Source organism: Pelophylax lessonae (assembly GCF_965119305.1).
Source record: "Pelophylax lessonae genome assembly, chromosome: 4".
Taxonomy (NCBI): domain Eukaryota; kingdom Metazoa; phylum Chordata; class Amphibia; order Anura; family Ranidae; genus Pelophylax; species Pelophylax lessonae.
The window spans coordinates 155,396,671-155,518,566 of NC_138771.1; the positions used below are offsets into that span (position 1 = coordinate 155,396,671).

The 121,896-nt window shown below is 44.7% G+C and overlaps 1 protein-coding gene across 1 annotated transcript; it reads right to left on the reverse strand.

Annotated features, from left to right (window-relative positions):
- Nucleotides 1–38,654: 38,654 nt before the first annotated feature.
- ZC3HC1 (zinc finger C3HC-type containing 1) lies at nucleotides 38,655–115,456 on the reverse strand. The gene is made up of 10 exons (XM_082256828.1): nucleotides 115,315–115,456; nucleotides 103,653–103,764; nucleotides 99,048–99,201; nucleotides 80,859–80,942; nucleotides 76,712–76,839; nucleotides 51,649–51,806; nucleotides 49,891–50,110; nucleotides 48,164–48,352; nucleotides 47,822–48,031; nucleotides 38,655–39,326 (listed from the first exon to the last, which is right to left on the reverse strand). The coding sequence occupies exons 1-10, from the start codon at nucleotides 115,434–115,436 to the stop codon at nucleotides 39,258–39,260; spliced, it is 1,446 nt and encodes a 481-aa protein (XP_082112954.1). The 5' UTR covers nucleotides 115,437–115,456; the 3' UTR covers nucleotides 38,655–39,257.
- Between the last annotated feature and the right edge of the window lie 6,440 nt (nucleotides 115,457–121,896).

The window sequence follows — 121,896 nt, forward strand, 5'->3', positions numbered from 1 at the left end:
GGGAACAGAGGAGAAGGTCACATTCCTTTTGTAGGACATACCTCCAACCATACATTAGAACACAAATACACCCATTTCTTCAGAGAACTCCTGAAGGAATGTGATGGAGTCTATTATTCAGCAAATATCTGTAAAATCCCATCCATTCAATAAGTACATTTCTCCAATGACTCCCTCCATGACCCTGTTCATCCTCCCACTCAAAGGAATATCAAGAGATTCACGGTCACTGTGGGCAACTTTAATAAAATTGGAAATGCAGTACATGTACATCCTAAAAGCTACCGTGAAATAGAACTGTGATTTTCATAGTCACATATGAGACATCTAACAGAAAGGTTAAAATCACAGCTGGCAGGGTTAGGAAACAAAACATGCACACAGAAGTAAATGGCTACACTAGACACATTATACTTAGGAATGTTAGATACATACTTGTAAGTGGAGGAATGCAGAACTGCTTCCTGTACCACTAATAGTGGGTAGGGTGGACTGAGTCACTTATAATCTCACATTGAAGTCATAATTAGGTGAATACATTAGCACCACAACACGATCAGGGCCAGCTGTAGTTGAAGTTTTTTCCTCTCCTGGATAGTAAAACTTGTATTTACATTGGATGTCGTCTTGTATTTCACTGGGGGGTAGTTTTGTGGAATTCATTAAAGTTCTTACACAAGGTGAATGCATCTGTGCACTAGATAATAAGAAAAAATGACTAAAGAATGCCCAGCTTGCCTGACATGTTGTTCACCTACACCAGGGTCTGAAATTTCTACCCTTCGATGCAGAGGCGTAACTAGAACCTTCAGGGCCCCGGTGCAAGAAACCATGAAGTTCCCCACAGACCCCTTGCCGGGGCCCTTACCTTCAAGCCTGGGGCTCTTCTCACTGATCCTGTGGCCCTTTACTACGGTTCTGCAGTGGGCCCCCTTCCTGCCTTCTTGGGGCCTCCACATGGTGGTGGAATGCCAGGGCACGGTTGCAAGTGTGACCTTTGCGATCCTTGAAGTTCACCCACTGGTGTCATTTTTTTTTTTTTTTTTTTGTATTTTAATTGTATTATTTTTTATAATTTTATTTTATTTCTTTTCAATGTCACTATGACTATGACTAAATTACATATTTACCGATCGTTCCTGGTTCTCTATTGTGACACATCCCCTGCAGCAGCCAGCAGGAGAGGGGAGGGAGCACGGGGGGGGGGGCAGCACAGTGGGGGGGGGGGCAGGGGAGCGCACAGGGGCCCAGAGACAGCAGCACCCAAGTGAACTGGATAGGAGGAGTGGCGAGGGTAGCATAGAGATGAACCAATCTCCTCCATTTTCCTCCTGCAGCTACAGGAGGAAAAGGGAGCAAAGTGATTTCTCTACATGCTGCCACTGCCCCTCCTATCCAGGTGTACAGGGGAGCTGCATAGGCCCCCTGAAGCATGGGGCTCGGTTGCAATTGCAACCCCTGTAGTTACGCCCCTGCTTCAATGTTGCCTATACAACTAAAGCCAGCACCCTGCCATTCAGAAATCTTGATCCAACATAACCACTCAGGGGAATTGTTCCCACCAAATAGTACACAGTAGAGCTGCAGGATTCTGGATAAAATGAGAATCATGATTTTTTTTTTTGCTTAATATAAAGATCGCGATTCTCAGCGTAACATCTTTCACAATATACAAAAAAACTGGGCTAACTTTACTGTTCAGTTTTTTTTTTTTTATTGAATTGTATTTTTTCCCCAAAAATTGTGTTTGAAAGACCGCTGCACAAACACAGTGCGACATAACCCATTTTATTCTCTAGGGTCTCTGCTAAAAAAAAAAAACATATATGTATATATAATATTTGGGGGTTCTAAGTAATTTTATAGCGAAAAATAATGACTTTACCTTGTAAGCAACAAGTGTTTAAGAAAAGGGATTAGTCTTTAACCGTTTGCCGACTGCCGCACGACTATTTACTGGGGCCGTCAGCCCCTCACAGGCAAAGCGATGTAGTACTAGGTCGCTAGCCTGTGAGGGTCTAGGGAGCGAGCGCACGCCGCCGGAGGCACGGTCACGGACCCCCCCGCACGTGTGACCGGCGGACCCGATGTCCGCCGGTCACTCGTGATCGTCCGTTAGAGCAGGAGAAAGGCAGGCGGCTAATGTAAACAAGCCGCCTGTCATTCTCCCCTGTGTAGGAATAGGAATAGTGATCATACGGTTCTACTATGTAGGACCGTTGATCTCTGTTCCTACACCTCAAGCCACAGCCAATCACAGTTAGAATCACGCCCCTAGGGACACATTTAACCCCTACATCTCTAATAAAGTTAACCCCTTCCCTGCCAATGTCCTTTTTACAGTAACAGTGCATATGTATAGCACTGATTACTGTAGTAATGTCACTGGTACCCCCAAAAGTGTCAAAAATGTCAGTCAAGGGTGCGATCTGTCCGCCGCAATGTCGCAGTACCGAAAAAAAAATCGCAGATCGCCGCCATTACACGTTAAAAAAAAAAAAAACAACAAAAATGACAAAAATCTTTCCCTTTGTTAGTAAACGCGATAACTTTTGCGCAAACCAATCAAAATACGCTTTTTGCGATTTTTTTTACCAAACATATGTAGCATAAAACAAATTGGCCGAAAATGTTAAAAAATTTAGATTTTTACATTTTTTTGGGGGGAATTTCATATAAAAAATGTGAAAAATATTTTTACAAAATTGACGCTCTTTTTTTGTTTATAGAGCATGATCAAAAAATCGCACAAGTGATCAAATACCACCAAAAGAAAGCTCTGTTTGTGGGAAAAAAAGGACGTCAAATTCGTTTAGGTACAGCGTCGCACGACCGTGCAATTGTCCGTTAAAATCACGCAGTGCCGAATCGCAAAATAGGCCTTGGTCAGGAAGGGGGTAAATTCTTCCGGGGCTTAAGTGGTTAAGCAGTAAAACTGACCTAATTTACAGCCCGAAGTTCATCCTTTTGATCTAACAGAATGAAATGATACAATGTTTCTCTTCATCTCTGAGCAGTTTTGGGATAAACTTTGCCGCCTGTTTTCTTTCTCCTTTGACAGCTGTGAGCAGAGAACGGCTCTGCTTTGTTACATGAATCGTTGATATGCCCCATTAAGATCGCAAGGGGGATTGAACCGAGATTTATTTAAAAAAAAAATTTCTATTAACCCTTTAGCGTTGACAGAACGCAAATATGCGGCCTTGGGTTTAGGCGGTTGTACCAGGGTGATGCCTGCAGCTAGAGGCATCTCCCCACTACCGTTATTTATAGCAGACTGTCGGCTTTCTTGTAATGACAACTGATGCGGCTGAGCAGCCGCTCGGCTGTCATTACAAGGAGCGGAAGGGGACCCCCTCCCGCGGCTCGCCCGGGTCTCCCGTCCCACCGGGAGACCTGAGCAACCAGCCGACACGTCCACCTGCTGCCCGAAGCCCCGAACAAAGCCGAATTTGGCTCTGATTGGGTCTCTGATGTAAAAACTTGTAAGCAATGTCATGCTAAAAAAAAAAATATATATATATATATATATATATATATATATATATATATATATATATATATATAAAACGTTTGGGGGTTGTAAGTAATTTTCTAGCAAAAAATACAGATTTTTAACTTGAAAACAACATATGTCAGAAAAAGGCTGAAGCTCCAAGGGGTTAATGATTAATCGTGCAGCTCTAGTACACAGCACCAGCCCTGAAGAAGGGGGGGTCTATTCCCCCGAAATGCATTGGCTTTATGTACATACTGCTAATTTTTAAAAAGCGTCCACAGACCATATTTTAGAAGTCATATTTCTCTGGAGAGCGGGCGCTTCTTTCTTTCTTTTTACCTAAGTCTACAGGCTGATACGACCTAAAGGTCACACAGAAAAGACAGCAGCCCAATCCTCGAGAGGGCCCATCGCCACCATCCATCCCTGAGCACTATCCACTGAAAGGCATTTCTTCCTTTTTGCTCACACGAATACCCACTCAGGACCAGCGACCAATCCAGTCAGTCCAGCGCAGTCTGCAACACAAGCTGAAATCTTAACCCAGTATTAAATTTGCTGCACCCATTTATCAAATGGCATTGGTATTGTATGCCAGTCATCTTAATCTGGGTGCTACTAGTACAGAACTTCCAACAACGCCCAGGGAAGTTTTAGGACTGTCTGCAGGAAGCAAAAGGGATCATTCTGAGTACGGCAGGAAACAACTTCCTAAATGCATTTTACCCCTCACTCCCGAGGTCATTTAAAAAGGCTTTCCAGTCAAAATTGAAAAGTGACAGCAGAAAAAAGATTGCATGGTCCATCTGGTCTACCTGCCCAGTGCTTCAGCTTTTCATTCAAGCAGTGGGTGAGGCCACTATACAGTGCCTTGCGAAAGTATTCGGCCCCCTTGAACTTTGCGACCTTTTGCCACATTTCAGGCTTCAAACATAAAGATATAAAACTGTAATTTTTTGTGAAGAATCAACAACAAGTGGGACACAATCATGAAGTGGAACTAAATTTATAGGATATTTCAAACTTTGTTAACAAATAAAAAACTGAAAAATTGGGCATGCAAAATTATTCAGCCCCTTTACTTTCAGTGCAGCAAACTTTCTCCAGAATTTCAATGAGGATCTCTGAATGATCCAATGTTGACCTAAATGACTAATGATGATAAATAGAATCCACCTGTGTATAATCAAGTCTCCGTATAAATGCACCTGCACTATGATAGTCTCAGAGGTCCGTTTAAAGCGCAGAGAGCATCATGAAGAACAAGGAACACACCAGGCAGGTCCGAGATACTGTTGCGGAGAAGTTTAAAGCTGTATTTGGATACAAAAAGATTTCCCAAGCTTTAAACATCCCAAGGAGCACTGTGCAAGAGATAATATTGAAATGGGAGTATCAGACCACTGCAAATCTACGAAGACCTGGCTGTCCCTGATCAGAGATGCAGCCAAGAGGTCCATGATCACTCTGGATGAACTGCAGAGATCTACAGCTGAGGTGGGAGACTCTGTCCATAGGACAACAATCAGTCGTATACTGCACAAATCTGGCCTTTATGGAAGAGTGGCAAGAAGAAAGCCATTTCTTAAAGATATCCATAAAAAGTGTTGTTTAATGTTTGCCACAAGCCACCTGGGAGACACACCAAACATGTGGAAGAAGGTGCTCTGGTCAGATGAAACCAAAATCAAACTTTTTGGCAACAATGCAAAACGTTATGTTTGGCATAAAAGCAACACAGCTCATCACCCTGAACACACCATACCCACTGTCAAACATGGTGGTGGCAGCATCATGGTTTGGGCCTGCTTTTCTTCAGCAGGGACAGGGAAGATGGTTAAAATTGATGGGAAGATGGATGGAGCCAAATACAGGACCATTCTGAAAGAAAACCTGATGGAGTCTGCAAAAGACCTGAGACTGGGACGGAGATTTGTCTTCCAACAAGACAATGATCCAAAACATAAAGCAAAATCTACAATGCAATGGTTCACAAATAAACATATCCAGGTGTTAGAATGGCCAAGTCAAAGTCCAGATCTGAATCCAATCTAGAATCTGTGGAAAGAACTGAAAACTGCTGTTCACAAACGCTCTCCATCCAACCTCACTGAGCTTGAGTGTTTTGCAAGGAGGAATGGGCAAACATTTTAGTCTCTCGATGTGCAAAACTGATAGAGACATACCCCAAGCGACTTACAGCTGTAATCGCAGCAAAAGGTGGCGCTACAAAGTAGTAACTTAAGGGGGCTGAATAATTTCGCTCGCCCAATTTTTCAGTTTTTTATTTGTTAAAAAAGTTTGAAATATCCAATAAATTTCGTTCCACTTCATGATTGTGTCCCACTTGTTGTTGATTCTTCACAAAAAATTACAGTTTTATATCTTTATGTTTGAAGCCTGAAATGTGGCAAAAGGTCGCAAAGTTCAAGGGGGCCGAATACTTTCGCAAGGCACTGTACTTCTAAACATCTTGCTGGCAGTTATTTGGTGTTTTGGGAAAGCCATGATGCGGTTAGTTGCAGGGTTTGAGTGTACAGTATAATGGTTTTCATACTCCACACTGTTCTGTCTTCTTTGGTTGGCAATGTACAGTGCATCAGGAAAGTATTTACAGCACTTTACTTTTTCCACATCTCTCCAGAGATGTTCAAACGGGTTCAAGTTTGGGCTCTGGCTGGGCCACTCAAAGACATTCACAGAGTTGTCCCGTAGCCACTCCTTTGTTATCTTGGCTGCGTGCTTAGGGTCCTTGTCCTGTTGGAAGATGAACCTTCACCCTAGTCTGAGGTTCAGAGCGCTCTGGAGCAGGTTTAAATCAGATGTGTCTGTACATTGCTGCATTCAGCTTTCTCTTGATCCTTATTAGTCTCCCAGTTCGTGCCACTGAAAAACATCCCCACAGCATGATGCTGCCACCACCTCGCTTCACTGTAGAGATGGTATTGGCCAGGTGATGAGTGGTGCCTGGTTTTCTCCAGACATAACGCTTGCCATTCAGGCCAAAAAGTTCAATCTTTGTTTCATCAGACCAGAGGATTTTGTTTCTCAGTCCTTCAGGTGCCTTTTGGCAAACTCCAGATGGGCTGTCATGTGCCTTTTACTGAGGAGTGGCTTCCGTCTGGCCACTCTACCATACAGGCTTGATTGGCGGAGTGCTGCAAGGATGGCTGTTCTTCTGGAAGGTTCTCCGCTCTCCACAGAGAAACACTGAAGCTCTGTCAGAGTGACCATCGGGTTCTTGGTCACCTCGCTGACTAAGGCCTTTCTCCTCCAAGCTCTCAGTTTTGCCGGGCGGCCAGCTCTAGGAAGAGTCTGTGTGATTCCAAACATCTTCCATTTATGGATGATGGAGGCCACTGTGGTCATTCAATGCTGCAGACATTTTTCTGTACCCTTCTACAGATCTATGCCATGATACAATCCTGTCTCAGAGGTCTACAGACAATTCCTTGGACTTCATGGCTTGCTTTGTCATGCACTGTTAACTGTGGGACCTTATATAGACAGGTGTGTGCCTTTCCAAATTATGTCCAATCAACTGAATTTATCACAGGTGGACTCCAATCAATTTGTAGAAACATCTCAAGGATAATCAGCGGAAACAGGATGCACTGGAGCTCAACTTTGATTGTCATGGCAAAGGCTGTGAATACATATGTACATGTGACTTTTTCGTTTTCCATTTTTAATAAAATTGCAAAGATTTCAAACAAACTTCCTTTACGTTGTCATTGTGGGGTATTTATTGTAGAATTTTGAGGAAAAAAATAGAATTAATTTAATCCATTTTGGAATAAGGCTGTAACATAACAAAATGTGGATAAAGTGAAGCGCTGTGAATACTTTCCGGATACACTGTATATATAACCACCAAGATGGGATTTCTGAATAGACAATATAGGTCATGTCCTAAGGAGGTAGGGCCATAAAGGTTAGAACACAGAAACGCTAGTTTAATAATAGTAATAATGTTTCCAGGCTTCCACCCTGCCTATCAATGCAAAATTTTAGTTAGTAGAATCTGTACATTTAGTACATCCATTCTGGGTTTGCAAACTATGAAATGAACTGCTAGCACAGTGGGATAATGGTTTCTCCTATTCTTTTAGTCTCTTTCTTTCTTTCTAGGAGTGCTGACAACACAGATTAAGAAAACGTTTTCAGTCTTTCCAAAGCCCCCCTACTTGGCATGTGTGGTTATGACATCTGATCTTGCGAATGTGATATTAAGATTTGTCAGTCAACTGGAGTATGAAAGAAACATCACAAAGTCATGCCATGAGAAGGCAGGGAGTATAAATGGGACTCGTCATTTAACCTATGCACCAATAATGAAGAATGTCCCATCTTCTTTCACTTTATTAGGGAAATAGGCCCTTAATAAATTGGTGGAAGTGGTTGTATAATATCAGGATCATTAAAAATTGTCCTAGGCGCATTCATTTCAAATGTAGTGAAGCACAATACCAAACTGATTTCTTCATATACTGAACCATTTATCTTCTATACTTAAAGCCTATTTTAACTTTCAGTTTATATTTGATAAATATATTCCAGGCACACCAAAACAAAAGGTGTTCAATATCTATCCTTCTAAAACCAGCTACAGCTTTAGTAGAGAAGCTTGTCCACTTGCAGAGTGGGACCATTGCTTTGTGTAAAAGCAGTGGTCTGTCTGCACATATCAGACAGGGCCCCAGGGCTAATTAAGACCTATATAGCTTTGCAATAAACCACACAGTTCTCTGCAGAGAGACCACTGCTTCCACACAGATAGCCATATCTCCTTTTAAAACCTTCTCAGTGTAATGTTCCGGTACCTTTGGTACCCTAAATTACACTTTCCACAAGTGTATGCGCCCCACCATTTACTTTTGGAAAGGTGCACATACACCTTTAAGACTGGAGCTGTCATCACCCAGCGCCGGACTAGATGGCTATTTAAAGCGCCGGTTCTCACTCACATGTGTTCGTTCAAACACCCTTACCTGGATGCTAACCTTGCTTGAAGCTTCCATGCTTGCAAGCTTACTTCGCTGACGGAACCTCGCTGCGCTGATCCCTGTATCCCGCTACTGGATCATCCGCCTCTCCTGAACCACCCTTCGGCTGTATCGCTAATAGTGCTAAGTACCCCGCAGGGGAATTCTCTATAAACTTATACTAAGCTTACACTATCTAGCTCTGCATAGTAAAGACTGTTTATCACATCTGCATAACTAGATTGCTAGCTCTTGAGACTACTGCTACTTTTCTGCACTGGGTTGATCTCTTTTGTATGTCCACCTGCTATTCTATCATCTGCTATCATACAACATTGCTAAACCTTCCTGCATCCATCTGCTACTGTCTCACCTTCAAGTGTCTATCACCTACCACCTCCACTCAACCTATCCCTCAACCTTCATCATTGTGTTACCACATACATAAAGTCACTCTAGGAACCAGCTTGCTAATTGTGTGTATTTACTGGCTGAAATAAGACCTTCCACACATGATGAGTCATTGAGGTTGGGAATGGTATCTCAGCATATCTCTTACATGACTACTGACGTGGAACTATTTCTGCAGCTGAAAATCCACACCATATAAGAAACGCAGAAGCGTTACAGATTGAACGAACCAAAAAATGGATTCAGCAGAAATAACCACTCAGGTGACACAATTAAAACAGCAAGTATCTGCGTTAATACACGCACTTGCTGAATTAAAAGAAGATAATCAGGCTCTGTCGCAGCAGGTAATTAGACTGACACAACTTACCTCTGCTCAGTCCCCTGAACCCAAGATAAATCCCCCTTTGGTATTTACAGGCGATCGCAAAAAATTTCGCGAATTTAAAAACGCATGTGAGTTACTTTTTTTGCCAAAACCTCGTACCTACCTTACTGATCACATTAAGGTTTGTACTATTATTTCTTACCTATCAAACGATCCTCGAGCCTGGGCAGATTCTCTTTTTGAGAAAGACGACCAGCTTCTCAACTCCTATGCCTTGTTCCTGGCAGAGCTCACTAGCCTATATGATGACCCCAATAGGCAGAGTACTGCTGATCTTCAGTTAAGATCCTTGAAACAAGGAAGGAGGCCTGTAGAAGACTTTGTCGCAGAGTTCAAGAGATGGACCCTTGATTCAGAATGGAATGATGCATCTCTGAAAACCCAATTTAGGCTTGGCCTATCAGAAGCCGTTAAGGACGAGCTCGCCCGAGCGGATCTGCCAAAAACCCTGGATGCACTAATACAACTCAGTATTACCATAGATAGAAGACTACGAGAAAGAAAGGCTGAAAAGATGGGAATGCCATTATCCGTTTCCTCTCGGAGTCTGGCCGTTGACCCCGTTCCTATGGAGATAGGAACCATACCCCCACCGCTATCAACTATGGAAAAAGCCAAAAGATGAAATGAAAATCTCTGCTTGTACTGTGCATCCCCGGATCACAAGATAAACGTCTGTCCCCTAGTCAACAAAAAGAAGGGTGAGTGTTCACATGTCTCCCTAGGAGGATTGACAACTTCATTCACTAACCCCTACATTTCTGTTTTTTTGACATTACAGTGGGACCAGAACAGGATTACTACTAAGGCCATGATTGACACAGGATCTTGTGGAAATTATATGGATATATGTTTTGCTGCTTTAAATAAAATTCCTATTATTTCTAAACTCAAACCTGTCTCAGTAAGTCTTATTACCGGTGTTCCGTTATCCTCTGGTCCGATCACCAATCAGACACAAGCACTTCTAGTCACTATTAACGAGTCTCATAGGGAGACTTCTACCTTCGATTTAATACCATCACCCCACTTTCCCATTGTGTTGGGACTTCCCTGGTTGCACACACACCAACCAACCATAGATTGAAAGAAACGGTCCTTGACCTTCCCTTCTTGTTATTGCGAGGAAACGTGTAACCTCCCGTTTTCCGGGAAGATTCTGTCTGTGGTGACAGATGAGATTGCACCACTATGTTATCAGGATCTTTCTGAGGTTTTTCTTGAGAAAAATGCTCAAGCATTACCTCCTCATCGAGACTATGATTGTAGCATTGATCTACTCCCAAATAGCAAATTGCCGTTCGGTCATGTTTATCCTCTTTCACAGGATGAACTTGCCCATCTCAAAACCTATTTGGATGAGAACTTGGAAAAAGGTTTTATTAGACCTTCCACTTCTTCCACAGCAGCAGGACTCTTTTTTGTTCGCAATAAAGATTCAAGTCTCAGACCTATCATCGACTACAGGAAATTGAATGCCATCACAATAAAAGATCGCTATCCTCTACCGCTTATCCCTGAGCTCATTGAGCAGGTGCGTGGAGCTACCTATTTTTTAAAATTAGACCTGAAAGGAGCATACAATCTCATTCGAATCCGTGATGGACACGAGTGGAAGACTGCATTCAGAACTAGATACGGATTGTTCGAATATCTTGTGATGCCATTCGGCCTATGCAATGCCCCTGCAGTTTTCCAACGATTTATAAACGATATTTTTAAAGACTTACTAGATGTCTGTGTTGTGGTATATCTGGACGATATACTTATATATTCACGGACCCTGTCTGAACACATAAGACATGTAAGACTTGTATTATCGAGATTGCTTGCACATAATCTTTATGTGAAGCTGAAGAAATGCTTGTTCCATAAAGATGAGGTACTCTTTCTAGGCTACATCATATCCAAAACAGGAATCGAGATGGACATGAGTAAAATATCCTGCATTCAGGATTGGCCTACACCAACTACACGCAAGGCGCTACAGCGATTCCTGGGATTTTCAAATTTCTACAGGAAGTTCATAGAAAACTTTTCTGCTATTGTGAGACCCCTCACACAGCTCACTAGCATAAAAATACCATTTAAATGGTCAGAAGAAGCAAATAAGGCTTTCCACTTGTTAAAGACAAGGTTTACTTCCGCTCCCATATTACGCCATCCAGACCCATCCCTCCAATACATTCTGGAGGTAGATGCGTCAAACATGGCAGTAGGAGCAATACTCTCCCAACGACCTACCCACACTTCACCACTTCATCCAGTCGCTTTTTTTTCTAAATCCCTGAGCAGTCCCGAGATAAATTACCCCGTGGGTGAAAAGGAACTGCTTGCTATAAAATTGGCTCTGGAGAATTGGCGACATTTACTCGAAGGCACCCAATTACCAATAATTATATACACGGACCATAAAAACCTCCAATATCTTCAGACTAGCAAAACTCTCTCGCATCGACAGGTACGATGGTCACTATTCTTTCTAAGGTTTAACTTCCTAGTGACCTACACACCTGCAGATAAGAACAAAAAGGCAGATGCACTATCACGACTAACTGAAGAAAACTACTTTGAAATCCCTTCCGTTCCTATAATACCTCACAAACGCATTATTGGAGTTGTCCGTTCCTTAAAGGAAGAGGTTCTGCATGGTATAAGTTTGGATTCACCCCCACCACAACTAAATACTGATGCAGAAGGCTTCCTCTACTACAACGACAAACTTTACATACCACCTACCCTACGCACCAAGATCTTGGAATTATCGCATGATGTGCCTATGGCAGGACATATGGGTATGACAAAGACTTTCAATTTGATTTCTCGACAATTCTGGTGGCCTGACATGAAAACATCTATACAAAAATTCGTCTCTTCATGCAATGTCTGTGCCAGGTCCAAAATTGACACTACGAGACCATCCGGTCTACTATGCAGTCTACCAATACCCCAAACTCCATGGGAGGTTTTGTCATTGGACTTCATCGTAGAATTGCCTCCTTCCAAAGGATTTAATACCATCTTGGTGTCAGTGGACCATCTGACAAAGATGGCACATTTCATAGCTATTCGCAGACTACCTTCGTCCAAACAAATGGCAGAACTCCTGATGAAACATGTCTTCAGATTACATGGTATCCCAAAAACTCTTCTGTCTGACTGTGGATCCCAATTTATTTCTAAATTCTGGCAAGAACTATGTCACATACTACGGATTGAGCGGAAGCTCACTTCTCCTTACCATCCGCAGACCAATGGACAGACTGAAAGAGTCAACCAATGCATCGAGCAGTATTTACGTTGTTACACTTCTTACCAACAGGATGATTGGTTGGATCTTCTCCCCCTGGCAGAATTTGCCTACAACAACGCAACTCACAGTACAACCAAGCAGAGTCCGTTCTACTTGAACTATGGGTTCCATCCCTCTATTCTCCCTCCACGCATCCTTCCTTCAAATAACCCAGTAGCCTCAGACTATCTTACCCAAATAAAGGATTCTCTGGGTTTATTAAATACTACCATTGCACACGCTCACAGTCAACAAAAGAAGTACTATGATCTTCGTAGAAGACCTTCTCCACAGTATACTATCGGGGACCTCGTTTGGCTCTCAACAAAAAACTTGAGACTGAAGATCCCTAGCAAAAAGCTTGGACCTCTGTTCTTGGGACCTTTCCCAATCAAGAAACTTATTGGAAAAGCTGCAGTGCAGCTTACATTGCCAATGGACCTAAAAATCCATCCCATTTTCCATGTGTCGCTACTAAAACCCCATGTTCCGGACCAAGGAATAAGGCCTAATATTCCACCTCCCCCTCCTGTACAAGTTGAAGGTGGAGAAGAATACGAGATAAAAGAGATTCTGGATTCTCGTATCTACAGAAGAAGACTTCAGTACTTGGTTAGATGGAAGAACTATGGGCCCCAAGACGACACCTGGCTAAACACCTCTGACATACATGCCCCTAGATTAATCCGCAATTTTCATGCGAGATACCCAGACAAACCAGCTCCAGAGGCCTTCAGGAGCAGGCCTTAAGGGGGGGTATTGTAATGTTCCGGTACCTTTGGTACCCTAAATTACACTTTCCACAAGTGTATGCGCCCCACCATTTACTTTTGGAAAGGTGCGCATACACCTTTAAGACTGGAGCTGTCATCACCCAGCGCCGGACTAGATGGCTATTTAAAGCGCCGGTTCTCACTCACATGTGTTCGTTCAAACACCCTTACCTGGATGCTAACCTTGCTTGAAGCTTCCATGCTTGCAAGCTTACTTCGCTGACGGAACCTCGCTGCGCTGATCCCTGTATCCCGCTACTGGATCATCCGCCTCTCCTGAACCACCCTTCGGCTGTATCGCTAATAGTGCTAAGTACCCCGCAGGGGAATTCTCTATAAACTTATACTAAGCTTACACTATCTAGCTCTGCATAGTAAAGACTGTTTATCACATCTGCATAACTAGATTGCTAGCTCTTGAGACTACTGCTACTTTTCTGCACTGGGTTGATCTCTTTTGTATGTCCACCTGCTATTCTATCATCTGCTATCATACAACATTGCTAAACCTTCCTGCATCCATCTGCTACTGTCTCACCTTCAAGTGTCTATCACCTACCACCTCCACTAAACCTATCCCTCAACCTTCATCATTGTGTTACCACATACATAAAGTCACTCTAGGAACCAGCTTGCTAATTGTGTGTATTTACTGGCTGAAATAAGACCTTCCACACATGATGAGTCATTGAGGTTGGGAATGGTATCTCAGCATATGTCTTACATGACTACTGACGTGGAACTATTTCTGCAGCTGAAAATCCACACCATATAAGAAACGCAGAAGCGTTACACTCAGCCCCTTTTAGTGCAAGCAGGCACAGCCTACATGAGAGTGACAACATTGTTCTGCATTTAGGAGCATTGCAGCAGCATTGTTATCATACCATATCACACTGCATTGGGTGGGCTTCATTGGCAAGATCATGAGGCACTTGTGAGAAATTGCTCAGTCTATGGCTGGCTTTAGGGATGTCAGCCAGCAACAGTCAAGGTTCTGTTACTGGCAAGAGCTCCAGGTAAGAAAACTTGCAAGACATTCACAAACAACTATTTGCTTAATAAAACTGTATACAAAGAGAATGGTGCTAAACATAATAGTTTAAAAATAGGTTCATGGCTTAAATAGTGCTAAACATAATAGTTTAAAAATAGGTTTATGGCTTAAATACACTAAGTGCTGCACCAACATTTTCTTTAAGTGGGAGGCCATTGTTCTACTTTAAAGAAGATTTCCATGTAGAAGAAACCCTCTTTTTGGGTCAACTTTTGAAAACATACATGCCTTAAATCTAGCAGTCATTAGGCTGGTTCCATGATGTATCTGAGTCCTCTTCCTCTTGTTCTTCTCCAGTGGCATTTAGTTCTCAATGTATGCAGTGAAGTGAGAAGAAACTATGTAGATGTCAGTAAAACCAGAAAAGGCTTTGAAAGGCAGAACTGAAAAGGCCCAGTAATACTTTGCAACATTTTTTTTTCTTATGGAGGAGGGAGTTAAGGTCAGGTTAAATTAAGGCTGAATACCAAGCAGGTATTAATTCTTTACATTAAAATAAATATATTTATAAATGTAGCTAGTGTTTACTCAGTCTCATGTTATCCCCTATTCAGCAGGATTCAGACTAAATAAGAGCCACCAACCAGGTTGTGCTGACAGGGAAAATAATAAAAAGAAGGGAGTACAGATAGCAAAGTGATGGCGTGTTAAGGAACATGGTGTGCTGCTGCTGTTGCAGTGTAGCTCCACAACCTGACTATGCTATCAAGCAGGAATGTCGAGATTAAAGGGACTGAACATAATGAAAGATCCTTTGTCAGATAAAGCAGCTCACATGTTACTATTTCAATTGCGTGCTTTGCTTTTTGCCTGGAGGCTTTACAAAGCATCTTTATTGCAAGTCGTATTCTGAAAAATTATCAACAAGCTAGGTTAATGGCATATGGAAACTAATTTATAGACACAACATTGGATTACTGTAGTGTGTTTATGTTGGGAAAAATACACGATGAAAGCCAATACACCTGAATTATAGCACTAAGTAGGAGCATGATAAAAGGAAAAAAAAATAGTAAAAGGCTTTGTGTCCCCACACAAGTCATATTATAAAGACAGTAGGGTGAGTGAAAGAGAGTGAGAGAGAAGATATCTTGTAAACCTGCTTACAGGGATAAGGAAGAAAGAGAAATTAAAAAAATCATGCTAAAATGGGATTTTTGACTTATCGTAAAATCCATTTCTTTGATGTTCATTGATAGATACAGCTCCTGTCATTCTTGACCATTGGGGTTATGCTGCCCCCTACAGGAGTAGGACACTAGGCAGAAAAAACTTCTGGCTACACCCATGGGCAGTGTCAGGGGGTATTCTCCTTCTCCCTGCTATAGTCACTCAGTTTTGTTACAAGCAGTGTCAGAAGAATTACAACTCCACAAAGGGGTGGGTGCTGTGTCCGTCAATGAACATCAGAGAAATAGATTTTACAGTAAGTCAAAAATCCCATTTTCTCTTTTGTTTATTGACGGTCACAGCTCCTGTCATTCTTGACCATTGGGATGCCCCAAAGCAGTGTTAAAAGATGAAGGGTGGGAAACAGCAAAAAAATCCCAAGGCTAAACAGTAGCCAACCAGACAACAGGGACTCAAACAAACAACTGGAGCCCCCCTTAAAAAAAAAAACACCCTCAAAGAGGATCAGGTCCTCTTAAAACAGCAGCCTGCAAAACCTTGCGGCCAAAGAAGTATCTGCAGATGCCAACACATCCACTTTATAAAAAACTTTGTAAAAAGTGTGCACCGACGACCAGGTGGCCGCCTTGCAAACCTGCGTCACTGATGCTTAATGACAGAAGGCTCAGGAGGCACTAAGCGCCCTAGTAGAGTGTGCCTTGATTAGGAAAGGAGGAACCTGACCCCTGATGGAATAGGCCCGAACCACCATCTGTCTGATCCATCTGGAAATGGTCGCAGAGGAAGCGGACAACCCTTTATGAGGCCCATCTGTGAGCAAAACTAGTGAGTCTGACTTCCAGAAAGACTCGGCATCTGCCAGGTACACCTTAATTGCCCGAACGACATCCAAGGCATGCAAGGCAATTTCCTTTGGATGTTTAGGCCTTGGACACAAGGAAGGCAACACAATGTCTTCATTCAAATGAAAGTCAGAGGCCACCTTAGGAAGGAATGACGGACAGTGACGAAGCACCACCTTAATCTTGTGAATCACCAGATAAGGTGAATGACAGGATAACGCCACCAGTTCAGACACCCTGCACGCAAAGGCCACCTTCTGGGACAGCATAAGCAGGGGAATCTCCTGAATATTTTTAAAGGGAGGCTTTTGTAGAGCTGAAAGCACCAAATTAAGATTCCAAGGCAGCAACGGAGCTCGCACTGGAGGAACCAAATGTCGGGACACCCTGAAGAAAAGTACACACCAGGGAGTGTGTGGCCAAAGGTCTTTGGAAAAAGACCACCAAGGCTGATACCTGGCCCTTGATGGTACTCGAGGCCAATTTCTGTTCAACCCCCCGTTGAAAGAAGGTTAAGATCCGAGCAACCGAGAAGGAGCGAGGATTCACCCCAAAAAGACTCACACCATGCAATGTACGTCTTCCACATACGATGGCAGATCTTCCTCAAAGTAGATTTCCTATCTTTTAACATCATAGGAATCACTGAATCAGACAAACCTCTATCCTTTAGCACCTGGCATTCAACAGCCAAGCCTTCAAAGCCAGCGACTGTAAAGCAGGATGGAAGATTGGTCCTTGGGACAGCAGATCCTCCCTGAGAGGAAGCTTCCAAGGAACATCAGCGACCAGCCATACCAGATCAGTGTACAAAGCCCGGCGAAGGCCAGTCCGGAGCCACTAAGATGACCGGAATCCATTCTGCCTTGATCCTGCGTAGAAGTCTGGGCAGAAGCGTGAGAGAAGGGAAGGCGTAAATCAGACAATACTGACCTCAAGGCGCCACCAGCGGGTCTGCGACATCTGCCAGTGACTCCCTTGACCAAGTCACAAATCTCTGCACCTTGCCAACAGATCCATGCTGGGAGTGCTCCACTGGAGACACAGCTGATGAAACACCCCCAGATGAAGGGATCACTCCCGTGGTCCAACGCCTGCCGACAGAGGTAGTCCCTCCTGCCAATTTTCCATCGTGGGAATGTGTACAGCGGAGAGGGCTGGAACGAACCGTTCTGCCCATCTTAGAATGCTGGCTACCTTCAGAGCCGCCAGGGCACATTTTGTGCGCCCTCTGGGGAATTGACATAAGTCACAGCCGTGGCATTGTTCGATAGAATGCACACAGGGAATCCCTGAAGACGATCCCTCCAATGATCTAGGCACAGCATGATCGCTCGGAGTTCCAGGACATTGATGGTAGTCTGGACTCTTCCAGCATCCAAATCCCCTGAGCAGAATGCTTGCCGAGGACGCCTCCCCAGCCGGTCAGGCTGGCATCCGTGGTGACCACTGTCCAAAACAAGGGGAGGGAGGATTTTCCCAGCCGAAACGCAAAGCCACCATTTAAGGGACTCCTTTTTTCCCCGACTTAGCTGGATCTGATTGTCCAGAGACTGCAGAGTCTAGTCCCTTTTGGTCAGAATCTCCCTTTGCAGGGACCTCGTATGGAACTGCGCAAATGCAACTGCCTCAATGGTACATACCATAAGGCCCAGCACCCACATGCAAATCCAGAGGGATGACCATTTGTTGGACATCAGGATGCAAATTGTAGCCTGCAATTTCTGAAGTTTTTCCAGAGAAAGGAGCACTCTGGCCAGAGTCAGGCCCACATAGTCCAGCTTTGTGGTCAAAACCAGGGCAGACTTCTGAAAATTCAGAATCCAGCCGAACTCCCTCAGAGTTCGTATTGTGATCTCCAGGTTCTCCACCAGAGCAGATGGAGACTCTGCTTGCAGAAGATGATTGGCCAAGTAGCCCCGTACCGTGATCCCCCGTTGACGTAGCAAAGCTAGCACCGGAGCCAACACTTTTGTGAAGACCTGAGGAGCAGAGGCGAGACCAAAGGATAATGCCACAAACTGATAATGCTCCTCTCCCACAGCAAAGCAGAGAAAACACTGGTGACTGGCATATATTGGAATGTGAAGGTAAGCATCGATAGAGGTAAGAAAAAAGAAAATCCCCCTGACGTAGGGATGCCACTACTGTTCGAATGGACTCCATTCTGAACTTCTGTACCCACACAAAGCAGTTTAGCGCCTTGATGTCCAGGATTGGACCCACTTTGCCTTCCTTCCTGGGGACTGTGAACAAGTTTGGATAAAAACCCTGAAAACGTTCCGAAGTTGGAACCGGGACTATCACCCCTTGAAGGAACAGATCTTGTACCTCCCCCAAACAGACCCTGTAATGGATCTGCAGGCAGGCGCAGATTGGAAGGAAAAAAAACTTGCCCAGGGACAAGAGCGAAACTTGATCTCGTTACCGGACCAAATAACTTTGTGGACCCACTTGTCTTGCACCAGGGGTCCACGGGTCCGGAAACCAGTGGAGACGTCCTCCCACACCTGATAGGGGTGAGGGCGCACCTTCGTGTTGAAGGAGCCTTGTCTGTGGGTCTGGAGAAAACCGCTCTCAGCTTGCCAAACCAAGTTCATTTGGAGCCACCAGAGGAGGCACTGAAAGGCTTTGAGCCCTTGTCAGTCGAGCCTGAGGAATGAAAAAAAACTTCTTATGAGCCGAGAAGGAAGGTTCATGTCTACAACGAGGTTCCTTACCCTTAGTAGCCTGTGGAAGAAAGGTACTTTCCTCCCCTGTGAGACCTTTAATGATGTCATTCAGGGTAGCTCCAAACAGACAGACAATCTCCTTGAAAGAGAAGATCAGTCAAGGACTTCTTAGAAGTCCGGTCCGCAGACCAGCATTTAAGCCAAAAGACATGCCAAATGACCACCGCCAAAACAGAGGGACGAGCTTTCAGGGGGGTGGCATCCAAGGAGGTATCACAGATAAACTGCAACCCCTGGACAAGCTGGTCCGCCAGCTCAGCAAAGGCAGGAGGAAGTTGTTTACCCTCCAGGTCACAGCATAGGAGCCTATCCCACTCGGTCAGAGTTTAAGACACTAGGGCACTGGTAAATACCGGCCTCATTGCCGAACTTGCTAATGGGTACATAATGCGAGCCACAGCCTCTGCCTTCCCGTTAGCCGGATCCTTAACCACTTAAGCCCCGGAGGATTTGGCTGCTCAAAGACCAGAGCCTATTTTGCGATTTGGCACTGCGTAACTTTAACGGACAATTGCGCGGTCGTGCGACGCTGTATCCAAATGAAATTGACGTCCTTTTTCCCCCCACAAACAGAGCTTTCTTTTGGTGCTATTTGATCACCTGTGCAATTTTAACAATATTTTTCACATTTTTTATATGAAATTCCCCCCCAAAAAATTTAAAAATCAAAGTTTTTTTAACATTTTAGGCCAATTTGTTTTCTGCTACATATTTTTGGTAAAAAAAAAAAAAAAAATCGCAATAGGCGTATTTTGATTGGTTTGCGCAAAAGTTATTGCGTTTACTAACTAAGGGAAAGATTTATGTCATTTTTATTTATTTTTATTTTTTTTTAACGAGTAATGGCGGCGATCTGCGTTTTTTTTTTGCGGGACTGCGACATTGCGGCGGACAGATCGGACCCTTGACCCTACTACGTCACTTTGCCCAGGAGGGGCTGACCGCCGCAGTAAATGTACTTGCGGCGGTCGGTAAGTGGTTAAAGGCCAGGAACTCTTCAACCGGAATCATGGTTGCCTTGTTTAATCCAGAAACTGGAGGGTCCACCCCCAGTGGCACAGTCCACTTCCTAAGACGGGAATCCTCATAAGGGTAATGCCTAGTAAAATGCTTTGGAACCCCATAGGGACGCTTTGGTCGTCCCCACTCTTTAGCGACAATTCTGTCAAAATAGGCAGGGAAAGTAAACGCCTTTGCTGCTCTGGAATGGTTCGTAAGTGCCAAAGGGTACCTATGCCATTGTCGCAGCTTCAGCTGCATCCTCCATCTTCAGGGTCTCACACACACATACAATCAAGTGCATCTACTAGCACCTTTTGGTGCATGGTCGCAGACGTGGAAGAATCATCCTCACTATCAGAGGAATACAGGCATGTAGTCGCAGACCCAGTAGGGTGACCCGTGTCGGCGGCGGCCGAATCAGATTCAGGATCTGATGAGACAGATGAGGCAAGGGTGCTTTTTGCTAGCCACCGCCACCCAGGACACAAGGGACTCCAGGATCACCATCCATGCATGGATGGATGGTTGGGACCCGGAGGGCCCCACAGCCTCACAGAGGGGATCAGGTGGGGAAACGTGCTTCAAGGACTCCATGAGTCACCAGGGGGACCCCACAAAAAGTATAACACACTGCTAAGGAACAACCCCCACCATGCTGGCAGCACCACCCGGTCGCCAAGCACAAGCCACAGAGCGATACTCAACAGAGAGGGGGAGGACCCCACCAGACTCACCACCCGCCGACAGAGGCACCTGCAAGCACCCAGAAATTCTGTACTACACCTGCAGCAATCAGCAAGCTAAAGGATCCAAGAGTCCGCACCAGGGGATAAGAAGAGCTCCCACCGCCGAAATCGCCACCCACAGGGCTTCACTGTCATGGCAGCCGCTATTTGCAATGGTAAACCACAAGGAAATGGATGCCGGACTACACAAACATGGCCACCATGTATAGGAATACACAGGTTACAACAAAATGGCAGCACCATGAGGCATACAGTGACCCAGAATAGGGGGACCAGGCCTCAGGACAGATCCAGACAGGATGGGGGGCCCTGGCAGGAGCCCCTACCAGGCACAACCCCCCCTGCACAATCGATCTTCCGGCGGCACACCCCCCCAGCCTCCATTGCTAGCATAGCGCCCTGCGCCCGCCCCAGGAGGTGGACTAGATCACTCAAACAGCCCCAACATATGTGGAAGGGGTTAGGATGGGGGAGAGATGAAAAAGTGAGGTTCCTGATGGAAAGGAGGGAAACCCGGGGATCCGACCCTCCGAAAGAGAGGCCCACGCCCACCCCCAAAACCCTCCAGGTAACGCGTTTCGAGACCGTGCCTCTTCCTCAAAGCCTAGAGGCTTTGAGGAAGAGGCACGGCCTTGAAACGCATTAGCCCTCCGTCTACATGAGACATTGGACTTTTCCATTTGATGCTGCTTTTTGGAATTGATATGCTGATTTACCACACATGTTTGTGAGTAGTTGATTTTAACTTCTGTTATTAAAAAGCCCACTGAGGATAATGCGCTAGGCTGGTGCACCTTTCTTTGTGTTTGTTTTTACAGTGTTTTTCAACCACCCCGGTCGTAGAGAGCAGCAAGGCTTAGCCATTTGGGATGCCAAGTGTGGGTTCCAAGATTGAGACAGCCTGAGGACCTGGTTCTGAGCGCAGGAGTAGGGTGCTCAGCATCACTCTTTTTTTCTGGATTACTAGGTCCTTACTCCTGACTAAGCAGAAAAAAAACTGAGTGACTATAGCAGGGAGAGGGATTATACACCCTGGGACTGCCCATGGGTGTAGCCAGAGGTTTTTTCTGCCTAGTGTCAGCATAACCCCAATGGTCAAGAATGACAGGAGCTGTGTCCGTCAATGAACTAAATTAATTAATTTTCCTAAATCTTTGCCAGTGCACCCGAAAGATTCAAGGGATATAATACTAAGAGAGGGAAACCTAAAAGCAAGCTGCTTACTGTGGGGGCACTCAACAGGAAGGAGGGGCCGGAAGAACAGAAGAGGGAACCGAGAAGAGGAGTATCCGGGCCTCTCTGTGCAAAACCAATTGCACAGAGCAGGTACGTATAACATGTTTGTTATTTTAAAAAAAAAAAACTGACTTTACAATCAATTTAAGAATCAATTACTCAAGAACCAGTAACTGTTCCTCTGTAAACTGTCTCAGATCATAATACTGCAATTTATAAACCTACTACAGCCAATACATAACCCACATATGTCAAACACAAGCCATACTATTGACATTAAAGGAAACTTTGTATGGTACAGCTAGAAAATAGGTGCAAAGAAAAGCCACCAACAAAAGTAACCTCAATTAGCTCCACTAGGAATAGAAAAAAAAGTCAAATCATCTGTCACTGATAAAAGCCTGATTTTACCATCTACATACTAGATTTTAAAGCAGCAAAAATTATACTTTATCAGCCAAGACTATGTATATAAAGAATCAATAAGGTAACTAACCCATACATTAAAATGGGCAGAATAGATAATGTAGAATAATTGAAACTAGTAGAGACTTAACCATTACAAATATTAAACATATATAATAAAACATTTTATCTTTTTATAAACCATAGTAATAGCTGGCGTAATGACCTAGACCAGCTGCGCATTTACCAGGCCAGGGATAGTACTACTGTATTCATACAAGGTATTATAACTTGGTTTAAATCCTCTTAGGCTTACATGGCTAACTGAGGATACACAGATCTCAATAGAGCTTTTAGCGTTTCCAAGAAATATGGAGGGAGAAAAAACGACCATCCTCAGTATGACCAGCAAACCGAGCTCCATCACATTGCATTTTTCTGTGGGACACTAAATTAGATAAAAATGGCTAAGAGCTTGGTAAGGTGTAGCTTCCTGCTGTCTATCTTATGCTACAGAATAAACATAGACACCTACACTATTCTTTCACTTGTATGTCACCATCAACAGCAGCTAACCATGAAAAAGACTGCACTGCTTATAGCTACCATCCTTGAAGGAAGTGTCTATTCTAGCTACCAATACCACTTCACTTCAGCAATTTGCCAATTATGTATCTTGCAAATAATAATAAAAAAACAAACATATCTTCAGAACCTCTAGAAGTGCTTTGGTGGCAATGCCCATTTGATTCCAACTTTTGGACTCAAGTCTTCAAGCTTTATGAATTGCTTTTTCGTAAAGTGTTTCCCAGCGACTGGGCAGGGGCACACCTCAATAAAAAAAACCTGACGCCATTACCCAATACACATTCAAAGGATAAGTAAAAAAATGTGCATGTACTATTTTTTTCTTATAAGCCCTTAAATTATTGCACCAAAGATAAGCAGATTGTTGGTGCAAAGTCAGGCTCTTGCAGACTGTCAGGGTAACGGTCTGTCCGGAGCTCATTGAGAACTACAAGCCATCAGCCTCAAAGGCAGACGAGATTTGTATGCATTAATTCACAGAATTAACTGAAGATCTTTTGAAATTCGGACAGCAGATGTGGGGAGAAGATCCCTGGCCCACTGTCATTTGGGGGGATTAGGTGGGGAGGCTGCAGAAGCATAAAAAAAGTAACATGTTCCCAAAGGTGAACTTATCCTTTACGCTTCAGATATTTGTACTCGCAGCTGCAAAGCAAGTCATTAGAAATGTATTGTAAATTTCACATCCAAAAATTTATTTTCATGGCATTAAATGTCACTGTACTTGGTTTATGGTCAAAGACAAAAAAACGCGCAACTGAACTGTACCCTGGTCAAAATGTGACAATAAATAGGCTACTTGGGTGAATTGTTTTTTTGCTGCCCAACGTTAAACACTGGTTTATGCAGATATGACTGTTGCTTTCTGAGGGCTTACCATGTCCTGGCCTTCCCCCTTCCCATTTTTCCCCTCACCTATTTCTTCCTTACTTTGCTTTTCTTCTTTTTCTGTACTCTCAATCTACCACTCCAAGATTACCCCAGAAGGGATGGAAAGTGCCAAAACACCTTACCTTTCAACTACAACATGTAGGCAAATAGATTTTCAATTTTTGTGCGTTTGTATGAAGAAAAGAATCTATATATATTTTTGTTTGCATGCTGTGATTTCAGCCTTAAAAAGGTCATGGAGTGATCTTTGGCAAATAAGAAGGTCAAGTTTGGCCTAGTAAGTCTGAATTCTAGGTTGTTTAGCAGCAATCCCTGCAACAAATGCCTTCACTAAAGCCCCGTACACACGTACCGATCGTCGGCCGAACGATCGGCCGTCTTTTGTCCAGGGCTGTCGTGTCTGTTGAAAAGTGCAAAAGACTGTACACGAATTTTGTCGGCCAACAACAGGCGACTGCAGAAGTGATGTCATGTGATGGTTAACTTTCCGTGTCTTTTTTCTTTTCTGAGCATGCCCAGTCTTGCTAATCGGCTGTCTGTCGGCCGAAATCTGTACTGACTGGCGAACAATCGGCCGTTCTGGTGTTGCCAACAAAAATTTTAATGCCTGCATGACAGATTCTGTTCGGCCGAAAATGCACTGTCGGTTGTCGGAAGCATCATACTAACAAGCCGAATATTTACGTCCGACAATCGGTACGTGTGTACGGGGCTTAACTCAACTGGTAATCTTCCAGACAGGTATGTAGAAGCATCAATAGTAAGCTGAACACCACGTACTAGGGGGAAAAAAGCCCTTCCTTACAATGCAGACCTGAAGGAACTTCAGTAAGTGCTGTGTTTTAAAAATGAATCCAAAAACAAACATGTAATAAATTGCAGCCTATCAATCCCTAGATGTGGTGGCTGCACTAGGTTTTCCTTTTCAGGCTTTTTTTTCTCTCCTTTATTTCCCCTGCTGATCTGGCCAGTAAACACACTTCCTGTCTAAAGTGGGGTACACACTAGTAGAAAATCTGCCGAAAATTCCTGTCCGAGGTAAATTCATACGATTTTCGGCTAGTGCGTACACAACTTTCAGCAGCCGATGCCAATATTTTCAACGAAAAAAACGGAGGGACAAACAAAATTTTTATCGTCCATCCCCAGACGACCAATTTTCGTTTAATGTGTATGCAAGTACATCCGTGAAAAATCGGATACGAAAGACCGCGCATGATCTGAAGTTGCTGAAGACCCTGAAGTCTAGGAACAAATGTCCCTAAAATCGGACGAGAAATTTTGTGAACATTTATGCACTGTCAACTAAAAACGGTTATGACTGCTGAGCAAGAGAGAGAATATTTCGTCTGATTTCCATCAAGTGTGTACGGGCCTTAAGGCCAGTATTGCACGGGCTTCAGCTTGTACAGTAAAAAAGCAGTGTAATCGGTAATCTAGGGCTGCAACTAACTATTATTTTCATAATCGATTAGTTGGCAGATTATTGTTTTGATTAATCAGCTAATAACCTTAAAAACGTGTGGTGTATAATTTAGTTAATATGTAAAGTTGTAAAAAAAACGTCTTCCTTCAATCCTTCAAAAAAAATTTCGTTTTAACCTTCCTAGCAGTATTCCAGAGTGTGGCTCGATATTACTTATTCAGTGCCAAAAGCAGTAACCCCGAGCCACACTTGGGATTACCGCAGAATGATACTCCACTTCCCCTGCGATCCCCCGCCGTCCTCCCCAGCCTTCCTGCAGCTATCCTCCCGCTGTGTGCTCGGCCGATGCCGGCACCTTCTTCCGGTTTCCTTCCCTGCGAGTGCCGCGTCGCGCGCGCGCGGGGGGGGGGGGGGATTGCAGGGTGGAACCGGCGGGGGAGATTACAAAAAAAAAAAGACATGATACAGTGTAATCTGTTAGAATTACAACTTTGTATCATGCCATTTCACCTAGAGGCTTTTCCAGTACCCTGCCTGCACTTTTTGCGTTTCTTTGTGCCTGGAAAATTGATAACGTCCATGGCGTACATAAAGCATCGTTAGGTACTAAAAGTGACAACAGCGACAATTCTGCGACTGAGCTCAGCTAAGTGCGGACTTAGTGCTCTATTGACTGCGATACGGATCAGGCAGCGCCCCCGAGGACAGATTCTCCCTCATAATGAAATATCTCCACTTCGAAAACAATGAAAAATTTGATGAAATGTATTATTATTACATTATAATTTATGATTTCGTGTTTCAAACTTTATCATACCAGGGATGTCTACTAGACTCTTGTTTGGACAGATTTAAGTGAGTTATTCCTAAAAATTACAGGCCTAAAATCTAAAACAACAGATTCCCATGCAAAACAATGTACCGCTTTTAGCACAAAAATTCGGACATAATCAGACCGCCAGAGAGGTTAAGAACATTCGTTCGATTTTCTAATCATTAGTGGGGGGTCAAATCAATGTTCGTTTTCGACCACAGTGACAGGAAAATTTGAAGGCGCAGAATAGAAAACTTCTTAGTCAAAGGAATTTTCATACAGTGTATGTGGTTTTAGTTCAGAAATAACTTTAACCACTTAAGCCCCGGAGGATTTGGCTGCTAAAAGACCAGGGGGTATTTTGCGATTCGGCACTGCATGAATTTAACTGACAATTGCGCGGTCGTGCGACGCTGTACCTAAACGAATTTGACGTCCTTTTTTTCCCACAAACAGAGCTTTCTTTTGGCGGTATTTGATCACCTGTGCGATTTTTTGATCACGCGCTATAAACAAAAAAAGAGCGTCAATTTTGCAAAAATAACATTTTTCACATTTTTTTTATATGAAATTCCCCCCAAAAAAAAAGTAAAAATCAAAATTTTTTAAAATTTTCGGCCAATTTGTTTTATGCTACATATGTTTGGTAAAAAAAAAAAAAAAAAAAATCGCAAAAAGCGTATTTTGATTGGTTTGCGCAAAAGTTTACTAACAAAGGGAAAGATTTTTGTCATTTTTTAACGCGTAATGGCGGCGATCTGCAAATTTTTTGCGGTACTGCGACATTGGGGCGGACAGATCGGACTCTTGACTGACATTTTTGACACTTTTGGGGTTACCAGTGACATTTCTACAGTAATCAGTGCTATATATATGCACTGTTACTGTAAAATTACACTGGCAGTGAAGGGGTTAACTTTATTTGAGAGGGAGGGGCTGTGTGTGTCCCTAGGGGCGTGATTCTAACTATGATTGGCTGTGGCTCGAGCTGTAGGAACACTGATCAATGGTCCTACATAGTAGAACCGTATGATCAGTGTTTCTACACAGGGGAGAATGACAGGCAGCTTGTTTACACAAGCTGCCTGCCTTTCTCCCTCTCCCCCGACGATCGCAGAGTGAGCGGCGGACATCGGGTCCGCCGGTCACACGCGCGGGGGGGGGGGGGTATTCGTGACCGGCGGCGGCGCGCGCTCGCTCCCCAGAGCCTCACAGGCTAGTGACGTATATATACGTCACTTTGCCTGTGAGGGGCTGACCGCCGCAGTATATCTACTTACGGCGGTCGGCATGCGGTTAAGGCCTCATGCACATTGGACGTTTTTACAGCTGCTGTTTTTGGCGTCAGACGTTTTTTTTCTGCAGCCAGTAAACTTCCCAGCATGTTCTATGTGTCCATGCACACATAGGCGGTTCTCAGCAGTTTTTGGCAGAGGCGTTTTCTGGCTGGAAAAAACCCCCAGAACTAGTGGGTTTTAAGAGGAGTTTTTCAGCTGTAAAAATGTTTGAAATCTGATAAAAACTTAAAAACGCTTAAAAACACACCTATTCTGCATTTATTTACGTTTTTGAGCCATAAGCTTTTGTTGGTGTATAGTTTTGCTAAAAAAAAGCTAAAAAAATGCTACAGCTTTATAAGCTAAAAAAACGCTACTGCAAAACAGCTGTAAAACTCCTTCTACAGCTACAGCTTTCTACTGGCTTTTTGATAACGTTGTGTGTGCATGAGGCCCTAAACTGAATGTTAAAAGCAAGTTACATTTTCTAAACAACATTCTTTCATTCAGTGAATTTACATATGAAAATTCTCATCCGAAAATCGATACGTATTATAGGGCTTGGTTTACACCTATGCAGTTTGCTTTTGATCCATTTCTGTAGTGCTTTTTGCTATGCAATTTTGCATGTGCGATTTAGCTGCGATTTGCATTTGTTATGCTTTTTTTGGCCAACTTGTTGTTGGGCAGATTAAAAAAACGCAAATCGCTGCAAAAATGCACTACATGCTTTTCTGCAGCTTCTCCATTGACGTCTATTGAACCGAAAAAGCAAAAAAAAAAAGAACCGTTTTGCGTTTAAAAAAAGACCTTAACCCTTTCCAAATACGCAGCAGCCGAAAAATATGAACGTGTCCCATAGGAAACCATGCTAAATGAACTGTAGTGTGCTTCTACAAAAAGCACCAAAAATGCATAGGTGTGAACCAGGCCAATGAAGTTTAGTAGCATATGATTAGACAGAGCAGGAGCCAGACCGCGGGAGGAACGGCGGTGATCGCTGTCGGCCTCCCGCAATCATCACAGAAACTGACAGAAGACCCGCTTGCTTATGTAAACAAAGCAGGCGAGTCTTCTGTCACACAGGCAGAAAGAGATCATGAGTTTCAGCTAAGCTGAAACCCTAATCTCTCTGTGCCTGTCACAGAGCCCCCCCCCCCCCCCCCATAGTCAGTAAGCACAAACAGGCATACATTTTACCCTTTGATCACCCCCCAGTGTTAACCCCTTCTCTGCCAGTGTCATTTATACAGTAACAGTGCATATTATTTAGCACTTATTACTGTATTGTCACTGGTCCCCAAAAAGTGTCAAAAATGTATGTTAGGGGTCCGATCTGTCCGCCGCAATGTTGCAGTCTGGCTACAAATCGCTGATCAACGCCATTACGAATAAAAACAAAAAAATATATAAAAAGTCCAAAAAACTATCCTGTAGTTTGTAAACGCTATAACTTTTGGGCAAACCAATTAAAATACCCTTTAGGATTTTTTTTTAACCAAAAATATGTAGCAGAATACAAATTGGTCTAAACTGATAAAAAATTAGATTTTTTACATTTTTTTTACTGGGAATGTTTTATATGGCAGAAAGTAAAAAATAGTGTTTTTTTTTTCAAAATGTTCGCTCTTTTTTTGTATATAGCGCAAAAGTGATCAAATACCACCAAAAGAAAGCTCTATTTGTGGTGAAAAAAGGACATCAATTGTATTTGTGTACAGCGTTGCACGACGGGGCAATTTTTCGTTAAGGTAGTGCCGAATCACAAAAAATGGCCTGGTCATTAAGAGGGTAAAACCTTCCGGAGCTGAAGTGGTTAATACACCCAGAAGTAGGCTATACGGGCATTTTAATTAGGAGTCAGACAGTAAGCTATATGAAGGGTGGAAGGGAGATAATAATCTATTATATTAAAGTAGTACTAAAAGCAGAGACTTTTTTTTTCCATGGATATAATCATTTTAAATATAATGCGCACTACTGGTAAAAGTTTGCTTTAAATGTAATTGTAATGCATTTTTTTACCTCCAGTCTATCAGCCTCCACCTTCTCTGAGAGATGCTGATCTTCCCTGCACAGAGCCTTTAAAGTGATTTTTTTTTTTAACAAACATATTATGCTTACCTGCTCTGTGTAATGGTTTTGTACAGAGCAGCGCCAATTCTCCTCTTCTGGGGTCCCCCCATCGACGCTTCTGGCTCCTACTGCCTTCAGAGTTCCCCAATAGCAAGCAGCAAAGTACATTGAGTGCCCCTATAGCAGTGGTTCTCAACTCCCATCCTCGGGACCCACTAACAGGCCAGATTTTAAGTATTACCTTGGGGAGATGCAGACTAGAATACTGCAGTCACTGAGCAGCAAATGAGATCACCTGTGATGAAATTTAGTTATCTTGCAAAAAGATAAAGATAAAGATAAAGAAAAACTTTTGCCCTTAGAACCACTCACTTCCTGCCCAGGACTACATGTCCCATGAGGCATTACTCCTCACACATTCACAAGTTTTCAGGCACTTACTGACATGTATGGACGGTGTACTGAGCCATATGTGTGCTGCACGGTTTTCTGACATGTATGGATGGTGTACTGAGCTGTATGTGTGTTGCACTGTGTCTTCTTACATGTATAGATGGTGTACTGAGCTGTATGTGTGCTGCACTGTGTCTTCTGACATGTATGGATGGTGTACTGAGCTGTATGTGTGCTGCACTGTGTCTTCTGACATGTATGGACGGTGTACTGAGCTGTATGTGTGCTGCACTGTGTCTTCTGACATGTATGGACGGTGTACTGAGCTGTATGTGTGCTGCACTGTGTCTTCTGACATGTATAGATGGTGTACTGAGCTGTATGTGTGCTGCACTATGTTTTCTGACATGTATGGACGCTGTACTGAGCTGTATGTGTGCTGCACTATGTCATCTGACATGTATGGATGGAGTACTGAGCTGTATGTGTGCTGCACTGTGTCATCTGACATGTATGGATGGAGTACTGAGCTGTATGTGTGCTGCACGGTGTCTTCTTACATGTATGGACGGTGTACTGAGCCGTTTGTGTGCTGCACTGTGTCTTCTGACATGTATGGACGGTGTACTGAGCTGTATGTGTGCTGCACTGTGTCTTCTGACATGTATGGACGGTGTACTGAGCTGTATGTGTGCTGCACGGTGTCTTCTGACATGTATGGACGGTGTACTGAGCTGTATGTGTGCTGCACTGTGTCTTCTGACATGTATGGACGGTGTGCTGCACTGTTTCTGATATGTAAACAAATAATGCATTCTGTATGCAGGCCAACAAATTGGCTGACCAACGAATCGATTATGTAAATAGTTCACAACTATTTTCATAATCGATTACTTCTACAGGTATCCTTTCTGAAACTTTCAGCAAGCTTTTGCAAAACGTTCAGCAAGTTTCTCTAAGCCTTTAAAGCTCCCTTCAGCAGCTGTTTGGAAATGTTATAAACCAGGGGTAGTCAACCTTTTGAAAATCACAGGCCACTTAAGCGTTTGGGTATACGGTCAAGGACTACAATGAAATGAAATGGTTCACTATGTCAAATTTTGTATTTTGAATAGCATAATGAAGATTTTAAACAACAATCAAGATCATCATTTTATGTGGGGCCAATCCCAGTTGGATGTTTACTCACGGTTTAATCACAGTCACAAAAATATATTTTTTGATGCATGATAAACATTGTCCTAGGTCTGCTCTTAACATTGCCTGTAGAAGAAGAGAATCCTTTGTGTGTTTGAGGTTGTTATTGTTCGCAAACAATCATTTACATTTTGGTCTCTTTTGGATCTGCATTTATTTCAGAGATTTGATCTTGTATGTGTTCCTGGATCAAAAGAAAACAGCACAGATTGAACATATTGGTGTTTTTTTCTTACATTGCACCTAGTAGATATCGCAATAAAGTGATTTATTTATTGGATGTTTTGTAGCAGTAGAGTACAAGTTTTATTTGTACTACAGGGATCTCTATCTCTGCAATTGTATACTCTTCTATCACTAATCTAGTAAATTAAAAAAAAAGAAGCAGCTCAGGATTTCTGACTTCACTTGCTTGTTATAAGTCAATAGCACAGAAAGAATGAACCTGCAAACCAAGCTACTAGCATTTTTACAAGGAGTTTGACACTTCAATTACCTATAAATTTGCTTTGGTTAATAAAATGTTGTTGTCTTAATGAGATGATAGATTGTGCAAATTCTGTGTCTTTTGGATAGAATAATAGTATTCTTAAAAGCACCCATGAAGTGGAATATACTTCTCTAATCCAGCTGTCCTAGCTGACAAACTCAGATCCGGTTTCAGTTTAACTACCTTTATTGCTTTCATATGCAGATTTTATTGGTCAGATGTATAGGGTTCCTAAACCTGCCACCTTCCACCTCCTTCACTTTTGGCCCATTATAATAATGGACAGACTGACTGGTCAGTATAGAGGCGTAGGAGGCAAGCGGGGTGAGCTTAGGCTCCTAATTGACTAAAAGTAGCTAAGGCTGCTTTCACAGTGATCCGTTTTTCTTTTGCTTTTTAAAAAAAACTGAAGAAAAAACGCAAGGCCCTGAAAGCCTATGGAACTTTTCACACTGATCAGTTGCGGGTTCGCTGCTTTTTGTAAAATCCTGCTTGCTGCATGTTTGGTGAAGTAAAAAAAAAAAAAAAAAAAAAAGCACACCAAAAACACACCTTCCCAATGCAGTGAATGGAAACGGCATTAAAAAAAACAGCATTTGCAGATTTTGAGTTATGACTTTTTTTTCACAGGTGCAAAACGCACCGGAAACACGGTAAAAAACACTGCAAAATGATGTGAGACGGAGACTTCCCGATGTCCTCTTGGTGGGACAGACAATTGACTGACTTTTTCCATAAGTTAAGGTCACCTCTGCAAACTGTGGACTCGTTGTCTATTTTTGAAACCTGGTGTGCACGGCCTCCAGAGTCTAGGCATTTGCTGTCCCATATGTACAAGTTGGTACTTGGAACACTCTCAAACACAGTGCCGTATTACATAAAAGAATGGGAAAGGGAATTGGGGATGGAATTTGAGCCACGACAGACAGTAAAGATTATGCAATTAGCCCACATGTCGTCCATTAGTACCCGAATCCAGGAATCCTCATATAAATTCCTTACTAGGTGGTACAGATCTCGTTCCCGCCTTGTTAGGATGTTCCCGGGAGCAGACCGCAGCTGCTGGAGGGGTTGTGGTCAGCGAGGTACGTTCCTACACATTTGGTGGGAATGCCTAATGATTAAGGCCTTTTGGAATTCGGTTTCCCCCTGGATTCAGAAAATGTCTATACGATCAATTAAGCATACCCCGCTCCAATACCTCTTTCATGATGTTAAGATCTCGATTAAATGGTACAGGCATAGTGTCACAGCATACCTATTAAATGCTGCCAAATGCTTGATCCCAAGACACTGGAAACAGGCCGCGTGCCCTACTGTGGCTGAGTGGAAGGAGGTGAAATACATCATGGGAGCGGAGCGTTGGGTTTACACGGTCAGGGGGCAATTGGATTGATTTCAGGACATCTGGTCGGGATGGATGTATTATTCAGATGGGATCCCTGATGTTTATTCATGCCGACCTTCATGGGGGGAGGTTTCTCTTTTGGTCTTGCCACGCTGGCCTTGATAACTATTAATATGACCATTGGTACATATTAGACATGATGATGACACTCTTGACTACATTGAGAACGTTTGACTTTGTCCACTTACTTGTTTTTACACTGCTTTGGCGCTGTGGCTCTCGGACTTCTCTCCCACCTCGGATTCTCTTCTCTAATTTTGTGTTTTCTTCCTTTTCTTTACATGTCCTTTTCTCTTCTTTTCTGTTTTTATGTACTTACCACTGCATGATGGCACTTGCCCAACATCTTTTAATAGTGTTTATTCTACTGTACCCTTGGACTGGTCTAAAGGCGTGTCTCTGGAAAGACCAGTCCGATATACAGGTTCTATTAGAATGAGGGTAAACCTCTGTTTGGTCTATGGGCAAAACCTAGTCGATGTGCATTCTTCCCTGTTGTTTTAAAGATTTAACCAATGTCTGGTCTTCTGGTACATGTCCTTTCTTCGTATACCAATTTTTACTGTGTTCTGTATAACATTTTTGTATACCTAAATATAGATTATAAAAAAAAAAAAAAAACATGGCAAAAACACACATTCATTTACTGCATGACTGTGTGTGGGTTTTTGTTTTGTGGGTTTTTTGTTTTTAATTTTTTTGACAATACAGAGTAGAGAATCCCAAGCATGGGGAATGGATATTTAGAGACATACACATATACAAGGGAGTACATTGAAGCATTTGTTATGGTTTCATACAGTGTCAAATAATTGTACTGACCAGAGCTTCACAGAGCATTTGAAGAAATGTAGGTACTAAAAGAGAGTTGGTCGGATTGCGGCATATACTAGTCTGTTATTTTGAGCTTCCTTTAACAGACAAAGCTGTAATTTGTAGCAGTTAGAGGGTTGAGAGAAACTATTGTATGACGACAGTGGTGCTTACAATTGTCAGCTTTTATTATGTTATGTTGTTAACCTTTATCCCGGTTTACTGTAACTGCTTTATAAAGTGTTAGCTGTGGTTCAGCTCCAATTTATTAATCAAATCCATCTAAATCTGCTGGTCTAACACTACCCTTTTACTCAGACTGAAAATGTGCCTGTCTAAAGGTGCCTGCTTTACTACGTCTTCCAGAGTGCAGACACCCTAAGACCACATGTTTATAGCCCATAGTTTCACATGGGCTTTACCTTGTATAAGAGCAGTGTGAACACATTTGCAGAGCTTTCAGCAAGCTTTGTTGATGCTTTAAAAGCAACCTTCAACACCAATTTGTAAATGTTATAAACAGATCCTAATGGGTGTGCTGATTGTTACGCTAAACAAGCTGCTGGCAGGCTTCGGCACTACTTGAAGCTTGTTGAAAGCCTGTTAAAGCCTGCTAGCAGCTAGTAAAAAGTGACAATTGGCATTCCCATTTAGATCTGTATATAACAGGTGGCCTGGGACCTCAAACCTATGGCAGCCTACACAGTCGCCTTTGGGTGCATGCCGCTCTACTGAATGATTGGCAGTCTTTCATAATCCCAGCCGCTGTCATACACAAGCCGCTGTTAGGGGCCGGGAGCGCTTCTCTTTCTTTCCTAACACACAGGGAAAGCCTTTAGCTGAGTGGATTACATCTAGTGGCATCCATACAGGGGTTCTGAAGGTGAATTCTCACAGTTGTGTCATGAGCTTTGTGTCATTCCGGGAGCATGTGAATGCATTATGTGTCATTTTATCTTTGCTTAACCACTTCTGGAGCGGAAGGATTTGCCCCCTTAATGACCAGGCAATATTTTGCGATTCGGCACTGCGTTACCTTAACAGACAATTATGCGGTTGTGCGACGCTGTACCTAAATAAAATTGATGTCCTTTTTGCCCACAAATATAGCTTTTTGTTGGTATTTGATCACCTGTGCGATTTTTATTTTTTGCGCTATAAACAAAGAGTGACAATTCTGAGAAAGAAAAAAAAATTTGCGTCAACTACAGGAAAGATTTATGTCATTTTTATTGTTTTTCTTTTACTAGTATTGGCGGCGTTTTGCGTTATTTTTCGGGACCGCGACATTGCGGCGGACAGATCGGACCCCTGACTGACATTTTTGACACTTTTGGGGGGACCAGTGACATTACTACAGTAATCAGTGCTAAAAATATGCACTGTTACTGTAATATTGACACTGGCAGGGAAGGGGTTAACACTGTGGGTAATCAAGGGGTTAAATGTGTACCTAGGGGCGTGGCTTGTGAAATGATCACAGAGACCTGTGTTCCTATATAGAAGGATCACAGGAGCTCTGTGATCATTCCAGAGAGAAGAACGGTCAGCTGTGTTTACAACAGCTGACTGTTCTTCTCTCTCTCAATCAGAGCCCCCTGCCCCATGTATCGTGTTTCCCACTGACTGCACGCGCTCGCCCCCTAGCTGCAGGCGCGCAACTGACGTATACCTACGGCGGTTAGCGCAGGAGCGGCGGGCAGTCAATAAGCGGTTAATAAAGAAGTTTATTGCACTACTAGAACATGCGTTTCCCTTGTCTGTTTTTTTGTTTGGGCTGGCCACAGTTCTTGCTTTGGCAATTCAAGGGATAGCTGCAAAGACCCTGATATAGTGAAGGCTGCAACACTGATTTGGAGATTTTTTTTTAGCTGGTCACACCTGACCACAAGAGTGGGATTAATGGTGATCTAGTTAATAAAAAATTAGATACTTTTCAAACGGATTCTTGCTTTTCTCAAATTTATATATTCTGTGAAGGCTGGACTAATTGATATTATCAAGTGTTAACAGATTTTAGACATGTGGGGGGTATAATTATTAAAGTGTCTGAGACAATTTCTATCTAAACTGGTCTCGTTGCCCATATTAACCAATCAACTTTTATCCTTTCACACAGCTTAGAAAATGAACATTCTAGTCCAAACGTGCTTGTGCTATCCCATCGGTAAGCGGTCAAAGCCAACAGTCAGTAATAGGCGTCAGAAGCATTCCCCACTTCGGAAGATGAAGGTATGCAAGGGTTGCGTATACAGTGCCTCCGGAAAGTATTCACAGCGCTTCCCTTTTTCCACATTTTTTTATGTCACAGCCTTATTCCAAAATTGATTAAATTCTTTTTTTTTTCCCCTTGCAATTCTACAAACAATACCCTATATAATGACAACCAGAAAGAAGTTTGTTTGAAATCTTTGCAAATGTATTAAAAATGTAAAAAAAAAATCACATGTACATAAGTATTCACAACCTTTACTATGACACTCAAAAATGAGCTCAGGTGCATCCTGTTTCCACTGATCATCCTTGAGATGTTTCTACAACTTGATTGAGTCCATATGTGGTAAATTCAGTTGATTGGACAGGATATGGAAAGGCATACACCTGTCTATATAATGACCTCCGAGACAGGGCATTGAGGCACAGATCTGGGGAAGGGTACAGAAAAACTTCTGCAGGTCCCAATGAGCACAGTGGCCTCCATCATTCATAAATGGAAGAAGTCTGGAACCACCAGGACTCTTCGAAGTGCGGGCTGCCCGGCCAAACTGAGCTATCAGGGGGGGAAGGGGCTTAGTCAGGGGCCTTAGTCAGGGAGGTGACCAAGAACCTTATGATCACACTGACCGAGCTCCACCATTTCTCTGTGGAGAAAGGAGAACCTTCCAGAAGAACCACCATCTCTGCAGCACTCCACCAAACATGGCCTGTATGTTAGAGTGACAAAATGGAAGCCACTCTTCAGTCAAAGGCAAATGACAGCCCGCCTGGAGTTTGTCAAAAGGCACCTGAAGGGCTCTCAGACCATGAGAAACAAAATTCTCTGGTCTGATGAAACAAAGATTGAACTCTTTGGCCTGAATGGCAAGCATCATGTCTGGAGGAAACAAGGCACCGCTCATCACCTGGCCAATACCATCCCTACAGTGAAGCATGGTGGTGGCAGCATCATGCTGTGGGGATGTTTTTTAGCGACAGGAACTGGGAGACTAGACAGGATCGAGGGAAAGATAATTGCAGCAATGTACAGAGACATCCTTGATGGAACCTGCTCCAGAGTGCTCTGGACCTAAGCCTGGGGCGAAGGTTCATCTTCCAATAGGACAATGACCCTAAGCACACAGCCAAGATAACAAAAGAGTGGCTAGGGGACAACTCTGTGAATGTCCATGTGTGGCCCAGTCAGAGCCCAGACTTGAACACGTTTGAACATCTCTGGAGAGATTTGAAAATGGCTGTGCACCGACCCTCACCATCCAACCTGATGGAGCTTGAGAGGTCCTGCAAAGATGATAGGGAGAAACTGTCCAAAAATAGGTGTGCCAAGCTTGTAACATCACACTCAAAGACTTGAGGCTGTAAAAAGGGTGACAAAGGTGCTTCAACAAAGTATTGAGCAAAGACTGTGAATACTTATGTACATGGCATTTTACTTTTTTTTTAAATTTTTAATAAGCTTGCAAAGATTTTAAACAAACTTCTTTCACATTGTCATTATGGGGTATTGTTTGTATAATGTTGAATAAAAAAATAAATGTAATCCATTTTGAAATGTAACATAAGAAAATGTGGAAAAAGTGATGAGCAGTGAATACTTTCCGGATGCACTGTATGTGCTGCTGTGGTGCGGGGAATGTATCCATCACTTATGATTGGCTGAAGGCTATCCTGGTGGGATAACTAAGGCATGTTTGGACTCCTGTCCAAACACACCTGAGCTCATCCCTGATTGGTGGTGTGGAAATTTTATTGATATTTGTGTGGACATTTTTCAGGAGGTGTTTTATTTAAATTGCCAGTGTGTCTCCCATTGCCAGTATGTCTCCCAGTGTCAGTTTACCGGTAATCGCTATGCACAGCGAATATGGCTTTAACTGGCATTGAGGAAAGACCTGTAGTTGTGGAAAGCTTTCATTAAATAAAGGTTGCATACCCCTCGCCTGATCTCTCAAACAGCGGGCGCATGACTGAAACACTGCTGCTATTTCCTTTTGCAGATATAGTCTAATTTACTGGAACAATAGCATAATCACTATCAAATATGTTTTTTATGAACTATATTATATAGGATTCACTCTAACCGGTTATGATGGGAATGCATGCGTATGTACTGGCTTGGCCGTGTTCCATTGTATAGTGTTTGGCAGCCATTTTAGCAATAGTGCATTGTTTCGCTGTCACTTGACAGTTGGGGACTCTTGCACATGATCAGGTTTGTGCATAAGCATATACTCCTCCCAGTTTGTTCTCTGACTATAAAATAAACAAGAGTGCTGCCTTGGGCAGGACTGCTTCTATGGATATCGATCGTGACACAGCTCCTTGCCTGTTTCTCTCTTTGTCGCTAAGTGCGCTAGGATAACTTTATCTAAAAGAGCTGTACATTGTACTTTTCAGTACAAGGGATTAATGGTGCTTGGTGCATATTAATATCCTCAAGGGCGCTTTTCAGCACAGCGAAGTTTTCAGCGCACTGAGCTAATATCTATGCTCTAAACTCCATTTCCACCACATTGGCTGACCTCCATTAAGGAGAAATCTGGTCTCAGACACTTATAAATTCTTTTTAGTGTTTAGAAATGGTAGAACTTCCATCAGAAAATAGTGTAAACAATGGATTGCACACCTGATTTATTTATTATACAAACATTTATGTTCTTTGAATTTGATCTGCCACAAAATTTGGATTTAGTTACTAAAATCTCAAAAACCATGAGGAATAAAAAGAACACCGAATTCTTATGTTATATGAAATTGAAAATCTAGACATCCCAAGAAAGATTACAAAAGCATTTTCAACTCCAGAAAAAATACTCAAACAGTATTTGTAAAATTTCTAATAAGTATGTCACTATCAGGAATGTTTTTTGTGAGTGATACCTTGTATTAGGCTGACCTGTAACATTTTAGAGCGTAGTTATAAAGTTTTCACTGGTCACACAACTGGGAGCTATTCACCACACATTTGTGACCTACTGTTTACCTGTATGCAAATACGTAGACACAGAAATCCTACAGTTGATGTTCTGATAGTACAGCACATTGTACAGATAGCTTCCAGCAGAGTCTGCTGCTACATAGTGCACACACATCAGTTTAATGTCAGCTGATTGTTTGGTGGTTGGACATGAAAATGGAAAGCTCCAAATAATGGTCACACTCGTGTCTTCAAGAGGAAGCACTTGCCTGCCACTGTCTGAATATTCGAAAAACTTTGCGAGATTTCTCTGGCACATTCTGTAATAAAAATAGGTAGTATTAGCAAGATAAGCGAGTCTAAAAAAATAGCAATACTAATAACCTGAACCTATTAACCCTACAGAAGCAAAGCAACAGTCCTTTAATTGTCTGCCCCAGCTCTGCTTATATTAACCTTTTTTGCTGGTTGAAGCAAAGAGAAAATAATATGTAAGCTCCAAGTCACAGCCTACAGAGGGTTAAAATAGAACTATAGACAAAACTATTTTTTTTTTCATTTTGGATAGCGTAAGGGAGGTTATAACCTGTTTTTTTTTTTTAACCATTTGTGTCCCATTGTGGAGATTTCCCTTCACTCTCTGTCCCATATCCAAACAGAAGTGAGAGGAAATCCCTTCGGGACCCCCAGGTCACCAGAACTAGGGTCCTCTTTGGAAGATTTCTTCTCTATTACTTTTATGGGGACAACCCAAAATTTGGGATTTTATTTTACTTTCACTTTCAATAATAATGGTAAACGGGTCAAAAAGAGAAGGTGAATCTCCTTAACAGGGGCATAGACAGCAATAAACTGACAGATGTTCTAATCCCTCTCCACTGTATACCAGTGTTAATTTTGTCGACTAAAACCGACTAAAACGTTTTTGTCGACTAAATGAACACAATTTTAGTCGACTAAAATACGACTAAAACGAAAACAATTCAGATGACTAAAATACGACTAAAACTAAAATGGCATTTTAGTCAGTCAAAAGACTATAACTAAAACTAAATCGAAATTTGCTGCCAAAATTAACACTCAAAGCTTAATACCATAAATAAGAACATATTAGATTTTTCACTCCAGAACCAGCAGTAGTATATAATTTAATAATAAGTTTGGAAATTGTAGAGAAATGCTTAAATAATGCATTACAAATTACAATTGAACTACACCCATTCGATTATAGATGACTAAAATGAGTTATAGTCCTCTAAAATGTAGGACGTTTTAGTCGACTAAAATGTACTGAAGTTTTAGTCACCTAAATACGACTAAAACTAATACACGTGCAGAAGACTAAAATGGGACTAAAACTAAAATGCCATTTTAGTCCTAAGACTAAGACTAAAACTAAATTGAAATTTGCTGCCAAAATTAACACTGCTGTATACAAAACAAAAAAAAGTTTTGCCTTTGCTTCTACTTTAAGGCATCTTTCTTCACCCACAGGTCACAACACATGGGTCTGGAGAGTGGCTGTTTGGGCGCCCTGCACTTTATCATGGGAGGAGGGTCACATGTTCTCCATACCTGGAAAGTACAAGGTATGTAATCTCCCTCAGACAGGTAAACAGATTGGTAGGGGAGCCAAAAGAAAATGAATGTTAGAAGCAGGTGGGCAGACAACTAAGTTAACAGGTTGCTTCTTACTGCATGGGTAAAGCACAGGTTTGTTTTAGGAAGTAAAATCTAAGAGGGACTCCAGCCAGAACAGTTTCCCTTTGCACTGGAGAGAGAGTATAAAAGCCTATGTCAAGTTTTGTCTGACACTTTTTGTGGGAATTTTCCTAGGTTCATTATGCAAAACAGCAAATGAGGGAACTCCGTTCATTGGGGACAAATAGATCCTATAATTTTAGCAAAGTAGGTTTAAGTTAAAATCTCTGTTGCATTTTCTAATTTTTTTTTCTTAGTATCCTTGCAGGTGACATTAACATCTCTCCATTATTGTGGTCAACAAAATAGAAAGCAAAAGTAAATTTCACAATCTAGCATTCAGAAAATAATAAAACAGAAGGAGGTTTCCGACACTATCCAAAATCAAAAATCATTTTGGCTTGAGTTGTACAGCCTTCTCTATGTTTGTTCTCATGCCTCTGACTTCTGTGCCCACCTCTCTACACCCTTCTTCCTGTTATTCCCCTCAATAGCCACCAGAACCCTCCTGCGCAGTTTGGCGGTTAAAGTCCCAGACGCCTCCCTTCATCGCACATTCCATCAAGCGGTTACCTGACACCCTACCCTCTCGTTCTAATATGGCCTTGTTTTTTAATCGCTGGGCCCCCACCTCATCGGGATTACTGCCCACTGCATGACGCCATCCCCTCCCTTTTTCCGATGGGACCTTAGTTTTACATCTTTGTGGCTTATATATGGTACTTACAAAATAAATGTGAATGTGCTTTTCCTTACACAAATAGTAACTGCTCCTGATATGCTGCGCTGACCATCTCTAACGAGGATGCTTTTCTTTGCAAGTGTTTGGTTTAACTTTCATATTGTATGCTTTGGCCCCCCTTTCCTTCCCCATATCCTATGTACCTGTTATACCCAGTGGTGTATTTAGGTTTTGTGCTGCCCTAGGCCTGACTAAACTTGTGCACCCCCCAATTGAAATATGACCCACCCCTTCCTGTAAAGACCACACTCCTTCCTGTTTATGACCCGCCCTGTCATTTGTAAACCACAAACCACAGTCTATTAGAGCCCATCAGTGCCGCCTTATCAGTGCCCATCAGTGCAGCCTCATCAGTGCAGAATATCAGTACAGCCTCATCAGTGGCCACCAGTACAGCCTATCATTGCATCATATCAGTGCCGCCTCATCAGTGGCCATCAATGCAGCCTATTAGTGCCCATCAGGGCACCATATCAATTCAGCCCCATCAGTGAAGCTTATTAGTGCCGCCTCGTGCCCATCAGTGCAGCCTCATCAATGCAGCCTCATTAGTGCCCATCAGTGCAGTTTATCAGTACCCACCATTGGCAACTCATTAGTGATCATCAGAGCATCATATTAGTGCCCATCAGTGCAGCATATTAGCGACCATCAGTGCAGCATATCAGTGCTGCCATATCAGTGCAGCCCCATCAGTTCTTTTAAGATATTTTAACTTGTGTTTGCTGCCACTGATTGTAGTCCTAGGATTATGTAACTTATTTGTATAACAAATAGAAAGTCCATAGTCCTTATACAAATAAGTGAAATAATCAGTGGCAGCAAACACAAGTCCAATTTTTTTGCTGCCCCCCCTACAAAGTGCTGCCCTAGGCCTGGGCCTTGTTGGCCTAGGCCAAGATACAGCACTGGTTATACCTCAATAAAACATGTTGTGGAGAAAAAACATTTTAGCCTACAGAATTAGAAAGAATTCAAGGGATGAATTTCACCATATTAAACACTTCAAGAATGGTCCAGCAGCATTTTAATAAAGGTACAGAAAAAGAAATTTCTCCAACAAGTTACACATGCATTTCCTCTGTTTGACAGTGGCTTATAAAGGATTAGCTCTTTGTCTGCAAGGCTATGCAATACTGTTGCTGGTTCTGCTTGGTAAGACATGCATGCTTTTGGTAAAAGTTTGTGATTTACTTAGGGCTCACCACACACAATCACAATCTGAACATACAATCGCTGTCAATTCAACCTTAGATTTATCAAAACTGCATATTATTTAGACCTACCCAAACAATTAAATCAGTATCCAATCTGACAGGACCTTGCACCACATACTTGTTGCAACATCTAAAAGGAGATTGTGCAGATTGTAATGTGTGGTGAGCTTTATGTATGTTGTCTTCAGCTTTTTTTTTTTTATTTGAGAGATCTACGGTTTTAAATTTAAGTCCACTCATTCCAACCTTTCATTCTGCTGTAGCTTGAAAAAAAATACTCAGTGCCCATTTTGACAGCATTTTGCTATTTAGGTAAAACAAATTATTTCAAAAATGCGAACCGCATTTTCAAACAACATGCATTCTGGTGTTGCAAGAGCCCCTATTGAGCACTGCTTTTCACCTATATTGTACTAAAATTTGGTAAGGGAACGTGTGTAAAATTGCACAGATCTCACAAACATCCTCTGACTTAAATTTTTTCTAAGTCACAGCAACCCAAAGAGTTTTAAGAAACTGTTGTACTTGTCAAATGCTGCTTTCACATTCTGCAACATCACAGAATGTTTGACATTAAGGTCCGGTTCACACTTATGCGATGCGGGAAGGCTGCGAATCCGCAGCCTGTTCCCGCATCGCACACACACCCCCGGCAGTTCACACTGCCATATGCGATACGCTGGGGGTGTCAATGTAATCTTAACGACACCCCCAGTTTGATCGCATATCGCAGTGCGATCTTGCAGTTCGCACAGGATCGGATCGCTGTGAACCGCTGTGCGATCCGATCCTGATGCGGCTGCAAAAAAGGGTCCTGTGCGTGTTTGCTGCGGGTGCGGTGCGAATTTAGCCAAAGTGTATGGCTAAACTCGCACCGCACAGCCGATCGACATTACATGCGAACCCCGCACTCGCATAAGTGTGAATCGGGGCTAAAACAAAAGTGACAGAAAATTTAAATGCTCTCCCATATAAAATTAACTTTAGGGCATGTCAGGGAAGTGGTGTGAAGATGACGACTGTTGGAATGATTTGTTGTCATTTCCAACCACAGAGACAAGGGCCTCTGAGAAGTGTATATGGTCTATATAGACGTGCTATTCCTTAGATTGTGGGCTACCAATTTAGAGCCACCAATGGCTCGGGTAAAAAAAAAAAAAAAGGGGTTTTTGACTTACCGTAAAATCCATTTCTCTGATGTTCATTGATGGACACAGCTCCTGATTCTTCTTAACCATTGGGGTGTCCCAAAACAGTGGTAAACATGAGGGGTGGGAAAACATCAGAAAAAAATTCCAAAGGCTAACCATAGCCAACCAGGTAACATAGAGCTCAACCATAAACAACTGGAGCTCACCTGAAAAACAATACACCCTCTAAGAGGACCAAAGGACCATCCGCAGATGCCAATACAACCACTTTACAAGAAACTTTGTAAAAGTGTGCACCGATGACCAGGTTGAACCCCAAGAGACTCACACCACACAATGTACGTCTTCCACGTACAATGGTAGATCTTTATAGAGGCAGATTTCCAAGATTTTAACAACGTAAGAATCACTGAATCAAACAAACCTCCATCTTTCAGGCGCCAAGCCGTTAAAGCCAGCGACCGTGAAGCAGGATGGAAGATTGGTCCTTGGGACAGCAGACCCTCCCTGAGAGGAAGCCCCCAAGGTGCCTCAGCGACCAGCCATAGCAGATCAGCATACCAAGACCGGCGAGACCAGCCTGGAGCCACTAGAATGACCGGAATTCCCTTCTGCCTGAATCCTACACAGGAGTCGTGGTAGAAGTTTGAGAGGGCTGGAACAAATCAGTCAGCCCACCTTAGAATGCTGGCTTCTTAGCGAGCCGCCAGGACACTTCTTGTGCCCCCTTGGTGATTGACATAGACCACAACCGTGGCATTGTTCGAATGAACTGGTAACGGACACCCCTGAAGACGATTGTCCAGACCCCCTGAGCACATCTGTGCTGAGGATGCCTCCCCACCTGGACAGGCTGGAATCCGTGGAGACAACCGTCCAGTACAGGAGGAGAGCGATTTTCCCTGTCAAAGTGCCAGGCAGCCAAGCCACCTTTAGGGAGTTAAGCCCCCTCTAGAGACCAGGGATCCTTGACCAATTTCACGAGAACCTCTTTATCAATGATTGTGTGTGCAACTGTGCAAACAGACCGCCTTGAGGGTGGACACCATCAGGCCCAGCATGCAAACCCCGAGGGATGACCATCTGCTGAACAACAGAAACTGAATGGTCTCCTGAAATGTCTGGAGTTTTTCCTGAGGAAGAAACACTCTGGTTGAGGTCAAGTTCAGAATCAGATAGGCCATTTTTTGTGGACAGAACCAAAGCAGACTCCTGAATGTTCAGGATCCCACCGAACTCCCTCAGAGTTCACAGAGCAATCCCCAGTAGTCCATCAGAGCAGTCGGAGACTCCGCTCACAGAAGAAGATCATCCAGGTACCCCAGTACCACGATTCCCCGCTGACTCAAACAATGCCAGAACCGATGCCAACACTCCTGTGAAGACCCAAGGTTCGTAGGTGAGATCAAAGGTCAGCGCCACAAAGTGATAATGCGCCTCATCTACAGAAAAACAGAGGAAGCGCAGGTGACCAGCATATATTCGAATGTGCAGGTAGGAGTCCTTGATGTCGAAAGAAGTGAGAGGAAATTCCCCTGATGTAGGGAAGCCACTACCATGTGATTGGACTCCATGCGGAACTTCTGTACTCGCACAAAGCAGCTTAGCGCCTTGAGGTCAGGAATTGGATGTACCTTACTTTCCTTCCTGGGAACTGTAAAGAGGTTTAAGTAAAACACCCTTGAAAATGTTCTGAAGTCGGAACCGGAACCAGCGTCCCTTGAAATAACAAGGCCCCAAAGAGACCCAGTAAGTGATCTGGGGACAAGTGCAGGTTGGAAGGGAAAAAACATTTCCAAAAGACAAGGCCGAAAATCTTGTAGCCTGGCTGAATAACTTCATGGACCCACTTGACCTGTACCAGGGAGGTCAAAGGATCCGGAAACCAACAAAGACATCTCCCCACCCCAGATATGAGTGAGGGCGCCCCTTCATGCAGAGGCAGCCTTGTCCACAGGTCTGCAAGAGCCCGCTCGTGGCTTGCCAGACCAGGTTCTCTTGGAACCTCTGGTGGAGGCCCTGACTTTTGATCCCTAATCTTAAGATCCTTAGAGAGGAAGAGGCCGCTTAGGAGCCGAGGAGAATGGCCCACGTCTACAGCCGGGCTCCTTGCCTTTGGTAGCCTGCGGAAGAAGAGTACTCTTCCCCCCGTGAGACCCTTAATGATGCCATCCAAACAAGCCCCAAACAAGCCCCTCAACAATGGCGCCCGACTCGGCCGCATGGCCTAGTAGGCCACAGACCGTGGCCTAGTAGGCCGTGGCCCAAATTTTTAAGGGCGCCAGGCTGCCAGGACACGAGCCCCAGCGGAGCTGACCACCCAGAGGCGGAGCAAGGCGCATAACCGCGGATGGTAAAAACATCCACTCCCCCAGCCCAAAAACCGCCGCAGGGAGCCCAGAGGGCATTTCTGCCCTAGTCACCAACCCTGCTCAGCCTCCCATTGCGCACCAGGAAAACCCAGCCAGCCCTGTCAGCAGCAACTCCATCCAGCCCCCCTTAAGAGCACGTGGCAAAGCCAGCTCATCACTTCACCCGGGGGAGGGCCACAGTGACTGAAATTTTAGAGGGGCTGGGGGGAAGGGAGGTGAACCCAGGGGGTCCAACCATCCCAGGGAGGGGCCCACTTCCACCCCAAAACCCTTCAGGTGTAGTGAGGGGACAGCTACTAACCACACCATTAACAGGGTGGGCACTGCTCTGGACAGGACACCGCTCCATCGTAATATGGGTGTTGTCGGGCCAGACGGAAGCACTGCAACTCAGGCGAAAGCCAGTGCGTATGCAACGTTGCGAGACGTTTAACTCGCAGGCCAGCCCCCCATCCAGTGGGGCTATGTCGACCTAGCGCGGAGCTGCCGTCTGCATGTGCTTACTGGCCGGACTGGGGGGACCCTAAGGATCTATATTATTCAGTTTGTCGCCCAGTCTGACACTTGATTGTAGTTCTCACAGCAACAAAATAATAAGAGGAAAAAAATTCCCATTTACAAAAAAAAAATGACCAGGACCAGAGATCCCAGCAAGGAACTAGATCCTTACTCCTGACTAGGCAGAAAAAAAAAACAAAAAAAAACGATATGCCTATAGCTGAGATTGGGTGTATACTAGGGATCAAACGATTATCAGCGCCACCGATATATCGGGGGGCGATATGCACTTTCCCGATATATCGGAATCGGCCCCTGAGGTTACCGATATTGCGGTAAAGTGATGTACCAGAGTGATGCCTGCAGCTAGAGACATCACCCCGGTACCGGAGCCCAAAGCCGGCGGTCGGCTGTCTTGTAATGACAACCGATGCAGCTGAGAAGCCGCTCAGCTGTCATTACAAGGAGCGGGAGGGGACGTCCCCACCCCCTCCCGCAACCTTCTGCGGGCTAGCCTGGGTCTCCCGTCCCACCGGGAGACCCGGGCATCCTACCTGCACGGCCACCAAAGACTGATCAAAGCCACATTCGGCTCTGATCGGGTCTCCATGTAAAAAAACCCGGAAGTGATGTCATGACATCTGGGTACTCAGCGGCAAATTCAAAAAACTGACAGCATTCAAAACAGCCAAACTTAGTGTTTTGAATGCTTTTCAGTGCCAAGGAGGGGTTTGAGGTCTTTTAGACCCCCAGATCCCTCCACAAGGAGTACCTGTAAAAAAAAAGAATAAAAAATGTCCAAAAATAGCGGCAGATACCGATATCCGATGACCAAAATATAGGTATCGGCATTAAAAAAAAAAAACGATAATCGGTCGATCACTAGTGTATACCCCCTGGGACTGCCTATAGGCGTAGTCAAGGTTTTTCCTGCCTTGTGTCCTACTACTGTAGGGGGCAGTATAATTCAATGGTTAAGAAAAATTAGGAGCTGTGTCCGTCAATGAACAAAAGAGAAACAACAGTTTATAATGCAGTCTGGTATCTTTAAAATGAAACTACAGGTTGGCTTACACAAAAGACAAATTTTTATCTCATTAACTGAGGTAGCTACAAGCAATTTAGAGGTCTTACTGTAGCATCTCCATCGGATGGGGTCCTGGATTTCTCCTCTGATAGCAGCACTCGTAGCACCTCCTTCCATCCAATCTCCTTTGTCTGATTTGCATTTTCCTTCTCCTTCTTCTCGGCAGTTCCTTTAGAGTCTGCACAAACCATAGTGACCCATGGACACCAACTTCTGTGCTGATTCAGTGGATCAAAGCAGCTCTTGGGAGAAGAATCCTGGACAGAAAACAAACTAGTTTTCATTCAGTTTTCAACTGCAGGGTGAAAAAAATACATGTATAACATGATGGAATTGAAACAAAAAGATCATCATATAGATCACCCTGGCAAAGAGGTTTCATAACTTACTATACTGCTCCTGGAGCAGAGCCTGGGACGTTTGGCTTTACGATGAGGACTGGACTGGAATTCAGATGTCACTCCTGGGTTGTCCCCATGTCCCATGCTGCGGGTCACAGGCCGGCTCCGCACAGCATCTGATTCTGATGATCCTGTAGAGCTTCCACTGAGTGGTTGGGTGGTAGTTGCCATAGGACTCTAACAATATTAAAACATTAGGAGATCAAGCATTTATAAGCTGTGTGTTTATTTATCTTGTTATTTAACTTGTTTATTTAGCTGGATAAAACCATTATGCAAAGAGATACGGTACATATAACATTTGCAATGTGGTTCTATCCAGACCTGAGCAAATGTAGGGACCAACTTTAAATCTACATATGCCAAAAAAAAAAAAATGCAGTGATACAAGTTAAAGAAAATCTGTGATCATAGCATACACTTTCAATATATAACATCAGCATTGTAATAGCAATACAAACAATAGTTATTAATGACAATCCAATATAGGCTTTAAAGGAGTACTGCCAAAGCTCGTTTGGCTGTACTTTTATGGATCACAGGAGTGCAGTTCGTTCTGCATTCCTGGGACCCATTTTCAGCAGAGAGTGGTCTGAAGTCTGTCCTCTGCTGATGTCACAGTGTCGGTCCAGGCTGGCCGCTCTCGCCCCCTCCACAGCCCAACGCTCCAGTGAGAGAGGAGGGGGCAGAGCAGAGAGCTGCTGACTGACAGTCAGAAACTCTCTGCTCGGGGAGCTGTGAGAACCGAGGGATCGGTGGTGTTCAAGGCCCTGAGGAACAGATTCAGCATCAGACTGATGCTGCATCCACCTAGGTAAGTATGAATAAATAAATAAAAAAAAAAAATCTCTTTTAAGAATGAAAATCCCCCTTTAAGTTGTAAGTATTGCCTGTCTTCTGGCCATCTTTTTCTACATTTTCCTGGTTTCCCTACAGGCTTTGCTCTGCTGTTTACTTTCAATTTCTAAGGACTACATACCCTATGGAACTTTTCTGCCTTTAACCAGTGGTTCCTGATCTGACTCCACCTCCTGAAATTGCTCCTTTTAGCAGCTCTGTAGTTCAGAAGGCAGGCTTTGTGAAATGTGTTCCATAACAGTGCCTACTCACAGGGCAAAGTGAATGTGTCACAGAATTCAAGTAGTAAATATATGGGGAAGGTCAGTTTTTGTGCAGCCCTCATGGCACCTGCAGATGCTAATCTGTTTCCATATTGCCCTGTTATAGCTATGGTTTATATTAGTCTAATGTAATATGTTTCAGTCATTGAATTTTTCCTGAAGCATGTTGCCAATATCCAACAACTCATATAGCATTTTTTACAATTTCTGACAGTCTCCTGCAGTATATCTACAGTCTGTTCTTCACTTGTATCAGGTCTGCAGTCACTGACCATCTCCTGTGCCATATCCATAGTCTCTGACCATCTCTTGTACCATATCCTCAGTCTCTGACTGTCTCTTGTATCATGCCCATAGTATTGTACAGACTTGACTGTATCCTGTTGCATGTCTGCTGTCTCACTGAATATTCACAGAATTGTATGCGTGAAGCCTTTTGGTAATGTAGAGGGGCGCATTTGGGGCCGCTCATATCAAAAAAGTTGATCACCACTGGTTTAAATCAATAGGCGTAGTCTAGAAATAACTGAAATACAACGTGGACATGAATATATGATTTTTGACAGGGGGTATTAGTATATTATTTTTGTATACCTGTTCAAGATCTCTGCTTCTAGTGACTCTTCTGTTGGGAGATACCACTCCCAAAGGTGTCCGATCAGCCTGACCCTCTCCTGGAGATACAGGAGTACTAGGCGGTCCAAATGAACTGTCCAAATCCACAGACTCCAGCTGCTGGAAGCTCCATAATCCAATCTTCCTCATACAGCGGGGACAACTTATGATTGACAGAGGTAAAGATCCAGATGAAGGGCTGAAAAACAATGAGCAAATTGACAGGAAATCAGTTCACACACAATAAAGCATTAGAATATGAAACGGTTTTGAAACTTATTTAATTTAAGTTGGTTTTAAGAACACACCTTTTTATACCCAGTGATATCACTATGCAATGCAGAGAGATCCAGGATGGTGGAAGAGATTATTAGGGTGCTGTAAAAAGTTTCCTGCCTCAGTACTACCTCCTTTCAAGAGCCCTCAAACCTGATGCAAGCAGCATGCTGACTATAGGGAGGAGTTAAGCAAATTTGAAAATGCCTTGTTAGTGGATGTCAATCTGGAGGAGCCCGAGTTCTTTTTTTCTGCATTTGCACACAGGCTACCCTAGGCAACAGCTACACATGATGCTGAGCCTCCATGATTGGGAGATATGAAATCCAATGAATAAAAGGGAGGAAAGACCTGGATGATGGTAGACATTGCTGGATGTCCTCCAGCCAGGAAATGAGGCAGGTTCTATCTGAAAGAATCTTCTAATGCACACTGTGAGAAGCTCAGTTTGCAGTGAAATCAGAATAAGCAATTTAATATACCACTACGCAAGACTGAAGGGAAGGCTGGAGTTCAGCTTTATATCAACTGACAAATTACTGACCTATTTAAACCCATGAAACCTTGTTTTCCAGTTTGCTAACATTAGTACAGATCTCTAATAATTAGAGAAGCAAGAGGCATTAGTTTGTGGATACAAGTTAGAATTTCTAGGATTTATTAGTCTGATTGAGCATTTGCAGATATCTATATGGTGTCCATGGTACACAGCTCTCATATTTTTTAATTCCCTGTGCCAACTTTCTAATCTGTTCTCTCTCAATCTGCAGAGGTATAAAAAAGGTCCACATCCTTAAGGGCATTGTGGAACACATTAGAGGACACAGCACAGCACCATTTTAGTCCTAGATGTCAGGGAGAACCCTGTGGATATCAGCAATTAGTGCTAAGAGCATGCCAGGGCACACAAGACCACAGTCTTTTTAAAGTGGCTCACCCTCTTCAATGGATTCTCCCTTCTCATTGGTTGGTCCAGCCAGTAAGCTTATGAGGAGAGAGAGGGGAGCGTTTCCAAGCCATGGCTCTGTTTGTGAATGGATATGCAAAGCAATGGCTCAGGAGCGAGCCTGATTGGGTGCCCCCAGAGCAAGCTGCTTGTTCTGGGGGCACTTGGCAGAAGGGAAGGGCCAGGAGTGCCGGCGGGGGACCCTGAAAAGAAGAGAATTGGGGCTGCTCTGTTCAAAACCACTGTATAGAGAAGATAAATATAATTATGTTAAAAAAAACATTGCCTTTAATATCACTTTAAAGGCTTCAAGTGCCAGCTAGACAATTTTTTTTAGAGACCAAATTCTTTATTTGTAACCAAAGTAAAATATCTCCTGTGATAAAGTTAACCAGAAATGGAACCTGTTGTGCTTTGAAACTGTAAATATGTAAAAAAAAAAAAAAAAAAAAGTGACCTAACTATTCTTTTAACTTGGCATTTAGATATAAGGAAGACAACTTTTTTCAACAAACCTTTTGTTCCATCCACAAAGAGCTACAATACAGGCAGAGATGTGGACTTGCAGAGTGTCACTGGGCAAGCTGTTTGCAGCATTCGGTCTTCCTTCTACAGGTCTTAGTTCATCCTCAATCAACCGCAGGAGTAGACTTACAGTATCTTCACTGAGATCCTGACAAATCGAAAAGTACAAAAGGGCAACCCCTCATAAATAAATATCATGAAGGATGAACTACTACCCATCTTCAAGAAGAGGACCATAGCTTCACGCGATTTACAATCCATTAGCAGCTGTTATAAGATAATTTAACAAGTGTTTTATACAAGGTCAAGTAGATACTGTATATTGACATGTATCTGTGGTTATGCAATTAAAATCTGTCATACAAGTGTAAAGTTACATTTGGTAAACAAACTATTTCCATAAATAATAATGCCATACAGATATATATATATATATATATTAAAAAAATACCAATTATAAACAGTTAGTGTTAGTACCGGACTTTGACGTGGTGTCAGACTTTTGTAATCCTCTTTACATAAGAACTCTGGGGGAAGGCTGGGAGAATGTGGAGAAACACTAGGAGCAAACCAGGTTTTCTGCATGTAAATATGATAAGAAATGTGCCAACAGGAGGAGACAGCAGGAGGGAGGGAAGGTGACCTTGATTTGTCATTAAGGAACATACAGGGGAAATAATGACAGCAACACCCTGTAAAAAGGCTTTCACTAAGGATTGAGAGGCAAGTAGTCATTAAATACAAATCATTAGGGCCTAGTACACACGGGCCAAACGTCGGGTGGCCTCTTTTGAACCGACTGACATTCAGCTCATGTGTACTAAGCCGGAGAGTATGTGTGATGTCAGCAGGACTAGTAAGACGGGTGACACCACTGCTAGAGATTATAAATTATGCTTTAATCTTTTACCCTCGATGTAAGTTATATTTCTTTTAATACATTTTTTGGCTGATTTACACAAAACTTCTCCCTGTTTCATATATCTGATCTCGGCTTTTGAATTATCTTCATCTGTGGTCACTCCCTCTTAAGCGGCTTTGACCTCTGTAATAGGGATCCATTGTGTTCGGTAAGAGGCCAATTTATCTGGTTGAAGGAGCACCTTTTTTCAATTTGAGAGCACTGGTGAACACAGTGCACATCTCAAGTGAAAAAAGTGCATACATATTGAGTATTCCACTCTGTCACGAAGTTGTGGACCTAATAATGGCATTTTTTACTTACTAGTAAAATCCATTTCTCTGATGTTTGAAGGACACAGCTTCTGATTCCCATAACCATTGGGTTATACTGCCCCTTATAGGAGTAGGACACTAGGCAGAACAAAAGTCTGGCTATGCCCATGGGCAGTCCCAGGGGGCATACTCCTTCTCTCTGCAATAGGAACTCAGTTTAGTTACAAGCAGTGTCAGAAGAATTACAAATCCACAGAGGGGTGGGTGCTGTGTCCGTTAATGAACATCAGAGAAATGGATTTTACAGAAAGTAAAAAATCCCATTTTCTCTTTCATTCATTGACGGACACAGCTCCTGATCTCTATAACCGTGGGGACGTCCCAAAGCAGTGTTAAACATGAGGGGTGGGAAACAGCAAAACAATTCCCAAGGCTAAACAGTAGCCAACCAGGCAACAGGAGTTCAACCAAAAATGCAGCCCACCCGAAAAAAACAATACACCCTCAAAGAGGATCAGGTCCTCTCAACAGCAACCTGCAAAACCTTGCAGCAAAAAGAAGCATCCACAGATGCCAACACATCCACCTTTTTAAACTTTGTGAAAATGTGCACCGACGATCAGGTGGCCGCCTTACAAACTGGCGTCACTGATGCCTGAAGACGGAAGGCCCAGAAGGCACTAAACACCCTAGTAGAGTGCGCCTTAACGTGGAAAGGAGGAACCTGACCCTTGATGGAATAGGCCTGAAACACTGTGTCTGATCCATCTGGAAATGGTCTCAGAGGAAGCGAACAACCCTTTATAAGGCCCATCCGTGAGCACAAATAGTGAGTCTGACTTCCTGAAAGACTCCGTAGCTGCCAGGTACACCCTAATTGCCCAGACCACATCCAAGGCATGCAAGGCAATTCCCTTCAGATGTTTAGGCCTGGGACACAGGGAAGGCAACACAATGATATAATTCAAATGAAAAATCAGAGATAACCTTTGGAAGGAATGACGGACAGGGGCGAAGTACCACCTTATCTCTGTGAATCACCAGGTAAGGTGAATGACAGGATAATGCCGCCAGTTTCGACACTCTGCGTGCAGAGGTGATAGCCACCAAAAAGGCCACCTTCAGGGACAGCGTAAGCATGAGAATCTCCTGAAGATGCTCAAAGGGAGGCTTCTGGAGGGCCAAAAGCACCAAATTGAGGTCCCAAGGAGGCTACAGAGACTGCACTGGAGGAACCAAAATGTCAGACACCCTGAAGAAAGCTACGCACCAGGGAGTGTGTTGCCAGAGGTTGTTGGAAGAGGACCGCCAAAGCCGACACCTGACCATTGATGGTAGTCAAGGCCAATTACTGTTCAACCCCCCCTTGAAGGAAGGTCAAGACCTGAGCCACCGAGAAGAAGCGAGGAAGAACCCCAAGAGACTAACACCACGCAAAGTACGTCTTCCACGTACGATGGTAGATCTTGCTAGAGGTCGATTTCCTAGCTTTCAACAGTGTAGGAATCTCAGACTCCGATAAACCCCCTATCCTTCTGGACCTGACGTTCATCAGCCAAGCCATCAAGGCCAGCAACTGTAAAGCAGGATGGAAGATCGTTCCTTGGGATAGCAGATCCTCTCTGAGAGGAAACCGCTAAGGAACATCGGCGACCAGCCGCAGCTTACCAAGCCCGGCGAGGCCAGTGCGGAGCCACTAAGATGACCGGAATCCTTTCTGCCTTGATCCTGCATAGAAGCCTTGGCAGAAGCTTGAGAGGAGGGAAGGCATGAATCAGATACTGACCCCACGGACAACCAGTGCGTCTGTGGCATCTGCGAGAGGATCCCTTTAATGAGCCACAAACCTCTGCACCTTTCTGTGGAGCCGAGAAGCCAACAGACCCACCTCGGGGGTGCCCCACCAGGGACACAGCTGATGAAGACCTCTGGATGAAAGGACTACTCACTGTGGTCCAATGCCTGCCGACTGAGGTAATCCACCTGCCAAGTTTCCACCCTGGGAATACGTATGGTGGAGAGGGTTGGAACGAACCGTTCTGTCCACGTTAGAATTCCGGCTACCTCCAGAGAGACCAGGACACTTCTTAAGCCCTCTTGGTGATTGACATAAGCCACGGCCATGCCATTGTCCAATTAAATGTGCACTGGGCAACCCTGAAGACGATCCGTCCAATCAACCAGACACATTCTGATTGCTTAGAGTTCCAAGACATTGATCGGGAGTCTGGACTTTTCCAGCATTCAGACCTCCTGAGCAGAATGCTTGCCGAGGACGCCTCCGCACCCGGACAGGCTGGAATGCGTGGTGACCACTGTCCAATACAAGGGGAGGAAGGAATTTCCCAGCCGAAGCACCAGAGAACAAAGCCACAGTATCAGGGACTCCTTCATGTCCTAATTTCCCAGAGATTGCAGAGTCTTGTCCCATTTGGTCAGAATTTCCCTCGTATCGAACTGTGCAAACAGAACTGCCTCGAAAGTAGACACCATCAGGCCCAGCACCCGCATGCAAGTCCAGAGAGATGACTATTTGTTGGACAGCAGGAGGCGAATTGCAGTGAGGAAGGAACACTCTGGTTATATCAGAGTCCAGAATTAGGCCTTGATAGTCCAGCTTTGTGGCTGGAACCAGAGAAGACTTCTAAAAATTCAGAATCCAGCCGGACTTCCACAGAGTTCATATTGTGATCTCCAGGTTTTCCACCAGAGCAGAGGGAGACTCCGCTCGCAGAAGGAAATCGTCCAAGTAGCCCAGTACTGCAGATGCGAGACCAATGCCACAAATTGATAAACGCTCCTCTCCCTCAGCAAACCGGAGGAACCGCTGGTGACTGGCACATATTGGAATGTGAAGGTAGGCATCCTTGATATTGATAGAGGCGAGGAAATCCCCCTGACGCAGGGATGCCGCCACCATTCGAATGGGCTCCATTCTGAACTTCTGTACCCACACAAAGCAGTTTAGCGCCTTGAGGTCCAGGAACAGACGCACTTTGCATTCCTTCCTGGAAACTGTGAACCAGTTTGAGTAAAAACCCTGAAAATGTTCCAAGGTCAGAACCGGGACAATCACCCCTTAAAGGAAAAGGTCTTGTACCGCCCCAAACAGACCCTGTAAGCGGTCCGAGGACAGGAGCAAGCTGGAAGGAAAAAACTTTGCCTGGGAACAAGAGAGAAACTTGATCTTGTAGCTGGACCAAATGACTTTGTGGACCCACTTGTCTTGCACCTTGGAAGTCCATGAGTCCAGAAACCAGCGAAGACGTCCCCCCATCCCCGATACGGGTGAGAGTCCCCGCGTCTAGGGAAGCCCGATCTTGGCTTGCCAGACCAGGTTCGTTTGAGTCCTCCAGAAGAAGCCCTGAAAGGCTTTGAGCCCTTGTCAGTCGACCCTGGGGGGATGAAAAAACTTCTTATTAGCATGAGAAGGAAGTCCCACGTCTATGACAAGGTTCCTTGCCCTTAGTAGCATGCAGAAGAAAAATACTCTTCTCCCCTGTGAGACCTTTAATGATGTCCTTGAAAAGAAGATCAGTTAAGACCTTTTTTGAAGTCTGATTCGCAGACCAGCACTTGAGCCAAAAAATACGCCGAAAGACCACTGCCAAAACAGAGAGGTGAGCCACCAGGGGAGCCGCATCCAAAGAGTCATCACAGATAAACTGCAGCCCCTGGACCAGCTGGTCCGCCAGCTTGGCAAAGGCAGGGGGGAGCTGTTCCCCCTCCAAGTCACGGTGTAGGAGCTTAGCCTACTTGGTCAGAGTTTGCAACACTAGGGCAATGGTGAATACCGGCCTCATCGCCGAACCAGCCAGAGTGTACATAATGCGGGCCACAGCCTCTGCCTTCTGGTCAGCTGGATCCTTTAAGGCTGGGGAATCTTCAACCGGAATCATGGTTGTCCTGTTTAATCTGGAAACCGGAGGGTCAACCACTGGCGCCTCAGTCCACTTAAGAAGGGACTCCTCATAGGGGTAACACCTAGTTAAAGCGGTTGTAAACCCTATAAAAAAAAAAAAAAATAAAAAAAAAAAAACCTGCAAGACAAAGGCATAATGAGCTAGTATGCATCGCATACTAGCCCATTATGTGTAACTTACCTTAAAACGAAGCCCCGACACGGACCCCCGGACATCGATGCGGGCGCTGCCATGATCCCTCGTCGTCTCTTCCGGTTTCGGCGGCTCCGGCGCGCTGATTGGCCGGAAGAGACGGCTCCGGACGCTGATTGGCCGGAGCCGTGATGACGTCACTGATTTTTCCGGCAAGCTCCCGGCAACTTAATTGAAGGTCCCCCGGACCTTCAGAGCGCATGCGTCGCTCGCGCGAGCGGCTGCATGCACTGTAAATATCTCCTAAACCGTGCCGGTTTAGGAGATATTATTTGTACCTACAGGTAAGCCTTATTATAGGCTTACCTGTAGGTAAAAGTGTCAAAAAGCGGGATACTACCGCTTTAAGTGCTTAGGGACCCCCACGGGATGCTTTGGTCGTCCCCACTCTTTAGCGACAATTCTGTCAAAATAGGCAGGGAAAGGAAACACCTTTTCCGTTTTGGATGGCTTGTGAGTGCCAAAGGGCACCTGCGCCTTCATCGCAGCTTCAGCTGCATCCTCCATCTTCAGGGTCTCACGCATAGATACAATCAGAGCATCCACCAGTGCCTTTTCGTGCGCGGTTGCAGACGTGAAGGAATCATCCTCCCTATCAGAGGATTTGGGGCGCATGGTTGCAGACTCAGCAGGGTGACCCACGTCCGCATCAGATTCAGGATCTGATGAGACAGATGAGGCAAGGAAAGGCGGGGGGGGGCACTTTTTGCTAGCCAAACAACGGCAAGCCACCTCCATCCGGGACACAAGGGACTCCGCCATCAGTGCATGGATGGATGGTTGGGACCCAGAGGGTCCCGAATCATCAGAGAGGGGATCAGGTGGGGAAATGTGCTCCAAAGACTCCATGAGCCACCAGGGAGATCCCACAAAAAGTGTAAAACGCTGCTAAGGGACAACCCCCACCCCGCTGACAGCACCACCAGGTCACCAGGCACATAGCACCAAGAGATCCTCAGCAGAGAGGGAGAGGACCCCACCAGACTCACCATCCAGCATCAACAGACACCTGCAGCCACCCGGAGAATCTGCACTACATGTGTGGCGATCAGGAAGTAAAATGATCCATGAGACAGCTCCAGGGGCTCCCACTGCCGAAATAGCCACCCACAGGGCTCCACTGTCATGGCTGCTGCTATTTCCAATAACAAACCACAAGAAAATGGATGCCGGACTACACAAACATGGCTGCCGTGTATAGAAACACAGGCTACAACAAAATGGCGGCACCACAAAGCTTACAGGGACCCAGGAGGGAGACAAGGCCTCAAGCACAGATCAAGGCAGGACGGAGGGGGGGGGGGGGATGTGCTGGCTGGAGCTCCCATCAGTTACAGCCCCCTCCGCACAATCGATCTTCTGGTCCCTGGCGGTGCACCCCTGTCCCCCATCGCCAGTTAGTGCCCTGCCCCCATCCCAGGAAAGTGGCAAGACCACCCAAATAGCCCCGGCGCGAAGGGGGACAGGCATGATCCTTTATATTTGCCTTGTTCTTTTCCATTTTAAATGGTAAAGTATATGTAAACCCTCACCTTGTAAAACAACGCATTCAGTTTAAAATAGAAATGAAAGGCAAAACATTGGCATATATATATATTTATATTAGAGCTGGACGATTCTGGATAAAATGAGAATCACAATTTCTTTGCTTAGAATAAAGATCACCATTCTCGGCATAACATCTTTTACATTCTACAAAAAAAATTGGACAAGAAATGGAACAAGTGGCGCAAGCTGTTATCACTACATAAAATGGTAGTCCATATAATAGCACATCAAGGCTATGATAAAGTCTTAAGGTGAGATGAGGAAACAGTCTGAATGCTCAGGGCCAGCCTGTTGGGGAGCAGAAGCGATCTCCAAACATGCAGCAAACAAAAGAGAAAACAGGCGCCTCTGAGTTAAGACTGCAATTTAATATGGCAAACAAGTAATAAAAACTTACATCAAGGTAAGTATAAGCAGACAAGATGGGTCCTTCCGATGTCCATGTGGAGTTTCCTTCCGCAGCTCAGTTTCAGGGTCTTGGCAATCTTCTTATAGCTCTTTATGTAGAGCAACAATTCTTTTTTTCAGATCCTCAGAGAGTTCTTTGCTGTGAGGGGCCATGTTGAACTTCCAGTGACCAGTATGAGAGAGTGAGAGCAATAACACAAAATTTAACACACCTGCTCTCCATTCACAACTGAGACCTTGTAACACTAACGAGTCACATGACACCGGGGAGGGAAAATGGCTAATTGGGCCCAATTTGGACATGTTCACTTAGGGGTGTACTCACTTTTGTTGCCAGCGGTTTAGACATTAATGGCTGTGTTTTGAGTTATTTAGAGGGGACAGCATTTACACTGTTATACAAGCTGTACACTCACTGCTTTACATTTTAGCAAAGTGTCATTTCTTCAGTGTTGTCACATGAAAAGATATAATAAAATATTAGAAAAAATGTGAGGAGTGTACTGACTTTTTTTGACATACTTTATATATATAATAAGTATTACAAAGAGAATATATGCTTTATTAACCTAGGGGGTGTCCAAATAAATTTACAAAATTGTGCCAAAATTGGCTGGTCAAGCCAGGATTAACTCCAGTACAATTATTTAGGGATAGGCTGCTGGGGTGAAGCACATACATACATACACTACCGTTCAAAAATTTGCGGTCACCCAGACTATTTCATATTTTCCATGAAAATTCACTTTTATTCTTTAAATGAGTTGCAAAATGAATAGATTCAAGACATTGGGGGGAGTCAAGACATTGACGAGGTTAGAAATAATGATTTTATTTGAAACAATAATTTTGTCCTTCAAACTTTGCTTTCATCAAAGAATTCTCTATTTCCAGCAATTACAGCCTTGCAGACCTTTGGCATTCTACTTATCAAATTGTTGAGGTAATCTGAAGAATTTCATCCCATGCTTCCTGAAGCATCTCCCACAAGTTAGATTGGCTTGGTTACACTTCTTACGTACCATATGGTCAAGCTGCTCCCACAACAGCTCAATAGGGTTGAGATCTGGTGAATGCGCTGGCCAGTCCATTAAAGACAGAATACCAGCTGACTGCTTCTTCCCTAAATAGTTCTTGCATAGTTTAGAGGTGTGCTTTGGGTCATTGTCCTGTTGTAGGAGGAAATTGGCTCCAATCAAGTGCTGTCCACAAAGTATGGCATGGCGTTGCAAAATGGAGTGATAGCCTTCCTTATTCAAAATCCCTTTTACCTTGTACAAATCTCCCACTTTAACAGCACCAAAGCAGCCCCAGACCATCACATTACCCACACCATGCTTGACAGATGGCGTCAGGCACTCCTCCAGCATCCGTTCACTTGTTCTGCGTCTCACAAATGTTCTTCTGTGTGATCCAAACACCTCAAACTTAGATTCGTCTGTCCATTACACTTTTTTCAATCTTCCTCTGTCCAATGTCTGTGTTCTTTTGCCCATCTTAATATTTTCCTTTTATTGGACAGTCTTAGATATGGCTTTTTCGTTGCCACTCTGCCTAGAAGGCCAGCATCCCAGAGTTGCCTCTTCACTGTGGACATTGAGACTGGCGTTTTGCGGGTACCATTTAATTAAGCTGCCAGTTGAGGACCTGTGAGGCATCCATTTCTCAAACTAGAGACTCAATTGTACTTGTCCTCTTGCTTAGTTGTGCAGCGGGGCCTCCCACTTCTATTCTGGTTAGAGCCCGTTAGTGCTATTCTCTGAAGGGAGTAGTACAAACCGTTGCAGGGAATCTTCAGTTTTTTGGCAATTTCTCGCATGGAATAGCCTTCATTTCTCAGAACAAGAATAAACTATTGAATTTCAGAAGAAAGTTCTCTTTTTCTGGCCATTTTAAGAGTATAATCAAACCCACAAATGCTGATGCTCCAGATACTCAACTAGCTCAAAGGAAGGCCAGTTTATAACGTCTCTAATCAGCACAACAGTTTTCAGCTGTGCTAACATAATTGCACAAGGGTTTTGTAATCATCAATTAGCCTTTTAACACGATTAGCTAACACAATGTACCATTAGAACACAGGAGTGATGGTTGCTGGAAATGGGCCTCTGTACACCTATGTAGATATTCCATTAAAAATCAGCCGTTTCCAGCTAGAATAGTCCATTTACCACATTAACAATGTCTAGACTGTATTTCTGATTAATTTAATGTCATCTTCACTGAAATAAACAGTGCTTTTTCTCTTTCGTTGACACAGCTCCAGAATCTTAACCATCGGGATGGGATGTCCCAAAGCAGTGTTAAACAGGAGGGGTGGGAAAAACACAGCAGAAAAAAATCCTGAAAGGCTAAACCAAGCCAACTAGGTAACATGGAGCTCAACCAGGAACAACTGGAGCTCACCTGAAAACAATACGCCCTTAAAGAGGACCAGGTCCTCTCAAACAGCGGCCTGCAAAACCTTGCAGCCAAAAGCAGCATCCGCAGATGCCAGTACATCCACTTTATAAAATCTCATAAAAGTGTGCACAGACGACCAGGTGGCACCCTTGCAAACCTGTATCACTGATACCTGATGGCAGAAAGCCCAAGAGGCACTAAGCACCCATGTAAAAAAGCGCCTTAACAGGGAACGGAGGAACCCGACCCTTGATGGAATAGGCCTGCACCACCATCTGTCTTGTCCACCTGGAAATGGTCATGGCAGACGCGATCAACCCTTAGCGAGGTCCATCCATAAGGACAAAAAGTAAGGCGGATTTCCTAAACAACTTGGTTGCCGCACCCCGAGCGCCTGACCCACATCCAGAGAGTGCAAGGCAATCCCACTAGGATGTTTAGACCAGGGCCGGCCTGACCATTGGGCACACCGGGCATTGTCCCGGTGGGCCGCGGGGCTGCTCTCACTCAGGCTGCTCAAGTGCTCATCAGTCATCACAGATACAGTAGAAGAAGTTCCCTCACTGCGGCCGCCGGCCGGTGTACTTGCCAGGCCAGCTACACCGGCTCCACGGCCAATCAGCCTTCTGCTCAGGGGGGGTGTGAGTCACACCCCCCTGAGCAGAAGTCTGATTGGCCGCGGAGCCGGCCCGGAAGTCAAGTAGTGAGTGTGTAACTGCGGGTTCCGATTCCGAACTTTCCCGCGGCCGCCGATGTCCTGCCCGGCGCGGCCAGCATGATTGAAGCTGCAGATGGGAGCTCCTTCGGTTCAGTCCGACTCCGGGCTGCTCGCGGGGGGGGGGGGGGGGGGGGGGCGGCGGGGAGAGAAGGTAAGTGCCCGCAGTGCAGCCTGTGCAGCCTGTGCAGCCCTGGCCGTGTGTCCTAAATAGGAGGAGGGGGATGGGGTTGCTCGGCTGCATATAGAGGATTTGATCTTGATGTTTCCCTATTCCGGCTCATGCTGCCGCTGGATGGATGGATGATTCTCCTCCTCCCTTCTGCGGCTGCTCTATATGCAGCTGAGCCGTCCCATCCCCCTCCTATTCAACTTCTTTTACTGCCCCCCCCATGCTCTTAGACCCCCTCCCCCAGTGATCTTAGCCCCCCCATGCTCTTTAGCCCCCCCCCCCTGCTCTTTAGCACCCCCGCTGCTCTTTAGCCCCCCCGCTGCTCTTTAGCCCCCCCCTGTGCTCTTTAGCCCCCCTGTGCTCTTTTACTGCGCCCCCCCATACTCTTTAGCCACCCCCCCTGCCCTTCAGCTCCTCCAGTGCTATCTGCTTTCCCTGTGCTCTCCGGCCCCCCTAGTGTCCTATCTTCTATCATGTCTGCAGTCTCTGACCTTCTCTTGTATCACGTATGCAGTCTCTGACCGTCTCCTGTATCACGTCTGCAGTCTCTGACCGTCTCCTGTATCACGTCTGCAGTCTTTGACCGTCTCCTGTATCACGTCTGCAGTCTCTGACCGTCTCCTGTATCACGTCTGCAGTCTCTGACCGTCTCCTGCATCATGTCCGCAGTCTCTGACCGTCTCCTGCATCATGTCCGCAGTCTCTGACCATCTCCTGCATCATGTCCGCAGTCTCTGACCATCTCCTGCATCATGTCCGCAGTCTCGGACCATCTCCTGCATCATGTCCACAGTCTCTGACCATCTCCTGCATCATGTCCTCAGTCTCTGACCATCTCCTGCATCATGTCCTCAGTCTCTGACCGTCTCCTGCATCATGTCCGCAGTCTCTGACCATCTCCTGTATCATGTCCGCAGTCTCTGACCATCTCCTGCATCATGTCCGCAGTCTCCGACCATCTCCTGCATCATGTCCGCAGTCTCTGACCATCTCCTGTATCATGTCCTCAGTCTCGGACCATCTCCTGTATCATGTCCTCTGTCTCAGACCATCTCCTGTATCATGTCCTCTGTCTCAGACTATCTCTTGTATCAGGTCCGTAGTCTCTGACCATCTCTTGTATCATGTTTGCAGTCTCTGACCATCTCCTGTACTAGGACCACTCTGCAGCCACACCGCACAGCACACCCAAGGTAAGTGGAGGACTGGAGAGAGGAGTGACTTCTACTTAGGGATTTATTTTGCAGATAGGCTGGGCTGGCACTGGCAGCAACAATTTTATTCAAAGAAATCAGGATTTTTTCTGCAAATAGGCTGGCACTGGCAGCAACAATTTAAATCAAATCAGGATTTCTTTTGCAAATAGGCTGGCCTGGCACTGGCAACCAGGCATAGTACTAGTCTAGTACTATGCCTGCCAGTGCCTTGTCTGATCTGATGATGTCACTGCCAGGCTATTTGCAGAAGAAATCCTTATTTTTCCTCATTTTTTGATCATGTGTCATGATGACATTGGTTTTGGTAATTGTCTGACTCTGATGCCAGCCTATTTGCAGAAGAAATCCTGATTTGAATAAAATTGTTGCTGCCAGTGCCAGCCTACCAGGGGCTGATCTGAGGTGTAAAGGTGCAGGAATTGGGGCTGATCTGAGGTGTGAAGGTGCAGGAATTGGCGCTGATCTGAGGTGTGATAGTGCAGGAATTGGGGTGATCTGAGGTGGGATAGTGCAGGAATTGGGGTGATCTGAGGTGTGGTAGTGCAGGAATTGGGGCTGATCTGATGTGTGAAGGTGCAGGAATTGGGGTGATCTGATGTGTGAAGGTGCAGGAATTGGGGTGATCTGAGGAGTGAAGGTGCAGGAATTGGGGTGATCTGATTTGTGAAGGTGCAAAGCTCACTTGATTTCTTACTATTATTCAAGCGGTTTACAGAAGTTACTTTATATGAAGCTGACAGTTGTTTTTTATGTATCTGGCACTCCTAATTTCTTTGAAAACATTTTTCGGCACACTGTGCCCAAAAAGGTTGTCTACCCCTTGATTAGAGTAACCCTCATCTTGTGCTGCTTCATACTATTTTTAGGACTCAACCATCAAAACAGGATTTAAAGTAAGACAAAAAAAAACAGCATCATATGGCAGCTCTGCTCTAAATTGGACCCAGTCTGTCAGATTAAACTAAAAAAGGAACCGTAATCGAATCCACACATCCTGGAACATTAAATCCTGTCATCAACCATCCCGACGAACTCCACGCCCAGTCACCCCCCCTAGCGGGCTGCTCAGTCCATAATGCCCGGGCCTATTTTTTGTCCCAGTCCGGGCCTGGTTTAGACTTAGGGCACAGGAAAGGCAACACAATGTCTTCATTCAAATGGAAACCAGAAACAACCTTAGGAAGGAAAGACTGACAAGGGTGAAGCACCACTTTAGCTCTGTGAGCCACCAGGTAAGGTGAACGACAAGACAACGCCACCAGCTCAGACACCCTGCATGCAGAAGTAATAGCCATCAAGAAGGCTACCTTCTGGGACAATGTAAGCAGAGGAAGCTCTTGAATATTTTTTAAAGGCGGCTAACTGTACTGGAGAACCGACAGCACCACATTGAGATCCCACGGAGGAAACGGAGACCGTACTGAGGGAGCCAAGGGGCGAACCCCCTAAAGAATGTGTAGCCAAAGGACGGTAAAAAGACCGCAAGGCCGAAAACTGGCCCTTGACGGTACCGTACCCAAGGCCAGGCGCTGCTTAACACCTTGTTGGAGGAATGACAAAATTCGAGCCACCGAAAGGGAATGGGGGATGATCCCCAAGAGACTCACACCACGCAATGTAAGTCTTCCAGGCGTGATGGTAAATGTTCATAGGAGGTAGATTTTCTAGCTTTTAACAGCGTGGGAATCACCGACTCAGACAACCCCCTATCCTTCAGCACCTGGTTTTAAAAAGCCAAGCCGTTAAAGCAGGATGGAAGATTGGCCCTTGGGCCAATAGATCTTCTCTGAGAGGAAGTCTCCAAGGGGCATAAGCAACCGGCCGTACCAGATTGGTGTACCAAGACCGGCGAGGCCAGTCTGGAGCCACTAGGATGACCAGATCCCTTGTGCCTCGATCCTTCGCAGAAGACTTGGCAGACGTTTTAGCGGGGGAAAGGTGTATATCAGATGATACTGGCCCCAAGGAGCCACCAGAGCGTCTGTGGCGTCGGCCAGAGGATCCAGAGCCCTTGCCTCAATTCTATGTACCTTTCTGTTGAGACAAGAGGCCAACAGGTCCACCTCGGAAGTTCCCCACCAGAGTCACAGCTGAACCTTAGAACGCAGGCTACCTCCCGAGCTGCCAGGACACTTCTTGTGCCCCCCTGGTGATTGACATACGCCACGGCTGTGGCATTGTCCCATTGAATCTTTACTGGGAACCCCTAAAGGCGATTTGTCCAATGGGCCAGAGAAATCTTATCGCCCGAAGTTCCAGTATATTGAGCGGTAGTCTTGACTCCTCCAGAGTTCAGACCCCTTGAGCACATCCATGCCCAAAATGCCTCCCCACCCAGACAGGCTGGAAACCGTGGAGACCACCGTCAGTACAGGGGAAGGAAGGATTTGCCCTGTCGAAGCGCCGGAGAGCAAAGCCACCATACCAGGGACCCTCTCGTATCCCAGCTCAACTGGATCAGATTGTCTAGAGACTGTGGATTCTTGTTCCACTTGGCAAGAATCTCTTTTTGCAGAGGTCTGGAACTGTGCAAACGGAACCACCTCGAAGGGAGACACCATCAGGCACAGCACCCACATGCAAGTCCTGAAAGATTAAATTTTAAACCGAACTCCTGCAGAGTCTGTACAGTAATTTCCAGGTTGTCCTTTAGAGCAGTCAGAGACTCTGCTCACAGAAGAAGAGTGTCCAGGTGCCCAGTACCGCAATCCCCCGCTGCCGCTACAATGACGACATTGTGGCCAACACTTTAGTGAATACCTGAAGAGCTGAGGCGAGATCAAAGAGTAATGCCATGAATTGATATTGCTCCTCGTCCACGGCAAAGAGGAGGAAACGCTGATGACTGACATATATTGGAATATGAAGGTATACGCCCTTTGATGTGGGGATACCACTACCGCATTAATGGACTCCATTCGGAACTTCTGTACCCGCACAAAGTGGTTCAAAGCCTTGCCTTCCTTCCTGGGAAATGTAAACAGGTTTGACTAGAAACCTTGAAAACGTTCCAGTTTTGAAACAGGAACATCCACCCCATGTAGTAGAAAGTCTTGCACTGCTCCGAAGAGACCCCGCCGGCGGTCTGGCGGAGGTTGGAAGGAAAGAACCTCACTGGAGGAGAAGACTGAAACTCGATCTTGTAGCCAGACCGAATCAGCTCGTGGATCCCCGTCTTGAATCAGGGAGGTCCATGGTCCGCAAAGAAGCGAAAACATCCTACCACCTCAGACATGGGTGAGGGCGCCCCTTCAGGCAGAAGAGGGCTTGTCTGCAGGTGGAAGAACCCACTCTCGGCTTACCAGACCAGGTCCCCTGGGATCCTTTGGAGGAGGGTCCTGACAGACTTAGATCCTTTGTCTTAATATCCTGAGAGACGAAAAGGCCGCATATGACCCGAGGAAAAAAATGGCCCACGTCTGCAACGAGACTCCCTGCCCCTGGCAGCCTGTGGAACAAGAGTAATCTTTTCCCCTTAAGACCCTTAATGAAATCATCCATATCATGCGCCGAAAAACCACTGCTGTCACGGACAGCCTAGAAACGAAGGGAGCCGCATCCAGAAAGTCATCACAGACAAACTGCAACCCCTAGACCAACTGGTCCGCTAGCACCGCAAGGGCAGGGGGAAACTGTTCCTCCTCCAGATCCTGGTGCAAAAGCTTTCACCACTCTGTTAAAGTCTGGGACACCAATGCTATGGTGAACACCGGCCCAAGGACTGAACCGGCCACAAAAACACGTGTCAGACCAAAGTTTTGGCTCTCCTGTCAAAGGGGTCTTTAAAAGCCGGAGACTCCTCCACAGGATTAGAGTGGATTTATTTAGCCTGGAACCTGAGAATCCACCACAGGTGGGACTGTCCACAATTTTTTTTTTTTTTTTTAACAGGGGCTCTTCAAAGGGATACTGTCTAGCGAAACGCTTAGGCACCGACCTATTGCGTTTAGGTCACTGACTCGTGACAGTTTTGTCAAAATAGGTGGGAAAAGGGAATACTACTACTAACTACTCCTGTAGGTGGCAGCAAAACCCAATGGTTAAGGAGATTCTGGAGCAGTTTTTCCGTCAATGAACGAAAGAGAAATGTGGAAAATTTCAAAGGGTAATAATAATTTTTCAAGGGGTGTGTGTGTGTGTTCAGTAATTCAATTCAAAAAGTGAAACTCATTTTATATAGACGCATTACACACAGAGTGATATATTTCTTTCTTTTAATTTTGATGATTATGGCTTACAGCTAGTGAAAACCCAAAATTCAGTATCTTAGAAAATTAGACTATATAGGACCAATTAAAAAAAATATTTTTAATACAGAAATGTTGGCTTATTGAAAATAATGTCCATGTACAGTACAGTATGCACTCAATACTTGGTCAGGGTTCCTTTTGCATGAATTACAGCACCAATACGGCGTGGCATGGAGGCGATCAGCTTGTGGCACTGCTGAGGTGTTATGGAAGCACAGGTTTCTTTAATAGCGGCTTTCAGCTCATCTGCATTGTCGGGCCTGGTGTCTCATCTTCCTATTGACAATACCACACAGATTCTCTATGAGGTTTAGGTCAGGCGAGTTTGCTGGCCATTCAAGCACAGCGATACCATGATTATTAAACCAGGTATTGGTACTTTTGGCAGTGTGGGCAGGTGCCAAGACCTGTTGAAAAATAAAATCAGCATCTCCCTAAAGCTGGTCAGCAGAGGGAAGCATGAAGTGCTCTAGAATTTCCCGGTAGAAGGCTGCGCTGACTTTGGACTTGATAAAACACAGTAGACCAACACCAGCAGATGACATTGCTCCCCAAATCATCATGGACTGTGGAAAACTTTGCATTTCATTTTAAAATCAAGGTCCCCGAGTCTGGAGGAAGGGTGGAGAGGCACAGATTTTAAGTTGCATGAGGTCCAGTGTGAAGTTTCCACAGTCAGTGATGATTTGGGGAGCCATGTCATCTGCTGGTGTTGGTTCACTGTGTTTTATCAAGTCCAAAGACAGTGCAGCCATCTACCAGGAAATTCTAGAGGACTGCATGCTTCCCTCTGCTGACCAGCTTTATGGAGATGCTGATTTCATTTTCCAGCAGGACATGGCACCTGCCCACACTGCCAAAAGTACCAATACCTGGTTTAATAATCATATCACTGTGCTTGAAGTATATCACTGTGTGTGTAACCCATCAATATAAAATATATGAGTTTCACTTTTTGTATAGAATTACTGAAATAAATCACTTTTTGATGATATTCTAATTTTATGAGATGTACACCTATACAACAAATAAAAATACCTTTTCACATTACCTCTGTTCTCAGCTGCTGCAGGAGCTCGGGGACTATAAACAGCAACACACTGATCTTTCCAGGGAATGGCTGTGCAGGGGTTGGGGGGGGGGGGGGGGGGAGTTGTCAGCACAAGCCTGATCATTGGAGGTGAGCAGGCACAAGCCTGATCTTTGGATTAGCTCCCAGCACAGACAGAAAACTGACCACGCTGTTCTGTCATGCCTAGTGTGGTAAGCTTTTAGCAGGGAGACTGGCAGAAACAGCAGGGATTTCACACAAAGGAATACAATGAGAACAAGATGCTTTTTCATATAGGTACATGGTACAGCTAGCGCATATCAGAAATATGAAGTTTTGGGTTTACATATTCTTTAACCACTTGCCGCCCGCCCGCCGTCAATTGACAGCGGAGCGGTGCGACCATTATCCTGGGAAGACGTCATATGACATGATCCCAGGAAACAGGGCAGGCGCGCGATCGTGTGCGCGCCGCCCTGCACTGCCGCTGTCGGGGTGTCCCCGGGACACCCCCCGTCACCGGCAGGGGGGAAACAGCCAATGGGCATGGCTGTTTCCCACGTGATCGACTGTGTTCCAATGACACAGCCGATCACAATAGAGGAGCCCGGTAGATGACCGCGCATGCGCGATCGGGAGTGCGCAGCGCGGTCATGTCGGTGGAGCTGTGTTCCGTAGGAACACAGCTGTCACCGGCAGTAGTAAACAGTCACTGACAGTGACTGTTTACTATGTGATCGGCTGTGAATCCATTCACAGCCAATCACAAAATGTAAACAAAGAGCAGTAACTCACTGTTACTAGCTCTTCTACCCTCATACAGCTTCCAGTGTGAGGACAGCAGAGCTAGAAACAGTGAGTTACTGCTCTGTGCACCTGCAAAAGTAAAAATCACACAAATAAATGTCCCCACACAGTCCTCAGCCCCCCCAATGTCACCTGTCACCCAACAGTCACCTCATCAGTGCCCAGAAATTGACATCCATAAGGCTACGTTCACATGTGAGCGTAGCGATCGCGGGCAGAATCACCGCGATTCTGCCCGCGATCCGGAAATCATTGCAAATTGCGGGACGCCTGTGCGTTGCCCGTTTTTTGCAATAGCACCCCAAACGCTGTGCAATGTTGCAGCGATTTCCACCTGTCGAATCGCGGTAACATGGCGCAAACAACGCATGACGCCAAAAAAAAGGTACAAGAGCTTCTTTGGGGCGTCATGCGTTGTTTGCGTGATGTTACCTCGATTCGGCAGGCGGAAATCGCTGCAACATCGCACAGCGTTTGGGGTGCTATTGCAAATCACGGGCAACGCACAGGCGTCCCGCCATTTGCAATGATTTCTGGATCGCGGGCATCAATCATCGTCACTTGTCACCTCATCAATCATCGTCACCTGTCACCTCATCAGTCATCGTCACCTGTCACCCCATCAGTCATCGTCACCTGTCACCCCATCAGTCATCGTCACCTGTCACCCCATCAGTCATCGTCACCTGTCACCCCATCAGTCATCGTCACCTGTCACCCCATCAGTCATCGTCACCTGTCACCCCATCAGTCATCGTCACCTGTTTGCCATATACATGCAATCACTTACTGACCGCCTAACGACTATATGCGTCGGCCATTAAAAGCTAAATACTGGGGTTATGGCAGCAGATAGCCCCCATAACCCCGGTGTTTTTTTGAAATGGCGGGCGGTCGGCTTTCAGATAAGGGTGGTTCCAGTGGCGGATTCGCCACGGAATTACCCTTACGGTGCAGGGGAAAAGGTGCCCCCCCTCCTGCCGCGTCCCAGACGTTTTCCCAGCTTACCGGACCGGCCGGCAGCGGGGAAAACTATCCTGTCTCGGATCCTCAGAGACAGGAAGTCCAGTGAGGGCAAGATAGCCCTCACTCGACTCTATGGTCTTGGAGGACCGGAGCTACGTCAAAAGACGTTGCCTAGCAACCGGTTTAAAGGGCCGCTTTTTTTTTTCTTTTTTTTTTTTCCTCTTTCAACAATTTTTTTTTTTTTTTTTCTTTATTAGTGTAGTTGTGAGGTCTTTTTGACCCCAGATCTCACAATAAAGAGGACCTGTCATGCCTATTTCTATTACAAGGGATGTTTACATTCCTTGTAATAGGAATAAAAATGATCAAAACATTTTTTTTTTTAAACTGTGTAAAAATAAAAAAATAATAAATAAAATAAATAGGAAAAAAAAATAAAAATTAAAGCGCCCTGTCCCCGTTAGCTCGCGCGCAGAAGCAAACGCATACGTAAGTCCCGCCCACATATGTAAACGGTGTTCAATCCATACATGTGAGGTATCGCCGCGATCGTTAGAGCGAGAGAAATAATTTGAGCCATAGACCTCCTCTGTAACACTAAGCTAGTAGCATGCAGAAATTTTTAAAATGTTGCCTATTGGGATTTTTAAGTACCAATGTTTGGCGCCATTCTGTGAGCATGCGCAATTTTGAAGCATGACATGTTGGGTATCTAATTACTCGGCGTAACATTATCTTTCACATTATGGAAAAAAATTGGGCTAAATTTACTGTTTTCTTATTTTTTAGTTCAAAAAAGTGAATTTTTTTAAAAAAAAAAATCGCATTTGGAAGACTGCTGCGCAAATATGGTGTGATAAAAAATATTGCAACGATCTCCATTTTATTCTCTAGGGTCTCTGCTAAAAAAAAATATATAATGTTTGGGGGTTCTAAGTAGTTTTCTAGCAAAATGATTTTAGCTTGTAAACACCAAGTGTCAAAAATAGGCCCAGTCTTAAAGTGGATAAATGGACAACTTTGTGAAAAGTGCTACTTGAATGTTAGGCGTCTGTATGTGGCCAGGCTGTGAAAAAGTGTTACACATGTGGTATCGCCATACTCAGGAGGAATAGCAGAATGTATTTTGGGGTGCAATTTTTGCTATGTACATGCTATGTGTTAGAAATATTGCATAAATGGACAGCTTTGTGTAAAAAAAAGAAAAAAAATGTGTTTTCATTTTCTTTCCACATTTTCCAAAAACTTGTGGAAAAAAATGACATATTCAAAAGACTCATTATGCCTCAAAAATTATACGTTGGGCTGTTTGCTTTCCAAAATGGGGTCATTTTATGGGGGTTTCCATTGTCCTGGTGCTCCAGGGCCTTCAAAAGTGCGATAGGTTGTCAGGAAATTATATGTGTAATTTGTGCTCCTAGAATGCCGGACGGTACTACTTGGATGTTAGGCCTCTGTATGTGGCCAGGCTGTGAAAAAGTCTCACACATGTGGTATCGCCATACTCAGGAGGAGTAGTAGAATGTGTTTTGGGGTGTAGTTGCAAGTATACATATGCTGTGTGAGAGAAATAACCTGTTACTACGTCAATTTGTAAAAAAAAAAAAAAAAAAAATCTTCATTTTGCAAAGAGTTGTGGGAAAAAATGACAACTTCATAAAACTCACCATGCCCCTTATTAAATACCTTGGAATGTCTACTTTCCAAAAAGGGTTCATTTGGGGGGGTATTTGTTCTTTCCTGACTTTTTAGTGTCTCAAGAAATGAGATAGGCCTTCAGTACATCAGGTGTGGTCAAGTGTGATAAATTTTCAATGATTAGCACCATAACTTGTGGACTCTATAACTTTCACAAAGACCAAATAATATACACTTATTTGGGTTATTTTTACCAAAGATAAGTAGCAGTATAAATTTTGGCCAAAATTTGTGAAGAAAAATTACTCATTTGCTAAATTTTATGACAGAAACAAAGAAAAATGCGTTTTTTCACAATATTTTTAGTCTTTTTTTTATTTATAGCACAAAAAATAAAAAACCCAGTAGTGATTAAATACCATCAAAAGAAAGCTCTATTTGTGTGAAAAAAAGGACACAAATTTTTTATGGGTACAGTGTTGCATGACTGAGTAATTGTCATTCAAATTGTGAGAGCGCTGAAAGCTGAAAATCAGTCTGGGCAGGAAGGGGGTGAAAGTGCACTGTAGGCAAGTGGTTAAGGAGAGAAGTGGATCCTGGACTCCACATGTCTTATTTGTCCGCAAATTAAAGTCTGAAGCTTATCTTAGAAAAGTTAACCTAACACCATCTGAAGTATATTTACAGTACCACAGCTACAGTAGACCTTGTAACTATGAAGCTATGTGAGCGTGTGTGTCACCTGCACACAAAACTGTAAAATGTAAACTGAAGGATGTTGAAGTTCTGTTTGCACTGGGGCTGTCACAAAGTTATACATGTGGAAAACCTTTACTTTTAATTTTTTTTGGCAAGAAAAAAAAGCAAAATATGATAAAAGGGGTGTAATGGAGCAGTTTAGACTTCATTTTAAAAGATTGAATGATGTTATTAGGAAAATCCATGTAAAGCATATCAAGGTGGCACTGATGACCTATGTAAAACTCAAACAATTCCTGCGCTTGGATAAGGGTATACACTATATTACCAAAAGTATTGGGACACCTGCCTTTACACCCACAGGAACTTTAATGGCATCCCAGTCTTAGTCTGTAGGGTTCAACATTGAGTTGGTCCACTCTTTGCAGCTATAACAGCTTCAACTCTTCTGTCAAGGTTGTCCACAAGGTTTAGGAGTGTGTCTATGGGAATGTTTGATTATTCTTGCAGTAGCTCATTTGTGATGTTTGGCACTGGTGTTGGAGAGAGGGTCTGGCTCGCAGTCTGCGCTCCAATTAATCCAAAAGGTGTTCTATCGGGTTGAGATCAGGACAGGACTCTGTGCAGGCCAGTCAAGTTCCTCCACCCCAAACTCGCTTATTTAGGTCTTTATAGACCTTCCTTTGTGAACTGGTCCAAATCATTTGGCGGAGGGGGGTTTATAGTGTGGGGTTAATTTTTAGGGGTTGGGCAAGGCCATTTAAATCCAGTGAAGGTTACTCTAAGAGTCGGTTAACACTAAGGCGATACAACTCCTTACTACTTCGAGGGCCACTTGTGCATTACCATGCACCACGACTTCGGAGCGACTTGCAGGGACTTCACATAATGGAAGTCTATGCAAGTCGCTCCGAGGTCGCCCCGAAGTAGTACAGGACCCTTTTTCTAAGTCGGAGTGACTTGTGTCGCTCCTATTAGAACAGGTCCTGTAGCGGTCAATGGACCGCGAGGGAGCGTGACTTGTCAGGCTGACAAGTCGCGCTAGTGTGGACCAGCTCTTAAAGTGATTGTAAAGTCTGTTTTGTTTTTTTCTATTAAAACAACAAACATGGTATACTTACCTCCTCAGTGTAATGGTTTTGCACAGGGCAGCCCAGATTCTCCTCTTCCTAGGTCCCTGGCTGCAGCTCCTGGCCCCTCCCTGCTGTTGAGTGCCCCAACAGCAAGCAGCTTCGCTATGGGGGAATCTGAGCGGAACTGCAGCTCCGTGTATCCATTCAGGCACGGAGCTGCCATTCGGCCCCACCCCCTCTCTCCTCTGATTAGCTAACGAAGCTTGATTGACAGCAGCAGGAGCCAATAGCGCCGCTGCTGTGTCTCAGCCAATCAGGAGAGAGAGAAACAAAGAAAGGGTGCACCGACCTAGCGCATTATCCTCAATATAAGGCTTTTATTCAAGAAACACTTAAAAGTGGCTACTCACAGACATAGATGTAAATATATCATATCGAGCTCAGTTGCCCAAATGTCCGGATTAGTCCATATGATCGTCCAAGACCAATGAGATGACGGCTGACGCGTTTTGAGGCTTCAGCCTCTTCCTCAGAGCCTCAGAGTGGCTCTGAGGAAGAGGCTGAAGCCTCGAAACGCGTCAGACGTCATCTCATTGGTCTTGGACGATCATATGGACTAATCCGGACATTTGGGCAACTGAGCTCGATATGATATATTTACATCTATGTCTGTGAGTAGCCACTTTTAAGTGTTTCTTGAATAAAAGCCTTATATTGGAGGATAATGCGCTAGGTCGGTGCGCCCTTTCTTTGTTTCTTTGCCTTTAGTACCGGTGGACTACCCCAGTCCGTTTTGGGCAGCAAGACCCCAGCCATCCGAGAAGCCAGGTGTGAGTCCCGTGAGGAGTGTGGTCGGGGGGGCTCGAATCCCAAGCGCAGGAGAAAGGTGTTTTCACCTTATTGTTTTCTTTGAATCAGGAGAGAGAGTCCTGGATGGCTGAGGCACTCGTGGACATTGCTGGAATGAGATGGGGCTCAGGTAAGTATTGATGGGGGGGGGGGGCTGAAGTGGGCTGCTGCTCATAGAAGGCTTTGATCTTAATGTGTAGAATGTATTAAGATAAAAAAACCTTATGACTTTACAACCCCTTTAAGGCGTCAGCATACAAAGACATTTTGGACAATTTCATGCTTCCAACTTTGTGGGAACAGTTTGAAGTTGGCCCTTCCTGTTCCAACATGACTGCACTCCAGTGCACAAAAGTCCATAAAGACATGGATGAGCAAGTTTGGGGTGGAGGAACATGACTGGCCTGCACAGAGTCCTGACCTGAACAACTATGAAATGAATTAAGAGCGCAAACCCAGACCCTCTCTCCAACATTAGTGCCTCACCTCACAAATAAGTTTCTGGAAGAATGATCAACCATTCCCATAGACACACTCATAAACCTTGTGGACAGCCTTCCCAGAAGAGTTGAAGCTGTTATAGCTTCAAAGGGTGTGCCAACTCACTATTGAACCCTACAGACTAAGACTTGGATGTCATTAAAGCTCATGTGTGTGTGTGTGTGTGTAAAAGCAGGTGTCCCAATACTTGTGACAATATAGGGTATGTTAGCAGTCAGCAACAATAGGCCGATTACACACCATAAACAATATACATAACAACAAAAGAGGGTGCAGCACTAACCAGATGTTCAAAAAAATGTAACGTCTCTAATGTTAAAATCACATAAAATTCCAAATGTAAAATTGATAGCGTGAAAATCCCCACACCAGCTTCTGTGGAATAGACATACAAGCACACTTGTCACCTCTGTGAGGGGGGCAAGCCTGCTTACCAGGACCTATTGACCCTCAAATTATAGAGAGGTCAACAGCAGCATGATAGGAATCTAAGGCCAGATGAAACATCCAAAATTCCGCTATGATCATCGCATCATCCGTCACTGCAGGCTACTGGAATATGCAGGTCATGTGGTCATCCAGCAGGAAGATCCGCACCTCCAAAGGTGTAAACAAAACCAGTAGTGATACTTCAGAGGAATCTAAATGACACAACCATAGTGCAATATGTCTATGAAGCTAAAACCGCTATTTATTCAGGGGATTTACACTCACATGCAATAAAAATCAGAAAAAGCATAACAAACGAATTTCAAAGATGGCCACGGCAAGTAGCGTGTTTATGTCATGCGTTCCAGTCTCGCTTCATAGACGTATTGCACTATGGTTGTGTCATTTCCATCCCTCTGAGGAAGTGGTTCTCAATTCCTGTCCTCAGGACCCACTAACAGGCCAGGTTTGTAAGATAACTGAAATACATCGCAGGTGATATCATTTGCTGCTCAGTGATTGCAGTATTCTAGTCTGCATCTCCCCAAGGTAAAACTTAAAATCTGGCCTGTTAGTGGGTCCTGAGGACAGAAGTTGAGAACCACTGCTCTGAGGTATCACCAGTGGTTTTGTTTACACCATTGGAAATGCGGCTCTTCCTGCTGGCTGACCACATGACCTGAATATTCCAGTAGCCTGCGGTGACTGCTGACCTACTTCAACTGCTAATTTAGTATCCTGGACTAAGTATCAGATCAGGATTGGGGACTTTCACTGGGTGCAAACTTATTCTGTCAGATTGGATTAGCATAACAAAATTAGCAATGGAGAATAGCTGTTGGCTAAACATTATGCAGTCCACAGGGCTTCAGTGGATGGAGCCATAACAGACTACATTCAACCAAGGAGTTGGCAGTTATTGGACTTGGTGAACTTTCTGCAGGCTGACAGCGCTCATGAGTATTTTAGTGAAAGTGGCCTTTTTCTCTTAAGGCTGGAGTTCAGCTTTAAGCAGACCTAAGGAAAAGACGCTTACCATACTTTTCAAGTCCTCCTGTCTCAGAGCTGGAAGCTGCAACTCTAATCGACAAAGGTTTTGAAAACGTGCAATAAAGTCACTGAGCACGGAGGATGGTTCACATACTAGAAGAGCCCAGAAGTGATCTGCGATTAGAAACAGAGAATTGGTAAATCAACAAATCTGATACACCCAGGATGTGAAAACATAAAGGGTTAAAGGGAGTTGTAAAGGCAGAAGGTATTCTTTATCTTAACCATTTGCCAACCGGGCCATAGCCAAATGACGGCTACAGCGCGGTCGGCTAGTTATGGGAGGGCGTACAGGGATGTCCTCCCAGAATTGCGCTTCCAGTGCCCCATGGGACCCGGTGCATCACGGATCGTGGTAAAGGGCCAATAACAGCGGCCCTTTACCACGTGACCGCTCCGTCCAATGACAAAGCGATCGGTTGTCAACAAACCGACGCATGTCTAGTTCAGTTTTCTCCTTGCATGCTGAACATAGCGATCGGTATAGCTTGCGAGGAGAGGAGGGAGACTGCAGCACTGCTCATCCCTGCCTTATTTGTGCCTCAATCGTGTCTAAGTCATGCCAATCTGTGTCAAATCATGTCCTATCCGTGGTCAACAGTGCCACATCCGTGCTCACCCGTGGCAGTGCCCTACAGTGCCTCACAAAAGTTTAATGGGTAGCTAGGAAATAATATTTGTAATTTTATGTCCCTAGAGCACCTGACGGTGCTCCCTGAGTGTTAGGCCTCTGTATGCGGCTAGGCTGTGTAAAAGTCTCACACATGTGGAATCGCCGCACTCAGAAGGAGTAGCAGAATGTATTTTGGGGTGTAATTTTTGCTATGTACACGTGTTAGAAATATCTTATACATGGACAACTTTGTGTAAAAAAAAAAAAAAATGAATTTTCGTTCCATATATATTTCAAGAACTTGTGGAAGAAAATGACAAGTTCAAAAGACTCATAATTCCTCCAAGATTATGTGTTGGGGTGTTTGCTTTCCAAAATGGGGTCATTTTGTGGGCGTGTCAATTGTCCTGGTGCTCCAGGGCCTTCAAAAGTGTGATAGGTTGGGGTGTAATTGCAAGTATGCCTATACAGTGTGTGAGAAATAACTTGGTAATGTGACAATTTTGTGAAAAAATAAAAAAATCTTTTACAAATAATTGTGGGAAAAAATTACAACTTCAAAAAACTCACCATGCCTCTTACTAAATAACCTTGGAATGTCTAATTTTCAAACAGGGCTCATGGGGGGGGGGGGGTATTTTTACTTTCCTGGCATGTTAAGTGTCTCAAGAAATTAGATAGGCCGGCAGTAAATCAGGTGTGATCAATTGGCACCATAGCTTGTAGACTAAGTACTTAATTTTGGGGGGGGGGGGGGGGTAGCAGTATAACTTTTAGTCAAAATATATGAAAAAAATTACAAAAATTTGCAAAATTTTAAAACCGAAATGAAGAAAAATTCATTTTTTTTACAAAATGTTTGGTCATTTTTTCAATTATAGCGCAAAAACAAAAAAAAAACCTAGTGATGATTAAATACCACTAAAAGAAAGCTCTATTTGTGTGAAAAAAAGGACAAAAATGTCATATGGGCACAGTGTTGCATGACTAATTGTCATTCAAAATGTGAGAGCACTGAAAGCTGAAAATCAGTCAGTCAGGAAGGGGGAATAGGTGCCCAGTGGATAAGTGGTTAATGCATTCTATGCATGAAGATAAAAAGCATTCTGTGTGTAGCAGCCTCCCCAGCACCCTCTAATACATACCGGAGCCCCATCTCTGTCCAGCGATAACCATGAGTCCCTCGGCCATCAGGGACTCTCCCTCCCAATTGTCAGTTAGCCAATCAGGAGAAAGAGGGTGGGGCCAAACTGCAGATCCGTGTCTGAATGGACACACGGAGCTGCAGCTCTGCTTGCCCCCATAGCAAACTGCTTGCTGTGGGGGCACTCGACAGGAGGGAGGGGCTAGGAGCAGCGAAGAGGGACCCGAGAGGAGGAGGATCCAGGCTGCTTTGTGCAAAACCAACTGCACAGAGCAGGTAAGTAGAAAGTTTGTTATTTATAAAAAAAACAAAAAACAAAAAAAAAACTACAAGATTTTACAATCACTTTAAGGGGATTTGCAATTGAGGACCTTGACATAGTCCTGACAATGGCTCTTTCCATGAAAAGGACCAGAAGATTTTTTTGTGAACCTTTTAAATTGGTAGAATCTAAGTACTGTGCAAGTCTTTCTGGTTCAGACAATAAAAATCACTATCTGGAAAAATAGAAATCAGGACAGCAACGAGGCAATAACAGTACGCGCTTAAAATGGATCTTTTCCAGCTTACATGCATAAAGTGTTTGTTCACATTTACACCCTCCCCTTGGTCCCCACTGTACTTGGCACCTGCAAAGTTGAGCTGTCATTGCCCACGCAGCTGGTCCAGGGGTTTGGGGATTTGATCAATATTTTAAAAAGGTCTGTGATTGTGTAAATCATCTTAGGAAAGTAAATTTGCCACATTGGCACCATTCTAGGAGAGGGTCATTTGAAAACAGCTGTGAATTTCTGAAAATGTTTTTATATACTGCTCAAAAAAATTAAAGGAACACTGGATATCTATACTGATATGGACTGGGTAATGTGTTAGGAATTAAAGGATGCTACATCGTTTGATGGAAATGAAAATAATCAACCTACAGAGGGCTGAATTTAAAAACACCCTGAAAATCAAAGTGAAAAATTTTTGCAGCAGGCTAGTCCATTTTGCTGAAATTTCATTGCAGCAACTCAAAAATGGTAGTCAGTAGTTTGTATGGCTACCCACGTGCTTGTATGCATGTCTGACAACATCGGGGCATGCTCCTAATGAGACGATGGATGGTCCTTGGGTATTTCCTCTCAGATCCGGACCAGGGCTTCACTGAGCTCCTGCACAGACTGAGGTTAAACCTGGCGGCGTCAGATGGACTGGAACATAATGTCCCAGAAGTGTTCTATTGGATTAAGGTCAGGCGAGCGTGGGGGCTATTCAATGGTATGAATTCCTTCATCCTCCAGGAACTGGCTGCACACACTCGCCTCGAGTCCAGCCATTTCCGTGCACCAGGAGGAACCCAGGACCCACTGGACCGGCGTAAGGTCTGACAATGGGTCCAAGGATTTCATCCCGATACCTAATAGCAGTCAGAGTGCCAATGTCTAAGCTGTAGAGGTCTGTGCGTCCCTCCATGTATATGCCTCCCGAGACCATCACTGACTCACCACCAAACCGGTCATGCTTAACAATGTTACAGGCAGCATAACATTCACAGCGGCCTCTCTAGACCCTTTCCCGTCTGTCACATGTGCTCAGGGTGAACCTGCTCTCATCTGTGAAAAGCACAGGGCGCCAGTGGCAGACCTGCCAATTCTAGTGTTCAACGGCAAATGCCAAACAAGCTGCCAGGCAGTGAGCACAGGGCCCACAGGCCATCCTCATGAAGTCTGTTTCTGATTGTCTGGTCAGAGACATTTACACCAGTGGCCTACTGCTGTCATTTTGTAGGGCTTTGGCAATGCTCACCCTGTTCCACCTTGCACAAAGGAGCAGATACCGGTCCTGCTGATGGGTAAAGGACCTTCTATGGCCCTGTCTAGCTCTCCTAGAGTAACTGCCTGTCTCCTGGAATCTCCTCCATGCTCGAGACTGGGCTGGGAGACACAGCAAACCTTCTTGTAATGGCACGTATGGATGTGCCATTCTGGAAGAGGAGTTGGACTGCCTGTGCAACCTCTATAGGGTCCAGGTATCGCCTCATGCTACCAGTAGTGACACGGACCCTAGTCAAATGCAAAACTAGTGCAACACAGTCCGAAAAGATGTAGGAAGAAAAAGTCATTTGGCCTCCACCTGTAAAACCATTCCTGTTTTGGAGCTTGCCTTATTGTTGCCCATTTAGTGTGCCTCTTAATTTCATTAACAGCAAAGCAGCTGAAACTGATTAACAACCCCCTCTGTTACTTAACTGACCAGATCAATATCCCAGGAGTTTGACTTGATGCTATACTCTGATTAAAAAGTGTGACTTTAATTTTTTTGAGCAGTGTATATTGAGACACATGTATTTCATGGAAAATGACAGATGCACACAAACTCCACCAAAAGCCTTACCTGGACAGGGACTGTCTGGCCAAAAGCAGAACTTTTCATGAGAGGTCTTTAGTTCTTCTTTTAGCTCCACACAACGCTGCTTATCTGAACACAAAGTCATAAATTCAGTACAGTTTCTTTTTTTAATCCATATGCCTGCGGTCAAAAACCATAAAGAATCCCTGGTCCCACATAACACACAAATTACCAATGAAACAAGATTACATTTGCAACAATCAAATAATGGGTGGATATAAACCCTTCACGGACAATAAAAATTAGACTGACCAGTAACTTGTTTTTCGATAATCTTTAAGGTCAGCACCTGAGAGATTGTAGCTCCGCCCACCAGACACAGGATACGCTTCAACTTTAGACTTTAAAATAGGGTTTTCCCCCACAGAGCCTCAGTTGTAGTATAGTACCTTCAGCCAAGCTGAAACATTTAAGCACAATAAAATACAGCAGGGTCAAGCAACCGTTGCTGTCCTGAAAGACTACTGGAAAAAAAGTTACCAAGTCTAACTTGAATTTTACCAAAACATCTTTCAAGACAACCTGAGAGTATAATCAAGAACTAGGAAGAGACAACACCTTGCCTTGCAGACAACAGATTAGATCTACAATGGCGAACAGAAGTGGATAGGCTTGACCACATCGCCACTTTGCAGATTTGTTCCGGGATGGCTCCAGCCCTTTCTGCCCAAGAAGCTGCAAAAGCTCTAGTGGAGTTAACATGGTTCCCAAATGAGGGAACCCAATTCATCCAGACATAAGCTTCTATAACAGCCATCTTTAGCCACCTGGCTTTGGACCCCTTAGTGGTCGTCTGACCTTTCTTGGCTACAGCAAACAAAACAAAAAAGGGAGTTCTAAAGTCCTTGGCTACCTCCAAGTAACGCAACACAAGTATGTCCAATATATGAAAACATTCCTCTTTACCTTCTGACAGATTTGGGCAAAACGTTGGTAGGGCAATATCCTGGGAGCAGTGATAAATAGAAGAAACTTTCAGAAGAAATCCTGAATTTGTCCTTCACCACTTGAGTTTTGGAAGATTTTACCCCCTTCATGACCAGGCCATTTGTTACTTTTTAGCACTGCGCTACTTTAACTGGTAAATTGTGCAGTCAGGTATCGCTTTACCCAAATGAAACATAATTTTTTTCACAAAAATAGAGCTTTCTTTTGGTGGTATTTGACCACTCCTGGGTTTTTATTTTTTGCGATATAAAAGAAAAAAATATCCAAAATTAAAAATAAAAAACAATATTTTTACTTTCTGCTACAAAACACATCCAATAAAAAAATAAAAAAATATCTTTACAAATTTGGGCAAAAACATATTCTGCTACATGTTTTTGATTTAAAAAATCTCAATAAATGTATAAACTGATCGGCTTGCGTGGAAGTTATAGTGCCTACAAACTATGGTATATACAGGGGGGAAAATATTTATTGGATTCCCTGCAGGATTTTGTATGTTTGCCCACTTACAAATAAATGAATGGTCTAATTTTTACCATAGGTGCAGTCTAAATGATAGAGACAGAAGAAAATCAACCAAAAATCCAGAAAAAAAACACAATACAAATGTTATAAATTGAGTTGCAGTTCAGTGAGTAAAATAAACGGATTTTTGTAAAATCTTACCGTAAAATCCTTTTCTCTTAGCTCATTGACAGACGTAGTCCTCGTTGATTCAACACACTCGGGTTATGCTGCCCTCCACAGGAGTAGGACTAGACAGGAAAGAAAATACTCTGGCCATACCCTAGGGGCAGTCCCCGAGGGTATATCCTCTCTCTCTGCTACAGCAAATCAGTTATGTCACAAAGCAGTGTTTAGAGAATTTAACCCAACCCAACTCAAAAACAGAGGGGCGGGTACTACGTCTGTCAATGAGCTAAGAGAATCAAATAAAGAGAAATATTCAGGGCTGGACTCTTGTACACACCACTAATAAATAGACCAGCAGCTAAGCACTCAAGGGCAATATCTCCAAAACACCTTCTGAATACATAATAGAAAAATAGTGCAGCGCAATCCTAGTGGTAAAATAATAAAATCATGCAGAGTCCCAGTGTTAATAGGTGTCCATATAAACAGATAAAAGTCTCCAGTGTAAAGTGGTCCTAGGGCAATTCCATAAGGTGCTTGTCTCCACGAGTGCTCATGCAAACTCTGCAGATATGCGCTGTTATTTTCTTCAAAAATGTGAGTTGTTTACTTATATGGATTAAAGAGTGCACGCCGGCTTGCAAACTCTGCAGATATGCGCTGTTATTTTCTTCAAAAATGTGAGTTGTTTACTTATATGGATTAAAGAGTGCTTGATTACATACAGAGAGCATTAGATCGTTCTTTCTTTTCTCCTACACATATTGGTAACCTTGTTTGAGGAGCTGACAGTGCATCGGAGGTGTAATCATTTACTACGCTTAAGGAAGAAAAAAACCCTCGAGGTAGAGCACCGGTCTCCTCAAATTGCGGCCTGCAAAACCTTGCGGCCAAATGAGGCATCCGCCGATGCCATCACATCAATCTTATAAAATTTTGTAAAGGTATGTACCGACGACCAGGTGGCCGCCTTACATACCTGGACCAATGACGCCTGATGGCGATAGGCCCAGGAAGTACTGAGCGCTCGAGTGGAGTGCGCCCTAACAGGGAACGGAGGATTCCGACCCTTAATAGATTAAGCGTGTACCACCATCTGTCTGATCCATTTGGAGATAGTCGCGGCAGATGCAGGCAACCCCTTTCTGGGGCCATCCGGGATCACAAAAAGTGAATCCGTCTTACGGAACGATTCCGTCGCCTTCAGGTATACCCTGATTGCCCGAACCACATCCAAGGAATGCAACGCATGTTCCCGATGATGATTGGGCTGAGGACACAAGGAAGGTAGTACAATATCTTCATTCAGATGAAAATCTGAAACCACCTTTGGAAGAAAGGATGGCTTAGGATGAAGCACTACCTTATCCCTATGAATCACTAAGTATGGGGACTGGCATGATAATGCAGCCAGTTCTGACACCCTGCGTGCAGAAGTGATAGCCACCAAGAAGGCTACCTTCTGGGATAAAGTAAGCAAGGGAATCTCCCTGATGTTTTCAAAAGGAGGTTTCTGTAGAACCGACAAAACCAAATTAAGATCCCAGGGCGGTAAGGGCGCGCGGACTGGTGGAGCCAGGTGCCGCACCCCCTGGATGAAATTCCGCACCAAGGACTTAGTAGCTAAAGGTTTCTGAAAGAAGATTGCTAATGCTGAAACTTGACCCTTGATGGTGCTCAAGGCTAGTTTCTGCTCAACCCCTTTTTGCAGAAAGGCCAATATTCGAGTCACCGAATAGGTACGTGGAGGAATCCCTAAAGATTCGCACCACGGGATATACGTCTTCCATGTGCGATAATAGACCTTGCTGGAAGTCGCTTTCCTTGCTTTAATAAGGGTAGGAATAACTGAAGCTGACAACCCTCTGTCCTTCAGTATCTGGGTCTCAATGGCCAGGCCATTAAAACCAGCGACTGTAAAGCACGATGGAAGATTGGTCCTTGAGACCGCAGACACTCCCTGAGACGAAGTTCCCAAGGAACGTCCGCGACTCGCATGACCAAGTCGGGTAGATCGGCTTGACGAGGCCAGCCTAGAATTTCTAGGACCACTGGCGCTGACTGGATCTGAACCAGGCGGCCCTAGAGCTATCTGGCCCCGACCATCCGACAAAGTCTGATCGTTCTCCGTTCCCACACATTTATCAGATACCTGATTCCTATCAGGAACGGTGATCTCTCCTGGTTGAACCTCAGGGACCGAAGTCACCCGGCTAGAGGCTTCTTGGTCTGTCTGTTCAACCGGATCCGATTCTTGTGGGGAACTGAGACTAATCTTTGGAAAAGGTAAAGAAAAAGATCTGTTCAGGGAATGGTAACTACCGCTCCCTGTAGTACTTAAATGTTGGGAGGGAAGAATCGCACCGGTAGCAGTGGTCGATGCTCGATCTAATGCCCTGAATACCGGTGAAAACGTCCCCCCACCCTCAAGCCGGGTGGGGGGGCGCACCTTCAGGCTGTGTAATCCTTTGCTTCAGGTTTGGCTGAGTCGGTCTTTTGTCTGTCCGACCAGCCCTTCTTGAACCCTCCTGGAGGAGCCTTGCCTTTCCCGCTTGTTCCAGTCGGGCGCACAAACCCTTTATGGGCGGTAAAGAAAGGTCCCCGCTTGTTAGGAGGTCCTTTAGCTTTAGCAGCCTGTGGCAAGAAAGTGCTCTTGCCCCCAGTGGCATCCTTAATGATCTCATCTAGGGTGGCCCCAAATAGGCGATTCCCCTGAAAGAGGAGATTCGTTAAGGTCTTTTTGGAACCTAGATCCGCTGACCAGCATTTTAACCACAGCACACGTCTGAGGATTACCGCTGACATAGATGCATGCCCTAATAGGGGGGTAGCATCCAAGGCTGCGTCACAGACGAACTGTAGTCCTTGTATGATCTGTTCCATCAATTCAGATGTTTCCTGGGGGATATCTTTCCCCTTCAGGTCCTGGCGCACCAATCTCGCCCATTCCGTTAGTGTCTGGGAAACTAGACCAATGACAATTACTGGTCTAAAGGCTGACCCTATCAGGGAAAAGATAGTGCGGGACTCCGCTTCTACCTTCCGATCCACCGGGTCCTTAAAGGACGAAGTGTCCTCCACTGGAATAACCGTGGCTTTATTCAGTCTGGAAATAGGTGGATCCACCACTGGTGTTACCGTCCATTTCTTAATGAGGGATTCCTCAAACGGATAGCGTCTAGCAATACGCTTGGAAATAGTAAAAGGTACGCTTAGAATGCTCCCATTCTTCTTTAATTTTATTACCAAAACACTTGGGTACAGGAAAAACCTTCACCGTTTTGGTGGGTTTGTTAGTACCAAAGGGAATCTCTGTTTCAGTTGCCTCTGCCGGTAAAACCTCAAGTCTTAAGGTTTCCCGAACCGCCACAACTAGTGCGTCCACCAATGCTTCTTCCCGAATTATGGCGGAAGCATGAACGTCCTCCTCACTGTCTGAAGGAACTTTACCTGAGACAACAGCCCTTGCAGAGGGACCTGCAGCTGCAATGACCATCTCAGAATCTGAGTCTGAAGTGTCAGATGATATAGGGGTAGGCGGGGGTCGCTTTCTTGACCCCCGTTCCTGACAGGCCGTCTCCACCCGAGCCACCAAAGACTCCAAAACTGCTGTAAATGCATCTATACTCTGTGCACCGGCGGGTCCCGCAGCCCCCTCGAGGGAAACAGGTGGGGTTACCTGTGTGGCAGGGTCCATGATAATTCCAGTTACTACCCGGAAAAAAATCAATCCAAAACAAAATAAAACTTTTTTTTTTTTTTCCAGACCCCCAGCGCCACAAAGCCCCTCAATGTTACCTGCTTAGGGACCCCTATCGAGCGAGAGAGAGAGAGATAGACCCCCAGGCTCACCACTTGATGCTCAGAGTTTACTGCAACTTGTCTCAGCACTGTCTAGAACAGACAGGAAGTCTCTTGGCTGGCTGCCCGGGAGAAAGGAGGCGGCTCCGCCCCTCTGTACGCCTTCCGGCGCCTCCCCTAGCTCCACGAGGTGTTTGAGTCACCTCAAACATGGCCGCCCCCATGCTGGAGACACGAAGCTACGCCAAAATGGCGGCCTCGTGCGATCTACCAGAGAATGGCGGCGGCCTCTTACAGAATAGCGGCGTGACTGCAGAGTATCTCGGCATCAATAGACCTCTCTCTACATGGTGATCCGCATGGCCGGCGGTACCGTACCCTGGCGGACCGCGTGGCCGTCGGGAGGCATGCTTTTGCTGGAGGAATGACCTGGAAAGCAGTGTACATGTCCTGTGGCTTCTGACAGGTAGGATACCATATCTATCACAGTAAGATTCTAGTACTGCCACTGATTACAATCATTTAAACATACTTGCAATTAGATTGTCAGCTCCCAAACCAAGCCTCCTGGCTTTTTATACACAAAAATCCCACTCAAATAGGAGAATCTGTGCTATGTTATAGGATAGAGGGGAACCCATCCTTACCATACAGAGAGGGGCCCGCGTTCACCACAAGACCCGTCAGGGGAAAGGGGGGAACATACTACTCACCATACCGGAACCAGGCGGGCGCCAACTCCTGACAGTACCCCTCTCCACCGAGGTGGGAGGGCTGTCGACCAATATGGACGCCGTGACTCATGGTCTTTGGCGTTTCAGCGAGACGTTTAACTCGCAGGGTCAGTCCCCGTCCAGTGGGACTATGTCGCGGCCGACCCAGCGCGGAGCTATGGCCTGCACGCGCTCGCAGGCTGAACTGGGGTGACCACTGGATCTCAACATCCAGCCCGTCGCCCAGTTCAGCTTTCTTGCTTGAAGATCTCACAGGAACACTGGAGAAAAAAGCTGTCTAAAAATCTTTCTAAGAAAAAATCCTGCCAGGACCGAAGATCCCAGCAAGGTATCTAGGTCCTTACTCCTGACTAGACAGAAAAAAACTGATTTGCTGTAGCAGAGAGAGAGAGGATATACCCTCGGGGACTGCCCCTAGGGTGTGGCCAGAGTATTTTCTTTCCTGTCTAGTCCTACTCCTGTGGAGGGCAGCATAACCCGAGTGTGTTGAATCAACGAGGACTACGTCTGTCAATGAGCGACAGAGAAAATGGGATTTTTGACTGCAAAATTCATTGCTCTGATGTTCATTGACGGACACAGCTACTGATATTCTTAACCATTGGGTTGCACTGCCCCCTACAGGAGTAGGACACTAGGCAGAAAAAAAAAAAAAAATGGCTACGCCTATGGGCAGTCCCAGGGGGTATATGTCAGAGAAACAGCCATGCTGCAACTGGCGACTCTGCCAGTACTTCCAATGGCTGCAATGGACTCAGGCCATAGACTCATTGTCAGTGAAATGGCTGTGCTGCAAACTGGTAACTTTGCCAGTACTTCCCATGGCCGCAATGGACTCAGGCCATAGACTAATTCACTGGCCTATAAAAGGGCTCTGCTCAGCCCATCAGATTGCTGGATTGTCTTCAGCTCTTCCTGTTTCCTGTGCATTGCTACTTCCTGGATTCCAGTTTGACCCGGCTTGTTCCTGACCTGTCTGCTATCTCTCCTGGCTTTGACCCTCGGCTTCGTCTGACCATCCCTGTTCCAGTTTGGCTCTCCCGTTATCTGATCTCGGCTTGGCTAACGGACTTGCTTCCTGTCTACCTGCCCTCCAGTACCCGATCTTGGCTTCCCCACGGACTTGTCTGCTTCTGGCTTTCCTACTATACCTTTGGCTTGCACCTGTTTCAGCTTCCTGTGTTTGACCCCCGGCCGGTCTTACACCTACTGCCTGGTTGTTCCTGGTTCCTCCTTGGACTGTCCGGTGTATTCCTGCCCAGCACTCTGCTAGAGACCGCCTGTCTACCATCAGGACCCTGCCGGCAACCAGTGCTTCTGTGGGCGCTACACCCTCTGTCTCAACCCCAGGGGTGTGCCGCACTCAGCCGCAAGGGGAGCCCTCTCTGCATCTCGGCCTCGGATCAGGTACGTGACAGTATACTTACTTCCTCTCTCTGCTATAGGTACTCAGTTTTGTTACAAGCAGTGTCAGAATAATTACAACTCCACAGAGGGCTGGGTGCTGTGTCCGCCAATGAACGTCAGAGAAAAGGATTTTACGGTAAGTCAAAAACCCCATTTTCTCTTTCATTCATTGACAGACACAGCTCTTGATTTTCTTAACCATTGGGACGTCCCAAAGCAGTGTTAAACATGAGGGGTGGGAATAACGAAAAGAAACTCCCAAGGCTAACTATAGTCAACCAGGTCAACAGGAGCTCAACCAAAACAACTGGAGCTCACCTGAAAAAACAATTCACCCTCAAAGGAGGACCAAGTCCTCTAAACAGCAGCCTGCAAAACCTTGCGGCCAAAGGAAGCATCCGCACATGCCAACACATCCACCTTATAGAACTTTGTGAAAGTGTGCACTGATGACCAAGTGGCAGCCTTGCAAACCTGCGTCACTTACGCCCGATGACGGAAGGCCCGGGAGGCACTGAGCGCCCGAGTAGAGTGCGCCTTGACAGAGGAAGGAGGAACCTGACCCCTGATGGAATAGGCCTGAATCACCGTCTGTCTGATCCATCTGGAAATGGTCACAGAGGAAGCGAACAACCCTTTCCGAGGCCCATCTGTGAGCTCAAACAGTGAGCCTAATTGCCCAGACCACATCCAAGGCATGCAAAGCAATTTCCTTCGGATGTTTTGGCCTGGGACACAGGGAAAGCAACACTACAAATGAAAATCAGAGACAACCTGAGGAAGGAACGACGGACAGGGGCAAAGAACCACCTCGTAACTGTGAACCACCAAGTAAGGTGAAGGACAGAATAACGCCGCCAATTTCAACACACTGTGTGCAGAGATAAAAGCCACCAAAAAGGTCATCTTCTGGGACAGCGCAAGAAGGGGAATCTCCTGAAGATTCTCAAAAGGAGGCTTCTGGAGGACTAAGAGAACCAAATTGAGATCCACAGGCACCAACAGAGACCTCAACTGGAGGGGCCAAGTGCCCAACTCCTTGAAAAAAAGTACGTACCAGGGAGTATGTGGCGAAGGGCCATTGAAAGAAGACCACTAAGGCCGACACCTGACCCTTGATAGTACTCAAGGCCAGCTTCTGCTCAACCCCCTGTTGAAGGAAGGTCAAGATCCGAGCCACCGAAAAAGAGCGAGGATGAACTGGCACAGTGCAAGACGCAGTCAATATACAAATTATCAGTAGAACTAGATTGTTTCCTTTATTTATATGACCACCGGGGATCCGTGGAGATTTACCAGGAATTTCTATGTTGTGATCGGACCCATTTGTGGATGGTTTATTGGCTCTGTGACCCCTAGTGGTCGAGCTTGTTCAGGTGAGAAGCAGTGTGTTCTTTGGTTTATGGGTTGTATCATCATGGAACCCCATTGCATGGTGTTAGCATTCATCTTTTTTTCACACAAGGCTCTTCTCTGCTTGCTTACCAGCTATTAACTTTTATTTGGACTTTTATTCATTGGACTTTTTAAATAATTGTATTGTTTAACATTTGTCATTTGATTCTTTTATGTGCTGCACTTTTTTTTTTCTTTTGTTTTTCATCTTAAAAAGGAATTTGGTTTGACCCACAGTGTTCAGCAGCAGCAGATTTGTTAATATTTTATTGTGTGATTGATCGTGCGCTGAATATTATCTTCCATTTATAAATCAGATACTGACCCCCACGGGGCCACCAGCGCATCCGTGGCATTCGGCAGAGGATCCTGTGACCAAACCACAAACCTCGGGCACCATTTCTGTTGCGCTGGGACGCCAACAGATCCACCTCGGGGATTCCCTACCCGAGACATAACTGATGAAACACCTCCGGATGAAGGGACCACTGCTCTTGGTCCAACGCCTGCCGACTAAGGTAATCGGTCTGCCAGTTTTCCACCCTGGGAATGTGTACGGCTGAGAGGGCTGGAACTAACCATTCTGCCCACCTTAGAATGCCGACTACCTCCAGAGCCGCCAGGAAACTTCTTGTGTCCCCCCTGGTGATTGACATGAGCCACGGCCGTGGCATTGTCCGATTGAATGCGCACTGGACATCCCTGAAGACGATCCGTCCAATGTTCCAGGAACAGTCTGATTGCTCGGAGTTCCAAGACATTGATCAGTAGTCTGGACTCTTCCAGTGTCCAAATCCCCTAAGAAGAATTTTTCCCGGGGACGCCTTCCCAGCCGGACAGGCTGACATCCATGGTGACCACTGTCCAATACTAAGGAAGGAAGGATTTTGCCCAGCCGAAGCACAAAGCCACCACATCAGGGACGCTTTAGTTCCCCGGCTCAGCTAGATCAGATTGTCCAGAGGCTGCGGAATCTTGTCTCATTTGGCCAGAATCTACGGAACTGTGCAAATGGAACTGAATCGAAGTTAGACACCATCAGGCCCAGCACCCGCATGCAAGACCGGATTGATGACGATCTGCTGGACAGCAGGAGAGGAATTGCAGCCTGCAGTTTCTAGAGTTTGTCCAGAGGAAGGAGCACTCTGGCTAAGGCCGAGTCCTGATTTAGACCCAGATAGTCTAGCTTTGTGGATGGAACCAGAGCAGGCTTCTAAAAATTCAGAATCCAGCCAAACTCCCTCAAGCTCGCATGGTGATTTCCAGGTTTTCCACTAGAGCAGTAAGAGACTCCAATCGCAGAAGGAGGTTGTTCAAGTAGCCCAGTACCGCGATCCCCCATTGGCGTAACAATGCTAGCACCGGGGCTAACTTCTGTGAAGACCCGAGGAGCAGAGGCGAGACCAAACACCAGAAACCGATAATGCTCTTCTCCCACGCCAAAGTGGGGGAAACGCTGGAGACATACATATATTGGAATGTGAAGGTAAGCGTCCTTGATGTTGGAGGCAAGAAAATCCCCCTGACGCAGGGAAGCCACCACAGAGCGGATGGACTCCTTTCTGAACTTCTGCACCCGCACAAAGCAGTTCAGCGCCTTGAGGTCCAGAGCTGGACGCACCTTGCCTTCCTTTCTGGGGACTGTAAACATGTTTGAGCAAAACCCCTGAAAAAATTCTCAAGTTGGAACCATCACCTTTTAAAGTAAAAGGTCTTGCACCGCCCCAAAAAGAGCCTGTAAGTGGACCGGGGACAGTCGCACGTTTGAATGAAAAACCTTACCGGAGGGTATTAACGAAACTCGATCTTGTAGCCATACCGAAGGACCTTGTGGACCCACTTGTCTTGTACCAGGGGAGTCCACGGGTCCGGGAACCAGCGAAGATGTCCCCCCACCCCAGATACGGGTGAAGGCACACCTTCATGCTAAAGTGGCCTTGTCCACAGGTCTGGAGAATCCCGCTCTTGACTTGCCAGACCAAGTTCGCCTGGATCCTCCAGAGCAGGCCCCGAAGGGCTCCAATCCCTTGTCAGTCGACACTGAGGGAGGAAAAAATTTGAGCAGAGAAGGAGGGCCCACGTCTACGAGGAGGGTCCTTGCCCTTAGCAGCCTGCGAAAGAAAGGTACTCTTCCCCCCCTGTGAGACCTTTAATGATGTCATCCAGAGTAGCACCAAGCAGGTGATCTCCTTGAAAGGGAAGAACAGTCAAAGCCTTTTTAGAAAACTGGTCCGCAGACAAGCATTTGAGCCAAAACACACGCCGAAGGACCACTGCCGAAACAGAGAGCCGAGCCACTAGGAAAGCCACATCCAAACAACAAGCATCATAGATAAACTGCAGCCCCTGGACCAGCTGGTCCACCAGCTCAGCAAAGGCAGAACGGACTCCTCCTCCAGGTCACCACGCAAAAGCCTAGCCCATTCGGTCAGAGTCTGCGACACCAGGGCAATAGTGAATATCGGCCACAGCCTCCACCTTCCTGTCAGCCGGATCCTTAAAGGCCAGGGACTCTTCAACCGGAATCATGGTTGCCTTGTTTAAATCTGGAAACCGGAGGATACACCACCGGTGGAACAGTCCACTTCTTAAGAAGGGACTCCTCATAGGGGTATCGCCTAGCAAATTACATAGGGACGCTTTGGTAGTCCCCACTCCTTAGAGACAACTGTGTCAATATAGGGGGGTTAAGGGAACACCTTTTTCATTCTGGATGGCTTGTGAGTGGCAAAAGGAACCTGCACTTCCGTCGCAGCTGCACCTGCCATCTTTAAGTCTCACGCACGGCTACAATCAGTGCGTCCACCAGCGCCTTTTCGTACACAGTTGCAGAAGAGGAGGAATCTGCAATCACTATCTGAGGATTCAGGGTGACCCATGTCCGCGGTGGCCAAATCAGATTCAGGATCTTATGAGACAGATGAGGCGGGGGACGCTTTTTCCCAGCCCGTCAACCAAAAGCCACCTTCACCTGGGACACAAAGGACTCCAGGACCGCCGTCAGTGCATAGATGGAGGGATGGGACCAAGAGGGCCTCGCAGCCTCAGAGAGGCTATAGGGTGGGGAGATGTGCTCCAAAGACTCCATGATTCACCAGGGGAACCCCACAAAAAAGTGTAAAAACACTGCTAAGAGACATCCCCCACTGCTCTGGCAGCCTACCTGGTTGCCAGTCACAGAGCACCTATCAATCCTCAGCAGAGAGGGAGAGGAACCCACCAGACTCACCTCCCCACCAGGCAACACAGCCCCCAGGAGAATCTCCACTGCATGAAAGGATCCAGGAGTAAGCACCATGGGATGGGGAGGGGCTCTTACCACCAAAAACACCGCTCAGAAGGCTCCACGGACATGGCAGCTGTTGTTTTCTATGGCAAACCACAGCAAAATGGCCACCCCGCACAAGGCTACAACAAAATGGCGGCCCCGCGCAACACTACAAGGCTCCCAGGGACAAAGGAGGAATCCCTAGGCCTCCAGGACAGGCCCAGGCAGGACAGGGGGCCCCTGGCAGGAGCCCCCACCATTTACAGCCCCCCAGCACAGCCAATCGTCTGATAGCCAGTGGGGCATCCCCCCCGCCCCCATCACCAGGATAGTGCCCGTCGCCCACTCCGGCAGTTGATTGTAGATCTCACAGGAAAAATAATCGATCTAAAAAGAAAAAATGAGCCAGGACCAGAGATCCCTAGGTCCTTACTCCTGAATAGGCAGTCAAAAAAAACTAAAGTAAAAAAAATGAATATCTATAGCAGAGAGAGGAAGTATATACTGGGACTGCTCATAGGCGTAGCCAAACTTTTTTTCTGCCCAGTGTCCTACTCCTGTGGGGCAGTATAACCCAATGGTTAAGAAGAGCAGGAGCTGTGTCCATCAATGAATGAAAGAGAAAAGTATTTGATCCCCAAGCAAAACATGACTTAGTTCTTGGTGGAGAAACAGAGGTAAGACATTTCTTGTGGTTAGTGACCAGGTTTGCACACATCTCCGGAGGGATTTTGGTCCACTTTTTTTTTTTACAGATCTTCTCTAAATCCTTAAGGTTTCTTGGCTGTCGGTTGGCAGCTCTAAGTTTCACCTCCCTCTATAAATTTTCTATAGGATTAAGGTCAGGAGACTGGCTAGGCCACTCCATGACCTTAATGTGCTTCTTCTTGAGCCACTCTTTTGTTGCCTTGGCGGTATGTTTTGGGTCATTGGCATGCTGAAAAACCCCTGCATGACCCATCTTCAGTGTTCTGGCTGAGGGAAGAAGGTTCTCAAAGATTTTACAATACATTGCCCCATCCATTAGCCCCTCAATGCGGCAAAGTCGATCTCTACCTTTAGCACAGAAATAGCCCCAAAGCATAATGTTTCCACCCCCGTGCTTGACTGTAGGGATGGTGTTCTTAGGGTCATAGTCAGCATTTTTTATTCCCTCCAAACACAGCGATTCCCCCTCCTCAAGAAAGCACATGTACGGTCATGCCAATCAACATTTAAATGATTCAGAGAAGTGTGATCAGATGAGACCAAATTGAGCTCTTTGGCATTAACGCGACTCGCTGTCCAATTCCAAAAAATAAGGTCCACTAGTTGTCGACAAGAAGAATTGCCCCAAAAATTGTAAACTCTCAAAGCTTTACTGTAAGTGTCCCTAGTTACTTTGCAACTTACAAGAAGAGTAGAAACTGGCAACTCTGAAAACCCTCTCTTTTTTTAAGAGCTGCTCCTCCGGACCCAAGCTGTGAGGCCTTATCTGGCTCCCTTCAGGTAGCGACTTGCCACTTGCGAGATCAACTGAAAAGGGGGAAAGGAATAACAAAGATGGAAATCCCAGGGTTGTGCAAAAGCATCTTTCCCTTAAGTACAGTGCTTTGCGAAAGTATTCCGCCCCCTTGAACTTCGCGACCTTTTGCCACATTTCAGGCTTCAAACATAAAGATATAAAACTAATTTTTTGTGAAGAACCAACAACAAGTGGGACACAATCATGAAGTGGAACGAAATTTATTGGATATTTCAAACTTTTTTAACAAATAAACAAAAATTGGGCATGCAAAATTATTCAGCCCCCTTAAGTTAATACTTTGTAGCACTATCTTTTGCTGCGATTATAGCTGTAAGTCGCTTGGGGTAGGTCTCTATCAGTTTTGCACATCAAGAGACTGAAATTTTTGCCCATTCCTCCTTGCTAAACAGCCCGAGCTCAGTGAGGTTGGATGGAGAGCGTTTGTGAACAGCAGTTTTCAGTTTTTTCCACAGATTCTAGATTGGATTCAGGTCTGGACTTTGACTTGTCCATTCTAACACCTGGATATGTTTATTTGTGAACCATTCCATTGTAGATTTTGCTTTATGTTTAGGATCATTGTCTCGTTGGAAGATAAATCTCTGTCCCAGTCTCAGGTCTTTTGCAGACTCCATCAGGTTTTCTTCCAGAATGGTCCTGTATTTGGCTCCATCCATCTTCCCATCAATTTTAACCATCTTCCCTGTCCCTGCTGAAGAAAAGCAGGCCCAAACCAGGATGCTGCCACCACCATGTTTGACAGTGGGGATGGTGTGTTCAGGGTGATGAGCCGTGTTGCTTTTACGCCAAACATAACGTTTTGCATTGTTGCCAAAAAGTTCGATTTTGGTTTCATCTGACCAGAGCACCTTCTTCCACATGTTTGGTGTGTCTCCCAGGTGGCTTGTGGCAAACTTTAAACAACACTTTTTATGGATATCTTTAAGAAATGGCTTTCTTCTTGCCACTCTTCCATAAAGGCCAGATGATTTGTGCAGTATACGACCGATTGTTGTCCTATGGACAGAGTCTCCCACCTCAGCTGTAGATCTCTGCAGTTCATCCAGAGTGATCATGGGCCTCTTGGCTGCATCTCTGATCAGTCTTCTCCTTGTATGAGCTGAAAGTTTAGAGGGAGGGCCAGGTCTTCGTAGATTTGCAGTGGTCTGATACTCCTTCCATTTCAATATTAATCGCTTGCACAGTGCTCCTTGGGATGTTTAAAGCTTGGGAAATATTTTTGTATCCAAATTCGGCTTTAAACTTCTCCACAGCAGTATCTCGGACTTGCCTGGTGTGTTCCTTGTTCTTCATGATGCTCTCTGCGCTTTAAACGGACCACTGAGACTATCACAGTGCAGGTGCATTTATACGGAGACTTGATTACACACAGGTGGATTCTTTTTATCATCATTAGTCATTTAGGTCAACATTGGATCATTCAGAGATCCTCACTGAACTTCTGGAGAGAGTTCGCTGCTCTGAAAGTAAAGGGGCTGAATAATTTTGCAAGCCAAATTTTTCAGTTTTTTATTTGTTAAAGTTTGAAATATCCAATAAATTTCATTCCACTTCATGATTGTGTCCCACTTCTTGTTGATTCTTCACAAAAAATTACAGTTTTATATCTTTGTGTTTGAAGCCTGAAATGTGGCAAAAGGTCGCAAAGTTCAAGGGGGCCGAATACTTTCGCAAAGGCACTGTATGTGTAACTGCTGACTTAATTTTGGGAGGGGGGGGGGGGGAGGGGGCGGAACACCGCTTTAACTAGGAGTGCAATACAGCCCTTGCATAACAGCCTTTTCCAGGCATCTCCCAAGTTTGACTCTGAAAGAAGGGATCTACACTCCATACATGGACCACATAAGTATGGTTGCCACTATACATGCTAGAGGCCCCAGAGGATGCACTTTTGTGCATATCACGAAGGGTAGGATATAAGAGCCAGATTGAAGATCCGAGTGGCAGATATAAGTTTAGCAGCTTCACACATTGTTTTTATATATATTTTATACCTGTTTGTTTTTAATGTATGTCCATTCCAATAAATATTGCAGTATGAGGCATGCTTTGGTATTTGGGGACATTTGAATGGGGCTCTACCTTGTAAAGTGAGAAAGATTGGGAAGAATTTCATGCACTGAAGCCTGCAGATATTCTCGACTTCACCCGTGTAGCTTTAACCACTTCAAGACCAACTCGCCGCAGATGTACTGCGGCAGGCTGGCTCTCCTGTGCAAACCGCCATTCCCGTTCAGCCGCGCGCGCTGCTCTCTAGTCTTGCAGCTAAGCAATTAGTCCGGGCAGCCACGATGGCCGCCGGGAACCCGGCGATCGCTGCAGGGACTGACAGAAGGCGGTGTGCCATTGTAAACACGGCACACCGGTTCATCTGTCACTGATTGAAACAGGGCTCCTGTGTTCCTGTTATTTCGGAACACAGGAGCCCTGTTTCCATCCACCAAGTCTGGCCCCCACACAGTTAGAATCACCCCCTAGGTATACATTTAACTCTTTGATTGCCCCTGGTGTTAACCCCTTCCCTGCCAGAGTCATTATTACAGTAACAGTGCATATTTTTAGCACTGTAGTAATGTCACCGGTCCCCCCAAAAGTGTCAAAAATGTAAGTTAGGGGTCCGATCTGTGCGCCGCAATGTCGAAGTCCCGCTAAAAATCGCAGATCGCCGGCATTACTAGTAAAAATAAATAAATAAAAATGACAAATGTTTCCCCTAGTTTGTAGACGCGATAACTTTTGCGCATACCAATCAAAATACAATTAGGATTTTTTTTTACCAAAAATATGTGGCAAAATACAAATTGGCCAAAAATTATGAAAAAATTAGATTTTTTTTTTTTTATTGGGAATGTTATAGCAGAAAGAGAAAAATACTGTTTTTTCAAAATTGTCGCTCTTTTTTTGTTTTTAGCACACAAAAAAACTGCAGAGGTGATCTTATACCACCAAAAGAAAGTCCTGTTTGTGGAGAAAAAAAAAAGGACTTTTTTTGGGTACAGCGTACAGGCCCGCGCAGTTGTCAGTTAAAGTAACGCAGTGCCCAATCGCAAAAAATGGCCTGGTTGTTGAGGGGGCAAATCCTTCCGATCCAGAAGTGGTTAAATTAACATATTTGTTGGTGAATGCGCATTGCATGGGGGTAAAAGCTGGTGAAGGCTGGTGATCGGTGTTTGCACTATTATTTTGCATGGAGTGATATTCACTTGGGTGTAATTATCGATATTCAACAATATTACACCATACAAGATTTTTCTTTTTTATATACCCGGAGTTTCACTGTTAAGGATAAGGAGAGGACATACCAACTCTACAGGATTGGCATAATCCATGCATGTTTGCTGCACTTAAGTGTGCAGCCAATAGTCCTGGTAAACCTTCAATCCTTTTATTGGCTGAACATTCTCACACATATAAAGATTAGATCACTGGATAATTTGTGCGTTTTTTTGAATAATACAGAAGGACTTTTCTGGACTACACATATATAGTATCCGTTATATTTTATTTTGCACATATCACAGCGCTGCATATTTTGTATGTTTCCTGTGTCTGGTGGGAGGCATTATGATCTCTCAGGTGCTGTCCTGAAAGATGTTCTGGGAATTAATACTTTTAGATTTTCTGTGCAGCTTCTGTGCAGAATGTTTGCCTGTTATGCTCTCTAATGGCATTAAACATGACCCATTAGCCAATAAAAGAAGTATCCCCTTAGAATTAGAAAGCAAGTTAGCTAATAATCAATAATACAGTACAGTTTTAGCCCCCTTTCACACTAGTGCAATTTCAGATGCACTGTTGTCAAGCAGCGCCGCACGATAATGGAAATCATATGTTGCCTGTTCACATCAAGGCTGTGCAGGTGCAGCACGATTTTGGGCCTAAAGACTTAATAGAATGTAGAATTTTCAGGTCTTGTATGATTTTTAAAAGTGACCTCATCCTAACCCTCACTCCTGAAATATACCAGGCCACAAGCCCTCAACATGGTGGTATACCCCGCTTGAAAAGCACCTTGTCTCCACGTCGATGAGGACAGGGGCATCTCCCCCTCACAACCCTGCTCACGGTCGTTTACAGATAAGGTTTCCCTCTTGTTCTAAATATTTACATAACACTTTTTTCATCTTTTTTTCGTGCCGGTTCACACTAGTACGACTTGCCAGGCGACTTGTCAGCCTGGCAAGTCGCGGACCATCGCGGTCCATTGTGTAGTACAGGAACGGTTCTAATAGGAGCGACACAAGTCGCTCCGACTTAGAAAAAGGGTCCTGTACTACTTCGGGGAGACCTGGAACGACTTGCATAGACATTCATTTTATGAAGTCCGTGCAAGTCGCGCCGAAGTCGCGGTGCACGCGACTTCACAGTTCGCCCCCGAAGTCGTGCCGCTGCAGTGTGAACCGGCACTAAATCTTCTGGTGCAATATTTGTACATACAACATATAAACAATACTTACACTTATTGATGTCCAAGGCTGGTTGCAGCCTGGCACACAGGTAGGCATTACAGCTACAACACTTCAGCATATCACATTCAATATTTGACCATCCGTACTTGGCACAAGCAAGAGGACATAACTCTGAAGGTTTCCCGGCCCATTTCAGAGAGTTCTTAAATTAAGGAATGTTATCGGTAGTATTGTCAATTGTGCAGTAACCTACATATTAAATATTATTTTCTTTTTGCTATATATATATATATATGTATGTGTGTGTGTGACAACACTGAAGAAATTAGACTTTGCTACAATGTAAAGTAGTGAGTGTACAGCTTGTATAACAGTGTAAATTCAAAATAACTCAACACACCGCCATTAATGTCTAAACAGCTGGCAAAAAAAGTTGAGTACACACCTAAATTAAAATATCCAAATTGGGTCCAAAGTGTCAATATTTTGTATGGCCACCATTTTTTTCCAGGACTGCCTTAACCTGGAGTGAACTCTGGAGTTTACCAGAGCTTCACAGGTTGCCACTTGAGTCCTCTTCCACTCCTCCATGACAACATCACGGAGCTGGTGAATGTTATAGACCTTGTGCACCTCCACCTTCCATTTGAGGATGCCCCACAGATGCTCAATAGGGTTAAAGCAGGTCCATGCTTCTCCCTTGGTCTGAAGGCATATGCTGTTTTAACCCCAGCATAGTGGAAATTCTCTGTACAAGTTTGGGCCAGCTATAACTTGCTGCTTCACCTCTAGGACTTTATCAAGTCAGGGTTTCCTTGCAGAGCCAAGGCTATAGAGTTGTAGTTGGCCACAGTAAAAAGGTATTCCGATGCTTTGGTTGTTCTGTAGTGTTAAGAGGCTGTTCAGGTCTCAAAATGTTTTAAACTAGAATCTCTGGCTTTTGACACCGTGCAGTTAGCAGTGGTAGTGATTTATCTGTAAAGGTGTTTCAGTGATAGTAATAGTAATTTCTATCAGTTCCTTGAAATATGTCCACACCCTGTGTCTTCTTCAGCTTGTCTTCAATCTCCAACTGCACTTGCAACATTAACCAAAAATGTAGAGTGCCCTGCTAGTCCTAGGCCAGGTCACTCTCTCCTTAGGACCCAGGTGCTAAACGCTGGAGAGGGCTTGTCCTGTGTGCCATAAATCGCATACGTCTAATAAGTCTCCAATCACACTTTTATCAGGTGACCAGTTGACCAGTTTCTCACAATCCTCTATAGCATTACAAATATGGAATGCTATGTACACCCCCACAGTGATGCAAAGGGCTGCCAAGGACACATACAATTGTACAGCCTGGATACCCCATATACGGACTTATTCATTTCCAATTACTACCTCAAGCAGAGTCTTTGCATCACAAAAGTGTGATTGGAGACTGGAGAAATGCTACAGGTTATGTTTCCATTATTAGGCGATTTATGGCACACAGGACAAGCCCTCTCCAGCGTTTAGCACCTGGGTCCTAAGGAGAGAGTGACCTGGCCTAGGACTAGCAGGGCACTCTACATTTTTGTTTAATGTTGCAAGTGCAGTTGGAGATTGAAGACAAGCTGAAGGAGACACAGGGTGTGGATATATTTCAAGGAACTGATAGAAATTGCTATTACTATCACTGAAACACCTTTACAGATAAATTACTACCACTGCTAACTGCAGGATGTCAAAGGCCAGAGATTCTAGTTTAAAACATTTAGAGACCTGAACAGCCTCTTAACACTACAGAACCACCAAAGCATCGGGATACCTTTTTACTGTGGTCAACTACAACTAAATAGCCTTGGCTCTGCAAGGAAACCCTAACTTGATAAAGGCCCAGAGGTGAAGCAGCAAGTTATAGCTGGCCCAGACTTGTACAGAGAATTTCCACTATGCTGGGGTTAAAACAGCATATGCCATCAGACCACTAAACATGTCAGCAAGGTAAAGGACAAATGACCATTCTTGCAATCCAACCAGCATTAACGAAGAGAAAACACTGGAAATGTATAACCTGAGCATAACCTGAAAATTGATTAGGACTTTAAAACTGGTCACAGTCTCATTTAGAAAGTGGCTTGGCAGACACGTCTCCTGTCTTAAAGGAGTCAGGAATGCTACTCGCCTCTGCTTCCAACTCACCGACACCAAGGGAGAAGCATGGACCTGCTTCTGCCATGCGTGTCCCTCCTACAGGACATGGGGATGCCAGCGGCCATGGTCCAATCACAACTTTTTGAAGCATACATTAGGGACTCAGCTGGCCACGAGGGCTTCCTCCTACCCCACGCCTTCTGAGGCACCACACGAGAGGACTCAGAGCCTGATCAAATGCAAGTAAGGGAGGGTACCACTAGAGCCTACAGAGATAGTTGTTTTACCTCAGGTGGAAAAGGAAGTGACCTTGAGAAAACCAAAAAGTGATAGGGAAGCAAGGTCTCACAAATTGGATACTAACAAAAGAAGCAAAGAAAAGCCCAGATAAGCAACCCTTCAAGGTCCACTGTCCCAGAGATCATAGCATTTACTAGGAGGCCCCTGCAACTTATATGTATATAGTGTGGTGCAACCTAATAAATTAAATGCGCTAAACCAGGGGTGGGGAACCTTTTTTCTGCCAACGGCTATTTGGATATTCATAACATCATTCGGGGGCTGTACAAAATCGTCAACTTAAAAATTAGCCTGTTAATTGGTCAAACATTTAATTAACTTACCCCTAATGTGATGGATGGAACTGCTTCTCTTTGGTGAGCTGTGTGATGTTAGCTGGTATTGATGATGTTGCTAGTCGCAACTGGTTTTCCAGGTTTAAGTTCTGAAAAGAACTGCTGGTGGGTACAGATGGCTGGTACTGCTGCTGAGTACAGCTGGCTAATACTGCTAGCGGGTGCAGCTGGCTGGTACTGCTGGCGGGAAATGCTGGCTGGTACTGTGCTGTGGGTACTGCTGTGGATACTGCTGGCTGGTACTGCTGGCTCAGGCTGGTACTGCCGGCTGGAACTGTGCTGTGGGTACTGCTGGCGGGTACTGCTGGCGGGTACAGCTGGCTGGTACTGCTGGCGGGAAATGCTGGCTGGTACTGTTGACTCAGGCTGGTACTGTGCTGTGGGTACTGCTGGCTTGTACTGCTGACACAGGGTAGTTCTGCTGGGTGGCACTGCTGGCTCAGGCTGGTACACTGCTGGCTGGTACTGCTGTGGGTACTGCTGGCTCAGGCTAGTACTTATGTGGGTACTGCTGACTGGTACTGCTGGCTCAGGCTGGTGCTGCTGTGGGTACTGCTAGCTCAGGCTGGTACTTCTTTGGATACTGCTGGCAATGGCTGGTAGGAGCGGCGCCGCACCTGGAAGAAGATAGAGGCGATGCTTCCTGTATCACAGTCAGTCTCCTCACAGGCGGGGTGCATTTGATATCATTCCGCCCGTGACTCACTCAGACTGTTAGGACGGAGTCCGAACTATACAGAAAATATCGGCTCCGTTCTGACAGCTCATCTGAGTCAGGCACAGACTCAGCGGCAAGGGGTTTCAGACCAAATGATTTTGCGGGCCGTAGGTTCCCCACCACTGCTCTAAACCAACAATAACAATCACATGTAATATATATATAAAAGTGATTCCAACCACCAATGTGTAGGACATGATATTTCCTAAACCTTTTATATATGGGTATCCACGTTAACATACATGCAATTCACCTCACCTTCTTTTATGACCTCTAAAATGAAATGGGGTCAGGATACCCTTTTAAATCACCCAACCCCTGGGCTGGTCTGAAAAGCAGGAAATTGTCTCTCAACCTCCTTATTTGCACATGTAGTCTTTGTAAATAACTTTGGGACTATGGACTTTTATATAAAGTTACATATGATTGTTATTATAGTTGGTTTGGAGCACTTGATTATTAAGTAGCGCCACACTATATACACAGAAGGCCCCTTTTACATGAATGTTTTGATCATGTCCACCTGTCCATTTTTAGGGCGGACCCTATCAGAACCTCTATTTTCCTCTATGGAGCAACGGGTAAGAAAGGACATGTGTCATTTTACACCCATCTACATCCAATCTGATAAAAACAGACAGATAGGGATCCCCTTTCGTCCAAATGGCAGTCAATGGCATTAGGGTGTAAACGAACAAGCAGTTTGTTTACATCCAAACACCCATAGAGGCATAAGCAGAGCGGACACAGAACTGTATGTCATCCACCTGCTCAGCAGGGATCAGCAGAAAGATCCCCAACTGAACAAGTGTATCGCAGGCAGAGTCGGCCCCATGTAAAAGGACCCCAAGTTCTGTCTTTAGGGGGTGTTGTGGAGTCACTCTTGAAGTGTTTTGTGGGCTACTTGTTGGTCGGTATTTTGTGTTTATTATAGTTTATTTTTGGTTAACAGTAACTTTTGGTGAATAAAACTGCACAGATTGCATTTCACATATTCATTTGATCATTAGGCCCCTGCAACTAGCACAAAGGCCTGAAGGAAAACAACAAACCACTTTGATGCTCCTGTTAGGCTGGAGGAAACATACTGAGGAGACTAGATGACTATGCTCAATATCTCAATACTGTTAATAATGTTTATTCCAGTGCTACTTGTAATGTCATGTCTCAAAAGGATATAGAGAAGGATTCCACCCTGGTGAAAAATGCTTCTTTACTTGTGGCTTCTAAAGTGTCAACATCAGCTGAAGCATCAAAGCTGTGGTTTCCATCTGACAAGAAACTGCTGTCCTTCCTTTAAAGAGAGGGGGAATAAAGCAGTGGTGACTATTTATTAAGCAAGAAACACAATCTATCTATATAGTAATATTACACATCTGAAATAGCTCAATAATATATCCAGAAATGTTATAGGACCAGCAGTAATTCAATTCTGATAACTTAAAGTGATTATAAAGTCTCATCTTTTTTTCTTTAAATTAACCACTTAAGCCCCGGAAGATTTTACCCCCTTCCTGACCAGGGGGTATTTTGCGATTCGGCACTGCGTAACTTTAACGGACAATTGCGCGGTCGTGCGACGCTGTACCTAAACAAAATTGACGTCCTTTTTTTCCCACAAACAGAGCTTTCTTTTGGTGGTATTTGATCACCTGTGCGATTTTTTGATCATGCGCTATAAACAAAAAAAGAGCGACAATTTTGCAAAAATAACAATATTTTTCACATTTTTTTATATGAAATTCCCCCCAAAAAAATGTAAAAATCAAATTTTTTTAACATTTTCAGTCAATTTGTTTTATGCCACATATGTTTGGTAAAAAAAAAAAAAAAAAAAAAAAAAAAAAAAAAAAAAAAAAATCGCAAAAAGCGTATTTTGATTGGTTTGCGCAAAAGTTATCGTGTTTACTAACGAAGGGAAAATTTTTTGTCATTTTTGGGTTTTTTTTAACGCGTAATGGCGGCGATCTGCGATTTTTTTTGCGGTACTGCGACATTGCGGCAGACAGATCGGACCCTTGACTGACATTTTTGACACTTTTGGGGTTACCAGTGACATTTCTACAGTAATCAGTGTTATATATATGCACTGTTACTGTAAAATTACACTGGCAGTGAAGGGGTTAACTTTTTTTTTGAGAGGGGGGGGTTGCTCTGTGCAAAACCACTGCGCAGAGCAGGTTAAGTATGACAAAAAAATAAATAATAAATCTGCCTTAAAAAATAATTTTAACCCTTTGGGAATATCTCAACAAAACATACATTTTTGTTTCAGAGAATGCATAAAACCCGACTTGTATCCTGGTGCAGACTGGGAAAATTAGTAAGCCAATCACACAAGCAGAAAATAACATTTATGGCGGTGTTCAGTGCATCAACTGCAGAGAGGTTTGTTACCAATCTGGAGAAGTTGTCACATATTTTTTTACAGAAAATTACAGTGCTGCAGATAGAAAAAGAAATGTCATTTTTAGTAACATTAAATTAAATATGACTTGCGTAGCAAATTCATGAGTGCTCAACTTGTGGCCCTCTAGCTGTTGTGGAACCACATGTCCCATGAGGCATTGCAAGGCTAACAGTTACAAGCATAACTCCCAAGGACAGAGGCACGATGGGATTTGTAGTTCCATAGCAGCTGGAGAGCCACAGATTAAGCACCCATGGATACGTTTTTTGTTTGTTTTTTTATTTGCTATTTTTCCCCCGAAAGTGGAGCAGCTTTAAGAGCTGCTCACATACCTAAAATATATTTTTTAGTTTTTGGATAGAGTGGGTAAGTGGTAACATTTCTGTCAGGTTTGAATTGCATTCTGTAACCTCATTTGTGAGATTGTCCCTTACATTCTGTCTCACTCATATCACCAGGACAAGAAGTCAGGGATATTTAGACATTGTACTTTTCTTTGTTCTACCATACTTCACTGTGTCCCAATGAAGAAAATTCCAATCTTCCCATCCTGAGAAAGCGAGGGGGGAAAAGACGGTTGCCACCAGCCCGATTTTGAACCTGACAATCTAGACTAGGGGTGCTAACCCCGTGGCCCGGGGAACCCTCTGATGTGACCCACGACCTCAAACAAGGGAAGCTCACGCCTATGCTCTGGGATGGCAGGTCAGCAAGCCCAGATTACGATTAATGGGTTGCCAACCCGCCATCTCAGAGCATCAGAGTGCATGGAGCCAGCAGCGAAGGAAGCAGGATAGCATAGATAAGCCGATGCACCATGCATGCGTTGCAGTGCACAGGGTCATGGTGCAAATTGGCCCTTATTGCATATTCATAATGTTTGTTTTCTCCAAAAGTTTTTTTTATTATGTTTTGCTTTTCAGGGCAATCGTAAAGAAGTATTAAACCCAAACCCAAAAATGTAATATATTGCAATATATTGTAATTATTAGATGTGGCGGCTGCATCAGTTTTCTTTTTCTAGGCTGTCTTCCATCTGTTTTTACCTGGTGATCTGGCCAGTAACACACCTCCTGTATTAAAATGCCTACACTCTGGCTGAAGGAGCACAGGGGGCACCTTTAGACCGCAGCATTGTCAGTCTAGGGGAGGGGAGTGTTAGATTTAAATAAATTAAACTAATTCAAGCCAATACCCAGCTTACACTGCAATAACACAAGCACGAAAGCAGTTACAGCAAACTTTTTTTCCCTTTTGGGATAAAGGTTTTACATAAATAAAAGCTCTCCATCTAGTGTTAAATGTGTTGTCTCTTCTCTGTAACTGATACATTCTGCTGGAGAGCAGCAAAAGCAACAGACTTACTGGCTGGCTCACCGGATGAACATATAAGAAAGAAATCCTAAAAACGAATATGAATGCAGAGATCACATCTTTGAAATGGTAAGCTGTAATATAATAAATACTTGCTTTTGGGTTTAATACTACTTTATCCATTTTCCGCTATAGGACGTCCTGGATTTTGAGTGGAGATATCTAAATGATGCCTGCAGCTTTCTATCTTTTTTTTTAAGCCCATGTTAAAGCTATTTAGCCGCTTGATTGCTTTTACAGGCGGCGGGAGGGGGTCCCCGGTCATCTCCATGACCCTCGGAGGCCGAAAGCATCTTCTTAGAAAGGAATGACAAACGGGGCGAAGCACCACCTTATCCTTGTAAATCACCATAAGGTGAACGACAGGATAACGCCGCCAGCTCCGACACCGACAGGTGAAAGCCAACAAAAAAGTCCACCTGCGACAGCGAAAGCAGGAAAAGCTCCCGAATATTTTCAAAGGGAGGCTTCTGTAGAGCTGAAAGCACAAAATTAGGATCCCAGGGCGGTAATGGAGCCCGCACTGAAGAAACCAAATGTCGGCCTTCCTGAAGAAAGGTACTCACTAAGGAGTGGTGGCCAAAGGTCATTGGAGAAAAACGGCTAAAGTTGATACCTGGCCCTTGATGGTACTTCAAGGCCAATTGCTGTTCAAACCCCCCCCCCCCCCCCCCCATTGAAGGAAGGTTAAGATCCGATCCACTGAGAAGGAGCGAGGATGAACCCCAAGAGACTCACACCACGCAATATACATCTTCCACGTACAACATTAGATCTTCCTACAAGTAGATTTCCTAGCTTTCAGCTATCACCGACTCAGACAAACCTCTATTCTTCAGCACCTGGCATTTAATAGCCAAGCTGTCAAAGCCAGCGACTGTACAGCAGGATTGAAGATTGGTCCTTGGGACAGCAGATCCTCCCTGAGAGTCCCCAAGAAGCAACGGTGACCAGCAGTACCAGACCAGCGTACCAAGACAGGTGAGGTCAGTCTGGAGCCACTGGAATGACGACCAGAATCCTTTCTGCCTCTATCCTGCACAGGAGTCGTGGCAGGCGCTCGTAAGGACTGGAACGAATCGGCAGCCCAACTTAGAATGCCAACTACTTAACGAGCCGCCAGGACACTTCTTGTGCCCCCTTGGTGACTGAGTACATCTGTGCTGAAGACACCTCCCCGCCCAGACAGGCTGACATCCGTGGCAACAACCGTCCAGTACAGGGGGAGAAGGATTCCCTTTCGAAGCCGGAGATCGAAGCCACCTCTAGAGACCCTGGATCCTTGTCCCATTTCAAAAGAATTTCTTTTGCACAGATCTTGTGTGGAACCGTGCAAACAGATCGCCTCGAGGGTGGACACCATCAGGCCCAGCATCCACATGCAAGCCCGGAGGGATGACCGTCTGCTGAACAACAAAAGCTGAATGGTGTCCTGCAATGTCTGGAGTTCTTCCAGAGAAAGAAACACTCTGGCTGAGGTCGAGTCCAGAGTCAGACCCACATTGTCCAGTTTTTGAGGACAGAACCAAAGCAGACTTCTGAAGGTTCAGAATCCAATCGAACACCCACAGAATTCGCAGAGTAATCTTCAGATGTCCATCAGAGCAGTCTGAGACTCCGCTCGCAGAAGAAGATCGCCCAGGTATCCAAGTACCGCAATCTCTAGCTCACTCAAACAATGCCAGCACCGGGGCCGCCACAAACTGATACTGCTCATTGCCCACGGCAAAACGGAGGAAGCGCTGGTGACCAGCGCATATTAGAATGTACGTGTCGGCGTTCTTGATGTCGATAGAAGCGAGACGAAAACACTCTGATGTATGGATGCCACTACCATGCGAATGGACTTCATGCAGAATTTCTCAACCCGCACAAAGCAGTTTAGCGCCATGAGGTCCAGAATTTAACGTACCTTGGCTTCCTTCCTGGGGACTTAATGCAGAGGCAGCCTTGTCCACAGGTCTGGAAGAGCCCACTCGTGGCTTGCCAGACCAGGTCTTCTTGGAACCTCCAGTGGAGGCCCTGACCATTAATTCCTTGTGTTGAGACCCTGAGGGACGAAAAAAAAAAAAAAAAAACCCTCATGAGCCAAAAAGAATGGACCACGTCTACGACAGGGCTCCTTGCCTTTCATAGCCGGCGGAAGAGTACTCTTTCCCCCTTGTCAGACCCTTAAGGATGTCATCCAAGGAAGCTCCAAACAGGCGATCCCCTACAAGGGGAAAATCAGAAAAGGCCTTCTAAGGAGTCTGGTCCACAGACCACCATTTCAGCCAGATAATACACCGAAGGACCACTGCTGATACAGACAGCCAAGAAATTAAAGGAGCCACATCCAAAAAAGCATCACAGATAAACTGTAGCCCCTGGATCAACTGATCCGCCAGCTCCAAAAGACAGGGGGAAGTGGTTTTCCCTCCAGGTCTTGGCCAAGGCAATACTAAATACCGGCCTAAGTGCCTAAGTGCCGAACCAGCGAACATATGTTGGGCCAGAGCCTCCACCTCCTGGATCTGTAAAGGCTGGAGACTCCCCAATCGGAACGAAGGTAGCTTTATTCAACCTCAAAACTGAAGAGTCGGCTACAGGTGGGACCATCCACCTTTTAAGCAGTTAATCCTCATAAGGATACCGCAAGGCAAAAATGCTTAGGAACCACTGCGTCTTGGACAACCCCACTGTTTTGTGACAATGTTGTCAAACTAAGCGTAAAGGGGAACACCCTTGCTGCTTTGGAGGGCCTGTGGGTGCCAAAAGGGACTGGCGCCACCGACCCAACCTCAATTTTTAAAATTTCATCCACTGACACAAACAGTGCATCCACCGTCCCCTTTTCATGCACGGGTAGAGGAGCACTCAGGGTGCGTTGACGCAGACTTTAACAGGGTGACTCACGTCCGCAGCGGCAAAAACAATTTCAGGATCTAATGTAACAATCAGGGGAGGGCCGTCGACTGCGATCCTGCAAAGGGGACGCTGACCGCGGACCCACAAATGGACCACCTACTGAAGCCCGCAGTCCGGCAGATGCCCAAAGAAAGAGTGGGGGCTTCAGCCATACTCACTGGAGCCGCCCCCCAACGGAAGCACCCGACTCAGCTGCATGGCCTAGTAGGCTGAAAGCCACGGCTAAATTTTTGTGGGTGCCAAGCCGCCAACCCCAGCGAAGCCAACCACCCAGGGGCAGCAGAGGGGAGGGTGGATGCCCAAATGGGAGGCAGTGACTTCATCCACCCCACATAGTTCCTGAACAGTAGGCCTCAAAGCTGCAGCCTAAATTTTTGGCCGGATCCGGCCTCGTGAGGCACAGACTCGCGGATGCTAAACTATCCGCTCCCCCAGCCCAACAGCCACCAGAGGACATAATGGCAAACAGGGAGAGACAGGGCGCCCAGATGAAAAGTGAATCGAAAGCCTTTATGCAACCTCAGTAGCTCCATTGGGGACTCCTGGGCGCTTCTGGTAATAGATGTATGAATAAGATCAGTCACAGTACATAAAGTCAACAATCATAGTAATGTGTTGTAGAAGTTGCTAAATGAGGCTCCACTCCAAAAAGGAAAGTCCAAAGTCCCACAGGTTATTAAGGTAAAAAGCAATTAAGTTTAAAACAAAATGATGATAAAGGTGTCGGGCTGAGCCCATGTACTTGCCCCCACTGTTGATGTTGTGCTAGTTGAGTCTCCGGCCAGATGACGCAGCTAGCAGGCGTCCGCACTGTCACATGAAAGGTTGGACATTGTACCGTTCCTCCATCCGGAGCCTTGTCCACCCAGAGACCTGATGCGGAGATCACTTGCGCCAGATGGATGAGATGGATCCGGGAGACGCCACTCCCCCGCGCCGGCAAGGGACAGGGAAAGAAGCATCTTACCTCTGTGTGAGATCCCAGCAAGGAACTAGGTCCTTACTCCAGACTAGACAGAAAAAAAACTGAGTGCCTATAGCTGGGAGTGGGTGTATACCCCCCTGGGACTTCCCATAGGTGTAGTCAAGCTTTTTCCAGCCTAGTGTCCTACTCCTGCAGGGGACAGTATAACCCAACGGTTAAGAAGAATCAGGAGCGGTTTCCGTCAATGAACGAAAGAGAAAAATGGCCTTTAAGAAAGGAAGGGAGTGTTGTCAGCTTTCCAACAATACAAGGAATGCAACAAGAAATTTAAGTATGAAATAAGGGCGGCTAAAAAAAAAGTCTACAAGAGACACATAGAGTAAAAAAAATTTTACTCAGGGGGCAGTATAACCCAACAGTTAAGAAGAATCAGGAGCGCTTTCCGTCAATGAACGAAAGAGAAAAATGGCCTTTAAGAAAGGAAGGGAGCGTTGTCAGCTTTCCAACAATACAAGAAATTTAAGTATGAAATAAGGGCGGCTAAAAAAAAAAAGTCTACGAGAGACACATAGAGTAAAAAAAATCTCAAGGAATTCTTTACATATATTAACAGTAAAAAAAAAAAAGCGAGGTCAGAGCACATTGGTCACATAAAAAAAACAATGAAGAGAGGATGGTTACAGATGACACAGGGAAGGCAACTATAATAAAATGCTTTCTTCTCCTCAATTTTTAAACAGGAAAAGGAGGGGTATACTGACCACAACAATATTGTTAGTAACACATTACAGGATGTACCGCTGTGGCTAACAGAGGCTGGACTCAAGGAAAGACTTGATAAGCTTAACGTAAATATAAATCACCAGGACCAGATGGCTTACACCCAAGAGTCCTCAAAGAACTCAGTTGGTTTGTAGCTAGACCATTGTTCCTAATCTTTGCGGACAGCATCCTGACAAGAACTGTACCAGCTGATTGGAGAAAAGTAAATGTGGTACCAATATTCAAAAAGGGCAGAGACATATTCCCGGGAACTACAGGCCAGTCAGCCTGACATCAATAGTAGGTACATTATTGGAGGGGATGGTAAGGGACTAAATCCAAGAATTTGCTGATGAAAACAGTATCGTTAGTAGTAATCAGCATGGGTTTACAAAGGGGCGTTCTTGCCAGATCAATCTGGTAATATTCTAGGAGGAGGTGAGCTGCAATCTTGAAAGGGGGGGACCTCTGGATGCGGTGTATCTGGATTTTGCAAAGGCATTCCCATATACATTTTTTTTTGCAAAGGCATACAGTTCCCCTTAAACGCCTAATCTACAAGCCGAGGTCTGCAGGCATCGACCATAAGGTTTGATCTTGGATAGAAAATTGGTTACAGGGGAGTGTCCAAGGTTTGTGATAAATAGCGTGCACTCAGACTGGTCTGGAGTGGTAAGTGGAGTACCCCCAGGTTCTGTCCTGGGGCCAATTCTGTTTAACTTATTCATAAATGATATAGAGGATGGGATTAATAGCTCAATCTCAGTTTTTGCGGATGACACAAAAAAAAGGCAGGACAATAACTTCACATCAGGATATAGAAATCTTACAGAAAGACCTAAACAAAATAATGGGGTGGGCAACTACATGGCAAATGAGGTTTAATGTGGAGAAATGTTAAGTAATGCACTTGAGGGCTGAAAACAAACGCAAACTACTGAAGGGGGGAGGGGGGGGACCTCTGGGGGAAGTGAGGATGGAGAAAGATCTGGGGGTCCTAGCAGACGACAGACTGAGGAATAGCATGCAATGTCAAGCTGCAACTGCCAAAGCCAACAGAATATTGGCATGCATAACAAAGGGGATAAACACCAGAGATAAAACTATAATCCTGCCACTATGTAAAACTCTGGTCCGACCACGTCTGGAGTATTCTGTCCAGTTCTGGTCACCAATCCTCAGAAGGGATGTGCTTAAGCTAGAGAGAGTCCAAAGAAGGGCAACAAAACTAATTAGGGGATTGGAGGACCTCAATTACAAGGAGCGACTAGAAGCACTGAATTTATTTTTGCTGGAGAAGAGGAGGATGCGACCAGTAGTATCCAGATCTGGACACACAGTGAGAGGAACGTATGTTTGAGGATTTTGTCACATCCTGTACCTGGCTGTTAACGGCCAGTAAAGCAGCCAATCAGACCGTTCTTTGTCTGATTGTCTGCATTGGAGACCAGAGGAGAGAAGTGAGGTCTAAAAGACCCCAAAAAGCTCCATAAAGAGGACCTGTCATGGCCCATGCTATTACAAGGAAGGATGACAATTCCTTGTAAATTGCAAAAAGTTAATAAAAAAAAAAAGTTAAAAGGGCATAGTGTTAAATAAAACAAATCTTTATGCATTCCCATTCCCCCATGCTTACGCACAAATGTGAACACGCACATAGATCCTGCACGCATATGCAAACAGCAATGGCACTACACATGAGGTATTGCCACGAACATCAAAGAGAGAGCAATGATTTTAGCACCAGACCTCCTGTGTAACTGGTAATTTTTAATGAATTGCTATTGGGAAATTTTTAGGTACTTTCATTTCTAGGGATGCACCGATCTGACTTCTTTGGTCCCGATCCCGATCTTTTGCTTTGTGAAATCACAGATCCCAAGTCAGATTCGGAAGTATTGTTTTGTGAGCTTATAACAAAATAATACTTCCAGATCGTTAACGATATCGGCAGATACCTTATAACAATTGTTCATTTAAAGCGGTAGTATAGTCAAGAACTACTAGCTCATTATGAAAAACTTACCTTAGAACGAAGCCCCGACACAGACCCCCGGACACCGCTGTGGGAGCGGACATGATCCCTTGGCGTCTCTTCTGGGTTCGGCGGCTCCGGCGCTGTGAGTGGCCGGAGCCCCGATGACGTCATACCACGCATGTGCGCTGGGGAGTAACTTTCCGGCAAGGAACTCTAAAGGTCCGCCGGACCTTCAGAGCGCATGCGCCGCTAGCGTCAGCGGCTGCATGCAGTGCAAATATCTCCTAAACCGTGCAGGTTTGGGAGATATTAATTGTACCTACAGGTAAGCCTTATTATAGAATACTACAGCTTTAAGAGGTTAAACTTCCCTCCTCCGGCAGACGGAACGAAAAGAGGCCGCTCCAGTAGACGTCCAATGACGAAACGCGTAGAACGGGGCTTCATACGTCAACGTCACTTCCGGTTTTTGCAGTGAGAAGCTGTGGAACGCGGAAGAACCCCGGCGTCTGCATCGAAATTGAACTGACCGTCTAAACTGTGAGTGTGTTTTACTTGCCTTTAGTCTGCATTATCTACTACGCCATGGGGTTTTCTTTCTTTTAAGCACCCAGATTAGACCCACCATCGGTGGATCCTCCTGAGGATGCCCATCCACTAAAGACTGAACCCCGAAGTTTCTATATCTGTTGTATTTGGAGAAACCATTCCTGCCTGCATTCAATACCCCATGTTGAGGGGTAAAAAAGGGTGAGTGCGTTACCTAGTGGTTTTACGGGTACCAGCACTTTGTCACTCACCTCGGTTTATTCACCACCATTTTTTTTCTTTACACTAGCACTGCTCTCAGCACAGTAGTGTATAGAAGTTTTTACCTTGATTAATTTTTTGGAAAACACTTCTTACTTTGATTACATGTTGCACTTTAATAAATAGTTTTGCACCTTATATCTGCACGTTTATTTATAGCACTTAGCGGGCATATATATATATATATATATCCTCAGCCCAATATAGATCCTGGCACTTGCACCTTAATATCTTTGAGATTTATTACATTCCTTACAATTTATGTTCACCACATATACACATTAATAGGATCTAGTGCTACTTCTTTTACACAGGTAGCGCCGATACCAACCTTTCTCACACCCTCATTTACACTTGACCCCTTTTTTAGGGGTTGGTTGGTGGCAGCTTTACACCTGCATACAAATAGATTTCTTATCTACTCCATAGCGCTGGTCATTCCATTTTTTTTTCATTTACGCTGGCAGGGCTGTCCCAGGGCCAGAAGAGGTGGGGCGGCCAGCCTGACAATACTCCTCCGGACTGCTGATCCATGACCCACCCCACCGTGGTAAAAAAAAAATATATATATATATAAGCGTATAACACGCACCCATTGTTTGCACTATATTTTCTGGGGGAAAAAAAGTGTGTGTTATACACCAATAAATACGGTAGCTCACATATAGTCAATACAGAATTTGTATTGTTAATATGTGGTCACACCCCTTTAGCACGATAGTTTAAATCCATGTACAAGCTATTGGGATTTGAGCACAGGTATATCTTTTCTTATCATATAGCTGGTTATCTGTATTTACCACTGCATAGAGTTATTCAAGAATAAATTGTCTTTTTTTTTTTTAGCTTTACATAACCTAACAATATGCCACACTGAGTTTTTTTATTTGATCAATTGTGCCAAATAATCGATTATGAAAATAGTCATTAGTTGCAGCCCTACAATGATCAGTGCTAATAAAATATACAATGGCACTGGCTGGGAAGAGGTTAGCATCAGGGGAGATCAAAGAGTTAACTGTGTGCCTAGACAGTGCTTTCTCACTGTGGGGGAGGTGCTTTTACTATAAGAAGGCATTGATCCATGTTCCTGCTTTGCAGGAACACAGGATCAATGGCTTCCTTTCTGAAAGAGCAGCAATCTGCCTTGTTTTCATGGGCAGATCGCCATTCTGACTCCCTGCCTAGCGAATGGCAGGTACCGGTTGACATCGAGTCTGTGGTACCCCCAGATCAGCTCTTGCTGTGTCTAATCACAGCGGGAGCAGGTCGCCAGCAGCGTGCCCCCAATACTTAAGTGCAAGAACATGTAATAGGTATGTGAGCCGCCCTGCTGTTGTATATGTACAGTACACCATCAGCAAGTGATTAAAGCAAGTCATGTTTTGGTATCGATTTATGCAGCGTAACATCTTTTATGTTTTATAAAATTGGCCTGGACTGGAAGTGGTTAAATGAACCACACACACCAACCACTGCAGCACTATACATTCAATCTTCAATGGATGCAAAGGTGCCAGCCTCTGGGGGGGAATCCCTCCAACAGGGCCTCGTAGAGTAATACAAATCTGACAGAAGATGTCAGGATTCCCTGCACTGCCCTAGTACTGTGCTATGGAAATCATCTTTAATGTGAGAGAAGAGTAGAAAGCAGCAAATAAGAGACAGCGCCGCTCACGTGCTATCACCGCAGCGCTCCTCGCTCACTATCCCCTCGTTGATCAGCTCTCGGACTTTTCCCGGTGTCCCCACGGGGGATCTAAGCGGAGTCCCCGTGCTTTCTTCACAGGACGCTGCCATCTTGATAACCCGGAAGTATCGTCCCTAGCCGGAAATGAGGGGCATTAGACTGATCATGTGACTTCCGGGTCAGTGAGTCTCTGCAGTTCCTGTGGGGAGTTGTGCTGCAGCTGTTGCTCCATCTGGTGGTGTGGAATAGAGGAGGACAGAGGAACACTGACATACAGTACATTGTGTACATAGACAGACATCACCTGACAGTCTGTCATCAGCTCCCCACTGATCGACTTCATCTGTATTTGGCAAAGCACAATAATAACATTTAATAAAAAAAATGAAAGTTTTTTTTTTTCTTCTTATAAGTAGAAGAAAAGTATCACGAAGGAGTCAAATAAAAATCTGATAAAATCCAACCTCTTGTCATTTACTAGTGATTACACAGGAGATCGTACAATAATCGCAGCTGAACCATACCAGACAAAGAATTTCCACAGTATATAGAAGAAAGGTCAACTGTCAATCTCCTGGTTTAAAGCACTATTAAACCCTAAACCAAAAATGTAATAGTTTGCAGCTTTACAATCATTAGATGTGGTGGCTGCATCAGTTTTCTTTTCTTTGGCCTTTTCCCCTCTGTTTTCACCTGATGGTCTAGCCAGTAATACACCGCCTGTATTAGTGAGACACAACTCTAAAGGAGTCAACACAGGAGGCACAGCAGACAGTAGCATTGTCAGTCTAGGGGTGGGAAGTGTTATGTATTGGCAGATTTAGATACAGTAACTCCAGCTAAAACTTTATAATCAATCACAGCAAACCATTTTTTTTTTCCTTTTGGGATAAAGGTTTTACATGAATAAATAAAATGGATTATTTTTTTCACCCCTGCCAGTATTAACCACTTTACCGCTGAGTACCGTAGTACTACTGCGGCAAAGTGGCTCGTTATCGTCTGACGACGTAGTACTACGTCGTCAGACACTCCTCCTTCTCGGCGGCACGCGCGCGCCGCCGGAGGCTCGCTCCCGCTGTTTTCAGTCACAGCGGGAGTGGGGCCAGGGGAGGAGCAGCGGCGATCGCCGCCGCTCTTCCCCGATCGTCTGGGATCTAGTGTGGAGATCCACCCGCCTGTGTAAACACAAGCGGGCGGATCTCCCAAGTGACAGGCAGGGTCAGATTGCAGGGTTCAGCATAGCTGAACCCTGGATCTGTCCTTGTGTCACTCAGTCACCTCCCCCCCCCCCCCCACACGTCAGTAAGCACCAGGCATACATTAACCCTTCCCTCTCCAATAAAATTAACCCCTTCCCTGCCAGTGTCATTTTTACAGTAACAGTGCATATATATATATAGCACTGATTACTGCAGTAATGTCACTGGTACCCCCAAAAGTGTCAAAAATGTCAGTCAAGGGTCCGATCTGTCCGCCGCAATGTCACAGTCCCACAAAAAAAATCGCAGATCGCCGCCATTACGCGTTAAAAAAAAAACACCAAAAATGACAGAAATCTTTCCCTTTGTTAGTAAACGCAATAACTTTTGCGCAAACCAATCAAAATACGCTTATTGTGATTTTTTTTACCAAACATAGGTAGCAGAAAACAAATTGGCCAAAAATTTTTAAAAAATTTGATTTTTACATTTTTTGGGGGGGGAATTTCATATAAAAAAATGTTAAAAATATTGTTATTTTTTCAAAATAAACGCTCTTTTTTTGTTTATAGCGCAAAAAGTAAAAATCGCGTTGGTGATCAAATACCACCAAAAGAAAGCTCTGTTTGTGGGAAAAAAGGATGTAAATTTCGTTTGGGTATGGCGTCGCACGACCGCGCAATTGTCAGTTAAAGTCGCACAGCGCCGAATCGCAAAAAGTGGCCCAGACGTAAGACAGCAAAATGCTCTAGTGGATAAAGGAGAAGTACAGCCAAAGCTCATTTTGGCTGTACTTCTCCTGAGGGTCACAGAAGTGCAGTTCGTTCTGGACCCTTGTGACCCAGTTTCAGCAGACAAGAGGGCTGAAGCCCGCTGTCGGCTGACGTCACAGAGCCGGTGTTCCGTGAAAAAACCCTACCCGTGAAAATTCGATACCCTCGTCACTTCCGGTGCACCTACGTCATTGAACAGCTGAGCAGCTTAGCAGTGCGCATGCTCGAAGCTCCGGAGGGTAGGGAATTTTCACGGGGTAGGGTTTTTTAACGTTACACCACATCAGCTGTTTCCGCGGTTACATTACAACATCCCCGCTGCAACATGAAATCATCTCCGATCCTACCCCTGTCACTTCCCTGATCTCGGCTACTAAAATGTAAAAGCGGCGGGGGCTCTATGAAAATATAAATCACGGAGCAGAAATCTCCGTGATTTATATTTTCATACACCCGCCGCTTTTACATTTAGTAGCCGAGATCAGGGAAGTCACAGGGGTAGGAGCGGAGATGATTTCATGTTGCAGCGGGGATGTTTTAATGTAACCGCGGCAACAGCTGATGCGGTGTAACGTTACAACACACTACCGTGAAAATTCCCTACCCTCCGGAGCTTCGAGCATGCGCACTGTTAAGCTGCTCAGCTGTTCAATGACGTATCCGGAGCTGTGAGCATGCGCAGTGGTAAGCTGCTCAGCTGTTCCATGACGTATGTGACAGGAAGTGACGAGGGTAGGGAATTTTCACGAGGTATGGTTTTTTAATGTTACACCGGTCCAGCCTGGGGCAAGATCACAACAATACAGTTAGCATCCGCCCACATGCCTGGACCGCCACCCGTCTCAGCCTCTCAGAGAGCTCCTGAGAGCCTGAGTAGGTCGCTCCCCCCCTCCACAGTTTTGAAAAACAAGACTTGCTGGCTGGATCACCAGATAAAAATAGAAGAAAGAAATCTTAAAAAATAAAACTAATACAGCCATCACATCTAAGAATTGGTAAGCTCCAATATAATAAATGTAAACTCAGTAAAAAAAAAAGAAAAAAATGTTTCTCCTCCAGTCACATGCCATAATGCATTGCATTCAAGCACATTATGACAGGCTTACCTTTTAAGCTGAGCTTTTCAGTGGGGGCACTGTCCCTGCTGCAGGCACTTCCATCTTCTTTCAGTCTTCCAAGTTTGCACATTCCGGCTATTTGAATAGCTGGGCTACGATGACGTCACTCCAGCTCATGCACAGATAAGTCTCAATTGTGGCACAGCACTCTCTGCATTGATGGTACTCTCAGTGGGCCCTGAATGCAGAGTACATTGCACTTGCGTGTAGAAAAAATTGACTGGATGGTGGCACTCCGAAATAATACAATTAATTCAGAATTGCAAAAGTCAATAAAATATGAACATACTACAGGGGAGATGATGACAATGACAGCTAACGCGTTTCGCACCACAACTGGTGCTTAATCATAGCTGAGATAATAGACAAATGTGCAGGTATATATACACCAGTAAACCACATTGCACATGCGCAGTGACCTCATCGTCAGGAGCCAATGTGAATATCTCCCAAACAACGCATAGGCTGGCCATACACTATACAATTTTCTTATTCAATTTCCTTTAGATTTACCTTAAACTATGTAGTACAAGTGCCTGCCTGATTGCATACAAATTGAAAGTTTGTAGGTTTGACCCTATATTACATGGTTTTGGTAAATCTAAAGGAAAGTTGAACAAGAAAATTGTATAGTGTATGGCCAGCCTTAGTCTTATTATAAACTTACCTGTAGGTACAAGTTATTAAAAAGAATGTACTACTGCTTTAATGGCAGCTATGGGATCCGCCCAGTGCCGGGCTGCAGGAAGGTAGATTCCGATGGAGAACTGTGAGAGAATAGTTCCCCATCAGGTCTGCTTGTCTTGTGATTGACAGCAGAAGGCCTGTTTCACACAGGCTTCAAGCAGAACTTCACTCTCTTAATCTACAATAACTATGCTTAACCCTTATGCTGCTAGCATTAGTAAATATATAGGAAAGTATATGATATTTACTTTTATACTTCATTTTTACATTTATTTAAGGCTAAGTTCACTTTTTTTTCTAAAAAGATAATAAATGCACATATTTTTGCAGGAGTCTGCAGAGCATTGTAACCACAATCAGCTGATCACATGTGCAATGTCAGGCTCCTGCAGGCTCTGAACCCGGGTTCACACTATTGTGATGCATTGGAATTAGGCTGGTTTCTGCATCGCATCTCCCTCGTAGGCAGTTCACACTGCCCTCTGCGAACCACTGTGGGTGTCAATACAAAGTTAATGACACCCCCAGATCGGTTCGCAGACCACAGTGCGAACTGTGAATTCGGACAGGAATAGTATCATATGGGTATGAACACCCATGCAAACCGATTCCAGTGCGGGGAAAAAAAGGTTCCTGCAGCATTTTCATGCAAATGCAATGCGGGTTCAGCCATGCAAACTGCATTGCTGAATTTGTATGGCACAGACTGTAACAGATCAACCACCACCCCGACCGGGCACCTCCATTGACGGATGCTCCTAGTGCTTCCCGAGGGCTCCAAGCACTCCACCAGACACCTCAGACCCCACGAACTGCCGCAGCTTGGTTAGGGTCTCGCCGTCTCCTACCCACCCTGGACCTACGACAAGGCTCCAAGTTCCAGTGGGTGAACCTCTTTTTCCCCAGAGAGTGCAGCAGGAACAAGCTCTTACACAAGCTCTTACAAGAGCTTAGTGATTATCCAAGGGAGTATGAAGGACATAGCAATCCCTTGTAGCATATTCCCCCAATGAGAGACAGGAGTCTAGATTGAGGGTGAAGTATATCTCAACTTTATTGAACTAGAAACATACTTTTATACAGTTTTCCCCCACAAGGTTACCGCCCAGGTGGACCTTGTTGAAAACAGGCCCTGACATTCACAATCCAATGAAAACAGAGTTATACACTCCCATACAGTGTACACAAAGATATACACTGTGGGACAATGCCCCCTCCCCCTAAGCAGCCAATACACATACACATATACATCCCATAATAAGCTTATCTTAAGGCAGACAGAACAATGTGAGGTTATTAACATTTAACAATGAGACAGGCACAATCCACATTCCCTCCCAATACACAAACAATAGGGAAATCTCACAGACAAGCACTTGGAATACACTGTGTAAGGTGGTATTAAATCTTCATATTTCTATATGAAGATATGGTTGACAAATATTACTGTCCCATCTGAAGCAATTCAAACCATTAAGTATCTGCTCCTCACCTCCAGTGATGGTGAATACCGTCACACAGACATCGCATGTGATTTGCACAGTAATGTGGTCTAAATCACATGAAATGTCTGTGTTCGCAATAGTGTGAACCCAGGCTCAGGATAGCTGTCTGTCCATACCTCTTACGGGCATGCGGTTACTGGAGATCAGGAAGATCAACAAATTACGAGAGCGCTCACCAGTGCCCTCTTGGTTCATTGGGAAGTACAAGCCATTAGTTGCAAAGGCTGACAGTACTTGTAGTCTAAGTATTCACAGGAAACTGTGAATGAATGAATGATGCAGCCTTGTTACTGCCAAGGTAAGAGTGAGTCCATTGGGGATGATGTCGGTTCCACAGATTACCTGTGTATGTAACACAGAGTGTACAAGAGAGTGGAAATGTTATACATGGAATTTATTATTATTTGAATATAATTTCACACATGGAGTTTAATATTTGATTACCTTTGGATTATTATTCGAATGTTGTTTTTTTTTTTAGTGTATTTTACTTGATGAATCAACTGGAAACTTTGGGAAGTTTTTCGTTTTGAAGGATTTCGTTTTTTAAAAATAGTTCATACAATTTTCACTATATGTTCTTTGGTATATTTGTTTTTGAGTATTGGTGAAGGAGAAATGTCATTTTGAGTACTGCAGCTTTAGCACAATCTTTATTTGGTGAGGGCAAAAGTTTCTTAGACACAATCCTTAGATGGGGTAGCAGCATTTGTTTTCTTTTTTAGTTATTTTTTTTTCTTTTCTTTTTTTACCTAGTGATCCTGCTAGTAAGTCTATTATTTTTTAATGTCCTTAAACAGACCAAGTTGTCCAGACAAAGTAGCAACTAGAGAATTGAGACAAACTATTTACCACTGTTGGGGTTGCTTACAATGATCAGCTTTCATTTATTTAAAACCTTTATACCAAAAGTAAAAAAAAAAAACTGTAACTGTAACATTCTAAAAAGTGTTAGCTGGAGTTCCGCTTTACAAAGTTAGTCAAGTTCATTCAAATCTGTTATTTTAAAGTAAGACATACATACATTGAAACTCGACTGGTTCAGCAGGGCTGTCCAAATTTTAATCCATGTATGGGCTGGGAGTTTGTACAGAAGTTGATTCACCAATCGATTCCTGTACAAACTCCCTGCTGGATTTTCCCCACTTGATCAGCGTTGCAGGCCATACCATGCAATGGTGATCAGTGTATTCTGACTGGGCTGAAGTCTCCACGCTATCAAAATACGGTAGCACAGCATGGAGGCTTTCCACATCCACACGTGTGAGTTGATAGGGGGAATCAA

Coding starts and splice junctions, on each gene's coding strand:
- ZC3HC1 (XM_082256828.1), bottom strand. CDS start 115,436: ATGGCAGCGTCCTGTGAAGAAAGCACGGGGACTCCGCTTAGATCCCCC. Junction 76,840..80,858: donor GCCAGACAGTCCCTGTCCAG/GTAAGGCTTTTG, acceptor TTCTAATCGCAG/ATCACTTCTGGGCTCTTCTA. Junction 50,111..51,648: donor CTTTGTGGATGGAACAAAAG/GTTTGTTGAAAA, acceptor ATTGTTTTTCAG/CCCTTCATCTGGATCTTTAC.